This window comes from Brassica napus, chromosome C4 (genome assembly GCF_020379485.1).
Source record: "Brassica napus cultivar Da-Ae chromosome C4, Da-Ae, whole genome shotgun sequence".
In the NCBI taxonomy this organism is placed as follows: domain Eukaryota; kingdom Viridiplantae; phylum Streptophyta; class Magnoliopsida; order Brassicales; family Brassicaceae; genus Brassica; species Brassica napus.
In genome coordinates, this window is record NC_063447.1 from 9,610,731 (window position 1) to 9,746,166 (window position 135,436).

The 135,436-nt window shown below is 36.3% G+C and overlaps 26 protein-coding genes, 1 long non-coding RNA gene, 3 other non-coding genes and 3 pseudogenes across 37 annotated transcripts; 19 read left to right on the forward strand and 14 right to left on the reverse strand.

The window, feature by feature from the left end:
- Positions 1-2,520: 2,520 nt before the first annotated feature.
- LOC111205057 (plastid lipid-associated protein 3, chloroplastic) lies at positions 2,521-4,316 on the forward strand. Its single transcript, XM_022700400.2, has 3 exons — positions 2,521-3,240; positions 3,640-3,835; positions 3,907-4,316. The coding sequence occupies exons 1-3, from the start codon at positions 2,660-2,662 to the stop codon at positions 4,216-4,218; spliced, it is 1,089 nt and encodes a 362-aa protein (XP_022556121.1). The 5' UTR covers positions 2,521-2,659; the 3' UTR covers positions 4,219-4,316.
- A 223-nt stretch (positions 4,317-4,539) lies between these two features.
- Positions 4,540-5,672, reverse strand: LOC111205058. Its single transcript, XM_022700401.2, has 2 exons — positions 5,409-5,672; positions 4,540-5,211 (listed from the first exon to the last, which is right to left on the reverse strand). The coding sequence occupies exons 1-2, from the start codon at positions 5,537-5,539 to the stop codon at positions 4,752-4,754; spliced, it is 591 nt and encodes a 196-aa protein (XP_022556122.1). The 5' UTR covers positions 5,540-5,672; the 3' UTR covers positions 4,540-4,751.
- Positions 5,673-6,078: 406 nt separating this feature from the next.
- LOC125585464 lies at positions 6,079-7,185 on the forward strand. Its single transcript, XM_048754555.1, has 3 exons — positions 6,079-6,456; positions 6,532-6,576; positions 6,656-7,185. Exons 1-3 carry the CDS (start codon positions 6,156-6,158, stop codon positions 6,808-6,810), a joined length of 501 nt encoding a protein of 166 aa, XP_048610512.1. The 5' UTR covers positions 6,079-6,155; the 3' UTR covers positions 6,811-7,185.
- A 5,223-nt stretch (positions 7,186-12,408) lies between these two features.
- On the reverse strand, positions 12,409-15,552 carry LOC125585466 (NDR1/HIN1-like protein 3). Its single transcript, XM_048754559.1, has one exon. The coding sequence runs from the start codon at positions 14,921-14,923 to the stop codon at positions 14,222-14,224; it is 702 nt and encodes a 233-aa protein (XP_048610516.1). The 5' UTR covers positions 14,924-15,552; the 3' UTR covers positions 12,409-14,221.
- Positions 15,553-15,746: 194 nt separating this feature from the next.
- LOC111205060 (4-sulfomuconolactone hydrolase) lies at positions 15,747-17,976 on the forward strand. Its single transcript, XM_022700404.2, has 10 exons — positions 15,747-16,009; positions 16,113-16,181; positions 16,298-16,377; positions 16,625-16,724; positions 16,792-16,845; positions 16,931-17,008; positions 17,100-17,197; positions 17,284-17,341; positions 17,422-17,543; positions 17,628-17,976. The coding sequence occupies exons 1-10, from the start codon at positions 15,761-15,763 to the stop codon at positions 17,782-17,784; spliced, it is 1,065 nt and encodes a 354-aa protein (XP_022556125.2). The 5' UTR covers positions 15,747-15,760; the 3' UTR covers positions 17,785-17,976.
- A 289-nt stretch (positions 17,977-18,265) lies between these two features.
- Positions 18,266-20,119, forward strand: LOC125585465 (zinc finger CCCH domain-containing protein 28-like). Of its 2 annotated transcripts, none has more exons than XM_048754557.1 (3): positions 18,266-18,677; positions 18,973-19,576; positions 19,724-20,119. In XM_048754557.1, exons 2-3 carry the CDS (start codon positions 18,991-18,993, stop codon positions 19,948-19,950), a joined length of 813 nt encoding a protein of 270 aa, XP_048610514.1. In that variant the 5' UTR covers positions 18,266-18,677; positions 18,973-18,990; the 3' UTR covers positions 19,951-20,119. The 2 variants fall into 2 exon arrangements, with proteins under 2 accessions (XP_048610514.1, XP_048610515.1); XM_048754558.1 differs by having other exon boundaries at positions 18,436-18,677; positions 18,968-19,576.
- Positions 20,120-20,197: 78 nt separating this feature from the next.
- Positions 20,198-21,541, forward strand: LOC111205117 (RING-H2 finger protein ATL28). The gene has a single exon (XM_022700512.2). It carries the CDS (start codon positions 20,198-20,200, stop codon positions 21,137-21,139), a length of 942 nt encoding a protein of 313 aa, XP_022556233.2. The 3' UTR covers positions 21,140-21,541.
- A 692-nt stretch (positions 21,542-22,233) lies between these two features.
- LOC111205062 (ribose-phosphate pyrophosphokinase 1, chloroplastic) lies at positions 22,234-25,055 on the forward strand. Its single transcript, XM_048754556.1, has 7 exons — positions 22,234-22,524; positions 23,149-23,559; positions 23,642-23,785; positions 24,080-24,247; positions 24,324-24,393; positions 24,469-24,550; positions 24,653-25,055. Exons 1-7 carry the CDS (start codon positions 22,381-22,383, stop codon positions 24,831-24,833), a joined length of 1,200 nt encoding a protein of 399 aa, XP_048610513.1. The 5' UTR covers positions 22,234-22,380; the 3' UTR covers positions 24,834-25,055.
- A 1,657-nt stretch (positions 25,056-26,712) lies between these two features.
- LOC111205097 (endochitinase At2g43590-like) lies at positions 26,713-28,169 on the forward strand. The gene is made up of 2 exons (XM_022700474.2): positions 26,713-27,284; positions 27,611-28,169. Exons 1-2 carry the CDS (start codon positions 26,903-26,905, stop codon positions 28,084-28,086), a joined length of 858 nt encoding a protein of 285 aa, XP_022556195.1. The 5' UTR covers positions 26,713-26,902; the 3' UTR covers positions 28,087-28,169.
- Positions 28,035-29,632, reverse strand: LOC106405190 (annotated as a pseudogene).
- Positions 29,633-30,554: 922 nt separating this feature from the next.
- Positions 30,555-35,044, reverse strand: LOC111205619 (annotated as a pseudogene).
- LOC125586786 lies at positions 30,635-30,715 on the forward strand. The gene has a single exon (XR_007323315.1). It is a non-coding gene; the product is annotated as a small nucleolar RNA U61 (small nucleolar RNA).
- Positions 30,766-30,853, forward strand: LOC125586789. Its single transcript, XR_007323317.1, has one exon. It is a non-coding gene; the product is annotated as a small nucleolar RNA snoR14 (small nucleolar RNA).
- On the forward strand, positions 30,906-30,997 carry LOC125586777. Its single transcript, XR_007323308.1, has one exon. It is a non-coding gene; the product is annotated as a small nucleolar RNA Z101 (small nucleolar RNA).
- Positions 31,051-31,136, forward strand: LOC125586781 (annotated as a pseudogene).
- A 2,337-nt stretch (positions 35,045-37,381) lies between the features above and the next one.
- On the reverse strand, positions 37,382-38,212 carry LOC111205620 (glutathione S-transferase T3-like). The gene has a single exon (XM_013870971.1). It carries the CDS (start codon positions 38,210-38,212, stop codon positions 37,382-37,384), a length of 831 nt encoding a protein of 276 aa, XP_013726425.1.
- Positions 38,213-46,987: 8,775 nt separating this feature from the next.
- Positions 46,988-48,556, reverse strand: LOC125585467 (peroxidase 20). Its single transcript, XM_048754560.1, has 3 exons — positions 48,149-48,556; positions 47,871-48,062; positions 46,988-47,778 (listed from the first exon to the last, which is right to left on the reverse strand). Exons 1-3 carry the CDS (start codon positions 48,362-48,364, stop codon positions 47,185-47,187), a joined length of 1,002 nt encoding a protein of 333 aa, XP_048610517.1. The 5' UTR covers positions 48,365-48,556; the 3' UTR covers positions 46,988-47,184.
- Positions 48,557-48,662: 106 nt separating this feature from the next.
- Positions 48,663-50,116, reverse strand: LOC125585468 (glycine cleavage system H protein 3, mitochondrial-like). The gene is made up of 4 exons (XM_048754561.1): positions 49,507-50,116; positions 49,344-49,432; positions 49,080-49,250; positions 48,663-48,989 (listed from the first exon to the last, which is right to left on the reverse strand). The coding sequence occupies exons 1-4, from the start codon at positions 49,616-49,618 to the stop codon at positions 48,861-48,863; spliced, it is 501 nt and encodes a 166-aa protein (XP_048610518.1). The 5' UTR covers positions 49,619-50,116; the 3' UTR covers positions 48,663-48,860.
- Positions 50,117-50,785: 669 nt separating this feature from the next.
- On the forward strand, positions 50,786-52,551 carry LOC111205064. 2 transcript variants are annotated; one of them, XM_022700408.2, is made up of 7 exons: positions 50,786-51,030; positions 51,102-51,234; positions 51,308-51,387; positions 51,478-51,556; positions 51,631-51,740; positions 51,890-51,954; positions 52,204-52,551. In XM_022700408.2, the coding sequence occupies exons 1-7, from the start codon at positions 50,938-50,940 to the stop codon at positions 52,295-52,297; spliced, it is 654 nt and encodes a 217-aa protein (XP_022556129.1). In that variant the 5' UTR covers positions 50,786-50,937; the 3' UTR covers positions 52,298-52,551. The 2 variants fall into 2 exon arrangements, with proteins under 2 accessions (XP_022556129.1, XP_022556130.1); XM_022700409.2 differs by having other exon boundaries at positions 50,805-51,030; positions 52,042-52,551.
- Positions 52,552-57,909: 5,358 nt separating this feature from the next.
- Positions 57,910-60,731, forward strand: LOC111205066 (protein phosphatase 2C 29). The gene is made up of 4 exons (XM_048754562.1): positions 57,910-59,798; positions 59,878-59,991; positions 60,080-60,335; positions 60,412-60,731. Exons 1-4 carry the CDS (start codon positions 58,056-58,058, stop codon positions 60,537-60,539), a joined length of 2,241 nt encoding a protein of 746 aa, XP_048610519.1. The 5' UTR covers positions 57,910-58,055; the 3' UTR covers positions 60,540-60,731.
- Positions 60,732-61,027: 296 nt separating this feature from the next.
- LOC111205083 lies at positions 61,028-63,333 on the forward strand. Of its 3 annotated transcripts, none has more exons than XR_002657471.2 (3): positions 61,028-61,228; positions 61,308-61,635; positions 61,836-63,333. It is a non-coding gene; the product is annotated as an uncharacterized LOC111205083 (long non-coding RNA). The 3 variants fall into 3 exon arrangements; XR_002657472.2 differs by having other exon boundaries at positions 61,365-61,635; XR_007322386.1 differs by having other exon boundaries at positions 61,028-61,635.
- A 2,228-nt stretch (positions 63,334-65,561) lies between these two features.
- Positions 65,562-67,343, reverse strand: LOC111205068 (EID1-like F-box protein 3). The gene has a single exon (XM_022700413.2). The coding sequence runs from the start codon at positions 66,729-66,731 to the stop codon at positions 65,907-65,909; it is 825 nt and encodes a 274-aa protein (XP_022556134.1). The 5' UTR covers positions 66,732-67,343; the 3' UTR covers positions 65,562-65,906.
- Positions 67,344-68,083: 740 nt separating this feature from the next.
- Positions 68,084-70,946, forward strand: LOC125585469. Its single transcript, XM_048754564.1, has 4 exons — positions 68,084-68,417; positions 68,812-68,922; positions 69,000-69,080; positions 69,342-70,946. Exons 1-4 carry the CDS (start codon positions 68,241-68,243, stop codon positions 69,351-69,353), a joined length of 381 nt encoding a protein of 126 aa, XP_048610521.1. The 5' UTR covers positions 68,084-68,240; the 3' UTR covers positions 69,354-70,946.
- Positions 70,947-72,286: 1,340 nt separating this feature from the next.
- On the reverse strand, positions 72,287-74,573 carry LOC111205067 (MND1-interacting protein 1). The gene is made up of 3 exons (XM_022700412.2): positions 74,460-74,573; positions 73,003-74,318; positions 72,287-72,942 (listed from the first exon to the last, which is right to left on the reverse strand). The coding sequence occupies exons 2-3, from the start codon at positions 74,284-74,286 to the stop codon at positions 72,448-72,450; spliced, it is 1,779 nt and encodes a 592-aa protein (XP_022556133.1). The 5' UTR covers positions 74,287-74,318; positions 74,460-74,573; the 3' UTR covers positions 72,287-72,447.
- Positions 74,574-75,475: 902 nt separating this feature from the next.
- Positions 75,476-75,941, forward strand: BNAC04G09820D (late embryogenesis abundant protein 18). The gene has a single exon (XM_013878133.3). It carries the CDS (start codon positions 75,548-75,550, stop codon positions 75,842-75,844), a length of 297 nt encoding a protein of 98 aa, XP_013733587.1. The 5' UTR covers positions 75,476-75,547; the 3' UTR covers positions 75,845-75,941.
- Positions 75,942-76,741: 800 nt separating this feature from the next.
- On the forward strand, positions 76,742-77,531 carry LOC111205244 (auxin-responsive protein SAUR78). Its single transcript, XM_022700775.2, has 2 exons — positions 76,742-76,907; positions 77,004-77,531. Exon 2 carries the CDS (start codon positions 77,004-77,006, stop codon positions 77,370-77,372), a length of 369 nt encoding a protein of 122 aa, XP_022556496.1. The 5' UTR covers positions 76,742-76,907; the 3' UTR covers positions 77,373-77,531.
- A 3,687-nt stretch (positions 77,532-81,218) lies between these two features.
- LOC106414494 (AT-hook motif nuclear-localized protein 21-like) lies at positions 81,219-83,976 on the reverse strand. Its single transcript, XM_013855141.3, has 2 exons — positions 82,814-83,976; positions 81,219-82,659 (listed from the first exon to the last, which is right to left on the reverse strand). The coding sequence occupies exon 2, from the start codon at positions 82,645-82,647 to the stop codon at positions 81,805-81,807; it is 843 nt and encodes a 280-aa protein (XP_013710595.2). The 5' UTR covers positions 82,648-82,659; positions 82,814-83,976; the 3' UTR covers positions 81,219-81,804.
- A 2,836-nt stretch (positions 83,977-86,812) lies between these two features.
- On the reverse strand, positions 86,813-89,122 carry BNAC04G09850D. The gene is made up of 9 exons (XM_048754565.1): positions 88,610-89,122; positions 88,373-88,524; positions 88,162-88,257; positions 87,996-88,058; positions 87,849-87,917; positions 87,646-87,748; positions 87,495-87,560; positions 87,260-87,348; positions 86,813-87,174 (listed from the first exon to the last, which is right to left on the reverse strand). The coding sequence occupies exons 1-9, from the start codon at positions 88,959-88,961 to the stop codon at positions 87,031-87,033; spliced, it is 1,134 nt and encodes a 377-aa protein (XP_048610522.1). The 5' UTR covers positions 88,962-89,122; the 3' UTR covers positions 86,813-87,030.
- Positions 89,123-89,350: 228 nt separating this feature from the next.
- LOC111211090 (glutathione S-transferase T2-like) lies at positions 89,351-91,150 on the forward strand. Of its 2 annotated transcripts, XR_007322387.1 has the most exons (4): positions 89,351-89,620; positions 89,769-89,829; positions 90,071-90,542; positions 90,780-91,150. XR_007322387.1 is itself a non-coding variant. In XM_022711962.2 (3 exons), exons 1-3 carry the CDS (start codon positions 89,508-89,510, stop codon positions 90,401-90,403), a joined length of 507 nt encoding a protein of 168 aa, XP_022567683.2. In that variant the 5' UTR covers positions 89,351-89,507; the 3' UTR covers positions 90,404-90,727. The 2 variants fall into 2 exon arrangements, 1 of the variants encoding a protein (XP_022567683.2); XM_022711962.2 differs by lacking the exon at positions 90,780-91,150 and having other exon boundaries at positions 90,071-90,727.
- A 4,964-nt stretch (positions 91,151-96,114) lies between these two features.
- LOC111211094 (multiple organellar RNA editing factor 6, mitochondrial-like) lies at positions 96,115-97,492 on the forward strand. Its single transcript, XM_022711970.2, has 4 exons — positions 96,115-96,584; positions 96,679-96,776; positions 96,870-96,935; positions 97,120-97,492. The coding sequence occupies exons 1-4, from the start codon at positions 96,205-96,207 to the stop codon at positions 97,266-97,268; spliced, it is 693 nt and encodes a 230-aa protein (XP_022567691.1). The 5' UTR covers positions 96,115-96,204; the 3' UTR covers positions 97,269-97,492.
- Positions 97,493-104,256: 6,764 nt separating this feature from the next.
- On the reverse strand, positions 104,257-106,335 carry LOC111211092 (protein HAIKU1). Of its 2 annotated transcripts, none has more exons than XM_022711964.2 (2): positions 106,026-106,335; positions 104,257-105,803 (listed from the first exon to the last, which is right to left on the reverse strand). In XM_022711964.2, exon 2 carries the CDS (start codon positions 105,692-105,694, stop codon positions 104,486-104,488), a length of 1,209 nt encoding a protein of 402 aa, XP_022567685.2. In that variant the 5' UTR covers positions 105,695-105,803; positions 106,026-106,335; the 3' UTR covers positions 104,257-104,485. The 2 variants fall into 2 exon arrangements, with proteins under 2 accessions (XP_022567685.2, XP_022567686.2); XM_022711965.2 differs by having other exon boundaries at positions 104,257-105,733; positions 106,026-106,320.
- A 2,652-nt stretch (positions 106,336-108,987) lies between these two features.
- BNAC04G09880D lies at positions 108,988-109,699 on the reverse strand. The gene has a single exon (XM_013855487.3). The coding sequence runs from the start codon at positions 109,510-109,512 to the stop codon at positions 109,192-109,194; it is 321 nt and encodes a 106-aa protein (XP_013710941.1). The 5' UTR covers positions 109,513-109,699; the 3' UTR covers positions 108,988-109,191.
- A 14,534-nt stretch (positions 109,700-124,233) lies between these two features.
- Positions 124,234-132,584, reverse strand: LOC106415125 (separase-like). 2 transcript variants are annotated; one of them, XM_048754567.1, is made up of 23 exons: positions 131,842-132,584; positions 131,185-131,592; positions 130,974-131,090; positions 130,597-130,884; positions 130,412-130,528; positions 129,951-130,262; positions 129,775-129,873; positions 129,545-129,667; positions 129,093-129,428; positions 128,928-129,017; positions 128,555-128,794; positions 128,343-128,466; positions 127,660-128,256; positions 127,238-127,463; positions 127,050-127,152; positions 126,779-126,964; positions 126,624-126,649; positions 126,303-126,535; positions 126,019-126,208; positions 125,503-125,899; positions 125,056-125,280; positions 124,885-124,981; positions 124,234-124,777 (listed from the first exon to the last, which is right to left on the reverse strand). In XM_048754567.1, the coding sequence occupies exons 1-23, from the start codon at positions 132,382-132,384 to the stop codon at positions 124,344-124,346; spliced, it is 5,511 nt and encodes a 1,836-aa protein (XP_048610524.1). In that variant the 5' UTR covers positions 132,385-132,584; the 3' UTR covers positions 124,234-124,343. The 2 variants fall into 2 exon arrangements, with proteins under 2 accessions (XP_048610524.1, XP_048610523.1); XM_048754566.1 differs by having other exon boundaries at positions 126,019-126,211.
- Between the last annotated feature and the right edge of the window lie 2,852 nt (positions 132,585-135,436).

Here is a 135,436-nt window from a genome sequence, read left to right on the forward strand (position 1 = left end):
CTTTTTACACCCTTATTTTTAGACGCTGTCCCCACCCCCGAAGGGGCCCCCTTGCAAGAAATCCCCAAAGCCGGCGTTCAGTACTGGCCGTAGCCCACCTGACGTCGGACAGGGATTTTTTACGGTTTCAGTCCGTCCCCGGCCCTTCGAGTGTCGAACCTGCGACCTCTCGGACTCGTGTGTGAGAAACAGCTGCAGTACTGCCACTAGGCCACCTGAGTGTTCTCAACTATACTTTATATTAGATGCTCTAGAATTCTTTGAAATGAAATTTAGAAGGCATTTAGAGTGCCACCTAGGATTTGAGTTTTTTTTAATTAATACAAAATTAAGGTTCTAATTTTTCAAATGCTTCTCAATTAATATATAGGGGATTGTTATGCCATTTCTTTATTTGGATTCTTAAGATAATTTTAATTTCTTTTGTTATTTACATGGCATAACACTCCTTAATTTTAGTGACCATATTAATTAAAACCAGCCAACAAAATAAATCTATTTAGAGAATATTCCAAAACGTTGTTAAACTATTAGGACCATTTAAATTACATAGTTATATGTTACAAAGCTATTACATCTTTTATGTCACATAACACTACGTCTATTAATAATATACTAGATTTTGACTCGCGCAACCGCGCAGATTTTTTTTTCACTTTTCTAAACATAAATTATTGTTTTAGAACATAAGTGGTATATATTTTTAATGTTAATCATATACTTAAATATTTATATAACTATTTCAAATACAATAATTTTATAGTTTACATGTGATAATTAATCAATTGTTTAAACCATATGTATTTGTCACTTCTTATTATATATTTATCTTATTGTATTTGCATTTAGTTATTAAGCACATTAATATATTCATGAGAAAATATATTTTAAAAAATATTTTGTATTTAATTTATGCTAAATTCTGACCCTTCTTTTAAAACTTAATTTCTTTTTACCAATATTTTTATGCTTATATATTTTAGATAATATATTATTGTATATACAAAAGTATAAGATATGTTAATTTTTAGATATGTGTTATATACTTTGTTAATTTTAAGTTGTTGTATCATCATATTATATTTTTAAGTAAATAGTTTATATTTATGAAAATAAAATTTATAAATTTATCAATTGAATATAATTTTATCATATTTATTTTAGTATAATAATTGTGTTTTAACATGGCCATGACTATAAATTGATAAAATATGATATAATTTATTTCTTTTCATTTTTAAACGATAACTTAAAATATATTAAGTTATTGTTAAAATATTTTTACACAGATTTATTAGAATTTTTAAAATATAATATATAAATATATATTATATTTAAAATAAATATATTTATAGTTAAAATGAAAAGATATCAAAAGATATTATGGTTAAAATATTTTAAAGATTCTATTTATTATTAGTCTTAATAAAATACATTTAATAAGATTTCTAAATGATGCTCCAAATTAAAAAATCATACATGAAAGAAATCATGACTTCTGTTTTAATATATAAGATGTTACTTTTTCTGTTTTTTTCTTACGTTATTTGATTCAATGACATAAATATTGACTATATAATTAATTTCTAATGACGTGAATATTAACCATATAATTAATTTCTAACCAAAAACTTATGAAATATATGTCACAAAATAATATACTAATTTTTATTATTTACATGTGCATCAGAGTACATGTGATAATATACCAAATGATAATGTACTAATTTTTATTTTATTTAAAATTCAACTATAATGTACAAATGATATTTTTAATCATCATCATATATCAAAACAACTCTTTAAATTCAAATATAATGTAATTTCAAATTTTGAAACAATATACTAACCAACTTTAATTATTTTGTTATATATAAAAGAATGGGGTTTAATCTTCGGTTGCCAGAATCACAAACAAATTAAATATCAAATGGAGTTTAATATATATGCAGGTCAAAAAAAAATTATTATATGTACTGAAAAATAAATTAAACTTATTTTAATGGGATTGTTTGCTAGAGGAATTTTTTTGTTGTATATACGGGTCAAAATTTAGATAATACTATAAAATGTAAAAAAAAAAAATATAATTGAATAAGTTTTATCTGATATAATTTTAATTAAATGTAATTCTTTTCTAAATCGATTTTACATAAATCTCCTAAATATATACGCTTATCTACATAAATCCTAAATACTAAATTCCAATTATTTTTATATTATATTTAAATCTTTTAAAAAAAGATAATTTCTTAATCAGCCAACAATTAATAAGTAGACATTTTTACAATTATTGTTTTTTCAAGTTATTTTATCGAATATACAAAATATTTATCAAATAGAAACAGGTTGAAGAAATATATTTTTTATTTTTATTATGAACTAACAAATGGATTATGAACTAACAAATGGATTAAATTAAAATGCGTAGATTTGACCTTTGGTCGGTTGGGTACGCATATTGGAATCAAGATACTAAGCCTAATGTAATGGACCAAGGAGTCAAGGACCCAGTAAGCTTTTCACAAGCCTTTGATACATCATTGCCTGTATATTTATTTTATTCCGTATTTGTGAGTGGGGTCATCCAAATATCGTGTGGACTTGTGAAACTTACGTAATCAGAGGAGAAAGAAGAGAGTCACAGAGATCGTCACCCATGGCTACGCTCTTCACCACAACCACCTCTCGTCCTTTCTCCGCAAATCCTAGCAAGACCTTCTCTCCTTCTCTCTCCCTAAAGCCTAATGCTCTCTCTTTCTCACTAACCCACCACCGTCCTCCCAGGCCTCTCCGGTTTTCCAAAATCCGATCTTCTCTGCCCTCCGAATCAGACTCCGAACCGGAAGGTGGGTATTCAATCACAGACGAATGGGGCGAGCAACCGGCTGAACCGGAATCTCAGCCGGATAACGCTGCGTCTGCTGTTTCAGACGAATGGGGCGAGAAATCCGAACCCGTACCCGAGGAGTCCGTGACCCGGTTCGCGGAATCGGATCCTCCGACGAACGAGGACGAGTGGGAGGAAAGAGAAGGTGGTGGTGGTGATGAAGGAGTCGACAAGACTTTGGAGCTGAAGAGGTGTTTGGCTGATACGGTCTACGGAACTGAACTAGGGTTCCGAGCTGGATCTGAAGTCCGCGCGGAGGTTTTGGAGATCGTGAATCAGTTGGAAGCTCTCAATCCCACTCAGGCTCCGGTTGAGAATCCGGAGCTCCTGGATGGCAACTGGGTTTTGCTGTAAGTTAAACTGAATCTTGATCTTTGTTTTGATGTTGTAGATAACGTAGATTGTGTCTGAAACAGATTTGAGATAGTTTTGTGCATGAGGTTGAGACATTAGGGACCAGTTGCAAGATTGCTGTTCGTTTTTTTCTGTCGCGCGACCAGATCACAGTTTGCATGTTGTTCGTTTTGCTGTCCGGTTGTTGTTCGTTTCACTGAACAAACAATATTTTGTCGCAAGTTGCAGTCGTTACGAATGAGAATCTACTACAACGTACTTTGAATCTTTGATTGAGGCCAAGTGATTATTACTGTGAATAGATTTGGGATAGTTTCTGAATGAGAATGAGACATTGTTGAATCTTTGATTGAAGCCACTGTTGGTTTGTATATCTTTTTGGGGTTGTGAAACAGGTACACTGCCTTCTCTGAGTTGCTTCCTCTACTAGCTGCGGGTTCGACACCTTTGCTGAAAGTGAAGAGTATAAGTCAGTCTATAGACACAAAGAATCTCTCTATAGACAACTCCACTACTCTCTCCACCCCCTTTGCAGACTTCTCCTTCAGTGCTACTGCTTCTTTTGAAGTTCGAACCCCTTCAAGAATTGAGGTAATGTTAGGTTTCTTTCAGATTCACGTTTTGTTGGTATCCTCATCATCACCTGTTTGTCGTAATGTTAGGTTTCTTTCAAAGAAGGTACGTTGAAACCTCCAGAGATCAAGTCAAGTGTGGATCTCCCGGAGAGCGTGGGTGTGTTCGGGCAGGAGGTTAACCTCTCGTTCCTGAAGCAATCTTTGAACCCTTTGCAAGATGTGGCAGCTAACATTTCACGGGCAATCTCTGGTCAGCCACCTCTCAAGCTTCCGTTTCCAGGGAACCGTGGCAGCTCTTGGCTATTGACCACTTATCTCGACAAGGATCTCAGGATTTCGAGAGGAGACGGTGGGCTTTTCGTGCTTGCTAGAGAAGGAAGCTCTCTGCTTGAGCTCTGAAATATTTGACGAGGTATATATAGCAAGCAGGCTTCTTGTAAAAACAATACTCACTAGAGAGATCATCATAATAATGCTGAATGCAAATCATTGGACCAGTTTGGTTTCCCTTAAATATTCTTAAATTGTAATCTTGTACCCACTTGCTGGTCACAAGATTAGTAAAGAGAGAAAATTGAAGGAATGAACGAAAAAAGTAGAGTAGGTATGGATGTTCAGGTATATTTATGCATATCGGATCGGGTTTGGATATTTTTAGTTTGTGATCGGTTTTTTCGGGTCAGGTGTGGTTAGTATAAACCTAAGGTTGAGAAAACCAGAAACTGAACTTGTATTTGTTTTCATGATCAAATGGTCAAGTAAAACTAGTCACAAGTTATGGATTCTACAAGAGATTCGACCACTTATTAAAAGACTCTACAAAGAAGAGTTTAAGGAGTGTTTCTATGTTATTGCCCTTGGTATCCGTCAGCTACTTATAACATGAGAACCAGCTGGAACGTTCAGAAAAGCTTTGGTGAATTTTGGCGACTTCATCTCTGTCCCATCCATTGCAAAATGTCCTTCCTGATAACACCATCAAACCCGCCTCTAACGTTGATGGGTTTAACAAGACTGGAATCACTGAAAGGCCTATACTGAGTGGTACTTCCGACGGGTCTTGGCGGCTTGATCTTCATCATCATAGAGATAGTCGGCGAAAACTTGGGCCGGAGGTTCCTCAAGGACAAGAACAAGTTCCTACCGACTTCATTACTCTGAGGTGTCTTCGCGTTGGCATGCGGTTTGAGACGTGTTGAATCTAATAGCCTCTTCGCAGCCTTGCCTGTGCTTGTTGGCTCTATCTGTTTTGGCCGTAGAACCTGAGCTGATGGCTTCATACGGTCGAGCCCTCTAAGAATCCAGTTTCCAAGGTTCCGACCAATCTCCATGTCTCTCTGTTGTATGCTCTTGTGGACCCTAAGTGCCACATCAAATATTTGATGAGTCCTCCTGCATAAAAAGAGAGTAGGCAGAAGAGAACCAAGTTAAAACACGAGTCCTAATTAAACTCGTTTAAATATATCATTATCTACTCTCATGATCTCAGGACCGGTTCTGAAGCACACAATCAAACCAACTCCTAAACCGGGAATCGTGAAATCCTCGGAAAGAAAAACAAGGACGAATCTTTTGGCAAGAAACATTACCTGTGGAGAAATTGTCGGACCCTTGGATGATTTGGGCTAACAATCCGACGCTGGGTCTTCAATGCGAGCCGGTAAGACCGCCTGAGTCCCAAGAAGTAGGCTGTTCCCAGAGCTAACTCCCACAACACCATTGCTTCTCAAAGCCTTTCTTCTTCCTCTACTTATTCGAATATACCTTTATACCATCCTCCGATAGCCGCCAGGAACTTCAGTCTCTTTCCCCGTCGCAATCACAGATCGTCTTTCTTGTTTATAGTGCCGGGTTGTTTGATCATGGAATCCTCACCGTCCATTTTCCTTGTTTGACAAGATATAAGTTTTAGTGGGCTTGTCTAAGATGGGCTTATGTAACCCTGTAAAACGCCTTGTTCTTACCGTTTTGGCCCGGATTATCAAAAACAATTTGGATAACCATCGAAAAGTATTTGGATAAGGATAATTAAGATTTTCTGTTTGATTTGTATCGCGATAAATAAAAATTATTGATTGAGTTATTTAAAATTTTCTAAATATACTTTTAAAACTTTAATATTTGTTTCAGAGTAAATCAGTAGCAGATACGACAACTCCGCGTTAGTTAGAGTTAGAAAGAAATAATGTAATGTTATCACAGTAATTATTCCCTAATTAATTCGATAATCATATGCACTTTTTTATTTATTTGGTTAGTTACTCTTCTCACTCACTCACCAATATTCACTAAGATTTTCTCTCTCTACCTCCTTCCTTTCTCTCTCTCTGTCGGCGATGCAGAGGCTTTCAATAGACTCATCAGCTTCGAAGCTTCATAGCTACGGAGGACGGAAGGATGACATCCATGATCACGATGACTTAAAGCACAAGGAGTCACTCTCCTCTCCTCCTCTTTCTTCCTCATCGTCCACTGCAAATTACGATGATGACGAGCTCAAGGACTTTAAGCCCCGACGGTTATCGCTGCAATCGCCGACGCATCAGAACGGAGAGAAGCTTGTTCACTTCATCCCCGTCCTCACTCTTATCTGTTTCATCATCCTCTACCTCTCTTCTCACGCTCCGTCGCAATCAGGTTCCTTCTCTAATCGGAATAAGACGATCTTCAATGTGTTTAATTGTTTTCTGATCGGTTTTCAAATGTTCTCAGATTTAGCTCAGTTTAACGGATTCATGCGTCGTTCAAAGCATCTAGGTACATTGCAGATTCGATTCATTCTCTCAGTCTCAAACTTGAAATGTATCCCACTAATTATTGTTGTTTCCTCCATTAGATTCCGACGAAGATGGCGAAATCTCCAAGTTAATGATCAGTTCCGACGCTCTGGCTATCCGTAGTAGCATAAGGAACTTAAAAGAGACGGAAAGCTCCGCGTCGGAATCACTCCCCCGTCGCCGAACTTCTCACCGGAAAATAGCTGACTTCTAGATTTTTTTGCTTCATCGTCTTCTTCTAGAATAATTATCTTCGTCACTTGCATGTTGATTCGTTCGTTCAAACTCAAAATTCGTGAATCGTGTTTCTGTTATAAAAATTTGAAATTAGCGTCGCCGGTTAACAGTAAAACCGGCCGGCGATGGAATAACCGTCATGCTAGCGTGCGCTTTGTATGGGAGGCGTAGGTTAGAGTGTGCTAGGGGTAGTTATGCTATCCAGCTGGAGTTTTGGACCCTACAGAGCCTCGTGCTTAATACATCGGAGTCAGAGCTACCAATCTCCTCTGAACAACAATAATAGTATAAATACTAGTATTTTCTCACATTATCCATGGACATTATCTATGTATCAAATTTTATAGCTTAAGCTTTGGTCACGTTTGTTACTTAAAAAAAAAAAAATCCAAAATGTTGATAACCTAGTAATAAGAGAACATGATTGGTTACTTTTTGCTCACCGAAATGTTATTCTTTACACCGAAATTTCAAAATTGGCTTAAAATTTGTTAGAGATTATAAATCTAAAGTTCAAAACGGTTAATCTAAAAAATCTTTAACTCATATTCTCTAAAATCTTAACCAACCCTACTGAAACGAAATCTTAGATTCTTGAAGATAAGTGTGTTAAAAAAAAAAGATTCTTGAAGATAAGTAATCACCAACGTCTGTTGAAGATATATCCAAACCGATCACATTATTGCTGAACTAAAATCCAAATCAAGTGAAGGAGTCGAACGTAAAGCCTAATGCCAAGTATAAAACTTTGTCTACGGTTTCGACATATCATAAGGGTCCACACTTGATGACCATTTTGATTAATTGATCAGAAAAAGAGGCATTTGGTGAAAAACTGAAAATAGTGATGCCACGCGGTCTGTCATAATGACGACTGTCACTTTAAGCCCACCACATCATCACCGTGGTCCGTGACGCTCTGCCTGTATACGTGGCAGTTCACTATTGGCTTATTTGGTTAATTACCTTTAACCTTTTCTTTTATCTTGGTGATGCAGTTTCCTCTTATTATTTGTTCTTTCTTCTAAGTGGAGTTAATAACTTAAACCATAAGTTTGTAAATAGAGTCTACTTTGTCATAGGATTCTTGGTTAATTACCTTTAACCTTTTCTTTTATCTTGGTGATGCAGTTTCCTCTTATTATTTGTTCTTTCTTCTAAGTGGAGTTAATAACTTAAACCATAAGTTTGTAAATAGAGTCTAATTTGTCATAGGATTCGCTTTCTTATAGATATCTAATCATGACTAGATTTCGACCCGCACAACCGTGCGGATATTATTTTTCAGTGGGTTAAATTTAAAAATAATTATTTGTTCAAAAAATATTTAAGAGTGGTTAAGTTTTTTAAAAATTGTATATGGTATTATTTGCTCATATCGGTAGTATAACTTTAAGCAAAATTTTAGCATAGTATAACTCATTTGTCATTTAATGAATTTATGATTTTTATTTATATTTTTCGCTATTTAATTATAATATTTTCATTTTACATCAAAACTAGGCATGGGCATTCGGGGTCCCAATCGGGTTTCGGTTTTATCCATTCGAATTTCGGTTTTTCGGGTTTATCAAAATCAGCCTCATTCGGGTTATATGAAAGTTCGGTTCGGAACCGGTTCGGGTTCTATCGGGTTCAGGTCGGGGTTAGTAAATCTTCAAAGAACCGGTATAACCCATTGTACTTTTGGATTTGGGTCTCAATCGGTTCTTCGGTTTAAAATACTTGATTAATACCTACTTGGTAACCAAAACATAAGTGAAATCGGTTCTTCAGTTTAAAAATACCTGATTAATACCTATTTTGTAACCAAAACATAAGTGAAATCGGTTCTTCAGATTTTAAGTAAATGATTTGTACCTATTTTAATAGTCAAACCATAAGTAACATCGATTCAAAAATAAGAAAGGTAAACATAGATATTGATAGAAAGAAAATCAAATAAATGAAAGCATAAAACAAAAAGTAAGTTCTCATGAAATGAGAAACATTATTCAATGAAAACAAAACCAAAATCTAAAAATTTCAAGTTTCAACCGCCACCTTCAACCATTAACCTTCATATAATAGATAATTATTTTAGAAGTTCAATAATATTTAAAGTATTTTGGATACATATTAGGAATTAAGATTATGTGTGGTAGAAATTCTTTTTGTGTTTTTAAATGTTTCGGGTTCTATCGGATATTCATTTTGGTTCGGGTTCGGTTCAGATAATACTCATAACCCAAAATACCATAAAACAAGATCCATTCGGTATTTATGTCGGGTTCGGATCGGTTTGGATTTATTTTTATCGGATCGGATTGGGTTCGAATTTTCGGGTTCGGTTTATTTGCCCAGCCCTAATCAAAATTAATCATAATTTAAAATGTTAATTTTTTGGATTTTTTCAAAACATTTATAAAAAGATCTTTCAAAGAGATGACAAAAAAAAAAATCTTTCAAAGATTTTGTTATATTTTTGTTAGAAATATTGAGTTGCATTTCAAATAAAAAAGTAAAGATATTGGAAGATATTCTAACTAAAATATGAAAAAAATTTAATATAGTTCTTAGGAAATGGTCCAAATAAAAAAAATCACACATGAAAGAAGTCATGACTTCTATTTTAATATATAAGACTAGATCTTGATCCGCACAACCGTGCGAGTGTTATTTTTTATTTTTTACACTTCACAATTATGGTTATTTATATGTTTTGATCGTTTGTAAATTATGTGCATTGATGAAATGTGTTATTGATGTTTAAACAACTAAGTCTAAATAAATCATTTGGAATTTGGAGTTTTTTTAACTTTACCATTTTCAAGTATATTTGATTTTGACGCATACAATTTGGATAATTTTTATAATAATACATATATGCTAATAAAGACACAATTTTAATTGTTTAGAATTTGATATTTTTTATATAGATCATAATTTATTTGGTGATAATGTAAGTAATATATTAAATTGTTTATGACAATATCAAAGTTATATATTTATAATTTATTGTTTCAAATTATCAGTGGTAACTCTGTATTAAAACATGAAGACTAATTAAAACCTTAACTCTCAATTTAACATTAAATTAGATATTTTACTAAAGGTATACTTGTATTTTAGATTTAGTCATACATATATGTTAATCAGATTATTTGTATGATTTAAATTTTAAACTCAATAACGTACACTAAATCTAATTCATAAAAGTCCACTTCATTTAAATTATTATACAAAAAACTTGTAGAAATTATTATTTCTTATTCTATAAACAAAAAATAAATTAGTATTCATTTATAATAATATTTAATATTAAATACGAATTTTACTATTTAATAGTAAATTTTTAAATAAAAAAAGATACTTAAATGAAAATGAAAATGTATTAAAATGTATTATTAAAATGTAATCTTAAAAAGATACTTAAAATATATTTTTAGATGTTTTATTTTAAAAATATTAAAATAATATTTTAGCTAGAGTATATTTAATAATAACTAAGTTAGTTGTAGAAAAAATAAAGGAATTTAAATAAATGTAGTGGCCCAACATTTTTATTAATTAAACTTTGAATTCTTGATTTTATGAGTGATTTTATATTCTTACAATTAAATAAATTTTCCGAATATATTTATATTAAAATTATTTAACATATTTTGTTTTAAATGAATTAAACTTTAATTTACATATATTAAATAAAGTTATTTGTTAATATTCTTTTAAAATAAAATATGCAAAGTTTGGAAACCATAATTCTATAGCTAAGATATTTTTTTACGATACCAAAATTTTGAAATTTTTCCAAAATCAAATTTTCAAAAATATTTATTTTTCCGTTAAAAAGTAACGAATGTTTACCATACATGTAAGTTGACTTTGGTTTATTGATTTATAACCACACTATTTTGGAATTGGTTTACTTAAATAGTGAATTGCTTCTGGTTATGTTCCTTTGTGCAGAGACTTCGGATATGATTGATAACATATAAATTTACATAATGTTGAACTTCTAGACCGCTCTCCGAGCTTCTTTCATTATTCTCAGTCACAAATTCAAACCCACGACTCTGGTCGGTTTTTCTATATATTGTATATATCTCTTAAACTAAACAAATGTAAAAAGAAAGAATATTCAAAACCAAAAGTATGAATGTTCTATCTAATGTTAACATATATAGATATATTCAATCCACACAATTCTGAACACTGCAATAACTATTTCAAACATAACCAAATGAGAAGACATCATGATTGTCTCCACGAGTTAGAATCAAAGAAAAAAAAGAAAAAAATGTTTCCTGGTGGAGTCTCCAACTCATGATGATTGTTGTCTCTGCCTCTGCTGAATATCCAGCAATAGAGACTCATGTGCTCTAAAGGTTCAATTCATTTCTCAACCAAATTTACAGAACACAAAGAGTCCTATCTCTGTTTCGATATTCCTTTGTTTTAAAATCTTCATTGATTGAAGAATTTAATTTTTCTTCTACCTGATCAATGGATTTCAAATTGATTTTCTTCAATCCATCTGCCTCCCATCCCATGGCAACATCTTCGTCTCTGGAAATATGAATCCCGTGAACTATTTTTTTTTAAACATCTCGGGCATTGGTTATAGGTTAAACCAGTTAATATATTGATTAATGATTAATGTAATTTAACTAGAGTTGATTAATGATTAGTGATAGTTTACTTTCTAAGGAATGATTCATTTTAAAATATCACACATGAAAGAAGTCATGACTTCTGTTTTAATATATAAGACTAGATTTGGACCCGCACGGTTCATGTTTATATATATTTTACATAATTAGAATATATTTTTAAAGTTACTTATATATTTAAATGTTTATATATAATTATTTTAAATATAAGAATTTGATAGTTTTCATGCTGTAAGTTAATTGATTATTTCAAATCATCACATATATTTTTATTATATATATTTTAAATTTTTTTTTTCAATTATTATGATCCTGATCCGTAATTCAAAGCGCTAGATTTCCTTTATCAATATTTTTTTTATGTTTATTCATTTAAGATAATAACTATATATATAAAAGTTTAAGATAAGTTAATTTTATACATGAATAATCTAATTTACTAATGTTAACCCGTTCTACCAACATATTATATTTCTAGCAAAAAAATTTAATGTTTGTGAAAATAAAATATATTAATTTATCATTTTAAAATATTTTTATCATATTTAGTTAAATACAATGTTTTATTTTTAAATGATAGATATAGCTATAAAATAGTAAAATTTGATATAAGTTTTTTCAATTTATAAAAGATAACTGAGTATATATATATATAAATGTATAATAACATTAATTTCATTACTAATTACAAAATTAGTGAAAATATTTATATACAATTTTTTATAATTAAGATATTGTTATATTGCTTTTCAACACATTTGTTAAGAAAATTAAATATGTATATTTATATTTTAAATTAAAAGATATCAAATTATATTATGATTTAAGTAGTTAAAAGATTATATATTAGCATTAGGGAAATACATTTAATAAAAAAATTAAATGATGATCTAGATAAAAATATCACACATGAATCAATGTGAGTTTGTAAACCAATCCGGGTTTTTAGGAGTCGATGTTCTATTAGGAATGATATATTATTAATTCATATTATTAGTAATAAATGAATGATAAGTGATTTCTAGTGAGAGTCAATTTTTTAAAAAAAATCACACATGAATCGAGGTTGTGACTTCTGTTTTAATATAGAGTTGATTACACTAAGAGACACTTTTTGACTTTCTATTACATCCAGATACACTTCTTACATGTGACACACTTTGTTGTGGGCCATCAACAGATTGTGGACAATTTTGCCCTTAATGGAAATGACACTTGTGGATGGGTGATTTGTGGACGAGTGATGTGTGGTTGGGTGATTTGTGGATGTGTGGATGAGTGATGAGTAACGTGTAGATATGTAATGTTAATGTGTTTATAGTAGATAACGTGGACAAACTCTCTGTTTTGATTCCATAAAACTATACAACAATACGTGGACATGGACTCATGTTACTAAAATTATACCATAAAACGTGGACACGGACTCTGTTATCTCTAATACAAACACTTGGCTTCTTCAGCTCAATTGATAAATTATCTGCAATTAAACTTCAATCAAGATGAGAAAGATATGATATTGTGAGTATGAGCGGTGAGAAAAATCGAAGAAGTGTTTACCTTTTGTCGAAGAGTAATAGATCTTGTATGTCAGAGATTTCTGATCTAAGGAATTTGTCATTTGTCATGATGTGGATGAATGTAATTTTGATTAGAGTTGAATTTAGATCCCGAGATGATGAATGGAATCGAAAGAATATTGTTCATCTCCACAACTAGTTTATAATTCTGTTAAGATGTTCATGTCCATAATTAATTTATAATTCTGTTATCCACGTTTTGATGTCCACGTCCACATTTTGTTTACACATTAATATATATAATATATATACGAACATGGATCTTAAAAGATAGATAATTTTATATATAGTTTATTATGACAATTATTTTTGTTTAATATATTTTTGAACTTGAGATAAAAGTAAATAAATACGCAAAGTAGAATAAGAAAAATAATAAAATGAAATAAGAAGAGGAGAGAGATTTTTTTAGTTTAGGGTCATAAGAGACTTTTTGACAAAATAAAGTGTGTCTCAAGTGATAAGTGTCTTGTAGTGTAATTGGAATGTGAGAAAGTGTCTCTAGATGTAAAAAATTCTATAGAGAAGATGATAAGTGATTTCTAGTGAGGGTCCATTTTTTAAAAAATGACACATGAAAGAAGTCACGACGTTTGTTTTAATATATAAAAATATGTAATTAGTTTATTCAGGATATCGCATCAACCTGAAACAAATGACATTGATGTTTCTTTTGACTAACTTCTAAAAAGATTCCTGTTGGAGTTGGTTTGTCTGAGGTAATACCAATGGCATAGTAGTTCACATGATGATAGACGTATTCAACTTATGGTTTGGAAAGTCTGAGATAATTTCCCAATACAATGTGGCTAACTACTGACAATGTTTCTACTTTCTAGTGAATATAACAAGGACTATAGAAGGAAAACAATGAAATCAAGTAAGTACTGCTTGGAAGATATAACACCAAGATACTAACCCAAGATTGTTTGAAATATCTTGATACATATGAAGTAAGCAAAGGACAAAGCCAAATGAATACAAATAAAACTATCAAAGCTAAGAAGTAATTTTCTCAACAAAAAAGTAGAATAGTCATAGTAAAGAAACACAGCTAAACTAAAACTTGTATATACTGGAAACTGCAAACTAAAAAGGAAAAAAACAAACATATGAAGAAAAAGAAAAAAGTAGAAAAACAAATGCTGAAATTGTTTTAGAGGTCAACGTGGCACTTGGTAGGATGAAACTGGAACCCTCCCTTGGAACCAGAGGAACCCAACGGAACCTTGAGATGACACTTAATCTTGGGCTTAAAGGCCCACGAGTTCAAAAACCCAAACTTAAACCTGATCTTAAACCTCAGCTTCACGTCGATCCTGTAAACCCCAGACTTCCTATCCTCCCTGAGATCCTTCCGGCCACCGGAACCTAGCAAAACCAAACTCTCTCCGTTCAACTCCGTCCCAATCTCCTTCGTACTCTTACGTCCCTGGTAAAACGACTTCATATCCACCGCAGCAAAACGCTGGTCGCCGTAATAACCCCTCGCCTCTGACCGATCGTAATGTATCCCGAGACGTTGATTAGGGTTGCGAACCGAGAAACTCAACGAGAGGTTGTAGCGGAGGTTATTGCTATGTGGTTCGAGATCGAATCTCGTCAAATTAGCTTCCGTGACTTGGAACTTCACGACGTTGGGTCGGAGTATGAACCAGAGGATCAGAGCGACGACTCCGAGGCAAACGGCTATACCGATGAGGATGTTGCAGACGATGCTTAAGATGCAACCGCCGCAGCAACCGAGACAGTTTAAGAAGCAGCGACAGATGCTGCAACCTACTTCGCCGCCGTGTCGGGCTTGGCTGTGGTAGGTTTGTGCTTGAGGATAGATCGGAGGTCCGTATCCGCCCGCCATGGTTTCAGAGGGAATCTAAAAGAGTAGAAACGTGAGGTAGGTTGTTTTTCTTTTTGTTGAGTCTTCTTGATCAACAAGGCAACGGATTATGTAGATATATATGTGCTAAATAATGTTTTCTAATCTCCATATATATATATTGGGATTAATCCTTGTTCGTTTAGGAATCTGAATTCGTTAAAGAGGCGGTTGATATTTATCATGTAATTATGAAAAATAATAATGTGAAGCTTGAAAATTTAGAAAATGCAAAAACTGAAACATCTGATGCTCAAAAACAAAAAAAAAAAGAAGCAAACTGAAACATAAGCAGTTTTCATTCATTCATTGTACGTTTGCAACTAGTTTTGGAATATTTGTAAAGCGCAATACAATTCAATTTGTCTATATAAGGTTGAGATAATATTCATTTATATATTTATCCAAGCTTTGACCAAAAAAAATATTTATCCAGGCTACACTATACAAAAAAAATTGTTTTGTTCAAGTAAAATTTGTATTTGATCCCATTGAAAAGATAAATTTGACTCCACAACAATAATTATTAAACATTAAAGATAAAATTTAATTATACAACTAAAATATTTATACTTTTTATCTTTAAAACTTTAGACTTATATTAGTTTTAACCTCATTTTTTTATAGTTACAAAAAAAAATTATAACCCGGGTATAAAAAGAAAAAATTCCTGACCTCGATACAAAAAAATTTCTGGCGTAATTACCAAAAATACCACTTGTACAAAAGTTGATCTATTTTAGTGTATTTACCGAGTTAAATCCCAATATTTTAGCTATTTACTTAATTAACCATATTTTAAAAATACGTGTGAATCACATGAATTGGATATCTTTCCTCGAGGAGGATATGGCAGTTGCGACTCTGAGATTAACGATTCCTTTAGCATTCTCCACTCACCCTCTAACCTCTTCCCTACGGTTCCCAGCGAGAAAATCAATTGGCAACTCGACATCATCCTTCAGAACCGTGAGAATGGCAGCTAATGTCGGGTCCGACCCCGAAACGACGTCGTCTGCTTCCAGAGTCATCGATTCCCATCTCCACGTCTGGGCTTCTCCTCAAGAGGTCGTGCTCTCTCACACTTAGTTAACTCGAATCAATTTAATACTTAAACCGATTCTACTGAATCACACTAATCTAATAGATCATCAAATATTGTATGTTTCAGGCGGCGACTTATCCTTATTTTCCAGGCCAAGAACCTACCTTGACTGGCGATGTCGAGTTCTTGCTCAAGGTCTTAAGCTCAGCTCAACTCAAACTCTCATGGGTTTTAAGAAAGATATCGTCTTTGATGCTTATTTTGCGTTGTTCCCTCTGTTTTTTGGTGTTGATTGTTTTTCTCGACTTTAGAACATGGAAGAGGCAAGAGTCGATGGAGCTCTCATTGTGCAACCCATCAATCACAAGTTTGATCACTCTTTAGTAACAAGGTCTCATCTTTTTTTTTTTTATTCCTCAAGTGATGTTATTGTGGTTCCGAAAACTTATGAAACAATATGCTTCTCTCATTTCGTTTTACTTATGGTTTGATTTGTCTGGCTGTCTTTTTTGGTGGTCAGTAGATGACCATGGGATGCCTAATACATTATTGGTTTTGTGTTTTGTTACTAATTCTCCAGTCATATTAGACCTTTGTTTGTTTGTTTTTCATAATGAATTTTGTTTTATTTTTGACAGTGTTCTGAAGAAGTACCCGTCTAAGTTTGTTGGCTGCTGCCTTGCAAATCCTGCAGAAGATAGCAGTGGAATTAAGGAGCTTGAGAGTCTTGTTCTAGAGGTCTTTCCTTTAGCTCTTTCTCAAAAAGCATATCACATTTCTCTGAGTTTTTAAACTGTTATTGTAGAGTAATTACAAAGCTGTTCGGTTCAATCCCTATTTGTGGCCGTCGGGTCAGAAGGTACCAATTATCTAATAGTTTCAATGGCCTTGGATCAAGTTTCTACCCTACTCTTTTTAATTATCAGTGGTTTTTAACAACTCAGATGACAAATGATGTTGGAAAAGCTATGTTCTCCAAGGCAGGGGAGCTTGGTGTGCCTGTTGGCTTCATGTGCATGAAGGTCTGCTAGTATTTCTGACCTCTGTGTGCTCCAAAGTTGTGTGGTATACGCGAAGATCTTTCTTTTGAAGTTTTTGGTTTGCTTTATTCAGGGTCTGGATCTGCACATTGCAGAAATTGAGGAACTGTGCACAGAGTTTCCAAAGACAACTGTTTTACTAGATCACGCTGGATTCTGCAAAGTACCAGAGTGAGCTCTTCTCTGCTATTCAGATAAATAATCCAGTCCCTTGCAGAACATATTACTAATATATTAATGGTTTCATCAACCTGCAGAAATGGTGAGGCTAAGGATACTTATACTCAACTCATGGAGCTCTCTAGATTCCCACAGGTGAAGAAATCGAGAAACCTTAGTTTCTAGATTTGCTCACATATCATATGAGTCTGAGGGAAGAGTTTTGAAACAAGCAGGTATATGTGAAATTCAGTGCTCTATTCAGGATATCAAGAACGGGTTTCCCCTATCAGGACCTAACGCCTCTCCTATCTCAAGTTGTGTCCAATTTTGGGGCAAATCGTGTCATGTGGGGCAGGTAAACTTTTGTTTGTTACACCAAAAGAAAACTTATATATGAAAGAACAATACAGATTCGAAATATGGATTGGGTCTGTTGCAGTGACTTCCCATTTGTGGTTCTTGAATGTGGATACAAAGAAGCCAAAGAAGCTGTGACCATTATTGCAAAACAAGCATCCTTGTCAAGTTCTGACATGGACTGGATCCTGGGAAAGACGTTGATGCAGATATTCCCTGGACAATGGGTTCTTCCTTGAGAGGTTGCTAGAGTATGAGCTAATCAAGCAAACAATGGAGTTTATATCATCATCGAAGACCCATAACTGTAGTCTTTTGTTTATTACCAGACTCCAGTAAATTGGTATACATTGTTTAAAGAGACTGAAACATGCTGGTTGATATCATAATGCTTTACTATGAGAATAAGATGAACTGGATGCTGACGTCTATGGTACTAGTGTTTTGTCGACAATGGATGAGACGTGAGAGTGTGATATATAAGAATTTGATCAGTGAAGGAGTTGTTGGGACCTCTATGAGGGCATGGATCTTTAGAGAGGACTGCTGATCAAGCCTATGATGGTTACCAAGAATCTGAGATTGTGGGATGATCTCAGGCTCACTAGTCTTCCCTCCAGCACCATTCACAGTGTTTTCTAACATCTCCACCATGGATTTGAAACATCTTTGACTGTATGTAACTGCTTCCCTGAAAGATTCTGGTAGAACCTCCAGAGAGGTCTTCATCAAGTACAGCTTTGTTAACCTCAAAGGACATGTTCGGGGCAAAAGGTGCACATTCCTCCACCACACGTTTCTAGAGCTCCTAAATCACAGTAGGTGGGATACGAATGTCTGGAAACCAGTCTCCTGCCTCGGATGGTTGCAGATTCATAACAAAACCCTATTAATCCTCATGTTTCAGTCACAGAGATCCAACTTTGGTCACAAAGTGTGAAAATAAAAGAAGAGAACAAGAATACATGTGGACAAGGAATGTCAGTCAGCTTTGAGGAAAACCATCTTGACAGAGAGATAACTCAACCTTCAGGCTTCAAACCAGCTTTGAGCAGATGAACCTGAAAAGCTCTGAATCTCATCATACTCTCAATAGTCAATGCTCATGAGCTTACGAAAGAATGGCTTCTAGGTACTTACTGCATCCCAACACTCTTTTAAATGAACTTAACTACTTAACCAAACCAACGCTAGTTTTTAACCATTTAGATGAACTTAACCAAAAAAGAATTAGCTTTCAAAACATACTTTGGTTCAGATAGTCACTGTCTGATGCTTATATTAAATGCTAGTATTAAGATTTTGATTGGTTCATATTTGTCTACTACTACTTCCCTCTTCATTTACCCACACTCTCTCTCATTCTCTTCCTCTCCTTTTTAAAGTTAAAAATCTGTACTTTGAGAGCTCCTCTGTTACTAGTTTAGGGTTTCTCGGTCGACGTGATGAGTCATCGCAGGGATTCCACCACCGATGCAGTCCACGTCATACCCACCAACGACCCTCCCCCGGAGAATCCGTTTCCCAGTCCCGTATGGGCCGCCACTGAGGATGACTACAGCCGTGTCTCTGCTCTGAACACCGAGGAAACAGAGTCTCCGTGGAAGAAAGCACGCGGGTCTCCCTCTTCCTCCTCCTCCTCCGAGATCGGGAAAGCCTTCTTCAAGACCAAGCTCTGCTGCAACTTCCGCGCAGGAAGCTGTCCGTACGTCGCGAGCACTTGCCATTTCGCTCACAGCGCGGAGGAGCTCCGCCGTCCGACGGCGGGGGAGAGTGTGAGACCGTACAAGGGAAGGCATTGCAAGAAGTTTAACAGCGGAGAAGGGTGTCCTTACGGAGAAAGCTGTACGTTTCTACACGACGAGGCTTCGAGAAACAGAGAGGGCTTCGCCGTTAGTTTAGGCCATCGTGGTGGAGGCAATGTTGTTGCTGCTGCTTCTCCGAATTGGAAGACAAGGATGTGCAACAAGTGGGAGATGAGTGGGTATTGTCCTTTCGGTACTAACTGCCGTTTTGCTCATGGAGCTTCAGGTAAAGTCTCCGCCTTTATAAATGTGTGCTTTATATAATGCTGCTTGATGAATCTTGAGATAAGAGTGACGATGAGTGGATCAGGATAGAAGGTTGTTGCAATGTTAAGAGTAAAGTTTATGTCTTTTTTATGATGTTGTTTTGTAGAGTTGCATAGATTTGGTGGGGGACTTGTGGAAGAAGAAGAAGTTAAGATCGGAACATCTTCCACTCTTGACACAAAGAAGACAGGACAAGCTAGTCTTGCTTCTCCTGGAGTCAGAACATCTAATGCCGTTACTCAGAAACCCAACGGAGTCAGGGTTGTAAGGAAATGGAAAGGACCGGATAGAATCAGCCGGGTTTATGGTGATTGGATCGACGATATTGAATAAAGTCTCTGCCTTTTATTACAGTCTGATGACAAAGATCTTTTTTAGAGTTCTAACTATGTGAGATGTATTAGCTTGTTGTAAGACAGAGCTCATCTTTTTTTGTTGTTGTATCATCTGATTCTATTATGCCAAATCCTAATTCAGACCAAACCGAAGTAAACCGGGGCTATCATTGTTTGTTACCTGTTATTTTTAACATTTTAACCGGTCACAAAAGACTCGCTCAAATGGCTAAGCAAAGCCACTCATGTGTTCTTTTACCATAGCCACTTCCTTCTCCTCGCTTCTCTCTACTCACTTAGAAACAAAACTTTCTTTTCTCACAAGCAATTCTCATAACAAAACCTTTTCTTCCTTCCCAAGCAACTGCCGTATCAATCTTGAAATGGCGTCAACAACAACATCAACAATACCAGCTACCGAAGTTTTCCCTAGCGTTATCATGCCCATCACGGTAGTCTTAACCTGCGTTCTTCTCTTGGTCCTTGTCTGCGGATTCATCTCTCTCTTCTTCTGGAAATGTTTTCTGCACCGGTTGTTCTCAGCTTGGACCCGTCAGAGAACGCCCTACGGTGACCTAATCCACGTCACCACTCCCCCTGAACAGACAGGCCTCGACCCATTCATCATCAAGTCGTTTCCCGTCTTCCTCTATTCATCAGCAACAGTGAAAAACCAATGTACGGAGTGTGCTATCTGCTTGTCAGAGTTTTCGGATGAAGACACCGTTAGGTTAATAACGGTTTGTCGTCACGGGTTTCATTCAGTTTGCATTGATCTCTGGTTTGAGTCACACAAGACTTGTCCTGTTTGCCGGTGTGAGCTAGACCAGGGTCTGGTCGGATCTGGAAGCCATGAGTCTTTGCACAACACAGTCACGATTACTATTCAAGACCTGAACCATGACCAAGAGAATCCTCCTAGCGCTAGCTCAAGCAAACGGCTTACGAGGTTCTCCAGGTCACATTCTACGGGACATTTCATGGTTAAGATGACGGATGTTAATGTGAAGATTAAAAGAAGACATTACCAAACAAGAAACAGTGTTATGTTCGAGGAATACGCTCATACCACTAGTTTAAGCAAAAGGGAAGCATCGGCTTGGAGATTCTCGAGGTCACATTCTACAGGGCATTTTATGGGTAAGACTACGTATAATGAAGCTGCAGAATACGGGATGGCTTGGTGATATTCATTATTACCTTAGCAAATAAATTATTTATTTGTGTGTGTTTTTTTTTGTCAGCTTTTTGTGTGTTCTTTATAGCAGTAGAATTATTGATAACTGTAAGAAAAAAAAAGAAATTGCTCAAAAAAAAAGTTAAAAAAATAATAATAATTGAAAAACTGTAGTAAAGATCTATAGTCAGATATCCCTACAAATAAACTGTAATAAAGATCTGTTGTCCTCTATTGTGTCACCATCTTCAGGTTTTTCTTTAGAAGTATTGTTGTCCTTAATTTGTTGTGTAGCTTCTTCAGTTTCACCGGCACTTATCAAGCTAGACTTTAGACTGATGGGTGATGGGTCTGCCCATTCATTCCTATAGGAGAACGGAGTTGTAATGAAGAAATTTTTTCTTTATCATCCTCCATGAGACTGTCTGAAAACAAAGAACATAGAAGCTTGTTTCATCGTTGTTCAAAAAAAAAAAAAAGAAGCTTGTTTGATATAATTGAGGATGGAGAATCATAGCTACAACAGTTCAACACAACGGTACTTAGATGGTTTGAAATTAAACTATTCCACACATTATCAGAGAAGAATCTAAAGGACTTTGGATCAAGAACACACAAGGTAAGAGACAGAAGAAGAACATTGATAGAACAATAAAAGAAGATGGAAACAAAAGGACCGGTTTGGTTTTCTGCGGGAACCAATTGTAAACCGGATCTACCAACTTCGGTTCTGAAAGGTAATTGATGGCACGAGGAATTAACCGCGTATAGTTTGTTTATGGTAGTTGTACCAATATATTCCACATTCTGCATAGGACCCTTCCACAAATTGTAGTCAAATAAATAAAAGTCAAAAACAAAATTAAAAGCTTCCCATCGAATAAACAAACATTCTATTCTATTAAAAATCAAGTTTGGTCAACACAAAATCTGGTAATTCCAATTCACAACAGTATGATTTTCGGATTGATTCCTAAAGTTATTCAAAGAAAGTTGAGCCAGACGTCCTCAATCCATATTGCATGTGTGATGCATGTAATAAACGACGTCGTTTAGTACCAACTTGTACTCACCAACCAAACCAAACCATTTCCTATTTATTCTTTTCTTTATTAAAAAAATAAAAATCCAAACTCGAGAAAGATTCTCTCACAAAACTCTCGGAGAAGAAGAAGAAGAAGAAGAGGAAAAAGGTCTTCACTCGGAGTTTAATACTCTGCTTGGAGCCAGAGGGGTTGTTTCAAGTGACATATGGCGTCGCTGGCTTTGTCCTTTCCTCCCGCCGCCGCTAAAACGCCGTCGTATTTGTCCTCGTCGTCTTCGACTTTCTTCTCCTCTTTTCTCTCGTTTACTACCTCTCAGTCTCACTCCCGAAACTCTGTCTTCGCTTCTATTGTAAGCTCCATAACCATAACTCATCCGTGTGGCTGTCCATTTTTTTTCCTTCTCCATAGAATCCAAATGTTGTTGTTGATTCTTCTGCTTCTTCTTTATTGAGATTCGTTGATTGAGTGGAGCCTTATTACCAATCTTGTCTAGTTTAAATTTCTTTTATTTTGATACAAAGTTTGTCTCTTTCTTTAGATTCTGTTTGTTTAAAGGTCGTTGCTCTGGCCAATGGAGTCTATTACCCATCTTGTCTAGTTTGAATTTCTGTTATTTTGACACAAAGTTTGTCTCTTTCGTCAGATTCCGTTTGTTAAGGTCGTTGCTTTGGCCAATAGCGTCTATTACTCATCTTGTCTAGTTAGAATTTCTGTTTTTTTTTTTCTATTGACACAAAGGTTGTCTCTTTCTTTAGATTCTGTTTGTTTAAAGGTTTTTTTGCTTTTGCCAGTGAAGCCCTATTACATGTCTTGTCTAGTTTGAATTTCTGATATTTTGATACAAAGTTTGTCTCTTTCGTCAGATTCCGTTTCTTAAGGTCGGGTTGCCTTTGCCAATGTCATCTAGATAAGTGGATGAGTTCGTTTGATTTTGTGTGTGAATTTGTTTGTTTGTTTGTTTCTTTGCTGCTAGAAATGCGATCTTGGGAATGGGAACCCAAGCATCCCAATCATCAACGAGAGGACACTCCCAAAGTTCTTAGAATCCGCACGGATGGAGAAATCAGCCAACAGAACCAACAACAACACCAGGCTCAAGCTATTCTCCGGCACCGCGAATCCAGCGCTCTCTCAAGAGATCGCTTGGTACATGGGCTTGGACCTCGGCAAGATCAAGATCAAGAGATTCGCTGACGGAGAGATCTACGTTCAGCTGGAAGAGAGCGTCAGGGGGTGCGACGTCTACTTGGTGCAGCCCACTTGCACTCCGACTAACGAGAATCTGATGGAGCTTTTGATCATGGTAGACGCTTGTAGAAGAGCGTCTGCCAAGAAAGTTACGGCTGTGATTCCTTATTTTGGATATGCCAGAGCTGACAGGAAGGTGAGTAGATGGTTCTTGACAATATCTTTGCTTGATAAAAGTCATCTTCTTATGTTTGTCTTTTTTTGTTTGGTGGTTGCAGACACAAGGGCGTGAATCCATTGCTGCTAAATTGGTTGCTAACCTTATTACCGAAGCTGGTGCAGATCGAGTGCTTGCTTGTGATCTTCATTCAGGACAGTCTATGGGTTATTTCGACATTCCGGTGGATCATGTGTACTGCCAGGTACATCTATAACGCCGCCTTATTTGATAGCTATGAGTCAATGTTTAGTCGGACGCCTAGATCAATTTTTTTAAAATCGGTTTGAAAAAATCGTTTTGTTCAGACTCGATTTGCCGACTAGGCGGCCGCTTTATAGAGGACTAATGTTTAAGCAGACACCTAGACTGATTTTTTGAACAAAAAAAAACATTTCATTCAGATAGAACACTGGCTATGACCTCTTCTCTGTTATGTAGTGTGTTTGTAAGATACCTTTTAACCCATTAAATCTTTAGATATTTAATTTTTTTACAGCCGGTGATACTTGATTATCTAGCTAGCAAGTCAATTGCGGCAGAGGATTTGGTAGTGGTTTCTCCTGATGTTGGTGGAGTAGCCAGAGCACGCGCTTTTGCTAAGAAGCTATCAGATGCGCCACTTGCAATTGTTGATAAAAGGCGTTCAGGACACAATGTTGCTGAGGTAATAGTATAATAATACCTCTTCTCTTTTCAAACTCAGAGCTTGTCTCAACAACACATGTTTTACTTCCTTTCAGGTGATGAACCTAATTGGTGATGTAAAAGGGAAGGTGGCAGTAATGGTTGATGATATGATTGATACCGCTGGTTAGTAGAGTTTGTCTTAAATCATATTATTGTGAGAAAAATGCTAAAGACATGTTCTCTCTCTTTTTTTTTCAGGAACCATTGTGAAAGGAGCAGCTTTGTTACACCAAGAGGGTGCTCGGGAGGTATATGCGTGTTGCACTCACGCTGTTTTCAGGTAGACCTGTCAAAACCTTTTTTTTTTGTTTCTTGAACAGTCTCGAAATCATTACTTTTCTGAAGCGTTTTTATTGTTTTGTAATGAATCAAATGGAATTAGCCCGCCTGCGATAGAGAGATTATCAGGAGGTTTGCTTCAAGAAGTGATAGTGACAAATACTTTGCCAGTAGCTGAGAAGAATTACTTCCCGCAGTTGACGATTTTGTCGGTGGCTAATCTTCTTGGTGAGACGATTTGGCGTGTCCATGATGATAGCTCCGTCAGCAGCATTTTCCTTTGACGACCTCATCTCTATCTCATTGCATCATTTGAACGTTTTTTTCTTGCTTTTGTTAGTCGGTCTAAGAGTCTGGTTTAGAATCTGTTTACCAAGTTTTCTTGATTTGTCTCTTTATAGTTTAGACTTTTCTTGTTTGGTAGACATCTCGTTATGGATTTTACCTTATTGGTTTTGAGCCGATTTTGATTTATGGTATACACAAGATTATAAGTTGACTCAGTATCATAAGTCATAACTTTTTATCTACATGGCGCTAATCGACTCAAAAGTACCTGGTGGGAAAATACTTACCTATAAAGGGAGTCAATCACCCACAAAGATCATTGTACTTTGGCGAGGCAGACAGCTAAACACGAACATTATTCCAATGTGTATAAGAAAGGGAGATAAACTAAAAGACATATTCTTAAAGATGTGAGATCTCTTCAAACTTTGTAGGAAAGACTGGCCAGTTCGATTCATTTCTCCAACATTTTCAAAAGCTTGGAAAATTTTGATTTCAAAAACAATCAGAAGTATATCTTTGCTGTCAAGCACTTCATAGACAAATAGGCCCATATTTTAACAATGCCTGTAGATTCACGGATTCTGCAGGCTGACATGAGCCATCAGCTTGGCAACGTGGCACTAGAAGTGAATTTCTCCTTGGGATCACCTTAATTAATCTCTTCAAGAGTCTTGTCTTAACCTTCTTCTAGGCCCCAGATGGTGGGTAGCAATCCAAGTGTTGCTTTCATGACGGCTTTGTGTCTTTGGGAAGCGTACTTTTGTCCATCGAGGTGGTGTGGTACGTTGGTCTTCAAGGTGAAATAAGAATTGGAATAGTAATGAACTGTCTAAGCATAAGGACATTGATCATTCTATTTACGTCTTGTTGAAAAAGTAACTATTGAACTTGCTTTTTCATTCCTATTCGTCTACTGAATTTCTAATGAATTAATATAACCTATATTATTTTTATTTGTCTGCTCGAATATCTACTGATGGCTATGAATCAGTTTTGTCATTTACTTGAGGTTTGTCTTATTGTGGGTGTGGTGATATAAGGAGGAAGACAGAAGCTTAGAAAGATTTTTCTATAAAACTCTGAAACTAAAACTGAGATAGATATACATTGAATAGATGGACCCAACGGCTCACATGGTACCAAGGTTTATAGTGTGACATATGCGACTTCTCTTCTTACTTTCTTAGGGCCGGCTTAAGTTGATATAGCCATCAATCGTAACCCAAGATTATTTAGTTGATAATTTATCATGGGTTGAAAGACTAGTCTGATTTCAGATAAGTTTTGTACAAATTAAATTGCAGTTGAAATTGAAATTGAGTTTGGAAAGAACAAAACATATTTTGATTTGTTTCTCGACTGGCGGCTATTTGCTTCATTTGTTTGAACATATATGTATGATGCAAGTTTCAAGTACTAAACGTCTAAACCTTTGGTACGTTCCATCATCTGAGGTATCAAATAAGTGAAATCTTACAAAAATGTCATTTTTGAAAAAGATATTACAATTCTTTATTGATAAAAAGACAAAAATAGCACTAAATCAAGTTTTTGTTCCCAAACTAACACTCAAGGTCAAAAGTCACAAAAATAGCACTTAATGTTTTATCAAAAGTCACAAACTTAGGAGTCACAAAAATAGCACTTAATGTTTTATCAAAAGTCACAAACTTAAGGTTTAGAATTAAAGGGTGGAGTTTAGGGTTTAGGGTTTAGGGTTTAGAGTTTAGGGTTTAGGGTTTAGAGTTTATGGTTTAGGGTTTAGAGTTTAGGGTTTAGAGTTTAGGGTTTAGGAGTTAGAGTTGAGAAATGAAGTTTTGGGGATAAGATTTCAAATTTTGAAAAATAAAAAAATTAAAATTTTCAAAAGATAAACTTAGAAAGGTGCTATTTTGGTTATTTTAGTTTTTGAGTGCTATTTTTGTGATATAAACTTAGAAATGTGCTATTTTGGAGATTTGCCCTTCTTTATTGGCAAAAGCAAGACTAAAAGTCAGCAACATCTATCCCTATATACACCTCACATCTTATTCCTTCTCATTCACAAACAATAACCAAACACATGGCTCTCACAAAAATCTCCTTAATCCTTTTCCTCTGCCTCTTAGGTTTCTATTCTAAAACCGTTAAAGCTCAGAACTGCGGTTGTACCTCGGGCCTATGTTGTAGTCAGTACGGTTATTGCGGTACTGGACCCGACTACTGTGGTTCAGGTTGCCGATCAGGTCCTTGCACTGGCACCCAAGGTGGTAATCTTGGTACCATTGTGTCACAAGCTTTCTTTAACAATATTATCAACCGAGCTGATAATGGCTGTGCCGGGAAAAGATTCTACACACGTGATTCTTTCATTAGTGCCGCTAATACGTTCCCCAACTTTGCTAACTCCGTTACTAGGCGTGAAATTGCGACTATGTTTGCTCATTTCACCCAGGAGGTTGGATGTAAGAATTTTGTTACTTTTTTTTACCTTCTCTAAAATATTTAAATAACAAAAAAAAAATACTGACATATCAAATGTAGTTCTAAAAGGTACAAGGCATAAAATCGCTTTTATAATCTCTATAATTAGAGATTTACAAATGATATATGGCTACAATAATATAATACGTCTAAGTGTTTTAAAACAATCACGTAATAAAACATATAATACGACTAAACCTTGCGATAAAATTATATAAATAAAAATTGAACATCTGAGTTGATTTCAATAAATTGAGAGTTGTTTCTATAACATTTTGTTTAATGTGTCCATCTCCATATCGTATAGATTTCTGCTACATTGAAGAGATCAACGGAGCGTCAAGAAACTATTGCGACGACAAGAATTTCCCACAATACCAATGTGCACCAGGCAAAACCTACTACGGTCGTGGTCCGATTCAGTTATCATGGAACTACAACTACGCACAGTGTGGTCAGAGTCTCGGTCAGGATCTTCTACGTCAGCCCGAGCTAGTAAGCAGCAATCCAACTCTAGCTTTCCGGACAGCTTTGTGGTTTTGGGTGAATAACGTAAGGCCGGTACTGAACCAAGGATTTGGAGCCACCATTAGGGCCATCAATGGAGACTTAGAGTGTAATGGTAGGAGTCCAGATAAGGTTAATGCAAGGATTAGCTACTACAGAGACTATTGTGGGCAGCTTGGTGTGGACCCTGGTCATAACCTTAGAGCAACTCCAATGGTGTTACCCACCATTGGAGTCCTTAGCTATATAATATATATTTTTTTGCTTTTTAAATAGTTAAGGACTTTTCTCTAAAATATATGTGCAATGGTGTTACCCAATATGAAATCCTTAAGAAAAAAAATATTAAATTTGTAAAACCTTAAAAGTAAGAAGATTAAGGTTGTTGAAACTTACAAAGCAATTCATCATCATCACTGCTCTCACAATCTTCATCAACAAACTATAAAAATAAAGAGGAAAGATTATCAATCAGAGTGGCTTAAGCTAAACAACAATAGAAAGAACCAAAGCAATTCTGAAAAAGCACTTACTGCACTCTCATCATCAGGCTGTCTCAGCTGCAAAAAAGAAGCAAAAATAGAGATTCTATAGTTAGAAACAACTTATGACCAAGGAGATGAGAATACTTTAGATTTTTATATGCCTTTCTCAAAGGAGACTAGAGAAAACTAAGATCACTTGTATGCACAATAAGTTTGTAACGACTTACAGTTGACCTCCTCATCCTCATCACACCATTTGTTCCAGACTACTTTGATGTAAGAGGTTCCAGTTTGTAACGTTCTTCCTATACTCCTGCATCATACATAGCATAGGAATAACTTGTAAAAACAAGTATGTGCTAGTTCTTATGATTTAAAGAGAGAAGAAATGGGCACTTACTGGCACAACCTTCCCATATAGCTCCAAGCTGAACTCGAAGAGCTTGCCTAGGGTGCCAAGAGCAGAGAAAGTGAATAGGCCCTGAGGCTCACATTTGACTGAAATGTCCTTTGCATCAGGTAAGGCGACGGTTAGGTAAACCTTATCAGACCGCTGAGCCCAAAGAACCTCCGGGTTATGACTGCACACATGACAAAACAACCTCATAACTATACTGTGTTGCCACCTAATTACACAAGAAATCCATCACCAAAAAAAAAAAAAATTATAAATTCTCCGTGATGAGTTTCAAGAAACACTGAAGTACATCAAAATGCAAACATTGAAAAGGATTGTATCAATCAAGTGAAAGATGATTCCTTTGTAAATAAATCATTATAAAAACAAGTTCTAAGATTTGTGAAATAACCTTCTACACGTCACAAAGCATGATACAATTTCTCTGTAACTGAACGATCACAAGATTCGAGCTTTTCCTCTGGGAACTTAACTCTTAGCTCTTAACCACTATACATACATGAAAGTGATCTTCTATTGCAAAACCCACTAGTAAACTAACTAAAAGATGATAACTTTATAATCTTAGATCACAAAATCACACGAAACCTTTTTTGTGGATTATACACCAACCAGACTGAATCACACGTACCTCATGTCTTACTGATCGGAACTGTAAACGGCGGATGTAAGAGCGTCGATCAAGCTCAAGCGAAGAAGACAGAGACAGAGAGTGAACTCAACGAGTCTTTTAGGGTAATAAATGGACCAATCAAAGTGTGCCAGCACGATAAGGACTTCCGTATTTTTATCCTTAATTAAGGATCATCCTTAACTTTACCCTCCTCTTTTATTATTTCTTTAATCAAAAAGCATTAAGGATTTTTATAAGGATTGCCTGATTTATACCGTTGTACATGCTCTTAGCTGCTAAATAATCTTTTTAATGACTATTGTTGGAAGTTCATGTTCATGGTGAAATAATAAATGAGATGATAAAGTTAAATCTCATGCATGTACTTTGTGTTTGTGTTGGGTTTTAGTGTTTCCTGCTCCAAAAGCAAAAACAAATTGTTGTAATAATCTTATGAAAGTGAACTTTACGTTGATAAAAGAAAATCTAGTGGAAATATAATATATAGTTTAGTTATTAAAATGTATTCAATCCAAATGGAAGTTTAAAGATTATCCTGGTTTAAGTTCTAACCATGTGTCATCAAGTTTTTTAACCATGACTCAAATCTCGATAAAACACAGTTTGAACTCTGAAGATGGGTTGCATTTACTGTTAAACGACTTTGAGGTTCATTTGAGGTTTATCAAATGAACCTCAAATGAAAACTGCAATATCGTACTTGTGCCTTGTCGGCGAGGTAGCAAGGACGAAACGTTCTTTAGAAGTCAATACAAATTTTTAAAGAAAACACATATTGGCCCGCGACGATTGAAGTATGGAACCTTTATTCTCTCTATAACGTTTTGTAAAATGCAAAATCAAATTAAAAGATAACAAAACTATTATGTTTATTTTTTACAGTAAGATATAAAACCTCAGCTTCAATTTATATCTATAATAACAAGAGAATTTTATTTCATGTGAACAACATGTTGTATGACGAGACAACAATCTTAAGTTTTTGCTCTCGAAATAAGAAGAAAAACAGAATTTCTCATAGATTACATTCACTCAGGTTAAGAAAGAAACTGTCATCAAACAAAGCCCAGACTTAGAGGGTCGGTGGGAATTTATAAATAAGCCCATAAAGGCCCATTAGGGTTTCCCCTAATCCGTCTCAGCTAATGTATATATACACGGTAACATAACTTGTTTATCGCATTGTGTTCTGTCTCATTGTTTTTTCGGTTCTTGTGGCTTTATCATCTTATTCGATTCTGGTTTTAGCTTTGGCCTTTGATATGTGCCTTCCAAGTTTTAAAAGATCAGCTGTGATGAAAAAAACCGTGTGCCAGAGATTTTTTATCGCTGACGGCTAAACACAACCCTCTAAGAAGTTCTGAGCTTATCTAGATCTTTTTTTATTATTTTTTTTTTCTTTGAAATTGTTTTTGGAGTCGAGGTGACGATAGAAAATTCACAAGTCTGTCAATCCCCTGAAACATATTGTGATGTTATTGTGATATCTCGACAGGTTCTGATCGACTCACAAGAAAAACAATTTTTTAAAAAAATGTTTTATATCCGTTTTATTGAATCTGGGAGTATGATGAATCTCATAAAACAAATGGGTAATTTGCGACTGATTTTATATTGATGTTTATTCACCTTGGAGAACTGATTCCCAGATTCAAAGTTTTCAACTTTTATCTTTTATTTTGTTAGATTTATATATCGTTTTGGCTGGGCATATGATGAAATTATATTTCATGGGTAATTTGCGTCTGAATTTTCTTGATGTTATCTTTATGATACACTGATGCCCCCTTTTATTTTTTTATACTCAATGTTAAGCAGTATTTTATTAAGAAGAGAGCGATGATAATGATGATGATGATAACATAGAACAATCCAACTCTGACATCTTCTGATGAACTTTACATCATGCACTACCATCTGAATCTTGCTCTTCCTTGATCTTTATTTTTTAGTAATTGTTTTTTATCCTTAGTTTGAGCAATAGAGACCCAATCAAAAGCATATTTTCGGTTTATTTCGGACTAAAGGTTTTGTTTAAGTACGTTTTTGAATTGATGAAAGTGTATTTGCGGTTTAAGGTTTATTTCTTTGGCTATCAATTTGACTTTTCTTTGGCGTACTCTTTGCAAATTCTTATGGTTGCCAGAGAAAAGATTTAACTAATTACCCAGTAATTATTAGTTAACAAAAATACGCATGGTTGAAGAATTTGCCAAAATGTTAACCAAGACACTTGGTCAACAACAATTCTAGAGGCTAATGTTCAAGTTAAAACTTTCTTAAGCTCGTTGCTCAATTGTGAGATGTATTCGACTGTGGTCTCGTGTAACACATCTTTTAAGAGTTATATCATTTACGACTTGGGCATCTATTTAGATGTTGGACCTGTAAACGTAGTTAGGGTTTACGTTTTATACTAACAAATAAGAAAGCATATATATTTCACACCTTGTCCCTTGTGTAACATATCAATACCTATAATTTGGTTAATGATTTTTTTGTACTTTTTGTATATAAATTGTTTACTACAGTCGATAAGAAAAAATGTAACAAAACAACCCCATGAAAAAGTACATATTTACATGTTAATTCATCCAAATATAATAGGAAACTAAATTACTGTATCAATTTGAAAATAAACATTGTTTTTCCAAAATTAATCCATTAAATCAATAGATCTTTTAGGAAATAACTGAATCAATATGGCTTTCAGTACTGTACTCTTTTAGTGCGTAGCAAATTAGCAGTTAAGAAATCATAAAATCAAGTCCTTGTCGAATATAAGCCAATGCCTGATCACCCAACAAACACATCAATTAAAATTCAAAAACTTTTATAGAAAGATACCCGGAGGATTAACACAAGAAGACATTCGCTTCAAAACATACAATGTCCTGTTTTATTCATAATAAAATCCAAAAGAGGTAACAAACTTTAGGTAATGAATATTGGAAAATCCTAAACCGCACTTTAAATATATTTTTTCCCTTTTAAAATGATTGAAAGAGAATGTGGATCACACAGAGATAAGACTCAGAAGAGACTATTTTACCTCGTATTCTGTTGTTGCTGAAGAATCTTCAATCTTCATTCACACTAAATAAATACAACATGAGGAATGTGTTGGATTTTGAAGTGATGTTGGCCTCCATTCTCCAATTTCTCTCTAAATTCCATTTTCATCATTTCAATTTTCAGTTCTTTCAAAGAAGTCATGTACCTTAGTCCATGAGGAAGCTCCTTCAAATTTTCACATTGACTAATAATCAGAGTATGGAGACGTGGCATGGACCCTTGTTCTACTTTCCATTCTTCCAACTCAAGTTGTTGAGTTAATACAAGATGTTCCAATTTAGGAAACCCGTTTCCAGAGCAAACTATCCTCTTCCCAGCAAAAGCTCGAGCCCCTAGGCTGACCTCACTCAAAACTTCGCCAAAACTGGCATGGGGTCCTCCTCCAAACAACAATGACTTAGAGTAACGCTTGTAAGGCGACAAGGAAAGTGTTGTCCATCAGGCAACTTTGGCATATATACACTCAAATTCAGCTTGTTGAGACTAACGCAATCCAAAACAAACTCTCCCGCATCACCCGTTAAGCCATGATCCCTTCTATCATGTATAGTAAGTTATTTGAGATACCTCGATACATGGAGAGATGAAGATAGAGTTTCCATATTGCATCCGGATTTGCCTTTTACGTAGATAGAGAGAGTCTCGAGCCTCGTCATACCATGGAGATCACTCGCATAGCAATGTTCCGTTGAGAAATACTCCAAACTCTCAAGGTTCACTAGATTACCCAATTCCAACTTTGTCTTTTCATGCATTCGCCCCGGTAGCGAAAGGTATTTCAGCTCTCGCATATCCTTCAAGACATTAGGCACGTAGATTGGAGTTTTTGAAAATACATAAAGATTCAAATAGAGAAGCAATTTAAGATTCCGTAGAGACGAAGGTAAATGAGTAAACCGGGCTTTGTATAAGCTCAAGTATCTCAAGTGGACGAGCTTTCCAATGTCAGAGGGTAGTTTCTCTCCATGAAACTTGGCTCTTGAAAGATCTAACACCCTCAACGTTTTTAACCTTGCTAAGAACGAACCAGATAGCTTCCAGCCTTCTTTAGCCGACTCCCACACGAGCAAAAGAGCTCTAAGCTTTGGATTGTTTATTTCCCCCTCGTCATGAAATGCATCAGACCAATGAACCACGAGTCTCCGAGATTTATAAGGAGATTGAGATGAGGAGCACTCAACGGTGTTAAGTATTTGTAGGAAGTTCTCTTCTTTGGCTTTAAGAAGACAGACTTCTCTCATCATGTCCTCTTTGCGAGAAGTAATTAGTACTTTCCAACCTGTAAAATATATCTTTTTACATAAGCCCCCAACATAAAAGGAGCATCAAGCTTTGTAACAAATGTTATACTTCTTAAATAAAATAGTGAAACTTATATAAAGAAAACTCTAATATATATGTACCATAAGAGATTACCTTTTTTGGGTGGAAATACATGCTTGATTTTATTCCAATCTTCTCTTGTCCATACATCATCAAGGACAATAAAATATTTTCCTGTTTCGAGAAACCGCACCAGTTTGTCTTGGAGTTGGTCTTCTGTCATATCTGAATCCATATGTTCATCATATTTAGGATTAAGCTTCCGTAACATCGCCTGCCACACATACTTGCGTGTGAACTGCTGGGAAACACAGACCCACGCAAGTCTATCAAAATGATGTATTATCAAGTCATGGTTATAAACTTGTCTTGCAAGTGTGGTTTTACCAATACCACCCATCCCAGTTATAGAAATTAACCACTTGAAAGCAATCTTCCTCCAACAAGTAGCCAACCAATATATCTACGTTTTCCTTTAATCCCACAAGATCACTTTCAATGTCGACGCTAGAAAACGTTTGTCGCATTTCTCTTTGTCTTTGATGTAGTAGAAGCTGTGAATACCCACCCATTATCAACAATCATTTGCTGCACCCCAAAACTCTGCATGTCACGGGTTACCTTAGAGATCCTCTTGCTTATGCCTCCCATGTCTAAAGCAACTTCCCGACTGTCTGCGACAATGCAAGCAAGTCTTCTTATACGCATCATGATGCCACTTTGTTTTTCAGTTTCTTCCTTTAGAAGAAAGGTCTCCACTGTGTCTTCGGCGTCACTAACGATTTCCTTGATCTCTTCCACACAATTCCTCACCATTGCATCTGTATGTTTTTTGGCATCAGCGTCCTTCAAAAACGACCGTAACATGTTCAGATCACTTTTTAGTTCACTGATAACTTTCTCATCAACTCCCTCCAAGCGCTCATATTCTCGGCTTAGGAGCTCCCAAAGCTTCTGAACTCCAAACGACACAATTGCATCAGCCATTATCTGCTCAATAATAGGAGTGACAAAAGATAAGCATATATATATATATATATATATATATACTGTCTTTCAAGTTTTGCAGTTTGGGAACACATAGATGTCTTATACTCTCTTATCAGAGGAAATCACTTATCAAGGTTCGGCTGGACTAAAATATTTATTTATTTATTTTTCTTAGATTTTCAGAAGATTCGAGTGATGAATATATCATTTGGAAAAATAAAGCGCAATTTGTTAACAGAAACTGAACAAAACCTACAAGGAAGAAGCAGACAGTTGAAATAAAATCAATAAGAAACGAAATGAGACACCTTGAAGTTCCTCTCCGTCAACTTTTGATGCTTAAATGGGGTGCTAATGAATTTTTAATATTAAATTTAATGGTTAGTGGGGTTAAAAGATCTTTGTTAAGGTGCTCCCATTTTATGCAGTCCAATGGAGAGTTCTTAAGTTGGGATTCTTAATAAAAAAAATTAAGAAAATTCATTTATTAATTATAATACATTAAAGGATAACATTAAAAACATAGAAATTTAAAATAAAAATGAAAATAAAGATTAGTACAATAATTGAGAAAAATTCGAAAACAAACTTCCAAACTCAGTTGTTGTCTTCATCACGTCCAAATTTATGCCATAAATGTTGAATCAAATCTTTTTTCAGTTGTTGATTTGTATGTGGATCACGAATTTGTCTTCGACGTCCCATCATATTGGTGAGCACTTCATGGAATTCTCTTTCAATATCGAGATCGACATGTGAACTTCCAGTATCTTCTTCTTGTTGGAACTCTGAAACATTTCGCATGGTATATCCATCTCGTTCATCTTCTACTATCATATTATGAAGTATGATACATGCCCTCATAATATTCCCAATTTTGGCTGTGTCCCAAAAAAGTGTCGGGTTTTTAACAATGGCAAAGCGAGATTGCAAGACTCCAAAAGCACGCTCGACATCTTTTCGGGCAGCTTCTTGTTTTTTAGCAAACAAAACCGCTTTCGGCCCTTGTGGCTCCCGAATAGATTGGATAAAAGTAGCCCATCTCAGATAAATACCGTCGGTGAGATAGTAAGCCAATTGATACTCCCTTCCATTCACAGTGTAAGTGACTTGCGGAGCCCGACCTTGTATTATGTCATCAAAAACAGGTGAACGATCAAGAACATTGATATCATTTAAGGTACCTGGAGATCCAAAAAACGCATGTCATATCCAGAGATCAAAGGAAGCAACCGCCTCTAAAACAATTGTCGGTTTTCCCGAACCACGTGCATATTTCCCTTTCCATGCGGTGGGACAATTCTTCCACTCCCAGTGCATACAATCGATGCTTCCTATCATCCCGGGAAATCCACGGGACTCTCCAATTGCAAGTAGGCGTTCAAGATCAGCCGGTGTTGGTCTTCTTAGGTACTCGTCGCCGAATAAATATATTATTCCTTCCACAAAATGTTCCACACATAACCGAGTAGTAGAATCAGCGAGTCGGAGGTATTCGTCAACCGCATCAGCCGCAGTACCATATGCCAAGACACGAATGGCTGCTGTACATTTTTGTAGTGGAGAGAGACTAAGCCGGCCGAGAGCATCTCTCTTTTGTCGAAAGAATTCAACTTCATTGGCGAGTCGATCAACAATGAGCATGAACAATTGCTTGTTCATTCTAAATCGCCGTCGGAATTGATTTTGTTGATATGTTAGAGTTTCACTGAAATAATCATTCCATAAACGTACATCGCCTTCTTCACGATTCCTTTCGATGTGAACTCGTTTTTTCCTTTTTTTTCTTCCTTCTTCTTGTTGAATGTTCAAATTTCAAAAGATTGAACAAATTCTTGCTCCATATATTGCTCATAATATTGATCAAAATCTACTCCCTCAAAAGTGTTTTGAGAAGAAGAAGCCATAAATATATGATGAAAATAACTTAAAGTTTTTTTTGTGCGGTTATTGGTGAGAGGGATATAGAACGAGAAGAAGGAGAACAATGTGATTATAGTGAGAGGATGAATCAAAGCTTTAAACTGAACTGATGGTGAGAGGGATATAAGACGAGAAGGAGTAATGAGATTGTGAGAAAGAGTAATGAGATTGTGAATACAATACGAGAGTGAATCAAAGCTTTATATAGAGATCAAGAAGTTTTGAATACAACTTGTGACACATTCAAACAAATACAAGTTGGTACTACAACAGAACTTGTGACACATACAAACAAATACATGTTGCTACTTCAAAGAACTTGTGACACAACAAGACAAAACTCAAGACAAAGCACATTCGTGACTTCTGAGTACAATCCTCACTGGTCCCATCAACAGGAGCACACTCTTTTGAACCTGCAAAACACGAGAAGAGAACATGAGACAAAGCATGAGAAGAACAGAGAACATAAAACAGTTGTATAATTATAGAAGAACATGAGACAGATCACGAGAAGAACAGAGAAGATAACATGAAACAGCTTTATAATTATACAAGCACATAATTCAGAAACATACAATTACTGAGCATATTGCGACTTAAACCGAAATTGAAACCTTGATGAAAAACAGAGCATCACACCTTGATGAACAACATAACATGAAACCTAGAAAAACAGAACTAATTATTGAGCATCTATGTTAGTAACTTCTGCTTGAGAGCTTATTCAGCTTGAGAAAGTGTCTCTTTTTTGGAAATGAGACTGTCAAGCAAAGACATCTTCGAAACTCTCTCCTTAACAACCAAATCTTTCTCCTTAACAGCCAAATCTTTCTCCTTAATAGAACACATGGTCTCAAACTGAGCAAGAGCCTGGTCTTCTGCTATACTTTTCTTACTATATTCTCCTTTCGCAGCCTTAACACCAGGAGGACGTTTAGTTGGATCATCTCCGAGATTTGAAGGTGCTTGAGAGCTTTCAGATTGTGTCAAATCATCATACTTTCTCTTCCTACCGTTTCCATCAACCTTCGAGCTACTAACTTCACACCATTTATGGTCATTCCTCAGCTCCTCCCAAACATGGTGAAGATTAAACTTAATCTTATGGTCATTGTAGAAGATTTGGTGTGCCAGTTTAACAGTATCTGCCTCGTTCTGGCCATTGCTTTTCTGCCTTGTTGCTGCCGCATAAGCTCCACAGAACTTGCACACCAGATCATTCATCTTCTGCCACCTTGACTTACACTGAATGGGCTCTCGGGTATGACCTCTTTCCACCTTTGAACTTGCTGCAAAGTAGGCTGAAATGCGTTTCCAGAAAGCATCTGCTCTCTGCTCATTGCAAACGACTGGGTCCTTGCTCGTGTTTAGCCATGCGCTAACGAGCACTAGATCATCTGTGACTGTCCATTTCTTTCTTTCTCTACGCTCTGTGGGTGAGTCTTCACAGAAGGATGAAGTTTGAGTAGGGAGTTGTGAAAAACTAGCATACGGATGGACAGTATCTTGTTGACTGTTCAACAGATCAACAAAATTGGATGTCTGATCCATTTCCTAACCAGTGAGGGAATAGAAGAAAAAGAAATGTGTTTTGAAGATGAAAAACTAGAGAGAAAGGTTCGGTTTTAATAGAGGAAAAGAGAAGAAGATCGACTTAGTTGGACAGCTAATTGCTTTTACTCTTCCATCTATCTAAGAAATTTATTATCTACCACACAAACCTAACACGCATTCATCACAGTCATTAGTAAGAGTTAAAGTTATCTACCACTAACACAAGCATTCATCACAGTCATTAATCAGAAGCATTCATCACAACCACAACCTAACTATAACCAGCATTTATTATCCTAATAAGTACTATGCATAAGAAAGCAATTAAGGAAAAAAAAAACATGTCTTTGCCTCCTCATTCTGATATTTGCCTCCAACATCCCGCCTGTCTTTGGCTCCTCATTCTCCTCTGACCCTCCTCACATGATTTATCTACGCAAACCAAAGCAAACTAAATTATATACGTTACTGATTTCAGTTGTATAAACAACCTTAATTACCATTCCCAAATAACCAATACACGACACATGATTCATCAACTTGTTTGGACAAATAAAAAAATGATCTAACGAGATGTCAGCAACAATACATGACACTATATAGTCCTCTCTGATCTTCAATACTTGTTTCAAGATTTACTAAACAATCAGACAAAACAATCACCTTTCATTAACTAAACAATCAGAGAAAACAATCGCCTTTCATTTACTAAACAATCACACCAAGCACACTAAACATTTAAGCAGCCTACAATTTTTGATCAAAGGCTAAAGCTTTACAATGACACACAAAACTTTACTACTATCACATGCATTCATGAATTGAAAGGAGAAAGATGTTAATAGTTGTGAACTTATCTCCAACGGAGGAGACGCCGTCAACACGGACAGAGTCCTCGACCCTCACATGAAGTAGGAGGAATCTCCATGAGGAGCCAGACAGAGTCCGTCCTCGGTAGCGATTGTTGATCTGGCGGAGAAGACGACACAAGTGGAACGACGAGACTCCGTGAGGAGAAGAGAGTCGTCCTCGGTAACGGCGGAGATGGCGAAGGAATCCCCGTGAAAAGCCAGAGACGTTGTCCGTCACCAGTTTCGATCCTTGATCTGATGAAGAAGACCCGACAAGTGGGACGAGACTTTGTGACGACAAGAGAGCCCTCGGTTTCGATCGTCGGTTTCGATCTTTGATCTGATGGAGAAGACCAGGCAAGTGGGAAGAGATGAGACTCCGGGAGGACAAGAGAGTCGTCATCGGTTTCGATCGTCGGTTTCGAGCGGAGAAGGCTGAGGAATCTCTTCGATTTTGTTATTTTCTCTCGACGGACAAAACAAGAACACGGGAAAATCAGAGAAAGAGAAGAGAAGAAAAAAAATAAAAGATAAAAGCATCTTTAAACACGGTCCACTACTTACGTGACACGTGTTTTAAATCTCCATTAAATTCTATCACAAATTACCTAAGTTAAGCATCGGTTTTTGTCTTTCTGATTATTTTTCTTTTAATTAAATCATTAGATTCCTCAAAGCTTCCCTTTAAATGTCCCGATAAACATGCTCTTAGCTTTAGAAAAGAAACGCCAAAGCGGAAGAGAAAAGTCTTCTTGAGCAAATTATAAAATACAAATATTCATGTATAGTAAATATCGTGACGGTGCACCGTGCACGTTCGCCATTTGGGTCAAGTCAACTGAAGACAAAAGATTGATTATGACAAGTAAGACTTAAGTTGATTACATAAATTAAAGAATAATTAGTATTAAGCAAATAAGAAGATTAGAATGAATGTTTGGATGACAAAAAAAATAGCATAAGGAAAGTTGTTTTCTTTCAGACAACGATATCATTTCATAGGCAAAAAAAGAAAAGAATTGACTTTGTAATCAACTTAATTAGAATAACTATGTTGTTCAATATTTTCGAGATCTCTTCTCTGTTTCTTCGTCAAAATTTTGGTGAAAAATATGATTTAGTGGAAAAACTTGTTATGAAATAACTTATAATTTATAGTATCGAGAAATTTAAATAAAAGTAGAATTTAATACCCGTAGGAAGCAAATAACACTAATATGAGGGAGAGAGTTTATTATAAGGAAGAAGAAGAAGATGTAATGGTGTACAAAAGAGTGAGATGAATGATGGTATTTATAGTAAGCAACAATACATAAAATATCAAAGATGGTGCTTGATTTGGTAAATGAGTGGGTGATCATAGTGCTTGATGAGTAGATGATCATAGTGCTTGATGAGTAGATGATCATAGTGCTTGAGTTGGTAAAGGAGTGGAGGATCATTTCAAAGTTTATCTTATAACACTCCCCCTTGATCATCCATCTTGTATTAAATTAAGTTTCGTAACACTCCCCTTGGGGACCGGTGTCACTCTCCGCTCTCGCTTAACGTCTTTGTTGCCTCGTTAAAAACCTTTCTAGGAAAACCCAATGGGAAAAAAACATAGTTAGGTAAAAAGAGTACAACTACGTAAACTCCCCCTCGATTGAGCAGTCATAGATCCTTCTGATGACGCATTCCAATGTTATGGACATGTTTTCTGAATACCTAAGTAGGAAGTGCTTTTGTGAAGAGGTCGGCTGCATTGTCGCATGATCGGACATATCTTACTTCAATCTCTTTCTTCTTCTCGAGCTCTTGAGTGTATGAGAAGAACTTTGGATGTATATGTTTTGTTCTATCACTTTTGATATATCCTTCCTTCGTTTGAGCAACACATGCTGCATTGTCTTCATATAGAATAGTTGGCCCCGTACTTTTGTCAATCCCACTACTTGAACAAATGTGTTGGCTTATTGATCTTAGCCATACACATTCTTTACTTGCTTCATGGAGTGCGATGATCTCAGCATGATTTGAAGAGGTAGCCACAAGCGTTTGTTTCTGAGAACGCCAAGATATAGCAGTGCCTCCGATCGTAAAAACATATCCTGTTTGCGATCGGGCTTTGTGTGGATCTGAAAGATATCCTGCATCTGCAAAACCAACCATTTGACCATTTGAATCTTTAGGGTAAAATAAGCCTAAATCAATAGTCCCTTGTAGGTAACGAAAGACATGTTTAATTCCATTCCAATGTCTTCGTGTTGGAGATGAGCTAAATCTTGCTAGAAGATTAACAGCGAATGATATATCAGGCCGTGTACAATTTGCAAGGTACATCAACGCTCCAATTGCACTTAGATATGGTACTTCCGGACCAAGTATCTCTTCTTTTTCCTCAGGTGGTCGAAATGGATCACTTTCAATGTTAAGTGATCTAACGACCATCGGGGTGCTAAGAGGAGTTGATTTATCCATGTTAAATCGTTTCAACACTCTTTTAGTGTATGTGGATTGATGCACAAATATACCATTTTGTGAATGTTCTATTTGTAGGCCAAGACAATACTGTGTCTGTCCAAGATCTTTCATCTCAAATTCTCCTTTGAGATAGTCTGATGCCTTTTGTATTTCTTTTTGAGTTCCAATAATATTTAGATCATCAACATATACCGCGATTATCACAAATCCGGATGTTGTTCTTTTGATGAAAACACCTGGGCATATAGGATCATTCACATATCCTTCTTTTGTTAAATGTTCACTGAGACGATTGTACCACATACGTCCAGATTGTTTTAACCCATATAATGATCTTTGCAATTTTATTGCACATAACTCTTTAGGTTTGGAACTTAATGCTTCTGGCATTTTAAATCCATCAGGGATTTTCATGTAGATATCAGTATCTAATGATCCGTATAGATAAGCTGTAACAACATCCATGAGACGCATCTCAAGATTTTTATCAGCGGCTAGACTCATCAGGAATCTAAATGTGATCGCATCCATTACAGGAGAATATGTTTCCTCATAATCAATACCAGGTCTTTGAGAAAATCCTTGGGCTACAAGGCGAGCTTTATACCTTGTAATCTCATTTTTCTCATTTCGTTTTCGAACGAAAATCCATCTGTACCCAACTGGTCTCACATCTTCAGGTGTGAGTACAATAGATCCAAACACTTTTCGTTTGTTAAGCGAATCAAGTTCGATTTGTATTGCTTCTTTCCATTTATTCCAATCATGTCTCTTTTGACATTCATATATGGATTTCGGTTCTGGATCATCGGTATCTTCATTTACCTCACTTGACACGATATATGAGAAAACATCATCAAGGTCATTTTGTTCATTTCTATTCCATATCCTTTTATTATGGATGTAATTAATAGAAATCTCATGATTATCTTTCGATTCATGATGCTCTGATTCATCAGAGTCCTTATCATTTATTTCTTCCAAAATATTTTCTGCTATTTTGGGTGCATCATATATTTCAGCTTTCTTCTGTTTCCTAGGATTCTTATCCTTAGAACCAGCAGGTCTACCACGCTTCAGGCGTGTTTTTGGCTCTCGTGTGTCATCCTCCTTTTCTTGTTCATTTGGCATTTTGATACGAGCAGGAGCATTTGCAGCTGGTATATGAGATTTAGTTACCGTCTTGGTATCTGCAAATGCATCAGGTAGCTGGTTAGCTATACTCTGTAAATGCATAATTCGTCGAACTTCTAGTTCTGACTCTTTAGTAGGAGGATCAAGATATAACAATGATGGTACACTCCATTTTATATCACTTCCAACATTTTTGTTTTCTCCCCCTAGAACTGGGAATACATTTTCGTCAAAATGACAATCAGCAAAACGTGCTGTAAAGACGTCACCAGTCTGTGGTTCTAGGTATCTTATAATTGATGGAGAATCACAACCAACATATATTCCCAACCTTCTTTGTGGTCCCATCTTTGTTCGTTGTGGTGGTGCTACAGGCACATATACCGCACAACCAAAGATTCTAAAGTGGGAAATGTTTGGTTCTCGACCAAACGCTAACTGTAGTGTGGAGAATACTTATGGTATGCACTCGGTCTGATCCGAATGAGTGCTTCTGCATGCAAAATGGCATGTCCCCATACAGAGGTTGGAAGTTTTGATCTCATGATCAATGGTCTTGCAATCAATTGCAGACGCTTAATTAAAGATTCAGCCAAACCATTTTGCGTATGAACATGAGCAACCGAATGTTCAACTTCAATTCCCATTACCATACAATAGTCATTGAATGCTTGGGATGTGAATTCACCAGCGTTGTCTAGTCTAACTCTTTTAATAGTATAATCAGGAAACTGTGCTCGCAGTTTGATTATCTGAGTTAGAAATCTCGCAAATGCCACATTTCGAGATGATAATAGACAAACGTGTGACCATCTACTGGATGCGTCAATTAATACCATAAAATAGTGGAATGGTCCACATGGTGGATGTATCGGTCCACATATATCACCTTGAATTCTTTCAAGGAACTTTGGTGATTCTTTATCGATTTTGGTTGGCGATGGCCTTACGATCAATTTTCCTAGAGAACATGCAACACATGTCATTTTATTCCCTTGAGAAATCTCCTGGATTTTCAGTGAATGACCATGTGAGCTCTCTATGATTCTACGCATCATTGTAGTGCCTGGATGGCCAAGGCGATCATGCCATAACGTGAATTCTTCTGGGTTCCATTTTACTACAAGATTTGATTCGATCTCATCGATATAAGTATGATGTAATCCCGAAGGAAGTTCTGGAAACTTTTCCAATATGTGTTTTCTGCCATATTTTTCAGAAATTACATACATGTATTTCTTTCCATCCTCAGTTGCAGACTGAGTATCATATCCGTGAAGATATATGTCTTTAAAACTCAACAAATTCCTTTTAGAACTCGGAGAATATAAAGCATTATTTATGGAAAATTTTGTTCCATTCGGCAAAGCAAAGTTTGCTTTACCAGTTCCTTCAATCACGTCTACAGGACCTGATATTGTATTGACAATTCTTGTCGGTTTTATATCAGAGAAATATCTCTTTTGTCTCAGAATAGTGTGCGTTGTTCCACTATCTGGTATGCATATTTCACGAATCCGTTTCTTGGATTTTGCTCCATTAGTATTTTGATCCATTTCTGAAATTATCATAAACATTAAATAAAAGTGAAACGTGAAATTTATTCATTGATTATATAAAGAAAACACACAATAATTATACATATATTGTTGTTAAAACAATATTATTCTTTGAAAACATAATTATTATACATTACAAATGAGGACTATTCAGCAGTCTTATTAGAAACATTTCCGTACTCTTCAAGAGTATTCTAGTCCAGCTCATTTGCGAAATCAGAGGATTCAAGGTATGAGGTCCCTTCAACGTTTTCCGTGAGGTTCACCTCTTTAGCCTTTCCTTTTATGGATTCTTGATATAACTTGCACAAATGTGGGGGAGTACGACAGGTACGGGACCAATGTCCTTTACATCCACATCTGTAACATACAGTCTCACTTTTCTTTGTGGTATCCTCTTCGGTTTCTTTGCCTTTATGAGGTTGTTCAGATCTAACCCATTTGTTAGATCTAATACTTTTAGGATAGTAAGGCTTTCCACGTTTGTTGTTGAAACGCCGACCACGACCTCGGTTGGTATGGTTTCTCCTTCCCGAATATTCTACCGCCGTAGCATTCACTTCGGGAAATGCCTTGGCTCCCGTAGGTCGGGAATTATGGTTTTTGATTAGTAACTCATCGTTCTTTTCAGCCAACATGAGTGTTACCATCAATTCAGAAAATTTGGTGTACCCACATTTTCTGTAAATTAGGGATAAGACGTTGTGTTCTTTGTGGAAAGTATTGTATGTCTTGTCAAGCATTTCTGCTTCGGTGACAGGGTTACCACAATATTTTAATTGTGCAACTATCCTCAAGTTAGTGGAATTGTAATCTCTAACCCTTTGGAAATCCCGAAACCTCAGGGTTTCCCACTCTTCAAGAGTGTGAGGGAGATTGATTTCCTTCTGATTATCAAATCTGTCTTTCAAGGCTTGCCATAGTACGGCTGGGTCCTCAACGTCTCCATAGTCGTGAGTTAGATTCTCATCTAAGTGCTTCTTCAGGAAGATTATCGCCTCGGCTATATGCTCGGGTGGTGATTTGTTACCGACTTTTATAGCTTCAGATATCTTTTTTATTACAAGATAAGGTTTCACATTTGTGACCCATCTGACATAGTTTTCGCCGGTTACTTTTAGAGCCGGGAACTGGAGTTTCTCGATGTTTGCCATTTGTATTTCTAAAACATAAAATAATAATTTTAGTAGAACTTCATAATTTAAAAACCGTTTACATTAACCATACAAGCAATTACAAGGAGAAGCGATGTAAATAAAAGTAAACTGATATTCATCTTAAATTCTCCCGGAGTAAATTCTCCAACGAGTAAACCATAAATAGAAACACAAATAAAAATGGCACATAAAAACAAAAGTGCGCGAATCATCTTTCTTGAAATGAAAAATCGGAGGAGAGCGATTTGAAATTTTTGAGAGAAGATGAAATGTTTTGGATGATGAAATGGAGTGAAAATGAGTTGTATTTATAGATGAAAATTACTGTTCATGACCGTTGGAGAAAGGGGAAATTTTTGAAAAATTTTCTTTGTGACCATTGGGGTTAAATCGAGTGCACCAAAAATTAGTCCGAAAATATCGTATTAAACGGTCAATCAAATCTATAAAATTTCATAAAAGTGAAAAATTATGACAATGAAATATTTATGTTATATGACAACAAATCATGCGACGGCTCAGCCGATCAATGAAGAATAATAAATAAATTATACGGCGGCTCGGCCGACCAATTAATAATAAACAGAATATAAGGCAGCTCCGCCGACCAATAAATAATAAACAGGATATAAGGCGGCTCGGCTGACCAATAAATAATAACCAGGATATAAGGCGGCTCGGCCGACCAATAAATAATAAACAGGATATAAGGCGGCTCGGCCGACCAATAAATAAATTAAATTACTAGTAAATAATATAGGCGGTATTCCGGCCATTATAACATGATATAAATAATAGTAGATGCGGTATACCGACCATTATAATAAGGTATAAATGATACAAATAAATTTTACCGAATCGCAGAGTGATCGTGCTGATAACATGTTATGAAATAACTTATAATTTATAGTATCGAGAAATTTAAATAAGAGTAGAATTTAATACCCGTAGGAAGCAAATAACACTAATATGAGGGAGATAGTTTATTATAAGGAAGAAGAAGAAGATGTAATAGTGTACAAAAGAGTGAGATGAGTGATGGTATTTATAGTGAGCAACAATACATAAAATATCAAAGATGGTGCTTGATTTGGTAAATGAGTGGGTGATCATAGTGCTTGATGAGTAAATGATCATAGTGCTTGATGAGTAGATGATCATAGTGCTTGAGTTGGTAAAGAAGTGGATGATCATTTCAAAGTTTATCTTATAACAAAACTTAATTTCTCTAAAATTCTTATTTTTCAAATTTAAGTCAAAACCATATTTATTTTAGATTATTGGACTGATCATATCCACATAGTCTCAACCCACTAAAGCTTACGGTCTACTTGGTTTTGTAACTGTTGTTCAATTATAACTCGCAGTCTAAATAGGGATGACCAGATTAGATCTTTTATATTTGGGCACAGAGGGTTTCATTGTGAGTCCACTTATAGCCTTAGCTATATCCAGTAGTGGAGCTAGAATAATTTCTAGCTGGTGGTAGTTTGAGTTAGTTGGCGACGTATTTTAGAATTGGAATTAATTTAGGCGGGGGCATGGGACTCTGTATCCAGCGTAGACCGCAATTGTATACATCTTTGAGTTATCAAAGCTCAGAAAATGATGAACTCATGGAAGCTTAGTAAAAGCCAAAAATTAATAGTACCTGCTCCTAAGTTGTTCGTTTTTATTTTGTCGGCAAGTTGTTCGTTTTTGTCTCTGAACCGAAAAAATCTGTGAACTTAATAATCTTGGCAGATTTGCAAAATTTGTTAGGCCACATGAGCTCCAATATCAATTGAAGTGTTTAATCCTTTTATTCATAAATTAACAAACCTACAATTCTCCCTAATCTCACCTTCAATACCCGTAAGAACATTAATATTCCCCATTTTCAACATAGATTCCACAAAATCTGCAAAGAAGAGCTCTTGATCCACCGCATATTCCCAAACCTTCCTGAATACCTCTCCTTCATGATCTTCACTAACCAAAACATTATCCGAAATCAACAACCCTCTCCCCTTTAAAAGATTTATATAATAATGGTTATCAAAGTAAGCCGGGGTCTGTATATCCAACGGTGACAGTTCGTTGTCCCGGCTAGAGTCTTTGCACTGTGACCGTAGGATTCGCCTGAAAGTGCTGTGTCTTTTGAACTCATCTACGTAGAACGTTTGCAACATGTTTGGTTGATTAATGCGTTGCTTGAAGCTCACGCATCTCGCTTTACCTATTGTATGAGCTCCCGAAAGAGCTATGAGGTCTTGAATGGCAAGACCTTGTTGCTTGAAGTTTATGATGAGGCCTTCGAGAGAAGTGTTTGGTGCGGGGATGTATTGGTTTGCGCCGGCGAAGCTTGCCTTGAGTGAGTCTCTTCTCCCTAGGTATACTTCCCACCATGGTCCACCTCTCTGAAAATTAAAAAAAAAATCAATAAGTTGACACCATATGTTTTCTACCTAATCAGAAACACCAGTTAGGAAGGTTAACGGGTAAATATTACCAGGAAGACGGAGTCACGAGCTGCCATGGTGATGATGTCGGAACAAGAGACGGTTAAAGGACAAGCTTCTTCAAGGAGGTACTTTATGTAATCGATTACTTCAAACCCACGCAGAGAGTTCACGTTTGGAGTTGCTTGTTTCTCACTCAATATATCTCCATGTGTATCCAATAGCACAGACGCATCACAACCCTAAAATCCACAAATCTTAGCCCTCGTATACACAAAATCTGCAAAGGGGATATGTATTAAACGAGTAGAAACGATCGATATCTAACCAAGACAAAGCAATCGTGGAACTGAAGACGGAGAAGAGAAGCGGCCATGCGAGGATCTTTGAGAACAGCAACCTCAACGTTATGCTTGACGATTTCTTCTGCTAATGGGCAACTCTCTTTGTAGAAACCTTTCACTAATGCTCCTCCAAAGTCCCCCAAAGCTGTGGTCGTAATGGCAGATACCACGATTAAAGAGACCCATAGCTTCATCTCCATTGGAAAGTTATGTCATGTTCTCTGTACGTGTGTGTGCATATATGTGTGCTTAGTGTTTTACTTTTCTTTAGTATGTTACCTTGTGTCGTTACATGCATTTTCATGCCAACTTTTACCAATTTGGATGTTACAGTATTGTCAAGGTAGATACAACCAATAGAGACCTAACTTGTCTGGTGGGATACAAAAAATAATATAAGATGTTGGTCAAAAAGAGTACGTGAAACTAATCACTTTTTTTGAGAATAAAATGACGTTTAAGAAAGTAATATGTTGGCGTGACAAATGACAACGTTGGTTGTTTGAACAAAGTCTTCTTATATATGTTAACAAAAAGAATCATAGACTATATAGTGTATAAAATATGTTTGTGATATTAAAACCAACGAACCATACATTCTGGTGTGTTGGTTATGAAGATATGCATGAGAACTGATATACTTTTAAAGATTTTTTTATAAGGAAATTTGGAACATAAAAGTAGAGATAAACCCTCCTAATGAGCAGCGTCTTCCTCTTCACAGAACTTGGTGTATTCCTTTGAACCCATCAAAGATTCTAACTCTGAGGGGTTGCTCGGCTTCACTTTGATCATCCATCCATCTTCATAGGGGCTTGAGTTGATCTACACAACACATAAATGGTAATTAGTTTGCTTTACATGTTGTCATCAACTGAGACGTAACTTACTACTTTCTTTCGTTTTAAATCGTACCAAGCCTGGTGCTTCTGAGAGCGTCTTGTTAACCTCAATGACTTCACCTGAGATGGGAGATAAAATCTCACTTGTCGCCTTCACACTCTCCACAGCTCCAAAGCTTTTCTCTTTTCTCACCGAACCATTTTCCTCTGGCAGTTCCACAAACACCACTTCTCCTAAATGGTCCTGCAACATTTATTGTTATTTCTCCTCTTTTCAGCCAAATCATCTTTACATCATTCTCCAAAGAGCTAAAATCTTTTTAAGTTCCTATGTTACCTGAGCATGGTCAGTAATACCAATAGTGGCAACAGAGCCTTCATGTTTAACCCACTCATGTGAATTTGCATACTTCAATCCCTCCAGCACTAAAAAGAGAAACCTATCAACAACTTATGACAGAAGCTATGTAACACACAACTACACACATAATCACAATCACCTGAAGAGAAGCATCTAGAGATGGAGAAAGCAGGAGAGAGCTGAGACTTGGAGACAGAAGAAGAAAGCTTGAGAGCGTTTGCTGTAGAAGAAGCCCACATTCTCAGTGCCATTTTTTGTTTTTGTTTCTTTGCTTCTTTCTTGCTATGTGTTTTGTCTTCTCCAAACAAATAGGAGATTTCTTAAAGATATTCTTTCTTTTTGTTTGTTGTGTTCTATCTATGACATGTAAGGCTTGAATGCCTCATCCTATGCCTATGGTGTGTATGAAAAATGTGACCCAAACCTTCTCTACTACGCAGAAGCTCTTGCAACTACTTTTTTAAAATTCGTTTTATAAGTTTAGGACTTTCAAAAACTATGGATCCTTTTTATATGTGGCTTATCCCTCCATAGTAGGTGAGATTAAAATGACCACATCTAACTTTCTTGTCGTATAAATCATGTGGTGTTCGTTAGAACGAAACGTACTTTTTCTTATCATTTCATGATCATTAGATTGTTTCCACTGCTTTTTGTTCAATATTCCCGGTTATCTCAATCCAAACCGGATATTTAACCGGTTCGAGATCTTCATTACTCTACGTTGGCGTTTAAGCCTGCCGAGTACTGATCCGCCTGGACCGCCACAATGCTGTTTCCCTACATAATCTAGCTAGTATCTTTAAAGTTTAGTCATCAATGTCAACCCACAGATCTTTAAAGCCAAAACAGTGCTAGGCTAGGCGATGGCCATTGTCCCATAACGCTAGTAAAACCGAGTCTTCAAAACCGCAAAACTCTATATAAAGGTCTTAATCCATCTCTCGTTAGAAAAATCCATGAGTAGATAAAATTAAAGTGATTAGAATCCTGATTCTTCTTTTCTGCAATCTCTTTTCCATTTAACTTCGTTCTAATAGTTCCTTCCACTCCCAGAATAATTGTATTGCCCTGATGGGATGGAGTCGAAGGAAAATGGGAAAGATTGTTGATCAGAAGAATCACACGAGATTAGATTCTTTGCCATCTCCTCAAGTGCTGACTTGTATCAAAGTTTTTGGTTTTTGTTTTTTGTGTGTGTACTTCAACAAAATACAAAAGGACAGACCAAATATGTGTGTGTGTGTGCCGGTGGTGGCTGCGATGCTCAAGACCAAATACATTAGATGAAACATTTTATGATGGTTTGCTCTTGGAGCAGAGCTACCATCACCGACACATATAGATTGGGTTGTGATGCGTCTGTCTGTGCTATTGGTATATCCAGTGAAACATTTCGAGGTTAAAGTAGAATTAATTAAAAATATCAGGCAAATATGCAAATACAAAAAACAAAACTCAAATCGGATCCTCCGTCATCGGACAGTGAAGAAACACACAAACTCTGTTTTTTTTCTCTCTCAATTAAAATCCCAATTCGAAACCCTAACCATCAATTTTTCTCGAAGAAATGAGCAACGACGATGGCACCACCGTGGAGATCACCCACAAAACCATCGGCCCATCTCGTCCGTCTCGAATTCGAGTGGCGTCTCGTATCAAAGTAAGGAACTTTCTCATTCTTCCTCATTGTGTGTGACGAAGGGGATTGATTGATGATTGGCTGATTCTTAGGTTCGTGATTTGAGGAACGCGATTGCGGAAAAGGGTCGGTTCCCCGTCACGAATTTGAGGATGATTCTCCGTGGGAAGGCACTGCAAGACGAGGAAGATGGAGAGGATGTATACGTCACGCTCAAGGACGAAGGTACATAAAGGTTAAGACTTTTGTGTGTCTCTTGAATGGGTCTTTTGATTATGCACTTGGGTTTATTGTGTAGATTCCTTAACCGTTGCTGTGATACCAAAAAGACCAGTTGGAGTTGAGACATACGATGATGATGATGATGACGAGGAACTGGTCTAGTGTTTAACTCTTGAAAGATTGTTTTTTTTTTTTAAGTTTGTGTTCCTTTTGTGTGATCTCTTTTAGTTGTTTTTGGCACTGCAGAAGTTTAAGCTCCCACCATCAGCAAGCAGGTGGAAGAGGAAGCTTTACTACTTTCTTCGTAACAAGTTGAAGCTTCCCGGTGAGTTCTTTAATCTTTCCAAGAATGTTTGGTACATTAGTTTACTGATCTGATGTTGTGTGTGATGATCTTAGATATCATTCTTATGGGGCTTTTCTCGTTAAGTCTGAAGATGTGGGCTATTATCACCTTGTGGTTTATCTTGGCTCCTATTGCCCATCGTTGGGAACTAGGCCCTATCTTTGTAAGTCCTCTTCTTCTTCAGTGTCTGGATTCTTGAGTAACGTCTCATGTTTTTGCAATGCCATTGGATATGCATATTATATACTGTGATCACTTTGGCTCAGATGTTCTATTTTGTTTGTTTGGTTTCTTCGTTATCATGGGTTTCAGTTACTAGGGACTGGCTTCTCAATCATCTTACTCAATCTTGGTAAACGACAACCCGGTGATGTCAGGTTGGTGTTTACTGCAATCCAGATACCATTTACTGCAATCCAAATATACACACTTTGACTTCGTAAATTTCCTTGGTAACTTATTAGACATAAGGAATAACAAAAGCTTAGGATTCTGGAAGCATATGATTCTTCAAGTAGTCTAATCAGCTGGAAAGTGGAATCCTCCTATATTGACTTTCGAGTTGTGAAAATATCTTCTCTTTGGATTACAAGGAACTGAATAAGTTCGGTGTCTTTCTTTGGCAGTGCATATTCCATATTCAACGAGGACTTTAGAGAGCTTCCAGGTACATATAATGCAGAGCGTATAGACCGTGACATACGAGCAGGCCATATATGATGCAAGATTGCACATTGGCATGACTAAGGTTAACATCAACGGTGGAACAGAACTTATAGCCAGTATGCAACCCAAAGAAAAAGATCAGATGTTTTTTGTCCCATCAGATTGAGACAACACAAAGCATCACAGTACTTGTACATGAGATCTAATTTTGATATCGCAACATTATAATATTTTCAAAAATATGTATGATATCATACTTTCTGTCATATTATTATTATTATTATTATTATTATTATTATTATTATTATGTGTGTCAAAATAAGCTCTAGGTCAACTTAGGTCCCATCAAACTTGATGATTCTTAGGTGTGAATAAATCCAGTAACCAAATCTGTCTATCTAGTGGTTCTGGTTTGACGCTTTTCACCTTTGCAAATTTATTTCCATGCCTTGCAAATTAAAGAAACACAAATTATCTTAAAAGTCTATTGAAGTATATTGAATTAGGACTACATTATTAATATTACACAAAAAGTCATGCTTTGAAGTACATACATCTAAAGTAGACGCGTTTCTGTTTTAAATTCAAAATCACTTTTGCTTTTACAGATTTGTTGAAGAAAAATTAAACCTAAACACATGGTATTTTCGTGGTAAAATATCTTTGAAATTGCATTTTCATGGATAATAAAAACTTTTGTATTTTATAAAGGGCTAGCTGTGACATGTGAACTGTGAGTGGTAGTTGGAGTGACTTTGCCAATCCTTGACGGAACGTTTTAGGGAAAAAGTCAAACTTCTCGGTTATCTACAAAATATTTTTTCTTCATTTAGTATAAATTATATTTTTATTAATATTAATTCGTGGAAGATGATAAGTTATTTTAAACTTCAATAATGCTCGTAACCTTTTTTTTATCAACAAAAGTCTGAAAATCTTGATGAACAAAAAAGAAGTGTTTAAAGTAAAAGCAAATGACCCTTCGCTGTATTCTATTGACCATGTTATTTTCTCTCATAGATTTTTATTTTTATAAAAATTCTCGTATGTTATATTACTAAAAGATTTACCATATAAAGTAAATAAATGCATGACGTTGGTGTTTTTATGTGATTTACTTGTAATTAGTGGAGCTTTTATCTTATCTCTATGTGCATTGTCGACGTTATCCATTATCTCTCTCTGTAATCTGTTATTTGGAAACGTCAAAGACATAACCGGACTAAATGTGTGTATAATGTTAAAATCATGTCTATATACTTAATATCGACTCAGAAATTGGCTAGTTCGCCAATTCTCCAAAGTAATAGGCCAAAATTATTTTAAATGAAATGGGATAAGACAAGAAGTCGTAGCGGGGAAGGGAATCCGACAGTATGACGTCGTTTCAGCGAAGGAGTCTATGAGGTGGGTTCCACTTGTCAACACCTAGTTGACTATTGTTCTTTTATCTTCCTCTCCGTGGGCCCTACGCTGCCTGATTGTAATTAAGTCAGCCATTATTACGACTAGTTTTCATCTAATTAAGAAAACTATAGAGACTGACCATAATCATAACCTGACGTGAATATACGAAACTGACTTTTAGTATGAAAATTTAGTATGAAAACATTCACTTTTTCGTGCAGTGTGATACATGTCATGATTATTTAAATGAGAGGATATATTGCCATGCATATATGAATTTGATTATGAATTTGATTTACATGTTTTATTTATACCACCTCATACATGATTATTATTAATTGTTTTTTTTTTTTTTTTTGATAATCCAGGGTTCCCCACTTACATGGATCATTCCTTGGGTCCGGTTAGGCAGCGGTCCATTTTATCCGGGAGGGCTATACCTGGGCTGGGGACAAGGCCCAACACCCAGTACCGCATTTGATGACAAGATTGGCAGTTCCCCTCCGCCTGGCGTCGAATCCGGGAGCATGACAATTGGCCCCCAAAGTCCTTACCAAACGAGCTACAGCATCCCGTCAGTTAATTGTTATAAGTGCATTTTCATTTAATTTGTTGTTTTAACTTCAAATTCAATACGACATAAACCGTAAATGTTAGTAACTTTTTAAATAAATGCAAATATGGATTTCAATCAATCCATAAAATGCTCATAACTATTAACCAGTGCTATTAATGTGATTAGTTATTGTTTTTTTATCAAAATTTTGCATTAATTAACAAAATACCTTCACAGCAATAGAATCCAATAGTAAAGGTTATAAATCTCAAACTGCATTTAACAGAGGGATAAGAAAAAAGATCATAGGATACGACTCATGATTAAACCAAAAAATACAAAGTTTGAAAAAAAGAAAAAAAAATGTTGCACAAGCAAAAACAAAGTTTGCCACACAACGATAGAAACTACTTTTTTTTATATTTACGAGGAGTTTCCTGGTCCCCACTTTGTGGGTCCAAACTAGCCACGTGGCAGGCTTAGAAACTTTGACGACTGTTTTAGATCAGGTCACGTGTTGGTCTTTTCGGGCCGAAGAACTCATGTGAAAACTTCTGTGGCCAGTGCGAATCGAACCTGAGATCGTACTTGCAGCCACAAACCGTATACCACCAGACTATCGTTCTGGTTAAGATAGAGAATACTTAGCTCGCATGAAAGCGAACAACGCCTATAAAAGATAACAGGAAAGACAAAAGGCCCAAAACAGTGGCGAGAGGAAGATACACCCGAAACCTAACGACACCACGAAAAAGGCACGACACGACCTACCACTAAGCCTTTGAACGTAGACGTCAACAAAACCAAGACAAACTGATAGTATCAAGATAGCTAATCTCAAAACCAGAGCAAATACAATCGAGATCACCCAAGCCAACATCCGTAGAGTCTAGAGGAGCAAAATAAAACAAGCCACCAAATGTCAAAGCGTTTCCTTAAATTTATTGACACTAGAAATTGAATCGGAGGTGTATTAAGATAAACAAGGTTTGATCCGTATTTTGGGCATGCTAGATGTGATATCTGCGAGCGATTCTAATAATCTGATCATGCCATAACGAATTGTCAAATTTCTCCGAAGTGGTCTGTTATTGGATTAACTTAACTTGCATGCATGATTTCTTCAAAATAACACCAAGCTTTCAAGCTTGCTTTCGTTATATTTCGCATGCAACAAACTAATTGTTATGCGAAATTACAGAGAATACCACCTACTTATTATTTTAAACATTGATGTATATATTAATTACCACCTATTTATTTTAGTTTGTGTTGTAATAAACAAATTTCAAGAAAACAAAAAAATGTAGCATAAAACCGTTTTGTGTTAATTTTGTCGTGAGATCAAGAGAAAAATGTCAAATAAATATAGGAATAATGATTTTTTGTTTTGTTGTATTTGCGTATTATTAAATTAAATGACAAAGCTTAGGATTCTATGTCCACATACCAAGATATAACGCTATCATCGATGACAAAAGAAGAATAGTTTTTCCTAATCAAATGACATAGTCACCGATGACAAAACCAGAATGTTTTTTTTTTACCACACTGCATGTTCAAGTTTGGAATACCTTTCGACTAATGTCAGAGGGTGAACCGATCATCTATTACGGCCCACCATGTAAACTATTTGGACCAAAGCCCAAACCTAAACTGACCAAGTGGTGATAATTTAGTTCAATCGAATCCATAACTGATGTGTGTACACACCAAACCCCGAGAAATTACCACTAGGCTACGACCACTTGATTTAAAACCAGAATAATTTAATTTTATACTTAGCGAAAAACAACAATGAAGGATTCTTTGAAATTTAGCCAAGAATAGTGAAACCTGTGAAATACAGCTCCATTCAGTTAAACTTGTACTTTGATATGGATCGGTCTTAATTTATGGGAAAACTGTTAAAATAACACATTTTTATTATTTGCAAACGTAGTTATTATTAGCAGCATGTAGTGTATGTTTAAAACGTGAAAACGAGATGTATAATGATTTACCATTTAATGATATACAATATATTTAGAGAAGTGATATTAATATTAATTTTGAAAATGTGTAAAATAACTAAATATTTTTTCAAACAATAGTTTTTAGTAGAAAAAAAATGTCAGTAGCCCTAGAGTATAACTATTATCTCACAGAAATCAAACTGACACTGACTTTAACTGTCACTTAACCCACTTATACTGCATTTGTAACGGTTAAGCTCGTGTTGTTTATTTGTTGATTCTAATTGCAACACTAGTCACATAATTTTCCAACGTATGGTAATTTGGTAACGGACGCAATAATGAATTGTGTCTGACAATTGACACAAAAAGAAAATATACTCATATGCGTTACTTATTGAAAAAGTAGTAAATGGCAAAAATAATTGGCTGAACTGGTAAGATGTTAGTTGAATTGTTTAATTTTTTTCTTAGAACAGAATTTGTGTGAACAGTTTGAAGCCAACGAACTGAATGAAAGAAAAAGTATGAAAAATGTGAAAATAAGCACGAAAAGTATGAAAAATGAAAGGAATATATCGAATAGAAAAGTTTGAATGGAAGGGAATATATTGTTGTAATGTGAATGAATAGTAAAGTTCTCATGAACAGATAAATATATGGTTGAAACAAGCGCTTTGTTTATGTACTAAAGAATGTTATACTTTTTGTCAACATGTACTAAAGAATGTTATACTTTAAACTTTGTAATTTTCAACGATGTTATATTTTCATGTTGCTTATATGATGATTAAGTTGATTAATTATTCTTAATTTCTCTAAAGTTGGGTAATTAAGTATCTAAAGAGGCAACGTTTTCTTCTTTAGTTATAATCCCAAATTATTTATCAGATTTCTACTTGAAATATTTTCAGTCCATTGTATCAATTTGTGTATATTTTAGTAAAACCCCACACCAGTATTAATTTGGCCAATTATATTTTAATTGGTAACTTATCTTATAATCTTTTTTTTTCTGTTAAAAACTTATCTTATAATCTATTTGGTGGACTTAAAAGAGAAAACCAAAGGGTATAAATGCGAATTCTCATTGTCCCGGAGACCGATGAGCGCGAACAAAGCAAATGACAAAAGGCTTTCCTAATATAAGAATCCTTTAGACCAGAGGTCCCGAGCCTAGGTTTACTATTTGACCTTTTCCCTTTTTCTTTTATTTTTCCAGAGGAAGTTACTTTCCTCAGATTATGTTTAGTTCAAAACTGTTTTCTACACTTATATATGTAGCTCCAAGTAATTATTCCCAGTTTAGAACTTCATTAACGCGACGTCTGGTGAGCTTAAAAAATTGTACTAACGTGACCACATCGAGTTATCCTAACTATAGCAAGTTGATAAGTGATAACAAAGTCAAAATATTTTCCACTCTGGAATTACCATTTATGCTCCTGATAAAAGGAAGAAAGTCCACAACTAGTCAACTACAACTGCGCTAATGTTATTCCTTTTTTTTTGTATTTCTCATGTCCGAATATCACTAATTTGCAATTAAACATTCGAACAAACTGATTTTTTCTACTTTTAATTAATTATTCTGGTCAAAATCTTATAAAAGGGGTTTTAGAGCATTACAAGGGTGAATTTGTAATTAAAAGAGAATGTTGGTGGTACTTACGTAATCGAGCCAAGAAAAAGCGAAAAAAAGAGTCAATGTTTCTCTTAATTCAAAACCACTAAAGACTTAAAAAGAAAACATATTTAAATCCCAAAGAAACACGACAAAAGTCTCTCTCCCTGTGTGTCTTAATATTTTTCTTCTCAGCTCACAATTTCAAAATCGCCGAGAAATTATTAACTTTTATTATCGGAAAATCTATTTTCTCGGCCATCAAATGTGATGGGAGGTGGATTCTCCTCCCTCTTACCTTGCTTCAACGAAGGTCACCGTAGCCGCCGCCGCCAACACTCCCCGACATCAGCGGCGCAGAATCAAACTCATTCCGATCGGCTCAACACTCTCTGTGAGCCGTTGGATGAGACTCTAGGCCACTCTTACTGCTACGTCCCTTCCTCTAACCGCTTCCTTTCCCCCTTCCCTTCGGATCGGTTCACCTCTCCCACCGGTTCGTTCCGGTTATCTCCCGGTCGGATCCGAGGCTCCGCGTCATCGGACCAGCTCCACACCGGGTTCAGATCTATCTCCGGAGCCTCGGTTAGCGCCAACACGTCAAATTCCAAAACTGTCCTTCAGCTCGACGATATTTACGACGATGCCACTGTGAGCACTTTCGGCGGCAGCCTAAGGAGCTGCGTCGTGAACGCTAACGGCTTCGAAGGAACGTCGTCGTTTAGCGCGCTCCCGCTTCAGCCCGTGCCGTTGGGACCGGACCGGTCCGGTCCCGTGGAGCGTAACGGTTTATTCATGTCCGGTCCGATCGAGAGAGGCGCGACGTCGGGACCGCTGGACCCCGCCGGAGAGATTTCGAGATCTAACTCCGCCGGCGTGCACTTCTCGGCGCCGCTCGGCGGCGTTTACTCGAAGAAGAGGCGGAAGAGGAGGAAGAAGAAGAGTCTCTCGTGGCATCCGATTTTCGGGGAGAGGAAGCAGCGGCCGTGGGTTCTCCCGGTGTCGAACTTCGTCGTCGGTGCTAAAAAGGAGAACACCGTGAGTCCCGACGGCGGCGAAGCGGCGGCGGAGGCAGCTTCCGCCGGAGAGAACGAGTTACAGTGGGCGTTGGGGAAGGCGGGAGAGGACAGAGTGCAGCTAGCTGTTTTCGAGAAGCAAGGGTGGCTCTTCGCCGGAATCTACGACGGGTTTAACGGTCCCGACGCGCCGGAGTTTCTGATGGCTAATCTTTACCGTGCGGTTCATAGTGAGTTACAAGGCTTGTTCTGGGAACTTGAGGAAGAAGAGGAAGACGAAAAAGGTGATAATAGGTTAGATAGTAGTACAACAGAGTTAGCAAGTTCGAGCAAGAGTCCATCAGAGGTGGTGGAAGTGAAGGAGAGGAAACGTTTATGGGAGCTTCTCGCGGAGGCTCAAGCGGAAGACGGGTTAGATCTTTCAGGTTCCGATAGGTTTGCGTTCTCGGTAGACGATGTTATTACCGGAGGCAATGCTGTCTCTGTCGGAAGTAAGAGGTGGCTGTTCTTGTCGAAGTTGAAGCGTGGTTTGTCTAAACAAGGAGTTTCAAGCGAAGCTGAGGTGGTAGATAGCGTTAGAGTAGAGGAAACGGTGGAGAAGAGGAAGAAGAGACGTAAAGTGGGTACGGTCGATCACGAGTTGGTTCTTAAAGCCATGTCGAATGGTCTCGAAGCCACGGAGCAAGCGTTCTTGGAGATGACTGATAAGGTTCTCGACACGAATCCCGAGCTTGCGTTGATGGGTTCTTGCTTACTGGTTGCGCTGATGAGAGATGACGATGTGTATATAATGAACATAGGGGATAGTAGAGCTCTCGTTGCGCAGCATGAGGTTAAAGAAACGGGTGGGGGTGTGGAGACAGAAAGATGTAGTGATTTGGACAGAGACAGTGACATCAAAGAGCCTTCGGCTGTGGATGACAATGAAACATGTGCGCAGGGCACGAAACTGGTGGCGTTGCAGCTGACTACAGATCACAGCACTAGCATCGAAGATGTAATTCTTAACTCTTGAAACCTTCTTTAGCTTTTGTTGTCTAGGATCATACACTTACAATATTCTTGTCACATCTCAGGAAGTAACAAGAATAAAAAACGAGCACCCTGATGACATGCATTGCATAGTAAACGACAGAGTTAAAGGACGGCTCAAGGTGACCAGAGCGTTTGGAGCAGGGTTCTTGAAGCAGGTTAAGCTAGACATTAAATCTTAAATCACAAAAAAAAACTATTATCATTACCGTAATTCTCACAAAGGAAAAGTGGATTTTGTTGCAGCCTAAACTGAACGATGCGTTACTGGAAATGTTTAGAAATGAGTACATTGGGACGGATCCATACATATCATGCACACCGTCTCTACGTCACTACAGGCTAACAGAGAATGATCAGTTTATGGTTCTGTCGTCTGATGGGTTGTACCAATACCTGAGCAACGAGGAAGTTGTTTCTCTTGCCATGGAGAAGTTTCCAGATGGAGATCCTGCTCAACATGTTATACAGGAACTTCTTGTCCGTGCAGCTAAGAAAGCTGGTAAAACAAAACATCTTTTCCCTTTTTAAACTACGCTGGTTTGCGAGTTTGGTGATTAATGATTGTTGGAAAACAGGGTTGGGGTTTCATGAGCTTCTGGATATTCCGCAAGGAGATAGAAGAAAGTATCACGACGACTGCACTGTATTAGTGATAGCACTTGGAGGAAGTAGGATATGGAAGTCATCAGGAAAGTACTTATGAGAACCATGAAAACTACAATTTGAAGGCAACAGAGAAACTCAAAAATGTATCAAAAGGGTGGCAAAAACTTTGTTTAGTTTTCGCCAAGTTCTCTTTTCTTTTTGTTTCCTTAGGAATGTTTTTTTTTGTATTAATATTGGTAAAGAATGATTGGTTATCAGTACTATTTAATGCAATCAATGGGGTTTATAATGTTTTGTGCAAGTATCTTACAATATTAAAAGAGGAAAGGGGAATATGAATGCCACCTCAGCAAATTAAATCAACCAACGAGAGAGTTTCAATTTGACAGGTCACTTAAGTTTTGTTGACCAAATCTTAAACGGGGCATTCCTATGGGTTTTATATTTTGTTTTTGTTCCTTTGGTATGGGCCTGTATGGCTTTTTAAAATAAAATCGATAACGTAATATATTGCTCTTCGACTTCCCTTCCTCAACACTTTATAAATCGATTAAAAAAAACTACAGAAGAGTCACCACAGTATGAACAGCTCTTCCTTATGTTTTTTTTTCATTGAGCGATTTTTCGATACGCACGATGACATGAACCTAAAAGTCTCTTTCTTTTTTTTCAGGGGCGTCCGTGATGAATGAAGCTACAAGCGGTATTCATCCTTACCCTTTGCCTCAGTAAGTCCAGTCCGTCTACGTCTCTTTCATCATCACAAGAACTTTCTTCGGCGAACCGGTAAGAGATCTATAAACCTTTGTTAATTGTTTTACATATTCTTATAATTTTTATATCTCCAGATTCGTTCCGTGATTAGGACTGAACTATTCTTTATCTACAATAGAGAGCTAGAAACAATAATTGATTGTTTTAGGGTTTGGGAGTCTCCACTTCCATGAATCAGTGAAGACCGGGCTGATAGATAAAGTAAGCAGAGGATTCCTCACGCTTTTTATTATCTTTCAGAGAAACTTCTCAGAATTTCACCAGTCAAATTCATAGCGACGAGATCCTACCAGCCAAATTCAAACGTAGACCTTCGAGTTATTCATGCTTTTCATTGTTCTAGAGTTATTCGTGTTGCAAAACCGTGAAGATCCTGTCATAAAAAAAATAAACGTGAAGATTTCCATATCTGTAGTGAGGTACATCAAATGGTTTACCTAAACTAAAAAAAAATATATATTTCATTTCTTATTTTCATGCAATTTTAAATTTGTTTTCACAATGATACAATCAGTCATCGTCGATTTAGCTACTTTTGGTCTCATCATCATTGTATTCTTTCATAACTCAGACTCATATACGTTTTTCAATATTTTAAAATTCTCATTGATTCATGCAGTCACAACGCACAGTCAATGACAGAGAGACGAAGAAAAACTGGTACTTGCAAATGCAATATAGGAAGCCGAGCATATAGGAAGTTCGTTGAAGTTAGACATGAGACAAAATTACCAAATAAGTATAAGCAGAAGGATGAGAAAATAAAGGCAGTAAAGAAGGGAAAAGATCACAATCAAAGAACCATCAAAAAAATAATAAGAGAGGAAGGACAAACAAAACAGCCACCGTGGTTGAGAAACACAACGTGTAAGAGAATGTTAGGCTAGAAGAGTTTCAATTTGATAAATAGAGTTAAGTGTATACTTGTAGTTAAAATCTTTTATTGGAAATGTGCTCCAACCATGATAATTTATTTGTGTTTTTCCATCTCAATCGTAAACTGTTTAATAGTTAACTTAACAGTCTAAGATAATAATGGAAGTATGTTTCTCCTCTAATAGACAAATAATATTGCAAAGTTATATATTTTCTACACAATGACAATGACAAATATATATATGCATATGTGTAATGGCAGTAGTGCACATAATCTATCCAAAGTAATTTTATGTCGTATCTAAACATGAATCGTTCATAATAAAATGTCCTACATGTTTCACAATTTTATAGAAAATACTTATTGACAAAACAAAAAATACCAAGCAATATCATATCAAAACAAATAAATAATATAATATATCACAAAATAAAAGTACTTTATTTTAACCTTTAATATAATCCATCTATTTCAAAATTATCAATGTTTTAGAAAACTTTTTTTAAAAAGACATTTTTTTTTACATTTTCAATATATTTTTATTAGGTATAACTGTAAATTTAAGGCTTTAGATTAAAAAAATTATGATTATTGAATTTTGATTGGTTAAAAATTATGAAAAATAGTTAATCAGAAAAATATTACATTTACAATCAAATTTAAGATGAATTTTAAAATGTTTGAAAATTTTAAAACATACGTTTTTTTAAACATTAATTTTATAAACAGAAAAACTGCGCGTAGCGCGGTAAAATCTCTAGTAACCGCTAATAAAAGAAAATGAAGACAAAACACAGCTTTTGCATAAAGTTTTTTTAATATTTTGAAAATATTGTAATGGGTTAGTAATCAGTTTACAAGTGATCTATACTATTAATGCAGAATCCCTCGTAAGATTATGTACTTGATTTTTTTACAAAAATTACAATACAATGCCATTGTCATTTAATTTTTAATTAGAAATTTATTAATGACCATAATTATTTACACCCTACTTCTTTATATGACCAATATATTATGAAACATTTAGTACTGTTCAGAGTATTTAGGCGCATCTGCACAAAATACATAATACAAAATTTATAATGTCGAGCAATATATATTGTATGTGACATCTCTATGGCTTTTATAGTTTATCGGATTACACATGCATTTTTTTTTTTTTGCAATTTACTAGCTTTACAATACTATTCATATACTATAATTATCACTAGATCTAAAGGATGACAAAAACAAAAATGACAAAAAAAAAAATCCACTAGATCTAAATTGATATGAAACGTTCTAATACACATCCAATTGTAATTTATTACCCATGAATTTTAAATCTATTTTTTCTTTACAAAATAGGGATCCAAACTGTGGGTGGAAAACTATGAAATGTGCCACTAAAATTTAAACTCATTATGTTTGAAAAACCTAAACATATTTAAATGAATTATTCTGAAATCTATTTTTTGAAAAATAAATTATTTAAATATCTAACAAACATTTTTTTTTAAAAAACAAGATATTTACAACTAATCCCCCATATATTATTTGTGAAACATTACGACTTCTTTTTGTAGCCACGTGTCATCACTAGGATGATTCTTAGAATTATTAGAGAAATAGGTTGGTCCATCTAATTATATAATAAGCTTTTTACTAAACTAATCATAAATTCATTATTAATGTCATTTATTATTTCTTTAAATAAAGATTACATAATTACCTAATGTGACTAAAGTATATATGACAATTAATGATTTTGATTTGAATAATAAAAATCTGATAAAAAAAATAATGTATCTTATCAAATTTGTTTAATTTTAAACTATTAAAATAATTTTAAGAAATCACAATAACCATATAATAAAAATTTAGATTTTTCTGTATATGTTATATTTTGAATTCTAAAAAACAACTATAAATTACTAAAACTGTTAAAAGTCTCACATTCAAATTTTACGATCCATGGTTTAAAACTTTTGTTATGACAAAATACAAATGATTAAAAAATCATATAAGTAAAGTCTAATTTAATTAATCATTAAGATTTAAAATATATATGTATATATATCATTCTAAATTAAACTATAAACCATGTTGAATAAATAAATATTTTAGTTTCAAAATTTACTTTGAATAATTTTTTTTTGATAAAAGTTTTGAACTAACATTGATAAATTTTTTGTAAATTATAAATTAATAAAATTATTAATCCCACAATGAAAATTTTGTTATCAATAATTTAAAGTTTTTGCTTTTAAAGATACACATAATAAAAATAACATATGAGTAGAAAGCCTCATTTAATAGACATTAACATTAAAAATATACTATGTATGTTAATATCATTTAGATTTAATTACATATCCTATCAAATTTTTAAAAAATTGTTTGGATTAATAAAATTGATTTATACGTTCGCACCAATTTAACTATTTATGTAATAGTTATTGACTTTTAATTATTCAATATATATTTATTATTTCATAATATGTAAGAACATAAAATACATACAATAATTTATATATATAATATTTATCCCGCGCAAGGCGCGGATCTTAATCTAGTATTATATTATTACCCGAAAAACCTTTATATATATTGGTTTTTGAACCGATTTTGTAGGTAATATATTCCCATGAAATTTAAAACTTTTATTAAAAATGAATAATATCTAAACTATGCACTTTAAATCTTAGCTCAACTAAGTTTAAATACTTTATCAATGTATTACTGTTTATGGCATATTCTTTACGATAGTTAAAGAAACTATAGCTAAGAATTTAGTATGAACTGTTACAAAAAAAGAAAGAAAAATTAGTATGAATACGATATTGTTAGATCTACTTATAATCGGCATCTTGCCTATAATTGTCACCAAAAAATATATTTTGAACTTATGTGGCTGTCGATAAAAATCAATTTTTCTTTTCAAAAACAATTCATGTAACACTTGCAATATTACATTTATTTTACTTTTTATCCAATATATTAAAAATTGTCTTAATTTCTTGATATAAGCAAATCACTGGAATATTTTTCATCTAAAAATTTTAAATTTATAGAAATTTTTTGATATTTTCATTTAAAAATCCAAATGTGATTTTTACCCGAATTATTCGAAATTATCTCAACAACGGAAACCAAACCAAAGCCAAATTAAATCCAGAATTTATCGAATTCTTAACATTATCATCTGAACCAAACCAAAAACCAAAATAACTAAATTGAAACCGATCCAAAATGATAAATAACCAAACAATACTTATATATTTTGAATCGAAAGACCAAAAACTACAACCGAATTAGAACCAAACCAAAAACCCAAAAATAAAAAGAAACAAATTGAAATCGAATGGAAAATTGATTGTCCACACCTAAAAATATTAATGAACAAACAGACGGGTTAATATATTTGTTAACAAAAAATAATTTCGCGTTTTTAAAACGCGGTTCAAATCTAATATTATGATCCAATTGAATGCTTTTGAAGATTTTATTTGAAAGATTAGTGGGAAGAAAAAAATAAATTTTACTATTCTACATAGAATAATTTCACTATGGAACCCATGGTGTAGCTCTAAGCTTCCATCCACGGGCCCAAATATGTTTAGTGGGCCAAATCGGTTAACTAGAGGTGCTAAATGACAACAATAAATCAAAACTTTTATCGTTCTCAAAGCCATCACAAATCAACGGTGTAGATCAGAGCTCTCAATCTGAGATTCTTCAACTCGAGTTCTAAAGACAATCTAATTGAAACCTCCTCCCTTCTGCTGTTTGCATATATGCCTCCAAAGCCCACCACCACTGGATTAGATCTCACCCCCGTAAAAAATCGTCGCTATCATCGTCCTCTTCACCATCAAAATCCCTCTCTTCTTCATCCGACGAGAGTGGAATCAACCAGCAAGTACCGTGCAAGTGACCGTTAACGCAAACGTAGAACTCTAGCCCACCGTCTCTCGACCCCAACCGCCTCGCCGCGCTCTTAGGAACTAAACGCGCCGCCTTCATGCTCCACACGCGCCCTCCGCAATACGGACACCTGACCTTCTCCTCAAGCTCCGCCTGTCTCCTCACGAGACACTGCCTCGTCTTCGACCTCATAAATTCCCGAAATACCCCTCTGAAAACACCTAAATTCTCTTCTCCGCCACCACCCACCGCCTCATGCTCGCACGGATCGCTCACGTACAAGAGATCTCCCCGGCAATTCTTCGGCAGAAAAAACTTCCCGGAGGTCTTGGAGAATCTCGACTCGGACGCGAAGTGACCCGGCGACCGCGTCGACTCGCCGCCGCCGCAGAAGAACATGAGTTTCGCCAGCGCCTGCCATCCCCCGTCGATTCTCCCGCTCGGATCTGATCCGGACAATGCCGCCGCCATCCCCGGAGCGCGGTGAACGCAGAGCGAACGCCACAGAACGCGTCTCGCGATCGCGCAGAACCTACGGCTCACGGAGGCGACGGCGCATATCGTGTGGATGTCCCAGCTGATTGACTCGAAGACGAGAGTCAGCACCTGCTCGTTCTCTATCCCCGTTTCGCCGAAACTCGGTAACCGACTCGGTTGCTTGAATCGGAGCGGTCGAGACGAGTTCATCATTGGGACTGACGGAGAATCTACCCTTCTAGAATAAATCATTTAGCTTTTTTTTACAGCTTTTTAATTACACGCAGGGTCGCGATCCCCACGTATTTATAGCGGTTGGTACGGTGCTCAAGGGTGATACACGTGGCTTCTTGTCTGAACAACAGATTCTGTGATGCTCCCACTCCCGCCATTAAATGTGTCAACATTAGATTGGTTACGGGGACGCGTGTCTCTTCGCGATTGCGTGCACGCTGCGACAACAGAGAATCAGGGTATATGGTAGTACAAAAGAAAGAAAACAAAGGGGTGGGGCGCCACGTGTTGAGACGCAAACGCGGATTCTAAACGTTATTTTCTAAAAGCCAAAATCTCTAAGGAGACAAAGGAGACACATGTCTCAAGACGGAGACTTTTTTTGATACGCAGAAACGTGGCAGCTCCGAACTAGATACGACGAAGTAGTTCGCAACTGAGAGACGCAACACATTCAAAGTCAATCATATCCAGTCTAGTTTTTGGGTAATTTTTTAAAAGATTTTGTTGTTTATTAATAATATTCACTTCTTTTTTCACTGACAAATCTTTCAACTGTAAGAATCTTATACAGAGAACATATTCCTCCTGGAACCCATGTTATATTTGTTTTTCAAGCAAAGTCACCATACAAACACGTAAGGCATCAGTACATTATTCAAAATCAATACAATACTAAAAGGGGAATAAGGGCTTCCCACATGCTTCCACGTCCTTAATAATAATCAACCAATAGGATGTCTTTTTTTTTCCACGTCACGCGAAGGATGGGCTGTTTTGTTTCTTTGATCCGTAAAATATAAAATTTGACACAAAAGCCCAATCCAAAATAAACCTAGCAAAACTCATAAACATCGTCTTTTTCTCTTTCTCACCTTCCCCAGTTTTCTACGTTTCTTCCCTACTGTATCTAAGCCATAAATTGAACCTCTAATAACATAAACGTTCGACTTGCTTCATTATCGTCTCCACCTCTCTCCTTATCTGCGAAAATCAATCATAGTATTCTAATCTCTTGCTTTGTTTGATTGCTTCCATGTCAGTTGGCTTCCTTAAAATATATTGGATTCTTCTTCTTCCCTGGAAAATTGAAGGTGCTTCCTCTTTTTTCCCTCTCTCTTACTTCTTAATTGTTTTCATAACTAAATTGGATATGCGATTCGATCTAATTTAGGGTTTTAGTATCAATATTATCCCAATTTCGTTCATATCACAGCACTGTCTCTGGGTTCTAAAAAGAAAAGCTCTCAATATCTTATTTTTCTCTGCCACAGAGAGAGAGAGAGAGAGAGAGAGAGAGAGAGAGAGAGAGAGAGAGAGAGAGAGAGAGAGAGAGAGAGAGAGAGAGAGAGAGAGAGAGAGAGAGAGAGAGAGAGAGAGAGAGAGAGAGAGAGAGAGAGAGAGAGAGAGAGAGCTAAAGGGGTTTCGAGTGAAGATGAAGGAGGGAAAGCAATAGAGACGTCACAGCCGACGGTGGCTCCTCCGGCGAAGCACAGCCGACAGCTAGGAGCTCAGCTGTCGGGAAGCATGAGTTTCAGCAGACAAATGTCGAATGAAGACGAGGAGATGTCGAGGACGGCTTTGTCTGCTATCAGGGCGAAAGAAGAGGAGATCGAGAAGAATAAGATGGAGATTAGGGAAAGGGTTCAAGCTCAGCTTGGTCGTGTCGAAGAGGAGACTAAGCGCCTCGCTTTGATCCGTGAGGTATAGCATCTTTACTTCCTCATCTTTTTTTTTTTTTTTGAGAATTGTGCTTTAATTTTGTTTCTTACATAGAAAAAAACAAATTAAGATATAAAAATTGGACATATGGGGGTTTAATGCAGTGAAGCTATGTGGTTGTGATTCATGTTTAGGGGGAGATTTGTAGGACCCCAAGTATTGAAATTTTCAAGAAACATTGAACAAAAAATAGCTTCTTTTTTTGTTTTTTCTTTTAAATTATAAGTAAAGATTGGGACTTTTGTGAGTGTTTCCACTTTTGTATCACTAATTGTAAAATCCATTTGGTAAAAATGAGATTTGTGGATCAAAGTTCTTTCCTTTTTATGAAAACTACCATGATTAAGAAGCTTAATGGTTTGAATTGTATATTTAGGAACTTGAAGGTTTAGCTGAACCCATGAGGAAAGAAGTTGCTTTGGCCAGGAAGAAGATTGATTCTGTCAACAAAGAGTTAAAGCCTTTGGGTCATACTGTTCAGAAAAAGGTATGGCCATTGCACATAACCAAATCCATTATATGTCTGGTTGAGGATCATTATTAAGATGCTAATCTGGTGTGTAGGAACGAGAGTACAAAGAAGCTCTTGAAGCATTCAACGAAAAGAACAGGGAGAAGGTGCAGCTAATCACCAAGCTTACGGAGGTTAGTCAACTAATTCTAAAATCCTTTTCTTTTTTTTATTTATTGAATATAGTAATTGGAGATAGTGTTTGAATAATTGGTTCAAGTGTTTATCTTCTTCTCTGGTTATGGTTCTATGTTTGTCTAAATATATCTGTGAGTCTTGAGCTTAGTTAGTGATTTTTCAACTCAAACAAAAATTACAACATGATCTTTGAATTTTAAAACATCTGGTTTATTATTGACTGAATACAAGTACACGCTAATCCTCAATTTCTACAGACTCGAGAATAATAAATAAGATTCAGTGAGAAAGGTGAATCAGGCCAACATGCATGACGGCACATCCAGAAAGTAATTTACCTTCTTGATACCAGCAATCACATGCAGCGGAACAAAACCATGATCATCCATGTGCCCACGAAGGTATGTGTCTCTAATCAAATTCTCTTCACTGTAACAAAAAGAAACATTTGCATCTAAATTACTCCTTCCCAGAAGAGAAATGAGACGAATAAGAGAGATTCAATACAAAAGTACTACCTAAAATAATATTGTATTTGCTTCTGTAGTTTTACGTTTAGAGGAAGATCTTGGACTTGGTAAAAGACTGGACCAGGTGAGAGAGGGCTGATGAAAGGCATACGGGGATAATATGGAGATGCCAATTCTGAAATGAAAGACGCATTAGAAAAAAAAAAGAGTTCCAAAACGTGATCTTTCAATGTATCTCACTAGGAGGAAAGGGCACATGCCCGCCAAAAGGCTGAATAGGCTGAGCTGCCATAAACTGAGGAGGAATTGACTGCATAGTTGGAGGTTGATGTCTCACAAATGCTGGGGCGCCTCTTTGTGAATGTGCATTTCCATCTCTCCCACTAAAGCTTCTGCAAAAATTCCAGTTTTGATTCCCTTGCTCCTGGCTGCGCCTGCCACCATGACTTTGGTGGTGGTGGTGGTGGTGGTTACCATTTTGGTTCCTGTGCGAGTGCCGTGGTGAAAAGTTGTCACTACAACCACCATGGGTTTGTGATGCAGAGCCATTCCTCTGGTTTTGGCCTCTAGGAGAAGGGTTGTGCGAAGGTGTTTCGACAAGTGGACCTTGAGAAACAGTACCATTAGCAGCGGATCCAGAAGAGCTATAGTAATTTTTAAAAAAATTTATAAAATAAAAAAAATTTAATATAAAATAATTTTACTGTTGACTTACTATTCTAATATTTCAATTTGAATATTCTCTTTGTTTTATAATATAATGGTTTAAAAGTATTTTTTGTTACACTATATAAATTGTTTTTATATTTCAATGTAACTTTATATTTATTATATATTGCGTGGCCAATTAAATTATGTAAATTACTGTATAATTGTTTAAATTTAAATATTAAATGACAGTTTTCTAAAGAAATAACTTTTAAATATTACAGATTTTAATTAAAATTGATTACATTTTGAAGCAGATGGAGTAATCTATAAACTAACTCTATATATATACCTTGAATTTCTCTCATTATGTGCATTCCTAACTCGAATGAGATAATCAACATCTAATATTATGTTACTCTCAGTATATTAGAAATGATCGAACCGTAAACCAATTAAGGATGATGTAAGGAAGACATAAATATGTATTTCCAGTTATCATAAAATATAGAATCAATTGACAGCAACTTAATTATGTTCAGCGTAGAACAACAGAGAAGAGTTTCCATAATTTCTAATATTATAATATCTCACTATTTTAAGCTTTTCTCTAGCACAAATACTCACTTTATTCTGAAGTTTAAGCTTTTCTATCTGATGATATTAGTAGTTTGATCCAAAAAAGAAAACAGTCGAACTGTACATTGTAATTGGAAAAAGAAAACAAACAAAGGTATATGAAACAAAAACTGGAAATATCAATTATCTGCAATTAAAGAATAATAAAGCAATAAAATTGTAAAAATACAAAAAAAAATTTACACAGAAAAAGATTTAGTAAAATAAAATCGTAATATAATTTTCATAATTGATAGTGCTCAGTTAAAAAGTCTAAATTTACAACATACACAGTTTTATTTACATCTTTAAACCTATTATCTAATTAAAATGATTCTAAGGAAAGTGCCAGCATGAAGAGTTAGAAACTATACGATAAAATATAATACATAATATTAAAAATACATTACTGATCACTAAAAAATCATGTTAGTAGTAATAAAAATAAAATGACAACACATTTATTAAAACCATAGAACGACGCGCAACAAGGTGTTATTAACTATACAAACTACAAATTAAATATGCTTAACGCAAACACACATAAAAATGAGACATCATATTTGGATATATTTAAATAAATAATTTTAAATATATTATATTCTTGATAATTTTAAAATTACTTAAAAAGAAACTAAATTATTAAAAATAAATATACAAATAAAACTAAAGCAATATTTTTTAACGTCAAAATAATAAATGAATAAAACATATATTAGGTAAATAAAATAGATTTTAGATTTTAAAGACTTCTAATTCATGTAGTATTACAAAATTCAAAATCTGTTTATTACAATTAATATTTTACCATTAGATATATTAAAATAATATTCTAAATCTATATTCAATTGTCAGTTTTCAACTATTACACTTAAAAAATATTATTAAATACGCCTGTTTTTTTTTGAAATGGAGATTTTATATTTTAAGTAGGTTATTGGAGTACTTTTTTTCGTTGATTTATTCGAGATGAGATTCCAATATTTTAAACTAAGATAATTTCCATTCTACACATAATTATATATTTTTTACATAAGTCTAAAATCTCGGACTTGATTCTTCATATTTTATTAGTTAATTGTGTTACATATAATAAAAATACTTACTTCAAACTAAAAATATAAAAAAAAAAATCAAATTTGAAAATTAGTTATATATAATTTAATATACAAAAGTTCAAATAGAAATAAAAATGATAAATGTAACAAATTTAAATATATTATCCGCGCGTAGCGCGGAGAAAGAATCTAGTCTCATTAGAAGTCCCAAATGGAATAAACATGGAGCTGTTGATATGCTTTTGGAATGAAATGGATTATTTGAAACATAAAAGGCTTTTGAAAAAACGGAACATTTCTCTATAAAATTTTAGTTAAAAGGGAATGTGTTTCAGAGTTTGGGTAAAGAAGCTTTAATTTTGTTTAACTAACATTGTCAATCCTGGGAAGATCATAAACCAGGGAACATCTTCTAACAACTCAAAAGATTTATTTACGTAAAGACAAAATGCTTAACATTCAAGCATAGTTGAACTTAAAAGAGACAATATGAAGCAGAGAGCTCCATAAGTTTTAAGTTAAAATAGAAAAAGACAAAGTATTATATCTGAACAAAAGAAGTATTTTGACTAGGAAGTAGCTCCAAAGACACGGATTCTCTGCTGAACTGGAACTCTGCAACAAGGACAGGTCGCTTTGTCACCACCCATGAAGCTCTCGCTGCAACTAACACAGACAACTTGGTGAGCACAAGGGAGAAACACAACCGAAACCTCATCTTTCATACAGATTAAACATTCCCGGTCATAACTTTCCTCTTTCTCATACAACCCATCAAGCCTATCCAGCTCTTCAAGCAGTTTAGACACTTCTTCTCCCTTTGTCTGGGAGATGTTATTTGACAGGAGGCTTGCGTCAGTTGAAGAGTCCTTGTTGAGCCGAGAGAGCTCTTGTTCCAGTCTTTGGAGATCGTCTTTATGTCTCTGAAAGTCTATCTCAATCTTCAACCGCAAGCTTTCAACATTTCTCTTGTTTCTCACCTCAGTTGCTTCCTTGGACCGTTGTTCTTCTTCCACTTGAGCCAACGCCTGCTCCTTTGCTTTCTCCTCCTCCCTCCATTTCTCCTGCAAAAATAGATATTAACAAGATGATCCAAGAAAAGAAGATAATACATTTCTTGGTACCTCATATTCTTTTTCCTCCTGTTTGATCTGTGCTAAACCCCTCTCGAGTGCCTTAATCTTTTCTTTCTCACCATCAATCTCGCCTTGCAACTTCTTCTTCTGCTTCTCCCACGCTACAAGTCTCTTCAACCGTTTCTTCTCCTTCTTCGTTGCCTCTATGCAAGCCGTGAGCGATTCTGATTCACTTAGCTTGGAAGCTTCAATCTCAGCCCGGATCACTGCATTCTCGTTCTCAAGCCTCCTCGCTATCATACCAGCCTTGTCGACATGACTGCTCACTTTTCTAAGATCACTCTCCATCTCTGATATTCTTTTCACCGTCGACTCCTCCCCACTTTGTTTCCCTTTCTTCAACCGTAAGTTCTCTTCTCTCTCACTCCTCAACGACTGAAGCTCGGCGAGTTCATCGCTAACCTTCTGCGCAGCTTGCATCGCCTTCTTCTGAGCCCACTCTCTCCTCTCCTTCACTTGCCTTTTCAGATCCTGAACCTGACGCAGCAGTCCTATCAAAGCATCATCCTTTCCCTTCTCAGGCGCGCTGTCATCATCGAGGTTCAGATCCTGGAACTTCTCCAAAACTGAACTAACACTCTCTTGTGGCGGCTGCTCACACTTCTTACTAGCACGATAACCAGCGGCAAACGCAGCAACATTCTCTCTCAGCAAACACTTCATCGACGGCGTTAGATTAAACCTCCTAGGACAATCACCATCACCATCCACCTTTCCAGAGGTTGGTATATCAATCGTACTCGCCTTCCCAACGTCAAGCTCGCTCATAAGCAAACAACACATCGCATCGCCTTTACTCAGATTAGGCTTAACTTGTTTCAACAAATAAACCATACCAGCAAGCGAGTACTCAACCAGCTGTCTCAGATCAGCGAACACGGTCTTTGATCCATCCTCATCCTCCTCCCCGTTACTACTACCTTTCAGATGAGTCAGTGAGTTATCCAGAATGTTGTTCAACACATCCGTCCCACCGTAACAGTATCCATTACTCAGAACAGCTCTCAAGGCTGCCTCCTCATCGTAACCCAAAGACACAAGCTTTGAGACCGCTTCGTTGTATATATGCTCCAAATGTTTCAGGAGTAGATCCTCTAGCTGCTCCTCGGTGCAGTAACCGTAACCACTGTCCTCGAAGTTGCCGCTAGGGTTGGAATCAAGGAGACTCGATAGAGCTGTCTTGTTGAGGAGACAAGACGGATCGAATTGGGGTTTCGTGGATCGGGTCTTCCGGTTCGGTCTGACGTGCTTCGACCTCACAGTACAACCCATCGGATGATATCTTTCTAGGTATATACGAGAATCTGAAGAGAAGAGATTGAAAGAGTGAAAGATCATTGAATCGTTCAGTGAATGGTGAACCAAACCAGGATCAGAAGAAAATAGTGATAACGAAGGGAGACGTGGAGAATAAAAATGAAAGAACAAGGGTAGATGAAACTTACTGATCGGCGATGGCTGTATTTCTCAACCGAGACGACAGAACTTCGGTGCAGACAAGAAGACACAAGTGTTTCAGATTCTGGTGGTGTTTTGTGTGTGGGTGTAAGTGGTAAACAGTATGGGCTAATATCATACTTAACTGGGCCTTTAATTGGGCCAGGCGCTAAATGATATTTCGATACCGTTTACCTCGCCCCGTAGATATTGTAAAATGTAAAAAGCCAAAATGAATAAACTAGGGCTGGCAAAAAAACCGGAATCCGAACAACCGAACCGAACCCGATCCGAAAATATAGTACCGAATCTGAACCAAAATTAATTAAATATCCGAATGGGTTTAAAATTTTGGTATCTAAAAAACCGAAACTGATCCGAACCGAAGTATTTTGGGTACCCGAATGTATCCAAAATAGATTTATACACCTACATATATATTAAAACATCCAAAATATATAAGATACTTATAAATTGTTCAAAATAATTGAAAATATATACAAATAGTTAAAAGTAAATGTTTAAAATAGCTAAAATATACTCAAAACACCAAAAATGCTTGAAATATCTATTGATTTTCTATCCAAATATTCAAACCAACCAATTTAAATGTTAATTTTATGTATTTTGACATATGTTATTCAAATTTATATGTAATATATTATTTCGTTTATTGATTTTGAGAAATTTTAAGCATAATGAATTTATTTTTTTTAAAAAATAATTTAAATGGATTATCCGAACCCTAATCGAACCCGAACCGAAATTTAGAAATACTCGAATGAGATTGAAACCTTTGAACCCGAAAACCTGAAACCTGAATAGATCCGAACCGAACCCGAATGGGTACCGAACTTCCACCCCTAATAAACCGTCTTGGTGTAGATAGCTAGCTTTTGCATGGGCTCACGTGTGCACGTACTCCACGTACGTAGGCGTAACTAGTGACACGTATATGCGTAATAGACGTGGCGATGCCAACAGACTCGACTAATCGTACGCCGTTAGTCGTTAAAATTTAATCGTGAGCCAGGAGGTCATAAGGCAAACCAAAGCAAAGTGAAAAAAAGAAGTTAGGTTCAAGAAGAAGAAGAAGATGCATTCAGCGAAGGAAAAGATCAGCGACATGGCCAGCACGGCCAAGGAGAAGCTCAACATTGGCAGCGCAAAGGCACAAGGCCATGCGGAGAAGACTATGGCTAGGACTTCAGAAGAGAAGAAGATGGCTCACGAGCGAGAGAAGTCTAAGGAGGCGCAGGCCAAGGCCGAGCTCCACGAGTCTAAGGCTGAGCATGCGGCGGACGCTCAGGTTCACCGCCACCATCTTCCTGGACACACCGCCTACCCTAGCCGAACCAAGGGCGCTGCTCATTACCCACCGGGACAGATCTAAAACTAAGCTATATTAAGACTAGCGGTTTAGTTTGCTTCTGTAATATGTATGCTTTTGTGTCCTTTCTAATAAAAATAACGTGAATTATCTTGGTTGATTCCTCTAATGATTGCTCTCGGAAATAAAATAAACTTCAAATAATCTTTAATCTATGCAAATGCAACATGCATACTAGATTAAAACGAGAGAGTTGATCTTGTTTATATTAGTTTAGTGAGCTTTCTGTAGATGTAAAAACCGATTGTGAATTCAGAGAATCGATATTTACAAATATAAATAATAACGAAAAGGTATCAAAATCCACGATGTATATATCATTTTCGCTAAACAGTTATAACTTGTTGCTTCTGATGAAATGCAAAGAGATATGTTAATTTTGTGTAGATGTAATATGTATGATTTATTGATTTTGTTTCTTTTTTGATAAAAATAACGTGAATTATCTTGATTGATTCCTCTAATCATCTTTAGTCTATATGCAAATGCAACATACATACTAGATTAAAATGAGAGTTCATGTTCATATTAGTTTAGTGAGCTTTCTGTAAATGTAGAAACCGATTGTGAATACAGAAAATCGATATTTACAAATTACAGAAATAATATCGAAAAGGTATCGAAATCCACGATGTATATATCATTTTCGCTGAACAGTATAACTTGTTGGTTCTGATGAAATGCAAAGAGATATGTTAATTTTGTGTAGATGTAAAAAGTGAGAATCCGGAAAATCATATTAATAAGCTGTAACAACACTATATAACGATATCATTTTCGTTCATATTGAATATTTTTGTTAGGTTATAAATGCGAAGCTTGCGTAGACGTGAAGAATTAGTTAGAAAAAATATCCCTTTCTTGGTACGTAGCTACAAGATTATCATATATACGAGTAAAATCGCTCTCTTCCTAAAAACATGTGGATGGAGGGAAAAAGCTTAGCCTGTGGCTGTGGGTGGGCCGTCTAACTCTTTGACATATAACATCGCAGCAATACTAACCAACCATAGTTCGTCACGTACCAAAGCTTACCGTCTTTGTTATAAATGAAACCGTGTATAATGTAAAACCATTCATTTGTGTTCATACCGTTTTATAAACTCTCTTTTTTCTGTTCTTGTTAAACTATATATCTTGACAACTCTGATTCTTCTCCCAGATGGCTTGCTTGATTTCCCCTGTAATGAAACTCCGTCGTCTCTCTTCGGCTGATTCGCGGCGGTTTGCATACCGGAATCTGAGCGACGACGATATGGAGGATTCGGTTATAAGGGTGGTGGTGGGGAAGGAGAAGAAAGAGTTCATGGTCGAACCGTACGTCCTCGAAGAGACACCGTTTAGAGTCTTGATTGGTTCGGCTAAGGATCGTACCCAGAGCCGGTTCAACCGGACTGGTAGAGTAGTGTGGCTTGATCATGTCGACTCGATCTTGTTCGAGCACTTGCTGTGGCTTCTTCGTAACGATGCCTCTTCATTTTCAGATATGGATGTCGCCGAGATCATTGAGTTCTACGCTCAAGATTGCTAGAGAAATAAATTGTGATGTTGTAACCATTTAGACGTGTATACTGTGATGCTATACTCGGTCTTTGGTTCATAGTTTTTTTAATAGTTTGGATCGGTTTGGTTCGAAATACCTGTGATCATTGTGCTATAACGAGAAGGCCTATTAAATATTTGCTACAGACATTGCGGCCCATTATGAGATTTGATATCAATGAACCAACAAAAAACTGTTCTCTTGCAACCAACAAAAACACTGAGCGGTACGCGTAGTTTGTCAATCTACTTTTTTTTGCTAAATTGTAAATATCATTCATGAATGAAAGTTTGGTTACAACAAAGTTGAACCAGATTCTGCTCGAAAGCTGGTTTGTTCTTAGAAGCCGCAAAAAATTAAAAAACTCCTAAGAAACATGAAGAATTAAACCAAGATAGACGACATACGCCAATCCTAGTGTTAATTAAATTCAGAACAAAAGACAACACAACACCCTAATCACAGCGCTTCTTGCACATCAGGATAAACCGAAATGAGCAAGAGTGATAGTTGTAAGGCAAGCTGAACGAGCACTCACCAGCAGGTGGCTCCTAACGGTTTCGACGGAGGCGGCAGCTACGGCTCCGGAACACCAAAAGAGGAGGACGTCGAACAACAGAGCCAAAAAACTAACTCGGCTTGAATACCAAAATGTGAACTCGATGTGTCGTCGCTGACGGTGAAGAGCATATCTTGTCAAACGCAGGCGGTATAATCAGCCATCCGGCCACGCGACAGTAATCTTGCGACAGAGATATCAAGTCCAAAACAATGGCAACGCCGGAGCTATGAAGAAGCGGGTTGAAGTACAGGAGGAGAGATGATCCCCTCAAATCATGTGCCCCAACAGAAAAGCGAGAGCTCCGACATCTAGCAATGGACACCATCACGGCGGGTCGTCCTCAAAACCCTAGGAGATGATGTCACAACGCGAGAAGCGAATCCTCGGAAACAGAACCGTTGAGAAGAACCATGGATGTTGTCGATTGAACTACAATGGAGGTCCTCGATGGTGAGCCTCGTCACCACTTTTCTCTCAGATCTGAGAGGAGAAGCTCAACACTGACCTTGAATCAAATCGAGGAGAAACCGACTGGACGAGACGAAGATGACGGGACAGAGACGGCGACGCGTCGAACGTTCCGGCGGATCTCGGTCTCAGATCTGACCTCAAACCGGTTCTCACAAGACAGATCCATGACGCCTAAGAGAATCCAACCCTTGTCGAACCTCGCCGAAGCTCCGGGGAAACCACATACGACCATGGTTTCCGGTAGATCCACAGGGAAATCCAGAGACATCGCGCAAAGAGGTGAGAACAAGAGAGAATCAGCAGAGGAAAGAGGCGGAGCTTGGATATGGCGGGGTCGGCAATGGCCCTCTCGCAGCGTCGAGAGACGCCGGAGAGGCAAGCGGAGGAGCACGGGGAGATGAGTCTCGAGAAGTTGGGGAGTGGGAGAGGAAAAGGTAAAAAAGAGTGAATTAAAGGTAAATTACATTAGTTTGTCAATCTAATCTAGCTTCATAAGATAACAAATAGGCATTGTATTATTTAAATAACCAAAGAAATTTTAGGGTCAAACATTCGGATGTGATGTTTTGATCAATGGTTCACTAATAATTGTTATATGAAACTATATTTAACAAGTAATCGTTTGCAACTTTATGGACTTTATAAAGAAAGATTGATTAGCTTGTTTTAGAATGCTTCTGTTCTTAATAATATCAATATTTGTGAAAGTTAGTTGGACAAAATCCAATGAAGAAAGGGCAAGGATCCGTAGTACTTTGGTAAAAATCATGGCTGTCTCTTCTTTACCCACATTTATATATTTGTATATGAACACTTTTGTATCTAGTAAGTTAAATAACTTAAGTATATTTTGACCGAAAATGATATACTTGCATTATATCACTTAAAATAATATACTACTGTATCACCACCCCCCCCCCCCCCCCCCCCCCCACAATGAAAACCAGAAAATGTGTACATCTCTAACATTGTATATGCGTGGTTAGGGATCATTACAATTCTATATTACTTCACGATAGACAATATTTTAGCCGGACAAGGTCATTGTGAAGCTCTTAGACATTTATATTTCGTTGTAATATAGAGAAAGAACAAAAACAAATTATCCAAATTAATCATTAGTTCAACCAATTATAAAATAGTGTTTACTTTTATAAATGGAACCATTAATAGTATTGTCAAAAGTTTTCTTCAGATAATTTGTAGATTTTACAAGCTGAGGTCTTATAACTTTTTGGATACGGAAGCACCAAAGTAAATAAAAACAAACCATATATTATTGTTTTAGTTCACAATCACAGCGAATGGGCACTATGTTACGTAAACCAATAATCGGGTTGATTTTAATCGTTAACATTTTATTGATATTTTTTGACTCAATGCTATGTGCTAGGGGTGGACATTTTATCCGATATCTGAACCCGACCCAAAAGATTCGAATAAAAATCTGAACCAAAGTAGTAAAATACCCGAATGTATATTAAAATAGGAGAGGTTGGGTATTCGAATTCGAACGGATAATATCCGAAGCCGAATGAATATCCAAAGATAACCGAATATATCAATACTTAACTTTATATTTCTAGTTTACTTCTATAATTTTATACAATATATTTATACTGACGTTGCACATGGTTCAAAATCAGATAATATACAATTATGGATAAAATCATTTGTTGCTCAATTAAAATACATATCAAGCTCTTTTTTCTTACATTAACAAAAATTGCATCCAAAATTTTAAAATAACAACTAAATTAGTGTATTTCTATTTTTTAAGTTTTATCATCAAACTTATTAATAGTTTAATCTAATAAAAATTAGAAAACCAGTTAAGTTAAGAATATATATATTTTAAATACACTTAAACAATGAAGAATTTAATTTATTTTTCTTTCAAAATCTAAATATCCAAACTGATCCAAAATAACCGAATCCGAACTTAAAATACCAAATCTGGCCCAAAATATAAGAAATATCCGAACGGATTTTATATCTTTATTCCGAAATATCCAAAAATCTAAATACCCGAAAATTTAAATACCCGATCCAAATCCGAACGGATATCCGAATCCGAACGGATATCCAAACCCGAGCGGATATCCGAACCACGTACTATGAGCAATGATTGTTAAATCAATAATAAATGTGTTGTGATGAACATTTTCAGCTACTTTGCTTTAGTTAATTGCGTGTGTGCCAGCTTGGCATCAAATGGGTCGAGCACTTAAGGGTATGATTGGAATCGAAATGGTAGATTAATAATTTAATTTCTTAATCAGCACTCCACTTGCACTTTCCTTTGTATTTTACTAGCATTACTTTAATTCCTTGTCGTTTACTATTTCCCGTCTTTTATTACTTTTTGATGGTCTCAAAACTTTGAAAAGGCGGACAATCTATTCAGTCATGTGTTTGGAAAAACCCTAGCGAGCTAAATGATTGTTTTTTTTTTTTTGGGTAAATACATGAACAATTGCTATTAAGTTTGCATTATATAAAAGCATTCGAATATACTCCCTCTGTTCCTGAAAGTAAGATTTTCTTAAGTATGCACGCTTATTAAGAATTTAATAAATGTTTATAATTTAATTTATTTTTTACTTTATTATACACTTTCCAATAACTTTCCACCAATGAAATTTAATCAATTCAAATATTCTCAATTAATGTTCCTCAAAAGTATAAAAAAGTACCTTAACAATATAGAAAATCTATCTTTTTGTGGAACAAGAAAAAAACCTAAAACATCTTACTTTCGAGAACGGAGGTAGTATAAGTTTACTTTTTTTTTCCTTTTGAGTTTGCATTATATAAAAACATTCGAATATATATATATCTAAATCTAATATGTATTAATGATCATTCTGTGATAAAACATTGCTATTCTATGTTAACCATTGCCCAAGACAGCAACTTGGGGTTGAGGGTTACAGTGTTTTAGATCAACTTGTGTTATTTTTTTATTGTTTACTGCTATGTTCGTGACTTTGGTTATAAAAACGTTGCTAACAAACATTACGAAAGTATATTATAATCTAATAGAAAACAGTGTGTACGTTGGCAATATAGTTAATATGTGCGTTAGAGTATATCGTTATTGGATATGTTAGTATTGTATAAAAGTTTTAACCGTTAATCCTGTCGATGAGTTACTGTGCTAAAAACCAGAGATTCTATCTATGAACTACTCATATAGTCGAATATTATTTTATTAGAAGCTTTAAATATAAATCGATAATTAAGTAAAAAAAAACTTGAAGCATGTACTGAGAGGTCAATACATGAACAATTGTTTTAAAAAAAAATCATAACTCCATATATTATTAAATTCCGTCACAAAGAAAATCTGAAAAAAAAAAAAAATTAAGTTTGTTAAAACAGTAGCTAAAACGGAGCCCTACAGGCGCCGGACGAGTTCCCCGGCCAGTTTTCAACTCCCATATGAGGCAAACTTATTGGTAAATTGAAGAACGGCAAGCTTCCGCCTCCACCTCCGTTGGTGGCTTCCGTGTACATATTTCCTCCGCCGCTTTGGACTTGTAACTGCTCCTCGTGCTCGTCCAAAGGCAACCTTTCATACGCCACGTTCGTAAAAGAAGCCGCCATGACCATCACCGGCCCCGCCGCCATCAATTCTCCAACGACGTTACCTCCAACGACTTGTCCCTGAGCTCCGGCGAGGAATATCGTCAAGTTCGTCGCTCCTGGAGGAGCAGGCGGCGGGAGAAAAGATCCAGAGAGGGAAAGAATCTCGAAAGTGCCTCGCAAAGTCACAACAGCTCCGACCGCCGTCGGCTGACGGATGCTGACGTTAGTGACGGTTCCTGTTCCGGAAAGAACGCAAATCCCTCGCTGTCTCCGCCGCGCGTAAGTGGAGATACACTCGAAGACGTCGCAGCCACTTCCGACTTCAAAAATGTGAGCCCTAAGAGTGTTTGCGCTCTCGCGCGTGACGATCATTGGAGGTTTCGGTTTGTTCTTCGATCCAGCTGGACGGCCACGTGGACGCCGCATAACGAGCTCACCGCTCCCTCCTCCGCCGCCATCGCCTAGTCCAGAGTTGTCATTAGAAGCTATCAAATCCAAACCTTGATGATGGTTATGGTTATGATGGTGGTTTCCTCCAGCGTCATCTCCGTGGTGGTTGTCGGTGGAGAACTGGCCAACACCGCCGCCTTCGACGTTGTGAACGTAGCGAGAAGTTGTGCCTAGATCGAGACCAGCCATGCCAATATCAAACTGAGAAAAAAAACAAACAAAATATATTTAAAAAGGGAGTTGGGATTTTTAAAACGTAATTAGGGATTCTAATGATTTAGGTTTAGATTTAATGTAAGAGATAGCAGACAAGCATAAAATTTATAAAAAGGCTGAGAAGAAACTATATAGAAACCTGAGAAATCAAATATTTATGAAAGGGGAGAAAGGGGAAGAAGAAGAAGTAGAAGACCAAGTCTTGTCGCTAGACCCAATTGGCCCCAATAGACAATTATTATAATTTATAAGGTCTTGTACATCTGTTTGTTCAAAAAAAAGAAGGTCTTGTACATCTGTATATAGTGCAGTATAAATATGTATTAGATCAAATCAAATTCGAGTCCAAGCTACTCGTAATGAAGTCTTAGTTATTATATTGTCGAGTATGTATAAAGACATTGCGGTTCTAGCTAGATTTGTTATATGTATATGTTATTGAAGAATCTGCCATTGTACTAGAGTACTAGTTTATGTTTTCTGGCTTTATATATAAAGGATTGGACATTTGGAGACAACATCGAGATCCCAAGAATGTGAAAATATATAGTTTGTTTGATCTTTTCACATTAGTTTTATAAATTTATTAACAATCCATCTCTCGTTAATTAGACTTTTTTGCAAATAGATTTAGAGAGGACATTCTTAGTAAAAATCAGTACATCCTATCGGTGAACCAATACATAGAGTCATAAACTAATGAAAACATATACAAATGAGTTACGTATAAGATTTAGACAAAGAAAGCATTACGTTGCCATGAAGTATTAAATTTTCCATAATGTCCCCCCCATTAGTTCTGATTGTCTATGCCGATTAATTATGATTCGGACATACTCTTCGGCCAAACAAATATTTAAGGGAAATTTACTGCAAGTCTTCAATATACACGAATTCAAATAAACTAATACGCTTACAGATGTTAATGTTTTCTAGGCTTCTAGCCGTGTTTACTATTAAAATCTTGAGCACCTATGCATCTTGTAGGACAAATAAGTACTTTGTGTTGTAATATAATTTGGAGCATCAAATGGATGACGATGAACTCAGTTCTAATTTAAACTATAGTTAGTTAACCAAGTTGACCAATTAACTATGGTTTCTTTATTTTCTTTGTCAACGATTAACCATGGTCAACAACTTAAAATCCTTTATTATTTTGATTAGTTTAAAATAAATTAAGAGGAGAATCGTTAAACAAAGGGAAGCAACGCGGCGATTCATGCGGTCAAGTGAGGGGTGCGCAGCGACGCGTGGTTCCACGCCCTTATGAGTTATGATACTCGCTTGCCCTTTTGGCTAAAACAATCATCAGTGCTTAGACCATATTTATCCCTAAGAAGCTCAAATGGGTTTCTTAGATTTTTTTTAGCTAAAAAAAATAAAATTAAAAAACAAACCAATCGTAGACTGCCACGAGTCAGTGGGGTCAGCGAACAGTGTAACAAACTCACTAAAATCGGTTCTTAATTAGTAGTTTTTGTAACCGATTCTTAAAGGTTTTGTGGAGGCCCACGCACTAAGAACCTCACTAAAAACCCCGGATAAACATGCTCTTAGAAACGAATTATATTTTGAAGTTTCTAAAACTCTATATTTGAAGTTTAGAGATGTTATTCTCCAAAATCAAAACTTCAAACTCAATTTTTAAAACTATTTGTATTTTATAATATGATCCTTATATTTATCATAACTAATTTGAATTCATAAAAATTTTATAAATAACTAGCATATATAAACATATTACAACAATATTAATTAATAAAATATAAAATTTTAACAAAATAACTTAATTAATATTAAACTTCAATCAAAATACCATATTATTCCATAAAGTGATTTTCGTAATGCATATATGATCTACTAGTGCATTTTGAAGTAAAAATGGTTATCCTCATTTTTAATTTGTAGATTAGAGATAAAAATTGTTGAAATTGAGTGATATAAATAATTGTAAACGCATTAGATAAGAACAAGAAAGTAAAAGAGAAACATAAAATATTTCTAAAAGACTAATTTTTATCGATGATATTAATACTCGTGAATATATTCAATATAAACAAAAAAGAATTGTACCAAAAGACATCATCAACAACAACAACAATCATCTTCAGTTACACAAAAAAATTGGACAATATTTAGAAATTTTGGAGGTTCCGGTTCAAATTTACCGACTATTAGTATTGTTGTAATATTTAAATTTGTGTAATATTTATATCTTCATGTAACTTTTTAAAAGTTTTTTTGTTAAGTTTCTTTTGTATATTTTTGTTATTTAAATCTAGTTTAACGGATTAGATCTAAAGGGATAGACTTTGCAAAGGCGGACAACGTGTGACGGCTTCTTATGCTATTGTGGCGATGGAGCCATTTTAATACCAAATCAAGAAGCCGACCATTAATTATTAATCAGCATTGTCAATTATCAATTCTACTCTACCTAGATTATTAAAATGATCAAGATTCCATTAATCACTAATTGAATACAAGAGCTGATTAATTGCACTGGACTTCAGAGTTAATTTATTTATAAATGTATATAACGTCTAATAATTTAATCCGTCTGTTGCCATTGTGTTGTCTGTGAGTGCTTTTATGCTCGTTGCGACAAAATATAATATACATGTTAATCATATATATAGCAATATATAATTGCTAAAATACGTACCAAACATTTGTTAGTCTTTTGGATAGAAAACAGTTCGAAATTTGAGATATGCCCACAACGTTACGTAGTGACTCGTGTCATGTAAAAGTTTATCAACAACCACAATCAACAAACAATAACATTGATTATGTAAAATAACATCACAGTCAAACTCGAATATGATAAGTCTGAAATAATTTAGTTAATCAATTTAACTAGACACATTTAAACTAGTTTACGCACGACCGGAAGTATTTAAAGTAATGTCCATACACCCAGCATGATGTTTCCGTTGGTTATTCTTTGTATATATATTGTAACAGCCAATATGAGACCATTCCATAATTTTTCATACCAGAATATGCATCAATTTCTATATAGATATATTGATCTGATCTGATGATAAGATAAATTTAAAATAAGACCGTTATTGTGAGTAGATTAATTAGTTTAATAAATTATATACGAACGCAAGCATCTTATTATAGTGACATTTTTGGAATCTTCTCCGCATATTATGTATAACAAACTAAAGCCATCGTGAATATAAAAATGGTAAGATTTGTTAAGAGTTCGAACATACAACTAAACGTTTATAACCAGATATTCTCCGTCTCGTCGGTCCATGATGTAAACAATGTTAGTAGATATATAGAGATAATTCTACTAAGAATCGCTTGTTTGCTTTAATTATTTCAACCAATTTTAAAAGTATTTAATTTATGTTTGTGTTAATATATGGTATAAGTATTTTTACAGATAAGGCTACGGTGTTTTTTTTGTTGCCTAGATCCAGCCACGCCATTAAACTAAAAATGTAATTTGAAATATTAATTACCAGTAAAATTAAAAAGGAAAAGTATTTTCTGTTAAAATAGAAAAAACCAAAAAAAAAAAATCCTTACGTGCGAAGTTGGTTTTAGAATGATTTAAGTCTGAACCTCAAAGGATAAATAAATGTAATCTGGAATATTTCTTACCAATATAACAAGGCTTGCTCCTCCACATGATTCTTCTACCGACTACTGGCGTTGATTTGTCGTTTTCTGAAATTGTGAAAGTATTAAGAGCTAACTAAGAAGAAGACAGCCCAGTTGACAAAAAATGACGATGATTAAGATGTTGAAGTCATTGTCTAATTTAATCATTTTTCAAACTTTGTATGTTACTCTAAATATTCCGTGACTATAGGCATATTCGAAGACTCTAAAAAGTGACAAAAGGATTCATGGTTTCGTCTCAGTAGAGGCCCATGTTGGAAGCTCAACCCGAGAACAAGAGAAGCACGGAGGCGTCACATGGATTAGCCGCATTACAGAACGTGGAAGAGGTTGGTGACTGTGAGCTCTCAGATTTTCATGACAAAAGAAGAAACCGAACTGTGACACTAACTTGAAAGGCTCTCGAATGTTGATTGAAATGAATGTGTTAGTTGTGTTCTTTAGTTTCGCTTATGATTGCTTTGTCCATTCAAACAGACATGAGTCAAAGTGAGTTTAAAGAGAGACTCAAGCTTTATTGTTCTTTAGCCTCACAAGTAGGAACAAATACAAGTTTATGTTATGTATATATATGCAGCTGTTCTAAATTTTATGGAGACCTAATTTCTCTAGTTATTACTACTATACGCGCCCCCCCCCCCATACCCAAAAAATTACACACAAATCCACCCCCAACCAGTTACAATCTATAGATGATTTTAAAACCGTTCATTCATCAGCGGTCTCCGATCTAAGCCGTTCGATCCTCCGACGTAACCTTCTACGGTGATCATGTATTTTCCACAGCCCATGCCCTAATATTACCGTCGAGTATATACCATGTGTCATCATCGGTGCTAAGATATTGTCCGTCTGGAAATGTAATAAAAAAAACAAACATTAATATCAACTGGAACCAGAAAAATTATTGCATACTAAACCGAACCGGAGACTGTACCTGAACCCATTCAATACCGAGGTAGAACGCTAAGACTCCTTCCAGGAGGGGAGAGTAAATCTTCTTCATCTGTCTCTTCTCGTACCATGCTGTATACAACATGGAGAGCTTTAATTGTGTGCTAACTAAACCGGTTTGCAGTTTCTTGTTCTCCAAGTTATCCCTTGATCCTCTCAAATCTTATCTTGAAGCAATATGATCATAAAATGAAGAGAAAGGGAGAAGGAGATAGTACCAGACAAAAGCTTCTTAAAATCATCGCGGCGTGACCTTAGAACCGGGGCAACAATGTATGTCGGGTCTGAAAATGAAAATGAAAATGAGAATGAGAAAGGACAGAACCAGGTAAGCAATTAGAAAAATAAATAAAGATCAAAGATCGTAACCTTTTGGAGAAGCAGCAAGAAAGTAGAGGGAGCCTGTGAGAGTGGCGGTGATCACGGCTGCAAATGCTTGAGCAAATGGGACAAATGGAGGCAAGACTCCGGTCTAGAGGTAAACAACAACAATAGCATATGAAATCCATGAATATTTTATAAATGAGAAAACTACAAGTAGAAAAAATGTGAAGGATAGAGTTTTAATGTACCAGAGATGCCATGCCTCTAGAATCTGTCATCAGTTGTGTTCCTTTCAAGAATATATCAGACAGAGCACCCTGTGATAATCATAGATTTAATCAGCAACAATTCAATGAAAGTGAATTATACTTGGCTAAAGTTTAATGAAACCAAACCTGTACAGCAACACGGTAAAAGAGCTCTTCTCCTATGGAACTGGCCGCAACAATGAGTATAAACTGGAGAACATTAAGCAGAAACTCAAAACTCAAAAGACTACGAAATTGAAAGATTTCAAAACTTAGGAAACAATAGCTCAGTTTATATTTATAATTTATTAACCTGCCATGGGGACATTCCGAAGAAAAAGCCTCTTAGTTCCTCATCTTCCACATCTCTGATGGCTCGAGCATGGGGTGATAGTTTCACAACCTCATCCTAAAATCAGAAAGAAAAGTGTTTTTCTTTTCAAAAACCAATCCAAACAAATATTATAAGAACTAAGCAAAAAAAAATAAAAAATTATAAGAATCAAAAGAAGACTAATCCTCACATCGAGAATGAAGAGAAGAGCCATGATAGGTGGAGTAGCATAGCCAAGACCGGCGAGAAGTGCATCAAGAGAAGGATCAAATCCACCAGAAGAGTCAATACCAGTCACTGAACATATGACTCTTCCTGCTACAGCCATTGCTCCATATATTCCTAATTAAAGAAAAAAAAATTAAAATCTTAATCCACACAAAAGTTGCTAATGATCATCATTAGCTCATTTGTAAAAAGTACTCACCGATCCCGTAAGTAAGTCTAACCACGGCGCCGATTTTGTCCCAGACCGGGAAATCAACGGTGGTGGAGTTAGCAAAGCCACGGTCAAGTGTAGTAACTTCCATGACAGGACCGGCGAACTGTCTTGCTCCTCCTCCTCCGCTGCTGTCTGTCTTCTCCATCCCTTCCGTGCTTCGTCCAGCGGAAGCTTTAACGCTTCTTGAATTTTCTCCACCGTTGAGTCTCATTCTCAAGCTCCTTCTTATCTCCGGGAAGTCACTAATACTAGTTGAGGAGGAAGAAGAGGAAGAAGAGCATATGCCTGTCCGACAAAACGAGGCTGAGTTGGTGTAAGAGAGTAACGGAAGCTCCATTGTCGCTCTGTCGAGCTAATCGTAAACTAATAATCTCTCACTCGTGATCTTCGTACGTCGTCTTTTTCATTTGCCTTTTCACTTCTTCTGCTGCTTATTTGTGTTCTTCCCTTTGAATTTATACAGAATCTAAAACTGGAGAGATAAGGTTTGTTCTTGTCCGCCGGATTTTTATCGTGTGGCTGATAGGGTATTTGATGTAGATGAAGCATATCTCTATAACCAACCAGTATCTGACACGTAGAGATAGCATTGGTCGGGATTCAGAATCTGTTCCCAAGGAAGGTAACTGCCCTGTCATTTATGTCGACCTATCCATGCGCGACACGTGGAATAAAGGCATATCCATGCAGATTCTGCAAATTTGCGTGGAAATCTAAATAATACACAGAATTTGCAAAGCAGAGTTTTACACAACGCGACAGTCACAGACGGATGCTATGAGTGTATCCACCCACGTACATGGCCTTTTAGTTGGGTCATGTGTGCTGTAATGCTTTTACCAAAGACTGACATATACTAATGGATCGGGAAAAGTAGACTGACATGGCTCTCGTCGACGATGGAAAACGGCGAGTTCTCAACCGGTGGCTATCCTCGACTAAGGAAACATCGATTTCTCTCTCGCGGTGGCGATTGTTTCTCAAAGGAATCTTAAGGTAAAGCGTGTCTTTGATTCTTTCAACTATGCATGTCTTTGATTGTTTCAACTATGCATGTCTTTGATTGTGCCGGTTCTTGTTCGTGAACCGTAAAAAATTGAAATACTAATTCTTTTTTTGTTTCTGTCTTTGTGTCGTTACATGGATGGATGAAGAGGCATGATTCATATCAAGCTACAACAAAAGGGCTACGACTATTCAGACAGGTAAAACTTTCATCTTTACTCTGATCCTATTGAATAAAGCATTGTTTGTATTCGTTGGTGGTTTGCGATTGATTATGTTGCGATTGATTCTTGTTTTGAATGTATTGAATCGTCAGTAATATGGATGGTGTAGTGTGATGATTGCGTTAGGTTATGGTTCTGTTAAGATAATAAATTGAAGCTATGGTTTGATAGATATGAATTGTTTGAATAAAACCTTTCTCTTTACTATGTTTGCAAGTTCGGTGGGTGTTATGAAGCCGCAACTAGAGAGAAAAGTAGCGGATGCAATGAGAATGATGTCCTGAAAAGAGATCATGACAAGAAGAAATTCACCCTTGAGCATGCTTGGAAGGAGTTGCGGAACGATCAGAAGTGGTGTGACCTTGCCACTGCCAAAAACGATGGAGGCTCTAAGAAGAGGAAGTGTGATGATGGTGCAGATTCATCAAGCTCTCAAGCTACTGAATCAAAGCATCCCGCGGGTGTGAAGGCTGCAAAGGCCCATGGTAAGAAGACTATGGCAGAGGAGAATGCGCTGAATGAGTTTCAGAGAATGTGGGACATTAAATAGCAGGACTTGGCAATAAAGGAGAGGTTATCGAAGATGAGTCTACTTGACTCTCTTATTGCAAAAAAAGAACCTCTAGCCGACTATGAAGAAGCCCTCAAGGAGAAGCTCATCAGTGACTTAATGTCTAATTAGTTTAAGTGTACGTGTAGCTGCTTAAGTCTAGAATTTTAACTCTTTGTTGCTTGTTTCTTGTTAAGTCTCGGTTGCTCGGAAATGATGATGTATCAGCTTACTGTTTAAGTTTGATTTGTGTTTCCTATCTTTGTTAACTCTCTATTTCTTGTTTTGTGTTTTAATGTTTAATGTTAAAGTTTAATTTGTGTTTCCTGTCTTTGATTAATGTTTTCATGACTTGTTTATGACACTTACTTTTCAGGTCAAGCAGAGGGAGCAAACAGACATAAGGAGTAGAGTTTTAGTCTTGTGGTCTTGTCGTGGAACAAACAGAGACAAGGAGTAGAGTTGTGGTCTTGTGGTCTTGTCGTGGAGCAAACAGAGACAAGGAGTAGAGTTGCAGTCTTGTGATCTTATCGTGGAGCAAACAGAGACAAGGAGTAGAGTTGTAGTCTTGTGTCACAGAGTGAAAGAGTTGTAGTCTTGTGTCACGGAGTCTCGTTCATGCATGTTGTCAGGAGTCTTGTTTTTTTTCAACGTGTATTGTTGTAATCTTGTGTCACGAGATGAAGTACCAAATATCATGGTTTGTTCTTTCACAAACTGATTCTCTATATAAAGTCTCGTTGTACTTTTCACAAACTCATTCTCTCCTTCTCAAAAAACAAAGATCATGTTTTGATCAAACAAAGATCATTCTCTCTTTCATTTGTATTTTTTTTTGAACACCAATATGATCGTTTGATCACAAAATCAATCCCTCCTCATAAAACAAAGATCATGGTTTGATCAAACAAAGATCATTCTCTCTTTCATTTGTTTTTTTTTCTAACACCAATATGATCGTTTGATCACAAACTCAAATTCATTTGTTTTTTTTAACTCTCCAAAAATGGCATCTTCTTCTCATAATACCTTTAATGGATCAATTGATGATACTTTTGATCAATATTTTGAACAACATTTTGATCAAACGTTCAAGAATTTTTCCATTCATAATGGTGTTCAAGAAGAAGAAAGGAAAAGAAGAAAAAAACTTGTTTATATCGAGAGAAATTGTGAAGAATTTGACGTACGTTTATGGAATGATTATTTCAGTGAAACTCTAACATACCCTCACAATCTATTCCGATGACGATTTAGAATGAACAAATCATTGTTCATGCATATTGTTGATCGACTCTCCAATGAAGTTCATTTCTTTCGACAAAAAAAAATGGTCTCGGAAGGCTTAGTCTCTCTCCACTTCAAAAATGCACAGCAGCCATTCGTGTCTTAGCCTATGGCAATGCGGCTGATACGGTCGACGAATACCTCCGACTCGGTGAAACTACTACACGGTCATGTTTGGAAAATTTTGTGGAAGGAATAATTTATTTATTCGGCAATGAGTACCTGAGATGACCAACACCGGCTGATCTTCACGTCTACTTGATATTGGAGAGCATTATGGATTTTTTGGGATGATAGGAAGCATCGACTGTATGCACTGGGAATGGAAGAATTTTCCCACCGTTTGGAAATGTCAATATTCACGTGGTTTGGGAAAATCCACAATCGTTTTAGAGGCGGTTGCTTCGTATGATCTATGGATATGACATGCATTTTTTGGACCTCCAGGTACCTTAAATGATATCAATGTTCTTGACCGCTCACCTGTTTTTGATGACATAATTAATGGTCAAGCTCCGCAAGTCACCTACTCTGTGAATGGAAGAGAGTACCATTTGGCTTACTATCTCACCGATGGTATTTATCCGAAATGAGCAACTTTTATCCAATTCATTCCAATACCACAAGGTCCGAAAGCGATTTTATTTGCTCAACATCAAGAAGCTGTCCGAAAAGATGTCGAGCGTACTTTTGGAGTCTTGCAAGCTCGCTTTGCCATTGTTAAAAATCCTGCACTTTTTTGGGATAAAGTCAAAATTGGGAATATTATGAGAGCATGTATCATCCTCCATAATATGATAGTGGAAAATGAACGAGATGGGTACACTCAATTTGATGTTTCAGAGTTCCAACAAGACGAGGACAACAGAAGTTCACATGTGGATCTCACGTATTCTACAGATATCTCTACAAATATCGTCAATATGATGGGTGCTCGAACTTGAATTCGTGATAGACAAATGCATCAACAACTCAAACATGATTAGGTTGAACATATATAGCGTAAATTTGGACGTGATGAAGACAAAAACTGAGCTCAGATGTTTCTTTCAAATTATTCTAGTTTATTTTTAATCTATGTTTTTATGTTTTTGATATCTCATGATTTTTAAAGTTTTTAGCATCTATTTCTTAATCATACCTGCGTTTTGAATTGCATTTAGGTGTCTACATTGCATATATTTGTTCATTTGTATGCATTAAGGGTTGGATTGCACATTTGAGAAGTTTGGGGCAAAAACGCAAGGTTATAATTGCAAATTACAGAGTTTGTGGCCAGTTTGAGAACCATCAAGAGTCAGGGGACCATTCTGCAAATTCGAAGGTCTTGATTGCACAATCTGAAGTCTATGGGTCAATTCGTGAGGTCATTTCTGCACATTCCAAAGTATTGGGCCGACTTGTAAGTAACCAGCAGTTGAGGGACCTGTTTTGCAAACTTCTGGGAAATCACCATTGGAGTTGTTTGATCTTCTTCTCGCCGGATCCGGAGCAAAACGACGACGAGGGAGCTGATCACTGCGGGGAGGAGATGACTTGGACCAGAGATCCCGTGGTGGAGAAGCCGATGACGAGTTACGACCGGAGAGCTTGATGCCACCGCCGGAGAAGCTTGTTTCATGGTTGAGACTTGGGCTCGAGTTTGATTTGGCGAGGAAGAGGAGACACACAGAGACACATCAACCGGAGAAGTAGAGCCGCGTCAGAGAGAAGCTCAAACCCATATGCGATGATACGGTGGCGCAGTCACGACTTGGTCAAGGCGAGGAAGATGAAGTCAAGCTCGAGTAGAGGAGAGGCTCTAGTAGAACAGAGACGACGAACCATAGTCTCCAAGATCGGGCTATAGCGGTTTGATGCCATCGGGGACGAGAAGTTGTTGTATCTGGAGCATAGCTCACAGTGGTCTTCAGTTGCGGGAAGACGTACCCGCTCGGGAACGTAGCGAGCTCGGGAGCGGCCACACGGAGTAGGAAGGCCGAGTCGTTGCACTTCACGCGACCCATGGAGCGGCTTGGTGAAGCGGGAATAAGAGTCCGCTCGCTTTGGTGATCTGATGCGAAACCAATTTGTTGACCGGTTTAATCCGGTTTGACCCTGTTTAATTCAATTAAACCAGCACGACTTGTACACTTCTATAAATAGATTTAGACCTAAAAACCCTAGTTTTATCTCATTTTCTCTCAAGATTTTGTCTAAACTTGTAAAAGCTTGAATCTTTTGATAATCTAAGGAAGTATTTCATCTTATATTTGTGTTTCTCTTGCTCATTAACATGATTAGCCTTGATCCTTACATGGGTTTAAGGTTTCTCATAAAGATAAGTGAATAGTGACCTTGTGATTCATGGGTTAGATTAGGGTGATTAGGTGGATATTTAGGATGTTTATTGCTTGATTAACATTGTTCTATGCTTGCTAAATGTTCTTAATGCTAGATTAAACTTGATCACTCTCATCTAGACCTTAAGCTATTTTACGCCTGAAGGTGTTTGTTAAAACGCTTGAATGAACTTAGTATTGTCTTTTACATACTTGGCCAACGACAATTGATGTCTGAGATGTTTAAGTGGTTAGTAGACTTGTGATTCATGCATGCTTGATTGCGTTAGCCAACGACAGTTGATGTTTAATTCATGATTAGCATAGGGGTTATTGCCACGACAGTGGATTAATCTATATTGAATGAGATCTAGACCTGTAGACTTGTTGATTGTTTTGCTTGAACATCCTAGATTGAACCTTGATCACCTTATATCAATTATCATTGTCCATGGATCCATCCTTAACATTTGATTGAATTCTTGCACTTATTTCTTGATTGGATTTGACATCACCTTGTTTATATTTCTAGGATATTAGTTTGTTACAAATCATCCATCTTCTTGTTTTCTTAGATTAAGGAAACTTGTGTATTCTTGGTGTTATAGATCATTAGTTCCTCGTGGATTCGATCCTAAAATGCTACAATGACATACCATTCGATTTTGGTATTGTTGGCACATTAGATTAATTGGTGTGTGCTTAAACGCTTAATCAGTTTTATTTTTAAATCTATGTTTAAAATGTAATTTTTTACTATGATTTATTTAATAAATGTTTTTTTTAATATAACAATGTTTAATAATTTTTTTTAAAAAACCGTAATTAAGAGACTACCATTGGAGCACAAAAAAATAGTGTCTCTTAGCTAAATCTCTTAACTAACTTTTAATAATTAAAAAGTCATTAAGAGATTTTAAGTGGGTATATGGGTTAATGATGCTCTTATGAAACGTGAAATTTATGCCTTCAATATGTGTTCAAATTAGTCTTTGCATGTTGCATTCACGATAACAAATTGTTTGTTATTGTGAAGCGTGGAATTCATGTCTTACAGTAGCATGTAGAGTGTTTGTTTGAACTTTGAAGCTACGAGTGGTTGACTAGCTAGAACCTGGAAACAGAAAAAAAAAACAACAAAAATCTGGAATAAATTGTTGAATTTTGTTAAGATTTGGCATGAAAATAAATCCAGATTGATTAAGTTAAACCAAGACATGTCAAATGATAAGATCTAAAAATATTTTTAATATATTTATGGAAAAGTACACAATTTTTTTCAATCCAGTCAGGTTAATGTAAAATATGCTATTTATCTCTTCGATAAAAAAAATATAAAAATAACTCATGTGTTTCTTATCTTTCTAAACCAATTGTAAAGAATAGCTTAATCTTTGTTTTAAAATTATAGTGGCTTGCTTCCTGGGTCCAAAGACATAGTATATGTGATCTATAGATAAACATTTATTTGTGTATATTTAGTTTTCCTCATTCTTCTTCTCTTCTCAATTCTGCATGCTTTTTTTTTCAAATTTACGTCAACAAATTCGGTAGAAGGTGCATCAACGAATATGTGTGTTGTGTTTGATTCTAGTTTCAAGTCAAAGTGGACTGCCGTAGAAAAACAAATAAACCAAAACGAATGTTTTAGCCAAAACATAAACATAAATTAAAATCTCCAACACGAACAATTTCAAAGATTGGAAATCTTCAACTATTTCATTATATTGCTCCCATTTTTTCTGTAGATATTAGAACATGGGTTAACACAAACCACTCGAAAACCTGCTTCTCAAAGATTAGATTTAAGAGTCTGCCTGTTAATAGGAAAATTACTCAAAAATCACATAACAACCATATCGATCCATCACTGGACACAAATATCCTATCCCAAAACCAAGGCACCAACCTAGAGACAAAGACACAAATCTAGCTTAGTGAAGAAACGCACCAAAACCGTCAGCAATTACAAGTACAACCAGACAACTGGTTTATACCGCATTATAAATCTGTTTGTTTGGCAATTGGGCTTCAAGCATTTAAAAAAAATGATAAGGCCCATTAACAAACTTGAAGCCCGATTAGTTGTATCATAATCTTCCTGTTTTTATCAGTCGTTCAGAAAAGAGCTCAAAACAAAACACGCTCGAATCCTTAAAACCCTAGTCTCGTCCATCGCGTCACCAGTTCTCAATGGCGAAAGCCCTATCCCGCTCCACCGCATCACGCGTCGCCAACCGTCTCTTTTTAACCTCCAGATCCGCCGCTCCTTCTCACTCTACCCTCATTTCCCGTCGATCGTCACCGACTCTGTTCCATGCCATCGGATTCATCCCCAATTCGACCCGCCTGACAACGATCCGAACCCGGATGGATAGGTCCGGTGGATCGTACTCGCCTCTTAACTCCGGGTCCAATTTCAGCGACCGAGCACCAACAGAGATGGCGCCGCTGTTCCCTGGCTGCGACTACGAGCATTGGCTCATCGTCATGGACAAGCCCGGCGGCGAAAACGCGACTAGACAACAAATGATCGATTGCTATGTTCAAACCCTTGCCAAAATTGTCGGAAGGTAAAATCTTTTTTTCCTTCTTCCCATTTTCAGACCAAACAGTTAATTCACTCTCTCTCTCTCTCTCAATTGAGTGTTGGTTTGGTTTTATTAGTGAGGAAGAAGCTAAGAGGAAGATCTACAACGTTTCTTGCGAGAGGTATTTTGGGTTTGGTTGTGAGATTGATGAAGAGACATCAAACAAACTCGAAGGTAATCTCTTTCTCTTTTCGAACAGACAAGTTGGTTAGTGGATGATGTGATTAGTGTGTAATTGATGTCTCTTTGGTTCTTGTGAGTGTTTAGGGATTCCTGGTGTTCTCTTCGTGCTTCCTGACTCTTACGTTGATCCAGAGTACAAAGATTACGGAGGTAAATTTCATCAACACCCTTCTGTCAATTGATCATTTGTCTAGTTCTTTTAGTTAATTACGTAGATAAAACACTGAATTTTAAACTAGTCTCTGAAGCAAAACTTTGTACTTAAACTTTTTTCGCTGGTTCTTTATATTTGGCTGATCGAGTATTTGGTGAACGTTTTTTTGGGCGATTATAGCTGAGTTGTTTGTGAATGGAGAAGTGGTTCCGCGTCCTCCAGAGAGACAGAGGAAGATGGTGGAGTTAACCACTCACAGAAGCTCGGATAGACCCAACAAGTACAATGACAGAACCAGGAATGTCCGACGGAGAGAGAATATGCGTTAAGACTCCAGTTTCTCAGAGTCTTATATGCTAAACATCTTCTCCTTTTTTTCCATTTGAACTGTGATCGTATCACCCTTTTTTTTCTTATGTTATTTGCTTCACTATGTCTGAATAATGTAAAGGGTGATGATGGTGTTATGTATAATGTTGGTTATCTTGCTTCACCTGAAGCCTAATTGCTAGCAGATACAGAATTTTTTATGTTATGGATTAAGTTAAACTTAGTTGTTTGTTTCTTCGTCTACCAGAATGCGCAAGTAATGTAAAATGGAGAGGCAAAATGTTTATATCCAAATATTTTCACTAATTTCAAGGGAAAATCTAGGGCTGGGTAAATAAACCGAACCCGAAAACCCGAACTGAATTCGATCCGTTAAAAATGAATCCGAACCGATCCAAACCTGGCATAAGTACCGAATGGATCTTGGTTTATGGTAAATCAGGTTATAGGTATTATCCGAACTGAACCCGAATCTAAATGGATATCCGATAGAACCCGAAACATTTAAAATTCTCAAAAATAACTTGTACCAAACATGATCTCAATTCCTAATATGTATTCAAAATATATTGAACATCTAAAATAATTATCTATTATACGAAGATTGATGGTTGAAGGTTAAAGTTTTTAGATTTTGGTTTTGTTTTCATTGAATAATGTTTTTTATTTCATGAGAACTTGGTTTTCGTTTTATGCTTTCATTTATTTGGTTTTCTTTCGATCAATAACTATGTTTAACTTTCATTTGATTTTGAATGATCACATTTGGTGTTCCTTTCTTTTTTTTGAACCGGTTTTATTTATGTTTTGGTTACAAAATATGTATAATTCAAGTATTTTAAAACCGAAGAACTGATTTTACTTATTTTTTGGTTACAAAGTAGATAAAAATCAGGTACATTTAAACCGAAGAACCGATTGGGACCCGAACCCGAAAGTACATCGGGTTGTACCGGTTCTTTGAAGATTTACTAACCCCGACCCGAACCCGATAGAACCCGAACCGGTCCCGAACCGAATTTTCATATAACCCGAATGGGGCTGATTTTGATAAATCCGAAAAGCCGAAACCTGATTGGACTAAACCGAAACCCGATTGGGACCCCGAATGCCCATGCCTAGGAAAATCGCATCGAAAACTTTCTAGTTGAATAATCTCAAAATTTAAGGTAAAATTGTAACGGAAAATGGAGAGGCAAAAAAAAATTTACCATTCCGCTACCACCCGCAAACGCTGTTTTTGCAGTTGTTGGCATTTTGCAACAATCACTCAAACCACTCTAAACTTTTTAAATTTGAAAATTAGTTTCAGCTAGCGCGGACGGTTGTGGGCAGGGACGGATGGACGTTGTTGACTACGGGGCACGTGCCCCCAACTACTTAAAAAAAAATTGTATATGATAATAAAATATACTATCTATGTTCCCGAAATAATGAAGTTTTAGATTTTTTTCTTGTTGCACAAAGATAGATTTTCTATATTGTTAAGGCACTTTATTATAGTTTTGAGGAACAATAATTGGGAATATTTTAATTGATTAAATTTTATCGGTGAAAAGTTATTGGAAAGTGTATAATAAAGTAAAAAATAAATTAAATTATAAACATTTATTAAATTCTTAATAAGCGTGCATACTCTAAAAAATCTTACTTTCGAGAATGGATGGAGTATATGTTTTAGGATTTTCACGTTTACTAATAAAACATACTCTCGGTGTTCCTAAATATAGGATGTTTAAAAAAAAATTGATGTTCCAATATATAAGATGTTTTCATTTTTCTATGTAACTTTAAATTTATTAAAAACTGTGTAACCAATCATATTTAATAATCTATTTTGTAATTGGTTGAATACCATTAATTTACAATTTTATTGATATTTTCTAGACAAAAAAATAATTTTCTTAATATGTGTGTTTTTACCTAAACATCTTATATTTAGGAACATAGCGAGTAATCATCTCTTATATATTAAAAGAAAAATATTTACAATAATGTGTTCACACACATATTGACACGTGTCATCCTCACAATCATTTCAATTTTAGAATGCTTACTTGTCATCTTCATAGGCATTTAGCAATTAATGTGTTCACACACTAATTTTCTTAACTCTATCGCAAACAATTTAATGTGCTCACATACTAATTTCTTTTATTCACCTCATTTTTAGTTTTCGGATTTTTAATGTTCGTATTAGTGAATTGAAGTTATGTTCGGACAAGAACTGAATAATATCATTGTTCAAAGAAATAAATTACAAAATCATTAAGATTCACATCAACTAAAATGATGGAATGAGAATGTTTTTAGAAATTGAAAGTTTCGTATTTTGCCAAACTTGGCATGGTTGAGGTTTATGCATACGAAAACAACAAATAATTGTGATTAGTTATGAATTAAGAAAACTGAGGTGAAAAATATCACACACAAAGTTGGATCTTTAGTTTAGCCAAGTATTATTTTCTTTACAAAGTTTTCATATCAAACCAAGAATTAGAAACATAATCATATTATTAGAAAAAATCAGAGATAAAAAAGCTTTAAAAGAAAAGAAAATTCTCGAAATCGATTGAAAAACAGAATTCATGTACCAAATGAAGTGATCACATTATTTTCGAAGCAAGTCTAACCTATTTCACTCTATTGTATCATGTTTTTATTATATTTACCAATATGTTTTTATAAGAAAGTACATGTTATTGGTTATACACTACGTCAATTTTGCAACATGCCCAAAAATATTGACACGACGCCCAACTATTTTTATTGGTATTCTTAAAGTATGGTCCAATAATTATGTATTGTTTGTAAAAATAAGTTCAACATATTTTTCTTTATATCAGTAGAAGAAAGTAGGTATGGGTAAAATATTTGGATCCGAAGAACCGAGCCAAATTTGATTTGAAAATAATACTAAACACAAACTAAAACTAAAATTTATTAAGTATTCAAATGGATCTAAAAGTTTAATATTTGATCTAAACTGAAATATTTTGGATACCAAAAATATCTAAAACATAATTAAATACTTAAATATATTAGTTATTTGAAATTTTATATCTATTAGATATTCATTAATATGAAAATATCTAAAATAAAAAAGGGTCAAAATACTGAAAATATATAATTTTTTCTATCTAAATATTTAAATTGAATTATTTTCTTATGTAATTTTAATTATTTAGTCTTACGTTATTCAAATTTTTATGTTTTATAGTATTTTGAATTTTGAGGATTAAGTACATTTGGATTTTTATTAAAACATTACATAATTAAAATTGGTACCCGAACTTGAACCGATCGAACCTACAATGTTTAAACCAAATCCAAACTAAATTCAAACCAAAATTTGTAAATGTCCGAATCATATTTAAATTTCTAACTCTAAAAATTTAAAATCTGAATAGATCAACTGGATCCGAACGGATATCTGAATGTCCATCCCTTGAAAATATATACGAAAAATCCCTTATTATAACGTAAAATAAATAATCTAATCAATTATTTCACTCTGCGTACGGCGCATGTTATTATTTAGTGTATATGTAAAATTGCAGGAGAAGTAAGAAATCTAGAACACAATTATTATATGTCCATAAATCTAACGTAGCCCAATATAAAAAGAAACATAAGTTTAGTTTTAAAAAGCCCAATCAAAAACTAAAGAAAGTTAATAATGGGAGTTTTTAATTTTAACCTAGTTACACGACGACACTAACGTTTTTTGTCGTCTTCTTTCTTTGAGTTTTTGGTTTTTGCCAATTAATTTTTTTCCTAATCACAAAAGTCTAAACGCAACCAAACAAAAAGAGTATTCAGTAGAGAAGCTAAAAGGTAAAACTAAATGAAAATTTTGATTTATGTGGCTTAAGTAATAAGAAATCGTGAGACCATAGAAACTATAGCATTGTGCTAATTTTTTTTTTCACAGATAAGATTTCAATGGAAAAACATTTCAAACCTAAAAGAAAATTTGCATGTACTTCTAAAAACGCTCATTTGCCTTCTCCAAAAAAAACAAGACTCTGAAGTTGATTCGGAGAATTTACCTAGTGTTCATGGAGATAGGAAAATGATAATCGAATATCCTTCAAATCAAATAGATGAGGTAAGACGCAAATATCTTATGAGAGGTCCTTGTCAACCTCGTGGTCATGAATTTCCTAAAACAATTTTTCAGAGTAAACTGAGACGATTCAATCCCGCTTGGTTTGATCTCTATGGCAATTGGTTAGAATATAGTGTTAAAAAGGATAAAGCGTTTTGTTTGTTCTGCTATTTGTTTAAAGATTACACTGAAAACAAATATGGAAGTGATGCATTTGTGATCAAAGAATTTGAGACTGAAACAAGACAGAGAGATTACATGATCATGTAGGAGCAGTGAATAGTTTTCACAATAGTGTGTTGAAAATGGCTGATTATCTGATGAAACCATGACAATCAATTGTTCATGCTTTTATAAGCGGTTAAAAATGAATACAAGATCAGATTGAATGCTTCAATTGATGCTTGTAGGTATTTGTTAAGACAAGGACTACCGTTTTGAGGTCATGATGAATCGATGGATTCAGTTAACAAGAGAAACTTTTTGGAGCTTGTGAAATATACCGTAGAGCAAAATGAGCTTGTAAGTAAAGTTGTGTTAGAGAATGCTCCCAGAAACAACTAGATGGTGTCCCACAAAATTCAGACAGATATAGTTCATTGCTTTGCGGAAGAAGTTATTGAATCTATTATTAAAGAAGTTGGCAATGATGTATTTTGTTTGTTGGTGGATGAATCTGCAGATGTGCCTGATAAAGAGCAAATGACAATGGTTTTTCGCTTTGTTGATTCAGATGGGATAGTTAAAGAAAGATTTGTTAGTCTAGCTCATGTGAAAGAAACATCTTCTTTATTCCTGAAGAGTGCTGTTGATTCATTGTTTGCTAAACATGGATTAATTATGAAGAAATTAAGAGGACAATGTTACGATGGAGCGAGTAATATGAAGAGCGAATTCAGTGGGCTGAGAGCTCTAGTTATGCTCATCAACTTCAGTTAGTTGTCATTGCAGTTGCTCGGAAGCATTTTGAAGTTGGAGATTTCTTTGATAAGATTGATGTCTTGTTAAATGTGGTTGGAGTTTCTTGTAAGAGGAAGGATATGGTCCGAGTAGACTACCAGAAAAAGTTGAGGTAAAAACTAAGAAAGGGGAAATTAAGACTGGAAAGGGACTGAACCAAGAGGTTTCTTTTCAAAGATCCGGTAAAAATCGTTGGGGTTCCCATTATAAGACATTGCTGAGGTTGATTGATTTGTTTGCTTCTATCATTAAAGTGCTTGAGTTTGTCGAAATCGATGGAAGTGATGGTATCAAAAGACGCCAAGCTAATGGTCTTTCTCAAGTACTTCCACACCTTTGATTTTGTGTTCTACTTACAGTTGATGTTGTTTTTTCTTGGGATCACAAATAACTTGTCAAAGGTTCTCCGACGGAAAGATCATGACATTCTAAATGCTATGTCACTTGTGAAATCCACCAAGCAACAATTGTACAAGATCAGAGATGATGGATGAGAATCTCTGATCAATAAAGTTTCTTCCTTTTGTGAGAACTACAAGATTGAAGTCCTAGTTATGGATGATGAATTTGATTCAAAAAATTCAAGGAAAAGAAGCAATATAACCAACTTGCATCATTACAAGGTGGAGTGTTTCTACACTATATTGGATATGCAGATTCAAGAATTTAATGACCGTTTTGATGAGGTAAACACATAATTACTTGGCTGCATTGCTTCCTTGAGCCCCACTAATTCATTTCAGGAGTTTGATCAGTTAAAAGTTATGAGATTGTCTGAGTTTTATCCTGAAGATTTTGGTCCTATCGAGCAGATTACTCTTGAGCATCAAACAACATTCGGGAAGATGAAAGATTTTCTAATTTGAAGGATCTTGGACATCTTGCATGCATGATGGTGATGACAAAGAAACATCTTTCACATCCTCAGGTTTATCGGTTTTAAAGCTAGTTTTGACTTTACATGTTGTCACCTCTACAGTTGAAAGATGTTTTTCAGCAATGAAGATTGTGAAGACTAGGCGGAACCGAATAAGTGATTAGTTTTTAAATGATTGTGTTGTTTGTTTCGTTAAAAAGGATTGTTTGAGAAAGTAACAAATGAAGTAGTAGTGAAAAGAACTTTTGAGTTAATAGGATAAATTTGTAAGGTACTTTTGAGTTATGAACTTTTTTTTTTATCTTAATGAGTTTGTTATTAATGTGCCCCTGATTAATAATAGTTCTAGATCCGCCACGGGTTGGGGGAGGGTAATTTTTTTTTTTTAAACAATATAAATACAAAAATAAAAATGAAAATAAAAATAAAAATAAAAACTTGAAATTGAAATAATAGAAATACTATTATATTTTAGTTTATATTATAAATTTTAAAAATAAAGATATTTTTTATTATTTTTTAAAAAATTAAAAGATATTTTTATAAATATATTTTTATATTTATTATAATATTATGATGTTTAATATTTTTATAATTATATAAAATATAAATATTGTTAATTTATTATATAACCGCTATTGTATTTGGTGGTTAACCAATAATAAATATCTCGCAAACGCACCAATTTTTAACCGCAGTATCAGTCGTACAAATCTGTTAAAATCTTTTAAAACCACAACCACCCGCTTCCGCAAACTCCCGCAACCGCAACACCTGGAAGGCCCTAAGTGACTGTTTTTTTTACCAAAAATCCTTTTATTAATGATCAAGAGTAATGAGACAGAGATGAAGAATTGTTGATTTGGTATTTGCTTGTTTTGCAAGCTTGTCTGCACATTTGTTCTGTCCCTGGTTACTTTTTTCCTCCGGAGAACAAATGAATTATGTTAAAGAGTTAAAATACAGAGAGATATTTTTTTAAAAAAACAGCCAAAAATCATATAAATTGACAGAGTTTTGTTTAAAGCATGTGTACAAATTACGCAAAAGAAAGCAGATTCTGTGACGAACAAACAAAAGTAATCATCATTATCCCAAGATTCCTAGTTAAAGGTTTTACCCTTTACCTATAAGAACCAAAAAACAGAGTAAAAGAATGTATATAAAAGCATCTTTTTGCGTTTTACACATCTATGCAGCTGCGTCTATTCTACTATAGGCTCTGGAGATTAAGCTTCTTTCATAGTACAGACTAACCTAGGGAGCACCTAGTAATTACCCCATCTTGGACTTGGGAAGAACCCTGGGGATAACGGGTACATGAGCCCTGGAGAAGGAGGTGGCTGAGGATGACCTGTTCCTGCACCGGGTCCTTGATTTTCTGATTGAGCTAGTTGTGAAAAGGAGAAGTTTGGGGTAAGTGGTTGAGGGTACTGAACTCCTGGTGATAGCAATGGGTACGGTGATCTAGGAGAGAACATGTTCGGATAACCAGTAGGAGATGGTGGAGCAAACTGGGATGTAGGTGAGTTTAGTGGTCCAAAACCATTATACCGAGGAGAGGGAAAACCACCATACATCTGATTAAACCTCGGAGAGGGCAGTGTGGGCGTGCCAGGTACAGGACCATTGAACTGAGGCTGGGAGGGAAGATTACGAGGTGCTGGGCTTGGAACTAACCCCGGTGGTGGCAGTGGGCCCTGCATATTCATGTGAGGTTGCGATCCAGGCATCATATGTGGTTGTGCCTGTGGCTGAGCCTGAGCTGGCATATAAGGCTGAGGTTGAGACTGAGGCTGAGCTGGCATATAAGGGCGATGTTCATGAGGTTGCATATAAGGGCGATGTTCATGAGGTGGCATATAAGGCCTATGTTCATGAGGTGGCATATATGGGCGATGTTCTTGAGCCGGCATATATGGGCGATGTTCATGACCTGGCTGCATCTGGTTACCACTAGGAGCAGCATCTCCAAGTGAGCTTTGAAGGTAACGCATATACCCTGAGATGGGAGACTCAGCTGTATTAGACCAAAACTGGTCCCCTTGACCCATCATTGGCTGTTGTTGATGTTGTTGTGTGCCTTGTAGCAAACGCGGTTGTGGTGGAGGCCCACTAACGTATCCGTGAGGATGATGTTGCAGAGGAGCCATGGTAGGGTGCGGAACCGCAGGCTGGTTGATCTGCGTCAAGGGTGGTGGTCTAATCCTCTGCAACCGCGTGCTCTGAGGCTTTGGTGAGCTGTTCTGCGGAGGAGGGCGAGGGAGACTCTCACGCGACGGAGAGCCAGTCAGCTGCTGAACCATACTTCTGAAGTCGGTCTTGCTTATATTATAAACCTGAGGCTGCCCTTGAGGCCTCGCGGCAGCGGCAGCATTAGCATTGGCACCGAAGTTGGGCTGGTGAAGAGGACTCTTCCTGATGTTCTTCCCAATCTTGTTCACACCCAAATGATCATTCTGTCGAGGCCCATCCATCTCCACACTACCAATCCAGAAGCCAATACCAAATATGATCTGAAGAATTATCTTTAAAATCAGCTAAAGTCCAAATCTTTAGCCAGATGAATTCTCTGTCTACTGATTACTGATACAAACAATAAAAAAAAAAAAACTGATCATTATCAAACTAATGAGCTCAGAATCGAATCAAGATTCCTAAGTCAAAAGCCCACGATTCTAAAGCTCAGAAACTCAATCAAACACTAAAGCATAACACTCCAATTACTTAACAATTCTCTCTATACATCCCAACTACACCTGACGAAGAAATAACAGTAAGATGGAGTAAAAGTTCACGACTTTTCACCTGAGAATTGGGATCCGAGAAAACCCAAAAGAGCCCAGAGCTTGATTTCAACCAGATCTTTCAATTACCACCTGAGCTGAACTGAGAAAGAAGGAGAATTCAAATGAGCCCTAAATTAAATCTGTCAACGAAGAAAGAAGAAATGAGATGACCCAATCGTCTCTCAAGGCATTTCTTTTTATTTTATATATTTTTGAAGAAAAAAATATCGTCTTTTGCCAGACTGTAGTGACGTGTCAAGATCGTCACACTGCGAACATTTCCTTCCCCAAGTGTTTAGTTGTTAATAAAGGAATGAGTTGATGGAAAATGGATGGATTGGTATATAATAGGAAGGGAAAACTTGTTAGTGACAAAAAAAAAAAAAAAAAAAAAGGAAGGGAAAAGTTGTTATATATATCCAAAGTAGAAAGGTTGTTTTCACATGCAAATATATCATCTTCCTAAGTTGTCCAAAGGAGAAAGGTCAATTTGTATATTCTGTTTTCTATACTAAGAAGAAAAATATATAGGAAACCATATCTGCTTTTAGATTTATTCTTTTTATTGTCACTTTTGATTAAATTGTAAATTGCATGGTTAAATACAAACTAAGGTACATAGACGACCGAAAATGATATTTTCTACGGATTTTTTTTTAACTATTCTTTTGATATATCTTATTTTTTCTGTTCGAATCAAAATGAATAATAAATAGAATCAAAATTTACGGATTTTTTGTCCAGCCTTAACCAACCTTCCAAAGATAATAGTTATCTGATTTTGCATTGACAATCGACTATCCGCGAGGAATTGGGGGGGGGGGGGGGCAGAGATTGTTTCAATCTTGAAATGATCCGGAACCTTCTTATCAATCTCCATTGGTGATGCCATCATAGACACATGTGTTGAGCTGAAGACCATTTAGTGCCTTAGCGGCTCTAGAGTTGTCCAATTATCAAACCAGTACTTGACTAATATACTAAAACCTATCTCACAGATCAGAAACGGTCTCGCTGCATTGTGAGTTTCAAATCCAGCTAAATCCAGCTAAAAACAAATTTTAGTATCATGGATGTAATCTTAGTTTTAATATGTTTTTTTCCTCAAGAAGAAAATATGCTTTCTTGTAGAGGATAACACCTCATAATATTTTATCTCTAATTCTCTACCTTATCTCTTAAACTTTCTCAATTATCTTTGTTGGTTTGCCGACTCTGGCGGCTCTCGGGTTTCACTTTTTGTTTTGTCTTTTGTTGTGATTATCCAGTATAATTCTTCAAATTTTGGTCGTATTCTACTCAACGGGTGTTGTATCCAGATCTTCGATTTGGTTCTTTCAGGGCTGAATGAGAGTTTGTGTTGATCTTGTTGTGTTTAATCATCCTTATGCTCTCGATCTATCTAGCTAGAGTGGGTTGAGTTTATTACCCTTCAGATTTGGTTTCCCTGGAAACTGTTGGGATTTATTAAGCACATATCCAGCTCTATATTATCTGATTAGTACGATATTGTCCACTTTGGGCCTTAGAGGCTGGCCCGCATGGATTTACTTTTGGGTTCTTTCCCAAAAGGCCTCGTACTATTAGAGTTGGACAACTCTTTATATATTAGACTCTCTTTGTCTAATTCTCCAATGTGAGACTTAATTTGTTATATCACAGAAACCTTGTGTTGATTAGAATGATTTGCATGTTGATTTTGAGCTCTCTTTGGATCATAACATGGTTCGAACTTCAACTTTCTCAGTCTCTTGAGTAAGGTTGAACCTGCTTATGAGTTGTCTCGTTCTTTGTCATTTACCTTCAAGATTTGATCGGGATCTTCTCTTCTGTTATGCTTCTTATTGGCGGTTCCTGTTACTCTGTTATCGACACCTTTCTGGTTGAAGATGTATGAACTTAAATTGTTCTGTCTCCTGGAGTATTGAAGCTTTGGTCTTTTATCCGTTTGGGCTATTCCCTATAGGAGGTTTCACAAGTAGGAGGTTTTAGTCATGGTTGGCTTCCTCACCTTGTCACGTTCGAAGGAGCTCTATTGAAGTCTGCATGCTTTGTTTGTTGTTGGTTTTGTCTGGGGCTCTTTTGTTATATGTTCTTCACTCCTTCTAGCTTAGATCGGTTAAGTTTAGTTTCATTGCATGTTCTATGTTTCAGTTTATCTTCCATTTGTGGGCTAGTCTGTGAAAACTTGTGTATTGGTTTGTCGGCTTCTGTAATTTTACTGGGTTTCGTTGAACTGTAATGTTTCTAGTTCATTATAATTATAACTATCCTTTTAGTGTTAAAAAAAACTTAAACAAATTTTATTCCAAACAATAATTTAAAGATTTAAAATCCATGTTGCACCAAAAAAAGGGATTTAAAATCCATAACAAAATTGAACAAAATTCTTTGCTTCAAAAACGACATCTCGAAGATTTCGTAATCGACCGTCGATAACATTAACTTCCAAAAATTCTACATTTAATTCTAGAAAAATAAATTTCATAAATGGTAAAACAAAGTATATACAAAATCTTTTGAAAGTGATAGCACTTATGAGCTTTTGATGAGATCTCGAGCAGATCTATAAAGTAGTGTAAAAAACGATGCAGACATGGATGGTGCTAAACTCCAAAGGTTGATGAGTAAATTGATACTCATAGTTACTATGTGAACATTAAAAAAAAACCGAAATTATGCAAAGCCATGCAGAAAAAATACAATGGGGTGAGAAGGCTCGAACTCTCGACCTCAGGATCACTCAATAGCTATGAGACCTACGCGCAAGCCAACTGCACCACCACCCCATCTGATGATCTATACATTCTTATTGTAAGTGTATCAAACTTGTGTCAGCTGATAGTCTCTTCTGTTCAGATGGACAAGTAGAGAACCATTAACATCTTGCACCGGCAAAGAAGAATATGTAAAGCGCCAAGAAAACATCTCATCGATGAGTTCTGAATATCTCCTTTTTTGTATATATTCAAATCTCTAACGAAAGAAAATGATTCTGAAGACCTCAGATTCGTTTGGTTTTATAATGGATTTCAGGTAATTTTTCTAGAATATTCGTTAGGAAAATGAATGTACATATATGAACCTTGACATTGGGCGGTGGGTTATCCTTACAGTTTGAAAGGAACGTACAATTAAGTTAACAACAACAAGAACATGAGAAGAAACAAAGGAGATAATCTGACTTATTCCTTTATTGTCTCCCCAATTTTTATCTCATCTCTTTGTTTCTTTAGATCCTCAAAGCTCCAATCCCTTCTAAGCCCACTGCTTCTTGCCAGCTTTGGCTCGTCAAGATCCCAATAGACCACGGCGTCTGCGCTGTAGAGCCTACGATGTCCCATTTTGACCCGTCTCACCGCTGGCAACATTGTTCGGTTCCTTACCATCTTTTCATATCCTGACGTTACATTTTTTCCTTTAATGTTTGAATCGTTAAGGCTTACTATGTCTATGTCCGAGTCTGATCTTTGCAGGGTGTGGCAAGTGAGGCAGTTCAGGCTCATCTTCCTACAGGAATTGAACCTAAGAATGAGAGAAATTCGTAGGGTGTTGTTATCTAGTGGGTTTTGATTTGTTAGTATTGTAAAGGCTTTGAGGTGTTACGAAGAAAACTCAATTCCCAAATGGTAACTTTTGTCTAGGGTTGTGGTTGTTTGATTGACAAGAAATAAACAAATGTGACCTTCTGGGGTCGTGGTTTGCTTATTTTTAGTATTCAATCGTTTTTGTGGATAAAAAGAGTTTTATGAGTAGATGCTTTTTATGGTCATTCTATTTTTATCTTACAGCTAATTAAGAAAACTCTATAGATCTTCTTATCCCATGAACAACGAACTCCACAATCATGTGTATTCTTTAGTTCAAGTTTTTTTTGGTGTAAAACTATAATGAGAATCAATCTTGAAAATAATGGTCCAACAGTTACGAGGTATACATGTTAATGTTCTGTTATCAACGTTTTAGAGATTTGATATTGTACACCTACAGAACTTGAAACTCATGATTTCTTCTTCCCGATCTATATAATCTTAACATATCCCGTCGCTCACAAATTTACTTATCCGTATCTGCGCTTTGTGACCCAATGTTATTAACTTACGATGGTAATCAGAGCGCTAGCTAGGCTGTTGTGAATAGTTTATTTAGATCGAATTTCAAAATGACATTTCTTTTGTAAAAAAAAACATCAAAACATTTTGAACATGCATCTCATGTTGTAGCCTAAGAAGACGCATAGTAATGATATTGGATCGAACTTATTAGCAGTGTAGTCTCGTAGAGTAGGAAAGCAAGCACAACCAAAGACGCGTAGAGCAGAGTAATCTGGGCTTTACTATGTAGTTTCTGATACGGACTGTTGTCTTGAATTTCCAGGGACGAGGTGGGAAGCAGGTTGATAAGAAAGTTCGCCATGAAGAACGCTTCAACCCAAAAGTTCTGAGGAACCTTACTTCCAAACATCATTGACAGAGCAAGTTCTGTGACATGCCGATGCTTTCGCTCAGTCAAGCCATTCTGCTGAGGCGTATGTGGACACGAGACATGTTGTGCAATACCATGCTTCTGAAGATGTTCGAGAAATTTAGAACTCATGAACTCTCCACCACCCTCACACTGGAAGTTCCCTATCTTGCAACTCAGTTGATTCTCGACAAGACTTTGAAATTTGGAGAAGATAGAGTAGAAATCTGATTTATTCTTGAGTGGGTAAAACCAACAGAAGCAAGACCATTGGTCGATGAAAATTACATAGTATTTAAACCCCTGACCAGACATTACTGGTGCAGGACCCAAGAGATCACAGTGGACACGCTCTAGAGGTCTTGAAGCTGAGAAACTAGAAGATGAAAAAGGTAATCTACTGCTTTTCCCAAGCTGGCATCCCTCACATAACCGCTTGGTACTTCGATTTATTGAGATGAACTTCAATGCAGAAAGCTGTTGGAGAACTTGATGATGCGGGTGACCCAGCCTCCTATGCAAAACCTCATCCGAAGCTGAATGTTGTCTAGAGGAGATCAAGGTGCACGCTGACTTAGACGGCTCTAACAGGTACAACCCTTTAATGTTGCTTCCCTTTATCAACAACCTCTTTGTGCGCTTGTCCTTAGCACGCACCCCATTATCATCAAATTTAAACGAACATGGATAATATTTTGTAGCTTTTGAAACAGAAAGCAAGGATTTTGCAATGCCAGGACACACAAGCACATCAGTAAGAGGGAGGTTACCTGAGGTCGTTGCGATGGAGGCTGATCCAGTGTGAGAGATAGGGAGAAAGCTGCTATCACCAACCATAGCTGTGTCTGACCCATAGTATATCTGGGACTGCTGCAGATGACGAGGAGAACTGGTAACGTGAACTGTAGCACTACTGTCAGAGTACCATTCTAAACCAGCAGAGTCTGTAACATCTGTGATGCGCATGGCAGCAAGGGCGCGAGGAATCTCATCTTGATTGAAGATGTGATCAAACCTATGCCAACAGCGGAGTGCAAGATGGCCTGGTTTGCCACAGATCTGACCAACTGGACGTGCCTCTAAGTTTGAGCTTCGAGGAGACGAGATTTACTGATGAAAACCTCGACCTCGAGTGGAGAATGATCCTCTACCACGGTAATCTCCGCTTCTCCCTCTGTTGTTTCTTCCCTTTGACACATAGTATGCGTTCTCCTGATTTGTGTGAACAGATGAGAAGGCAAGGTGAGGGGAGACTTCGGTATTGGTGTTGTAGCTCTGAAGACGGTCGTCGAAGCTTATGAGTTTTTGGGTAATATCTTCATAGGTTGGAGCAGGAACAACATCCATAGCGTTCTCAATGGTCGTCTTGATGGGTTCATAGTCACGCCCGAGACCTCTGAGAGCTGAGAAGATCTTCATAGTCTCAGAGATGGGGTTATCTATAGACGCCAACTGGTCGCATAGTTTCTTGATGTCTTGAAGATAAACCTCGATGGTCTTGCCTGCTTTCGTGAAAGTCTGGAGCTTGTGTTGCAGTTCAAACATCCGAGAGTTTGCTGGTCTGTCACTACAAGAAAACAGCGGTATTCTGACGGACATTTCGACGGAAAATGAAATCCTCGGAATATCCCGAGGAATTTCCGAGGAAATTCCGAGGAAGCACAAAATTGGGTTTCCTCGGAATTTCCTCGGAATATACCGACGGAATTCCGAGGAAATATCAATCCGTCGGAATATTCCGAGGAAATTCCGAGGAAAAATGTGTTCCTCGGAAAAAACCGATGAATTTCGAGGAAATATTATAGCCGTTGGAGAGCCGTTGGGGGATTTTACAAAATTCCGAGGAAATTCCGACGAACTAGCCTTTTCCGTCGGAATTCCGTCGGAATTTCCTCGGTCTGTCGGCATGATTTAAACTATAAATACAAGCACTCCTCTTCCTCTTCATTCACTCCATATCTTCATCCTCCCTCTTACTCTATTTACACACGAATTTTATTCATAAAAAATATGTCTTCTTCAAATTATTTTCGTTCTTGGATCGATCGACCTCATTTGGATCCGAACACGAGATTGCTTACCGAAGAATACCAACGAGGTATAACCGAATTCATGGGGTTAGTTCACCGACAACCGGAAGCAAAAACAGGTATGTTAAGATGTCCTTGCTCTAATTGTAAAAATAGAAAGGTTATTAAAGAGTGGGATGTTTGGACTCATCTATATTTGAGTGGGTTTACACGAAGTTACAAAATTTGGTATCATCATGGGGAAACTGATTATGAACATGGTAGTACTAGCGAACGTCAGCCAGCGGTTAGATTAGAAGAAGCAATTAGAACGGATGTAGATTATGGTGTAGGTACTGAGCAGATGGTAAATGATCATTTTAGAGGGGAAGATTTACCCAATGCAGAAGCTAAGAGATTTTATGATATGTTGGATGCTGGAAAGCAAACATTGTACGAAGGTTGCAGAGATGGTCATTCAGCTTTATCATCTGCTACAAGATTGATGGGCATTAAAACAGATTATAATTTGGCTGAAGACTGTGTGGATGCGATTGCTGATTTTGTAAAAGGTATTCTACCCGAGGATAATGTAGCTCATGGTTCATACTACGAGGTTCAGAAACTCGTAGCTGGTCTTGGTTTATCGTATCAGGTAATAGATGTATGCAGCGACAACTGCATGATTTATTGGAGGGCGGATGAACAGCGGGTTACATGCAAATTTTGTGGAAAGCCTCGTTATAAAGATATGAGTGGAAGAGTTCCAGTGCCATATAAAAGGATGTGGTATTTACCTTTGACGGAAAGGTTGCAGAGGTTGTATCTGTCTGAACGCACAACGCAACCAATGAGATGACATGCGGAGCACTACACAGATGGTGAGATCAGACATCCTTCAGATGCAAAAGCGTGGAAGCATTTCCAATCAAAGTATCCCGACTTTGCGTATGAGAGAAGAAATGTCTACCTTGGATTATGTACTGATGGTTTCAGTCCGTTTGGCAAGAGTGGAAGACAGTATTCTCCATGGCCCGTCATTCTTACACCATACAACCTACCCCCAAACTTGTGCTTGCGACGAGAGTTTTTGTTTCTCTCGATTCTCGTTCCCGGACCAGAGCATCCTAAGAGATCACTTGATGTGTTTCTTCAGCCACTAATATATGAGTTGCAACAACTATGGGCTCAAGGTGCTGAAACATACGATGTTTCGTGTAAAGAAAACTTTCAAATGCGGGCAGTACTAATGTGGACAATAAGTGATTTTCCAGCATATGGTATGTTGTGTGGATGGACAACGCATGGAAGGCTATCATGTCCATATTGTCAAGATAACACTGATGTTTTCCAACTAAAACACGGAAGGAAAACGTGTTGGTTTGACTGTCACAGGAGATTCCTACCACCTGATCATCCATATCGTAGGAGTAGGAATTTGTTTACGAAGAACAAGAGGGTGTTTGACAGTCCACCTCCGGAAATTTGTGGGAAAGATTTGAAGATACAACTAAGAGATTTTGGTGCAGAAAGGACGCCAGACGTCGGTGGACATGAGCGTTTTCCGGTAGATGCTGTTGGAGAACTACATAACTGGCACAAAAAAGTATTTTCTGGGATCTGCCATACTGGGAGGATCATCTGCTAAGGCATAATTTAGATGTCATGCATATTGAGAAGAACTTTTTTGACAATCTCATGAACACGATCCTTAATGTTCAAGGTAAAACAAAGGATAATTTGAAGTCTAGACTGGATTTAGTCGATATATGTGCTCGTTCAGAACTTCATGTTGATGAGAATGGTAGGGCCCCTTTTCCCATATACCGACTTGATGCAGAGGGAAAAGATGCGTTCTTTGTATCGAGGTTATTCTTCTGTCTCCCATACATGAGGCTGCCCAAAATAAACCTTCCATCTCAGCATGCAAAGCCGAGAGGTTCCGGTTACACGCTCGTAATCCAAAGTACTCCGAGCCCATTTCATCCTTAAGACTCCACTCTAGGCCACTAACGCTGCCATTATTGATCCATGATGCATCAATTTGACAGGTAGGGATTCGAGGTATCCAAAGAGGCCCTATCTCAACCTCTGTAGGAAGGGGATCATCATGATCCTCATTTGTTTCCTCCTTTTCATTAGCCTTCTTCCAACATTCTGCCTCGAGAGACGCATGTTGGAGAGTAGCTGAAGGACCCTAAGATCGGCTCACTCGAACGGATCAGATTTGGATATGAACTCCAGATGGAGAACTAGATGGATTGAAGGGTCTCACGAAGGATGCGGATTGGCCTTCGATATTCTCGACTCCAAATGGTGCTTGATATGACTGACAAGACCACCAAGTGAAGGATCTTTCGTCGTTGCTTGATATGACTCACAAGTCCAACGATTTGAGGAAGTGTTTACTTGGATATGACTCACCAAGAAACTAAGAACAAGTTCTTAAACGAAGAACAAAGAGTTTAACTCAAACTTTAGACAAAATCGATTTCTTATTATTAAAATGAAAAAAGTTTCATACTTATAGAGTTTTGTAGATCTAGGAATTAAATGAAAAAGTAGATCTTAATACGAAAATAAAGAGATAAAACTAGACAAGGTGACTGTTCGGCTTCTGTCCAGATGCATCCGAACCGGCTAAGCCCAAAGCGGTAAGGATCAGCACATAGGCGGTACGATCAGCAAGGGCCGCGGGACGTTCTGATCGGACAAGTTGCGTTCCAACAAAACCCAAGTCTTCTGATAGCTTAAGGATCCTTGCATTAGAGAAATTTCCAAAGGAAAAGTACATGATCAGATCGAACAAGGTAGAGAGATCATCAGCACGGTCGTCGGTACATGCGGTACGAGCCAATCGAGCCAAAAGAAGTATCGATCATTTTATGAAACCTCATGAACCAAGTCAAGTCTGGCATGATCCAAGTCAAGTCTGGCATGATCCATGTCAAGTCTGGTATGATCCTTGTCAAGTCTGACATGATCCAAGTCAAGTCTGGTACGGTGAAAAACATGAACCTCGGTTGAAATGTTCAGAACGTCCTGAACTCCATGCTGAGCTGGTTCCATGTAATGATCCGTGGACTGCGGCACATCATTCCCTCCCTCTTCAAAAGGATTTGTCTTCAAATCCATTGTACCTGTATCAAAAGGGAATAAATCAGATACAAAGGATTTAAAATTCATGGAAAATTCAGTGAATGAAAAGTTTGGACAGAAACTTCCTCGGAGGTTTGAACTCGTTTCCCTCAAGTATGTCCGGTTCCATGTTCCACAAACACAAGTCCTTAGGCATTCACCAGTGCTTGCTCTCCTTGGAAACTGATCATCCTTATCCTCTTCATTCAAAACAACTAGAGAAACCACATCAAATAGTGCTTTTGGTTTGGACAGGAGGTTGACTGAGGAAACACCTTTGGTTCGTTGAGGATCAGTTTTGGCTCAGGCCACTTCTTTCTTGGACCTGAATCTCCTTTAGAAGTCTGGTACTCGCAGATAGACGGACTGGAGAACCTCCGGTTTGGAAAACTCATACCTCCTTTCTCCGTGACGATTTTCATGTGATTCCAAGCCTCAGTGAATCCTTGGTGAGTTAGCTTTCCAGGGAAATTGGATTCATGAGAAAAGACCTTCTGAATGTTGAGATATCCGTTTTGATCTGAACCCATGTCGCTGGCATCTCCAAGGTAGCCGGTTTGGACAACAAAGCTTCTCCAAATCTCAGGCTGTTGGGCACGGTCAATGCTTTCATTTCTGAGAGGCTGAACCTGTCTTTCCTGGATACTCAAAACAAACACTAAAAGACCAGGATCAAATGTGCAAGACAAAAACTTGTTCAAATCAAAAATCAAGATATCTTTTCCAAGAACAAGTAGAAAACATTTCAGCTTGTCAAGATGCACATCAAAGTAGACATTACAGACCAGAATTTTATCAAGATATGCAACAATAGTATTTATTTTCAAGACGTGCATATTCTGCTCAACATTTGAACACACAAGCTTAAGTTCAGAATGAGAATCAATTATCAAAGACTCAAGATATTTTTCAAAGATTGTAAACCACAATATCATCAAGGCTCAAAACAACAAAATTATCAAGAATTGATCTCAGAGAATGCCATGTTTTATCAGTTTCAGAACTCAAGAGATCAAGCTGCAAAACATAATCACAAAAATCAAGATCACAAAAATCAATTTCAGTTTCAAGTGATTTCTGTTCCAGCATCTTTTTAATCAAGAAATCGTCCAATGCCCAAGAGGATGGAAACAAATCATCAGTGATCAGTGCATGTTTAGAAGAACTCAGATCAAAGCCATTCTTTTTGAAAACAAACGAATGAAAAGATTTTCTAGCACAAAAATCAGTTTGTTTCAAATCAAGCTCAAGAGATTTTTCAAAACGATCAAAGCCTTTGCTATGCTTTAAGAACTGATCAAAACTCACGATTATTCCATAATTGATGCCGTTGTCTTTTTGAAAACGTGGTTGATCAAGAAGTTCACCAGGTTCAAAGATTTTAAAAGAATTACTCATTCTTTCAAAAACAGATTTTGAAACACAAAAATCTTTCACCTTTTCAGGACCAAAACGAATCACATCAAGAGAACTGATCTTAACAAACATATCAGGCTGAGAATTAAGCAAATCAGATTGCTCACAGTGCGCTTGAAGTTCAAAAGACAAAGGGGCAGGAGTTGTGCCGGGATCAAAGCAAAGATGGCTCTCCATAGCGATGGATGTGATGTTTGTTGCTTCTTCATCAAAGACTGGACCAGGTTCGTCCTCCTCATCAAAGATAGGATCTAGATCTTCATCAAAAAATATCCTAGTGTCAAGACATGGTCCTTGATGTGGTAAATCTAGTGGCTCTTCCTCCAAAACCTGTGGAGAGAAAACAAGACTACTCGGATGCTCCGGTTGCAAAATGGTTAGTTCTACAATAGCATGTTCAATATCAGTTACAAACTCAGGTTCAAGAGAAGGAAGATAACAATTTTTCTCACAAATCATCAAGCTTTCAATTGGTTCTTCATCATATTCATCAAAGGTAGGTAAAAAATCTGAAAAATCTTTCAAGTCCTCAACATGAGTTTCAGATTTACCTTTGAAATTCTTGCTGATGAATAAGGATGGCTCAGCTACAGGTGCACTTGTGGATGTGCTCTTCTTATGGGTCTGGTTGACGTCCTTGAGGGTTTTCACCATTTCCTCCACAAAGTTATCACAAAACTCTTGGACATCAAACTGAAGAAAACGCCTCTTTGGATCAGCTTCACCTTGGGACGACTTGAAAGGTTCATTGCACCTTTTGGCCTATCCTGCACACTAACAAACTCATCAAAATTATTCAAAGAATATTTAAATGAAGATTGAGAGATAGTTTGTTGTGGGAATTTCTCCTTGCTACTTTTCCTTTGAAGATCAAACATCATAACCTGAAAATCTCAACACAAAAGTTAGAAAATAAAACCTTACACTCTCAAGTGTTTAATCTCACCCACTCAAGTGTTTCTCTCAGAATTTGGATGGTCACACAACAAGTTTTCACTCAAAGTTCTAAGAAGAACAAATCAAAGAAACTCAATGGACAAAATCCAAGCAAACATAAGGGAATTTTGAAAGAGAGAAAGATAAAAGATTTTTAGTTTTGGGAATCCGTTTTAACCACCTCAAAGGCTGGATTTCTCCTCAGCCAGCATGCTTTCTCTTCCACCACCAATCCCCAAATGAAAAAAAAAACTTTTCAAAATTTTTTTTTTATAGATCTTTTTTTTTTTTTTGATGGACTGAGGATGGTAATGAGGGGCCCGAATTCAAGATAGATAGATGAAGAGTGTTTATGAAGAAATGGAAGATGAGAAAGATGAAAGATTTAGAAGATACCAAACGAGTGGCTCTGATACCACTTGAAGGACCCTAAGATCGGCTCACTCGAATGGATCAGATTTGGATATGAACTCCATATGGAGAACTAGATGGATTGAAGGGTCTCACGAAGGATGCGGATTACCCTTCGATATTCCCGACTCCAAATGGTGCTTGATATGACTCACAAGACCACCAAGTGAAGGATCTCTCGTCGTTGCTTGATATGACTCACAAGTCCAACGATTTGAGGAAGTTTTTACTTGGATATGACTCACCAAGAAACTAAGAACAAGTTCTTAAACGAAGAACAAAGAGTTTAACTCAAACTTTAGACAAAATCGATTTCTTATTATTAAAATGAAAAGAGTTTCATACTTATAGAGTTTTGTAGATCTAGGAATTAAATGAAAAAGTAGATCTTAATACGAAAATAAAGAGATAAGACTAGACAAGGTGACTATTCGGCTTCTGTCCAGATGCATCCGAACCGGCTAAGTCCAAAGCGGTAAGGATCAGCACATAGGTGGGACGATCAACAAGGGCCGCAGGACGTTCTGATCGGACAAGTTGCGTTCCAACAAAGCCCAAGTCTTCTAATAGCGTAAGGATCCTTGCCTTAGAGAAATTTCCAAAGGAAAAGTCCATGATCGGATCGAACAAGGTAGAGAGATCATCAGCACGGTCGTTGGTACATGCGGTATGAGCCAATCGAGCCAAAAGAGAGAAGTCTCGATCATTTTGTGAAATCTCATGAACCAAGTCAAGTATGGCATGATCCAAGTCAAGTCTGGCATGATCCATGTCAAGTCTGGTATGATCCTTGTCAAGTCTGGCATGATCCAAGTCAAGTCTGGTACGGTGAAAAACATGAACCTCGGTTGAAATGTTCAAAACGTCCTGGACTCCATGCTGAGCTGGTTCCATGTAATGATCCATGGACTGCGGCACATCAGTAGCCAATGGAGATACGTCTTTACCATTAAAGAGTTTGTCGTTCCTCGCCTTCCAAATGTACCAACAGATCCATGGGAAGGTATCAAGTGATCTCAGCGGAGCCACCTCTTTTCTCTTCCAAAACAGAAAGTTCATGTTTTGGTATATTGATGTACTCGGGGAGTAATCCGGAAGGGACATATAGTCCGATAAAGCCCAAACCTGTAGAGTTATATATATATATATATACAAACATGTAAGAGACTAAGAGTCAGACAGCAAATTCTTGATGTTTCACTTCAGGTCAGAATCTCTATTTTGAGTGGGATCTGTTGAATGGGGGTATCATTCTCATGTCTCTTCGCCGAGAAAGATGACGTGGAGGCTGCTCTAGACTCCCGGTTAAGTCCATAAGATCAGTGATGACAAAGCATGGAAAACTATAAATGTCAAGGAGGGAGCCCACGATCTTGAAGTGGTAAAATGGTTGTCAAGAAATCCGTTCACTTCAAATGGATGCAACTGGAGAGAATGATCACGCTTAACATGTCTGTCTTGAAAGAAGATTACACAAGATAGAATGGCTTTGAGTTGACTTTGAGTTAAACAATCTCGAGTTTGTTAGAGAAACTCAGTTTTTGATCAGAGGAACCCCAAACACAAAGCTGCTATTAATTTACAGAAAATGTACAAAAGCTTTCGTACCAGGTGAAAGCTTGCGGGTTGTGCAGTGCTCGTGGAGGAAATCTGGTCAGTATTTTGTTCTCAAATTTTTTTGTGTGTTATTATGTTGTGGTAATCTAATGTTGTATCGTTGTTTCCATCACAGGAAGCTCTTAGATTTAGGTGAGCTGAAGAGAAGTTGTATATCATTCTTGGATATTGAGAAACATGAAATCGCGAATTCAGGTGGCCTAGATCTTGGACAAGAGCTGCTAAGTTTGACAAAGGTTTGTCAAAGAATGGAAAGGCACAAAAGCTTGCTTTACAACACTCGCTTGAGGCTGTCAGTTATAGAGAGACTAATCTCAGTTTCGGTTTCCTTTTTTTAATTCTACGTTTTGGATTGAGCCTAATCTGATCTTGGTTTATGCACTTTTTTGCAACATATTGACCCTTAGACATTGGTACGGACACAATAATTATTTTTACTACAAGTTGCTCCGCTGTCAGGGTAGAGACCCTTAGTTCTACTGGTAATTACTTCTCATCAACTCTTTTTCCTCATTTATGACAAAAGGTTTGAGCTGAATCAAGAAAAATAAACTTTGATGTGTGTTTGATTGAAATGTTACAGGTTTGATATTGACGAGGGAGAAGAAGTAAACCTTGTGGAGAAGTGTCCTCAATTGAAACTTCAGCAACAGTGCACCAATCACATTGGTCCGGTTAGTATCTATTTCTTTTACATGCTTTGAAAAATTTGAAACCTATTTATTTTTGTTGTCATGTTTATGCTTTGTGTATATGGAAAGGAAAGCTTCTAAGGTTGCTGTGGAAAACGGGAAATTCTCTACAAGAACAGTGGAGAAATGCTTTAAACTTCTTCTATGGAAGATAGCGATTCCAAATGGATTTAGTGCTCAACACATCGACAGTGTTGTACGTTGGGGAGAAGAAGGTACGTTTGAACATTCAAGCTTCTTAGCTGGAGGAGCAACTGTTGCTGCATGAAGATTTGTTGTTGAGAATAATGTTCTTAAAGGCTGCTTGGCCGTGGTCCTTGCTTGGTTGCAAGTTTTAAATTTTTTAGTATAGTAGATCTTATAAAAAGATAGATTAAAGTTTTCAGTATGTTGTGAGTATTGTTATATAGCTAATAAGAAAATCATGAAAAACTGTGTTAAAAAAAGCTTTAAAAATAAATAACATATTTAAAACAAGTACATTACTCTTATTTGGTTTCAGTTTCAGGTATGAGATTGTCTAATTCTCATGGCATGAGGGTTGGTCTAAGAATGACATCAATCATCAAACTATCATTGTAACCAAAATCAACTCATATTTTTTAAGAACCTCTTAAGATTCTTTAAAACCCTAAATAAAAACATTAATGTCAGTTAAAAATGGCAAATCAGTGATTCTTAAGTAAAAAAAAATGTTTAAATCAATTATGATCAACAAATTAGTTTTATGAGAAACCAAATATGTAAAATAAAAGACATCTTCATTAACCAAAATTTAGTTAAGTCTTTATTCAATTTGCTCACATTCCATATGTATATATTTGGATGTTAAAGAGACAACAAATTTTGAATTTTGATCATGACTTATATTTCAATGATAATATATATATATATATATACATATTAAATATTAAATATGAACATATTTTCTCAAAATATGGGAAAATAATAGTACGAAAATTAAGTTTATTTTTTATAAGTTTATGTTTCAAAATATATATTAAACTATAATAGCTTTTACTTTTTAAAATTTGAAAAAAAATATTTAGAATATAATCCGCAAAACCACGATCAAACTTGAGATAAAGGTATTGCTTTACTATATCCATGTTGTATTTTGGAGATTTATTTTAGATCATTCACTATGGTTTTCACTGTTTTTAATGATTCAATGTATGTTTTTTTTATTTTGAATCAGAAAAAACTAGCTCAAAGATTTGAGAGAGTAAAGTCTGTTGATCTGCATCTTAAATAAAACCATGGTAATTTCAAGCATTTGATTGTGCTCCCATGCAGTTTAGTTGTAGTGATTGAAAGACAACTTTAGACCACTTGGTATCATTATTTTTGTGGAGTAGCAGCATGTTTGTTGCTTTTATAGTTCTTATCTTTATTTTATGACTGAGAGCTGATATCACATTATCTTGCAGGTTTCTAGAAATTTTATGTTCTGGAATTTTGTGTATTTGGAATTACCTGACACATGTGGATGAATAATTTTATTTTCTTTATCTGTTTTCATATGCACTAATATTCAATGAAAAAAATTTGTGATGAGTAATGATCAAAAGTGCAATTGGAAGATTATTTTTATGTATTTTATGAGGTTCCATAAAAGAAAGGACTTAGATTTTTGATAAGAGGCCAAAATTCTTAGTTTAGAGTCATTGTTGGTTTGTATGATTTAAATATCAAGTTCGGGTAGATTTGTGTAAAAACTTTGTTCTATAGTTTGGTTTGGTGTGGACAATGAAATTATTGTACGTGCAGATCAATTTTGATTCAATTTTATTTCTATTATAAAACTGTCCAAGTTGGTATTATAATTCAATGATTAGTTGAGTCTGTTAAGTTGTGTTAAAAAAAAAGTTGAGTCTATTAAATTGATGACAAAAAGAAAGAACTCAGTGATTTTAAAGTCAAATAAAGTTTGAACGAATTGTAAATTTTACAATTGTTTTATACAAAACTAAAAAATGTATTTAAATCATAACTAGGTTTAGTTAGTTTTTACTCATCCTACTTATCATCCTATATATGATTTCCAGTAATAAGAAACAACAAATTGTGAGTTCAAATTATTTTAAATTTGTTAGACACAAATCGATAAATAAATACAAACAAATTTTAAAATTTCTACCAATTTAATAGTTTAAAATCGATTGTATTATATATTCACGAAATATGGTCATTTATAAGTGTCAACTTTTTAAGTTAATTAAAAACTATACGAATACCCCGGACGTAGCCGGAAAAATCTCTAGTTAAATTAATACTTAATTAATTTAATTTCTCATAGTATATTTTTATCAAAATTAATCTATATTCTTCATGAACTTGATAAAATGAATCTATTATTATTATGAAGCATATAAAACTTATTATTTGATTAAAATATACAATCCTAATATCTCTCTAAGTATGTGTCTTAATTCTGCGGTCAATATGTCCAATGAAAGATAATTTCAACAGCTACTCATGGACATAAAAGTTACACAATTCCGATCTATATTGAAAAATATATGAGAAAAATAAAAAATAATTCTTTTAGACAAATCTAAACACGACACGTGTTGCATTACTGTTCATCTTCTTCATATCAGACTTCGTATATGACATTGAAGCATAGATAAGTGAAATGAACGGTGGACAATGAATCATAGATAGTGAGATGAACTGTGGACAATAAATCATAGATGGTGGAATGAATCGTCAGTAGTGAATAGTGGAATGAATCCTGGACAGTGAATCATGGAGGATAGAGTAAAATTAATCATGGACAGTGAATCGTGGACAGTTTTGCTACGGACAGTGAATCGCGGACAGTACGAAGCGTATTCAGCGAACTTAATCGTGAACTGGAAATCGTGGACGATTAACCGTGGACAGTGAATCATAAATCATTCATTACGCACAAACTTTAAAGAAAAAAAAAAACAAAAAACTTATCTTTTCTTGCAGTAAAGACAAGTACGGATTTGCCACCAATTTTTGGTGTAGTGTTAGTGGAGTTTGTTTCATGAAAATGATCTTGTTAAGAACAAAGCTAATGAAAATTCAGATCAACAATACGTCTTTTTGGAAGGGATGTGACATTTCCAAGTAGAACATGGAGAATAGAGGTTTTATCAATTCTGAAATTCGGTATGTCCTGCTTTTGAGTCTTCACTGCTTTCATGACATCCTTGGTCACTCTACCTTGCTTGAACAAATATAACATGTGTCGAGTTAACTTAAGGGCAAGATGTAAGTGTACCGACTGACAGATTAGAGAGAAGAGTCAAACTCACTTTTATGGTTTGACATCAAACCATTTGTATCTTGGTTCCTCAACACCAATGATTCCAAGACATACACATGGTGTATGATTACGAAAGTCACAGTAGTAACCAGACCAAACCATGTCTTTTGTTATTTTTAGTCATACACAATCGCGTGAAGGAATTTTTTGTGGACGTGAAAGAACAGTTGATTGGGAGTAGTTGGATTTCACATATGAATCTTGAATAGAAATCACATTAGTTGATTCATCATTTCTCTTCAATGGACGTCAACAATTCTTTTCATGATATCAGTCATATGAAGAGAAATACGTGGTTTGAATTCAATATTAAGTTGAAACACAAAAATAAGGAAGAAAAATCTTCTAAATCATCAATATTTTGAATGCCCTCCTAGTATATCAAAACAAATTTCAAACATTGGCTTCAAGTATTTTTTTTTCTTCCTCTTTGTTGTGATAGCAGTTGGGACACCATAACACACGATGGCAGCCCCTGTCAAGAATTGCTGAGCGCAGGCATAACGTGCATCAGCCATGAGCGACCCAATTCTCTCTGGTTTAACATCATCACTCCTCTCTCTCCAGAAACTTTCTAACATTGCCTTCACAAACTGGCTAATATCTTGTGGTACATCCCACAAGGTTGCCACAATGACAGGGGAACCGGCTAGCAGGAAAGATATCGGAACACTTTTTGGTACATATCTGCCTCCTCTATATGGCAAACCGCTGCAGCATCCCATAAGAAAAGCTGCAGAACATTTGTTCATATTCTCTACTTTCCGCATGGGAATATATTGATCTCCTGCACCACCACCCCCCCCCCCCCCCCCCCCCCCATTGCATGGCTCGAATCAGTAATTTGAACTTTTTTCTTATAGGTGTATTATGTAAGGGAAAGGACCACCATACCAGAACCATGCCCATGATATAGGAAAAGATCACGATTTCCCAACGCATCATTTAGCTCCTGAGCAGAAGGAGCAGGTGGCTCTAATCCAGCTTCTACCTGTATAAAACAAATATGATCGGTAACAACCAAGACAGACGAATTATATCAGTTTATTTTAATATATGTGTTACCTTGATTTCCTTAATCTCGGACAATCCTTCAAGCACGGTTTGCAATGTTTTGCAATTATATTTCGGATCTAATAGATAACAAGAATCTCGAGGATCGATCACAAGGAAGGGAGAAGGATCTTCTCGGTAACAGCTTTTCTTAAGCACTGCTGATATACTACCCACAGAAGGCATACGGTATACTTCTTGTCTTCTCAATGTTGGAATGTTCTCCCATGGAAGCATCTATTATACAGAACAAGTGTGTTTCAGAGAATACAACATGTTACACATCAATTAATCACAAATAACATTGAATACAATCAGACAGTACCATATGATATTCTAATATTCTCTCCTTTAATTTTAATACTCGTAAAAGCTAACAAGGGTTTAGAATCAATGAGCAAGATTATATCTTTCCTATGTTGTATTTAAGAAGAAAACTCTATTCTAACAATGCACATCCTGAATCTCATGATCCAACACAAGTATTATCGGTTCTCTCTTCTCATTATAATCCTCTAGCTTGATCCCTGAGTCCCGTATCAGTTGTAAGGCTAGCCGGTACCTACTTCGAAGGTCATCAGATATACTGCTTCCATTTTCTTCATCAATATGGTCACTTGGATGACCTCCTATGCAGCAACCATTCTTTGAACAAAGCTGAGATATCCATGAGTCGCCGTCCTTGGCTGTGTCATTTCCAAGGAAAACCTTTAGAAGTGTCTCATTTACTTCCATATTACATTTGGCCCTTAGCTCTTCAACCAGCTTCTTTTGCGTGGACTCATGCGATTTACTATTTGAAGACTCTCCCAAAAGCAGATGCCTCCAGGGACCCAACCAGGTGTCTTCAAGGTTTCTGTATATAATAACAATAATACAACACGCTTCTTTTAAAAATAGAAATATGCTGTAGTCCCGAATTGTGCAACTATAAGTGTGTTCACTATATGCATCACCTCCGCATGGAATGTGTACCTTAGCAATTTATTAAGACGAAGTTCAAGTTCGTCTATCTCCTTCCACCTCAATTTTTCATCTTCCATAGGAACCTGAGAACCAGTAAAGTTGTACTCCTTCAATATTAATCGAAATGCTGGAGCGACAACATCCACCACTGTGGAACCCCATGGAGAATCCCATCTTTTATCCATCTTTTCAATCCCACCTGCTTCGGTGTTGGTAAAATTATTTATGCTATCAAGTAACAATGACAGAAAGGAAATCCCCCTTGATCAACCAATGGATAGTATAAATTTTACCTTCTCCAAGTGAAGAATAAATTGGCAGAAGTACAGCTAAAGGCTGCTGACTCTTTGAGCTCAACCGTGACAAGAGCAGCCACCCACAAACTTGGGGGCTTTTCAATAACTCCTGCAACAATTTACTCAGTGTGCCTCCAAGCACGCTAATGCAGATGGCTGTCGTTTCTGGTAGACCATTGAAAAAGTTTTTTGCAAACTTAACAAGACCGTCGGTGCTTTTGGGAGCAAGCCTGCAGTGTCAGGTAAAAGACAATGGACTCAGTAAGAAAAAAAAAACAAATAAATCCAACTTTAATCCATGTTTTCTAGCTTTAAGACCTGAGAAAGTCGAATTCTTCAGAAGCCTGCAGATCAGAATGTTTTGGTCAGTGCAACTTATCTTATTAAGCAAAACTAACAAGGGATACACATATTAAGATACAACAAACATAACCAGTAAAACAGATCGTAGGAAATTAGTTTTGTTTACCAACCTCTTTATCTGAGTTGCGTCCTGATTTCATAAATTTTGACAAGAAGTGGTAGTTGCTATTAGCACCAAGAGAGGCTTGATGATAATATGTAACCCAATGACTTAAAGAAAGCTCCCCGTCACAGGGGAGTGAGAACTCAGACCCTATAGAAGAGACCAAGTATAACACAGCAAGCAACCTTGAAATCTGTTGTTGTACATCAGCCAGTCTCTTTTTAATATATGCTAAATCACTATCAAAACATAAACATAAGAAGAAGAAAAAGCTTCACCTTTCGACAGAGTATCGGATCCTCTCTGCTAAGTACAAATGCCAACGTTAACAATGAAACCAGCGTCTGATATGGAATATGTGATAAATCACATAAAACAGACCTATACAAAGTAGTGATCAGTGATGTCTGGTGAAATTTACAAATTGGCATTTTATTAAATTTGTATATTAACCAATATGACGAACCTGGAGTGGTAAGTTTGAAGACTCAACTTGCACAAGTTGTATAATATTCTTGCACGATCAAGACCAAATACATCTCCTTTGATTTCCTTCCCAATAAAATCCAGCAATGGACTGCGAGAAGAAGGTGAGCTGAGGATGGATACGGTACTGTTATACAAAGCAGCGATGCTATGCAAAATTGCCCCATGTGCTTGATGAACCTTTCCAGATTTAGCCAAACATTTTCCTGAAATGAAAATCGGTTTAGCTCTTAGAACAACCAATATTCTAGTCGAACATTAATCTGTGCATGTAATCCGTTCTTTGTTGGAAAAAAGACATAGCCGAGAAAAGAAAGTAATTTTAGGCCGAAATTTTTAATTTCTAAGGACATGCATTTTAAAAAGTATAAAAATAGAATATTATAAGGGATAAGGGCATACCAAGGCTGACAAGAACCGTGCACGCAAGCCTCCTTTGGTAAAATTGCCATTTCAAACTTATAAAGTTATTCGGCAATCCAGATCTTGTAACTTCGTTAGAGAGGTGCTGCTGGCTTATTCTATTGATGCAAACGCAGATTCTGTTTTTAGTGTCCCGCATCAACCCCTTTGCATCACAGATATCAGATTCATCAATGAATCTACACTTCTTAGCAGGAAAGTTTTGAGGTCGTTCTTCAAGTGATCGACTCATTGAGCGAGTCAACCTTATAATAGGCTGCTCCTTCATCTCGCAAGCATGCACAATTAGAGCACCTCCTCCACGCCTCATTTTCGAGTCTCTTGGTTTCTCTACCTCGGCTGTTTGATTAATGCATCCTTTCCAAGCTGGGCAGCATATTTTTTGTAAGGCTGCACTATACAGACTCTCAGATTGTCTTTGAGACAAGTCTCCAAATTGCTTATCCAACGTAACCTCTAACATCAGCTTGCAGTTTCGGCAAGGAAAATTTTTTTGACTATCTGTTAGCAGCTTTTTCGCATTCTGGAGCTCCTTTTCTGCTAGATCCCTACACTGCATTTTATTGTAGAGATTCCCTAGTGGACAGAAAAAACAAATAAGTGGCTTTCATGGCCTAAGGAAAAAAGACAAATTGCAGAAAAAAATTAATGAAGCTTCATACCCAAAGCAAGAGAAAATGCAAGGACAAAAGGTTGTAGGCTCTGAATAGATGAAACAGTTTTTCCCCAAGATAGCAAGTTTCCAGCCCTATCTCTTTCCCCCATAAGCTCCCAAATACCACCAAGCTGCATTTTTAAAATAGATTAACAATGCAGAAATAGTGACAGTCCAAGCAACTGCCAAGGAAGTTTTTTTTTTGAAAAAAAACAAGACCTGAAGAACACTTTCCAAACAACATTGGAGCAAAATCCAAGGGCTTAAGTAGCAGCGGCTAATATCCCAGAGAAAAGTTCCACATGGCCATGAATCGGTATCTCTAAGACTTGAAACTTCAAACTTCTTAAAGTCGAAAGTCATTATTTCTACTGTCTGTGTAGTTTTCCCACTAAATCTAAACCATTTTCTTAGAAGAAAATTTCGAATCCTTTGTGCTTCCGTAGCATAAGAGAGAGCCTATAAAAAAAGGGAGATAATTAATAATCTTGATATTAAAAAACAAACTTTCATAAAGTATCAAGAAAAAACTACAATCAGTTGCTATATAGTATATACTAGTAAGACTCTCATGATTCAAAAACTATCTTACCTTGTATAAATTACCACATGACAATTCTCTTTCACAGAGATCATAATATAGAGATGCAGCAACAAAAGACGAGAAACAGGGAAGTGGATCCTGGGAGACAAAATCATCACATTTTAGCCAAACAGTATAATTTAGAAGAAAATAATAGATACATCTATTTCTTACACTTGAGACTGGTTTGGAAGTTGTGTCTAGTTTGGAAGCTGTGCGTTTAATCTCAACTATTGTGATGTCTGACTCATGTATGCTCAGCTCGAACCCAATTGATTTTGCTTTTGAAAACTGCAAGCAACTTTTCCAGAAATCTGTTGACTCTGATATTTCATCAAAGTAGCATGATAATCCCGTGATGACAGCATCATCTATTGGAGAAGGACATAACGCATGACTTAGCCGTCTACAATCCCACAACATTGCCAAAGCATCCTTCAATCTGACATTTCTCCCTTTAAATATTCTAAACATCAAGTCGTATATCCGTTGATGGAGCTCTATCCAACCCTAAAATTGGAGGAAAATAGAAGTATTAAAGGCTAGAAAAATTGTAAAACAATCAGAATGAATGGAGGTATATCCCAAGAGAATAAATTTTAATATGATAAAATTACAAAATATACCTTTATTGAGACCAAATCAATTACATTGAACAGTAGAGGAATCACGTTTTCCAGGGGCATAGTCTCACCAGACTGAATCCATACACATAGATTCAATGATTTGTTAATGTCTTCGAAAATTTGCTGCACATAAAAGTAGGATTAGAAGTAAAGAAAATAGCACACAATTATAGACATTAGCGACCAAACATAAATAAATAAACAAAATTGACGTAACTCAATGATGTTACCTTGGACTCTGGTTTAGTTTCTTGGAAGTATAACGCTCTTAAGAAATATATAATAGTTAGTTGGAAACAAGTCTCATGGCCCTCATTAGATATGCTTTCCTGTGTCAATGACAAAGAAATCATTCACAAAAAGAATTGAACGGTAGTTAAGCTGTTAAACATAGTAAATAAATTACCAAATTAGATATTCCTTCTGATAAATGACGAACACAATCTTGTTCAAAAAGCTCTTTTTCAACACGTGCTTGTTTAACAGGCTCTTGTTCAACAGGCTCTTGTTTAGCACCCTCTTGTTTAACACACTCTTTTTCAACACGCTCTTGTTCAGCTCTAGCAATCCTTGCTTTCCATGTTAAAACTCTTGCTCTCTCCAAGAATAGATCTTTTGTGATGATAACATCTTTCAAAAGGATATCAGCAATTTTTATCTGATTTGCGCGACATAATTTTGAGCACACAGGAACGAACTCCTCATAAGCAAGAATCTCCTACACGTGTGATGTAAGAATATAAGTTCATTTTATTTGTAAATGACAACAACAGATATATATAACAAGTAAACTAGAATGCAAGGTAACATGTCACTTATTGCTTTGGAAATCTATTGCATAAATTAAGTAATTGGTAGGATCCCAACCTGCTCCAAGATATTTCCAGTCACTATTTTCGAAATCTTCTGAGAAGATAGCAGCAAGGAGTGAAAGAGTGTACATGAGTCAGCCAGATCAGGACTCTTATGACGCTTGTGTTGTATCTGATGATAAAATGCAATTAGAAGCGTGAATTAGAAAGCAAGCGGAAAACGCTGAAGCATAAAGTTACCTTAACCCACTGTTGTATTATTGGTGTAAGGTCTGGTAAACTTGCGATGAGTTTTTTAGCTAAAGACCAAGTTTCTAGAATAAAAAAAACAAGCTCCTCAATTTTTAACTCTCCATATTGCTCGAGAACATCCAGATAGTATGCAGATTTGCGACATGCCTCGCTCACAAAATCAGTAACTGCTTTTTCGGACACAAAATCCTCAGATGAGTTAGACTCAAATTTCAGACAGATGAGTCTAACACAATTCCACACGGTTCTAATACATAACTCGAACGCTATGGAAACCTGCAAAGTACAACCATCAATATTGAGAAAATAGACTAGACTGCAAAAAACTTGTAATAAAATGAAAATTTAGAGCTCACGGATGCAACCTTTTTAGAATGCTTTATATTGTCACCAGTTTCAGGAAATGAAGCACATAGATGTATGAGCTCTGGAGGTGAAATCCACGGACTAGCAATTACATCCTCAACTAGGCAGGAAATGATCTAAACATGGAAAACCTTGAGATGGTTAGTTTGCCAAGAACTACGACCTTACAAAAAGAAGAGTCTAAATAAAATCCACAGGTAAGCATTTAACCTTCAGTGCAGAGATGCAGAAGTCATGCAGTGAATCCCCATCGAGAAAATGCTGCGGCACTGCTGGTTCTCTAAGGATCGAGAGTGCACACTCTCCCATAGCTGAGACCAGCATTGTGAGCATTTTATTGCTGTCACCATTTCCAATAGGATCTCTTTCAGTAAGACGATTATTATTGTTTTGTTCTTTGTTAAGTGGCGGCATCAGAGTGTCGAACCACTTTGAATCGCTTTCAGAGGCGATGAGAGACCAGTCAGGTACTTGAGCTTGAAACTCTGAACAAAGTAGACCACATGATTCATCCTTCCCAGCTTTCCTCTCGTTAAACTGACTACTGAGTCTCTCTCTTAGATTGTAACTAGGCCCAGCACTATCCCGATACAAAGATGGATGCATCTTCTGGATTTTCTGAAACAAACGCAAGCAAATGATCAAGACTTGGAATGGAACAACAATAGTTAGATCAGAGAGGACATAGTTACAATCACCATAGGAGATTAGACTCTGTTTCAATCACACACGATGGACAACCTCTGTGTAGTGGGACAGCATAGAGAATGTTCTTAGCAATAACATTTCCTAAGCTGCTACTAGCGACTACTTAAAATGCTTTAAGACACATGCAATTCATGATTTCAAATAAATATACACACCCACCTGCCAAGTCTTTTCACAAGCCGAATCAGTAGTGTTTGTTCTTGAGGCCCTAAACAGAAGAAGCTGTTTCCAAGGCTCTTCACTTCCATAAGAATCCCACTTTGATCTATCCGGCAAAGAAGCATTAGATGTGTCACATGGATCCTTAGCAGCCTCGCTTAACCATTTTAAAGTCTCTACAGAACATTCCCGTTTCATCTTCCCAGGCGAAGAGTGATCCTTGTCAACTTTCTCAAGCAACCACTTGAACTCTGCTCCTACTTTCCTCAACTCATAGTTGCTCTTGGCTTGAGATACAAAGTCTCTAAGCCTAGCAATCAGATCCTTTGAGGTTCCAGGCAACCCCGGGCTAGAATCACTGTTCAACCATCGAGCAAGTGCGGCGAGATACTTGACATAGATCAATTTCGCACCAAGCCCTAATCCAGACTCCTGACCAACTTTATCCCATGCAGCATTCTCAGAAACGGCTTTAAACCCGCCTCTATTACTAACGGTGATGATAAGTCTGAGCCAATCCATGGAACTCCCGTGGCTAGTCATCGGGGAGAGGTAGAGGACAAATGAGGGCTTTTTTGTCCCCAGGGAAAGAGATCTTAAACCTTAAAAGAATTCTGATACGCACCAGTAACAGTCGTCTATTGGAAACAAAGGGGATGTTAGGGTTTTCTCAGTAGGGAGTCGTGGGGGAAGAAAAAAGAGGATAAGTCGAGCCACGTTTTGTTTTGAATAAGTCAATGTTAACTAGAAAGCTGGTTCTGTCTTTGGTAGAGGATACTAATGTCTTTCGTACACAATAAAATGCGTCTCAAAAGTACAATGCGACTTTTGCTGCGTAATAAGAAAATCTTTAAAGTGACTTTTAGGAGGTAATTTTTTCGTTTTACATAGTTTTTTTTTAATTAAAAAAAAAAAAAATTTCAAAATAAAATCACTTTTATTTAGATAAGCTTCAAAATTCTCTAATTTAGAGGTGGGCGTTCGAGTATCCATTCGGGTTTGGTTCGGGTCTATTCGAGTTTCGGATTTTCGGGGTCAGACCCATTCGGATATTTCTAAAATTTGGTTTGGGTTCGGTTTGGATCTTTACGGGTTCGGTAAGGGTTCGGATAACCCATTTAAATTATTTTTAAAGTTTTAAAATTTATTATATACTTTAAATTTCTCAAAATCTATACAAAAAAAACATATTACATATAAATTTGAATAACATATGTCAAAATACTTAAACTTAACATGTTTATTAGTTTTGTTTCAATAGTTGAATACATAATCGATATATATTTTAAGTATTATTAGTGTTTTGACTATACTTTAGTTATTTAGACATTTATTTTTAACTATTTGTATATATTTTCAAGTATTTTGGATAACTTAAAAGTATCTTATATATCTTGGATGCTTTTAAATATATATTAAATCTAAAAATAATTAATATATTTAGGTATATAAGTCTATTTCGGATACATTCAGATACCCATAATACTTCGGTACGGATCGGATTCGGTTTCGGTTATCTAAATACCAAATTTTGAACTCATTCGGATATTTTATCAACGTCGGTCCGGATTCGGTACTACTTTTTCAGATCGGATTCGGTTCAGTTTCAGGTTTTTTACCCAGCTCTATTCTCCGTACCTTACAGCAACAGCCCCTTCATCATTCTTCAATTTCTCTCTCTCCTCTGCATCTCCATTACTCACTGTCTCTCTTTCCTCTGCATTATCTTCTCTCGATCATCTCTCTCTCTCTCTCTCTCTCTCTCTCTCTCTCCTCTCTCTCTCTCTCTCTCTCTCTCTCTCACTTTGTGTTCTTTGTCGTATGTTCTTCGCAGTCTACAAAACGTAATTTATTAAAGATATTTAAATCAGTCTCACAACTTTCTTACTTCAGTTTTTCTGTCAATGATTTCATGTCGATGATTTCTTGTCCATGATTTCATGTCCATTATTTTCTGTCCATGATCTTCCTGTCCATGATTTCCTGTCCATGATTTCTTATTCATGATCAATCAGTTTCTCATGTCTTTAGTCTTGCTCTTTGTTCTCTTCATGTCAATACTTTCCCCCTCAAGCTTGACCATAGGAACTTGGTCAAGCGTGGAAACCATGAAGCATTTCCTCATTAAAACATATACTTGAAAAAACTACTTGGGACAAAAACCAAACAAAGGAAAAAGAGTAGAACACTTCATGACAAGAGAAGTCTATATGAGTCCAAGCTTAGGATGAATGAACTCACAAACCTTGCTGCAAGCTGCCTTGGTGAATATGTCAGCTAGTTGATCTTCACTTTTGTGTAGCATAGAAGAATCACTTGCTGTTCCACTGCCTGTCTCACCTTGTGGCAGTCCACTTCACTGTGTTTTGTCCTCTCATGAAAAACTGAGATGGATGCAATGTGTATTGCTGCCTTGTTGTCACAATGCATAGTCATGGGTGTGTTGATTTCAATACCCAAGTCCCTTAGTAGTCCCTTGATCCATATAAGCTTACTTGTGAGCTTCCTCATTGATCTGTACTCTGCCTCAGCACTTGATCAAGACACCACCTTCTGCTTCTTGCTCTTCCATGTGACCAGATTTCCTCCAATGAAGGGGCAGTAGCCTGTAGTTGATCTCCTATCAATTCTGTCTCCAGCTCAATCGGCATCACAATATCCAACAACTTCAGTACTCTTGTTACATGCCATCCATGCTCCTTGGCCAGGCGCCTTTCCTAGATACCTTAAGATCCTCTCCACCATATTTCCAATGATGCACCTTAGGAGCTCTCATGTATTGACTCACTTGATTCACAGCAAAGCAAATATCTGGTCTGGTGAAGGTTAGATAGATGAGTTTGCCCACCATTCTTCTATACTTCTTGATATCTCCAAATGGTGTAGACTCATACTCCCCCTCTCTCAGCACCTTGTATCCTTCTTCTAATGGAGTCTTGGCCTTTTTTATTCCCAAGGTATCCTGCCTCATTTAAAATATCAAGTGTGTACTTTTTTTGAGATAAGAATAACCCCCTTTTTAGAGCGGCAGATCGCAATCCCAAGGAAGTACTTCAACTCTCCCAAATCTTTGATATCAAAGGTATTTTTAAGAAAAGTTTTAGTTGAGAGAATATCTTCCTTGTTGCTACCAGTGATGATAATGTCATCCACATAGACTAAGATGACCACAATACATTGCTTACTAGTTAATGTGAAGAGGGTGTGATCAGCTTCTGACTTTACAAAGCCTCTTCCATTGAGGGTGGTGCTCAACTTATGGTACCAAACTCTTGGAGATTGCTTCAAGTCATAAATTGCCTTCTTTTATCTGAGAACATTTCCTGGCTTCACTATATTCTCAAGACCAGGAGGTGGTCTCATGTAGACTTCATCCTCTAATTCTCCTTGAAGAAAGACATTCTTCACATCCATCTGCCATAAATCTCGCTCAAAGTTGACAGCAAGAGACAAGAGAATCTGTATAGTGTGAAGCTTGGCCACTGGTGTAAAAGTGTCTAGATAATCTTCACCATATACTTGAGTATATCCCCTTGCAACTAGTCTTGTTTTCTTTTTTCTGGTTTTATATTGGCTCCATACTTAATAGTGTAAA

Excerpts from the sequence above, each read along its gene's own strand:
- LOC125585466 (XM_048754559.1), bottom strand. The coding sequence starts at position 14,923 with ATGGCGGGCGGATACGGACCTCCGATCTATCCTCAAGCACAAACCTAC.
- LOC111205620 (XM_013870971.1), bottom strand. The coding sequence starts at position 38,212 with ATGGATCAGACATCCAATTTTGTTGATCTGTTGAACAGTCAACAAGAT.
- BNAC04G09880D (XM_013855487.3), bottom strand. The coding sequence starts at position 109,512 with ATGAGCCTGAACTGCCTCACTTGCCACACCCTGCAAAGATCAGACTCG.
- LOC111205067 (XM_022700412.2), bottom strand. The coding sequence starts at position 74,286 with ATGGGTTGTACTGTGAGGTCGAAGCACGTCAGACCGAACCGGAAGACC. Across the intron at positions 72,943-73,002 it reads AGGAGGAAAAAGAATATGAG|GAGAAATGGAGGGAGGAGGA; the intron begins GTACCAAGAAAT and ends CTATTTTTGCAG.
- LOC111211094 (XM_022711970.2), top strand. The coding sequence starts at position 96,205 with ATGGCGAAAGCCCTATCCCGCTCCACCGCATCACGCGTCGCCAACCGT. Across the intron at positions 96,585-96,678 it reads CTTGCCAAAATTGTCGGAAG|TGAGGAAGAAGCTAAGAGGA; the intron begins GTAAAATCTTTT and ends TGGTTTTATTAG. Across the intron at positions 96,936-97,119 it reads AGAGTACAAAGATTACGGAG|CTGAGTTGTTTGTGAATGGA; the intron begins GTAAATTTCATC and ends GGGCGATTATAG.
- LOC125585464 (XM_048754555.1), top strand. The coding sequence starts at position 6,156 with ATGCAGAGGCTTTCAATAGACTCATCAGCTTCGAAGCTTCATAGCTAC. Across the intron at positions 6,457-6,531 it reads TCACGCTCCGTCGCAATCAG|ATTTAGCTCAGTTTAACGGA; the intron begins GTTCCTTCTCTA and ends AAATGTTCTCAG. Across the intron at positions 6,577-6,655 it reads GCGTCGTTCAAAGCATCTAG|ATTCCGACGAAGATGGCGAA; the intron begins GTACATTGCAGA and ends TTCCTCCATTAG.
- LOC125585468 (XM_048754561.1), bottom strand. The coding sequence starts at position 49,618 with ATGGCACTGAGAATGTGGGCTTCTTCTACAGCAAACGCTCTCAAGCTT. Across the intron at positions 49,251-49,343 it reads GTATTACTGACCATGCTCAG|GACCATTTAGGAGAAGTGGT; the intron begins GTAACATAGGAA and ends TAAATGTTGCAG. Across the intron at positions 48,990-49,079 it reads TCTCAGAAGCACCAGGCTTG|ATCAACTCAAGCCCCTATGA; the intron begins GTACGATTTAAA and ends TGTGTTGTGTAG.
- LOC111205064 (XM_022700408.2), top strand. The coding sequence starts at position 50,938 with ATGAGCAACGACGATGGCACCACCGTGGAGATCACCCACAAAACCATC. Across the intron at positions 51,235-51,307 it reads CGTCACGCTCAAGGACGAAG|ATTCCTTAACCGTTGCTGTG; the intron begins GTACATAAAGGT and ends TTTATTGTGTAG. Across the intron at positions 51,955-52,203 it reads CGACAACCCGGTGATGTCAG|TGCATATTCCATATTCAACG; the intron begins GTTGGTGTTTAC and ends TTTCTTTGGCAG.
- BNAC04G09820D (XM_013878133.3), top strand. The coding sequence starts at position 75,548 with ATGCATTCAGCGAAGGAAAAGATCAGCGACATGGCCAGCACGGCCAAG.
- LOC111211090 (XM_022711962.2), top strand. The coding sequence starts at position 89,508 with ATGGCTCTCGTCGACGATGGAAAACGGCGAGTTCTCAACCGGTGGCTA. Across the intron at positions 89,621-89,768 it reads TTTCTCAAAGGAATCTTAAG|ATGGATGAAGAGGCATGATT; the intron begins GTAAAGCGTGTC and ends GTCGTTACATGG. Across the intron at positions 89,830-90,070 it reads GGCTACGACTATTCAGACAG|TTCGGTGGGTGTTATGAAGC; the intron begins GTAAAACTTTCA and ends TATGTTTGCAAG.
- LOC111211092 (XM_022711964.2), bottom strand. The coding sequence starts at position 105,694 with ATGGATGGGCCTCGACAGAATGATCATTTGGGTGTGAACAAGATTGGG.
- LOC111205058 (XM_022700401.2), bottom strand. The coding sequence starts at position 5,539 with ATGGTGTTGTGGGAGTTAGCTCTGGGAACAGCCTACTTCTTGGGACTC. Across the intron at positions 5,212-5,408 it reads GTCCGACAATTTCTCCACAG|GAGGACTCATCAAATATTTG; the intron begins GTAATGTTTCTT and ends CTTTTTATGCAG.
- LOC125585467 (XM_048754560.1), bottom strand. The coding sequence starts at position 48,364 with ATGGAGATGAAGCTATGGGTCTCTTTAATCGTGGTATCTGCCATTACG. Across the intron at positions 48,063-48,148 it reads TCCACGATTGCTTTGTCTTG|GGTTGTGATGCGTCTGTGCT; the intron begins GTTAGATATCGA and ends TGTGGATTTTAG. Across the intron at positions 47,779-47,870 it reads CTCGTGACTCCGTCTTCCTG|AGAGGTGGACCATGGTGGGA; the intron begins GTAATATTTACC and ends TTTAATTTTCAG.
- LOC111205068 (XM_022700413.2), bottom strand. The coding sequence starts at position 66,731 with ATGATTTATTCTAGAAGGGTAGATTCTCCGTCAGTCCCAATGATGAAC.
- LOC111205244 (XM_022700775.2), top strand. The coding sequence starts at position 77,004 with ATGGCTTGCTTGATTTCCCCTGTAATGAAACTCCGTCGTCTCTCTTCG.
- LOC111205117 (XM_022700512.2), top strand. The coding sequence starts at position 20,198 with ATGTGTTCTTTTACCATAGCCACTTCCTTCTCCTCGCTTCTCTCTACT.
- LOC111205057 (XM_022700400.2), top strand. The coding sequence starts at position 2,660 with ATGGCTACGCTCTTCACCACAACCACCTCTCGTCCTTTCTCCGCAAAT. Across the intron at positions 3,241-3,639 it reads GATGGCAACTGGGTTTTGCT|GTACACTGCCTTCTCTGAGT; the intron begins GTAAGTTAAACT and ends GTTGTGAAACAG. Across the intron at positions 3,836-3,906 it reads GAACCCCTTCAAGAATTGAG|GTTTCTTTCAAAGAAGGTAC; the intron begins GTAATGTTAGGT and ends TCGTAATGTTAG.
- LOC125585469 (XM_048754564.1), top strand. The coding sequence starts at position 68,241 with ATGAGTTTCAGCAGACAAATGTCGAATGAAGACGAGGAGATGTCGAGG. Across the intron at positions 68,418-68,811 it reads GCCTCGCTTTGATCCGTGAG|GAACTTGAAGGTTTAGCTGA; the intron begins GTATAGCATCTT and ends TTGTATATTTAG. Across the intron at positions 68,923-68,999 it reads GTCATACTGTTCAGAAAAAG|GAACGAGAGTACAAAGAAGC; the intron begins GTATGGCCATTG and ends TCTGGTGTGTAG.
- LOC106415125 (XM_048754566.1), bottom strand. The coding sequence starts at position 132,384 with ATGACTAGCCACGGGAGTTCCATGGATTGGCTCAGACTTATCATCACC. Across the intron at positions 129,018-129,092 it reads CTTCCAAACCAGTCTCAAGT|GATCCACTTCCCTGTTTCTC; the intron begins GTAAGAAATAGA and ends TTTGTCTCCCAG. Across the intron at positions 127,464-127,659 it reads CACGGTTCTTGTCAGCCTTG|GAAAATGTTTGGCTAAATCT; the intron begins GTATGCCCTTAT and ends TTTTCATTTCAG.
- LOC111205062 (XM_048754556.1), top strand. The coding sequence starts at position 22,381 with ATGGCGTCGCTGGCTTTGTCCTTTCCTCCCGCCGCCGCTAAAACGCCG. Across the intron at positions 23,560-23,641 it reads ATGCCAGAGCTGACAGGAAG|ACACAAGGGCGTGAATCCAT; the intron begins GTGAGTAGATGG and ends TGGTGGTTGCAG. Across the intron at positions 24,248-24,323 it reads CAGGACACAATGTTGCTGAG|GTGATGAACCTAATTGGTGA; the intron begins GTAATAGTATAA and ends ACTTCCTTTCAG.
- BNAC04G09850D (XM_048754565.1), bottom strand. The coding sequence starts at position 88,961 with ATGGAGCTTCCGTTACTCTCTTACACCAACTCAGCCTCGTTTTGTCGG. Across the intron at positions 88,525-88,609 it reads TAGACTTACTTACGGGATCG|GAATATATGGAGCAATGGCT; the intron begins GTGAGTACTTTT and ends TTCTTTAATTAG. Across the intron at positions 88,059-88,161 it reads TCGGAATGTCCCCATGGCAG|TTTATACTCATTGTTGCGGC; the intron begins GTTAATAAATTA and ends AATGTTCTCCAG.
- LOC111205060 (XM_022700404.2), top strand. The coding sequence starts at position 15,761 with ATGAATTGGATATCTTTCCTCGAGGAGGATATGGCAGTTGCGACTCTG. Across the intron at positions 16,182-16,297 it reads ATGTCGAGTTCTTGCTCAAG|AACATGGAAGAGGCAAGAGT; the intron begins GTCTTAAGCTCA and ends TCTCGACTTTAG. Across the intron at positions 17,009-17,099 it reads TTGGCTTCATGTGCATGAAG|GGTCTGGATCTGCACATTGC; the intron begins GTCTGCTAGTAT and ends TGCTTTATTCAG.
- LOC106414494 (XM_013855141.3), bottom strand. The coding sequence starts at position 82,647 with ATGGCTGGTCTCGATCTAGGCACAACTTCTCGCTACGTTCACAACGTC.
- LOC111205097 (XM_022700474.2), top strand. The coding sequence starts at position 26,903 with ATGGCTCTCACAAAAATCTCCTTAATCCTTTTCCTCTGCCTCTTAGGT. Across the intron at positions 27,285-27,610 it reads TTTCACCCAGGAGGTTGGAT|ATTTCTGCTACATTGAAGAG; the intron begins GTAAGAATTTTG and ends CATATCGTATAG.
- LOC125585465 (XM_048754557.1), top strand. The coding sequence starts at position 18,991 with ATGAGTCATCGCAGGGATTCCACCACCGATGCAGTCCACGTCATACCC. Across the intron at positions 19,577-19,723 it reads TTTTGCTCATGGAGCTTCAG|AGTTGCATAGATTTGGTGGG; the intron begins GTAAAGTCTCCG and ends GTTGTTTTGTAG.
- LOC111205066 (XM_048754562.1), top strand. The coding sequence starts at position 58,056 with ATGGGAGGTGGATTCTCCTCCCTCTTACCTTGCTTCAACGAAGGTCAC. Across the intron at positions 59,799-59,877 it reads ACAGCACTAGCATCGAAGAT|GAAGTAACAAGAATAAAAAA; the intron begins GTAATTCTTAAC and ends GTCACATCTCAG. Across the intron at positions 59,992-60,079 it reads GAGCAGGGTTCTTGAAGCAG|CCTAAACTGAACGATGCGTT; the intron begins GTTAAGCTAGAC and ends ATTTTGTTGCAG.